Genomic DNA, 140,322 nt, shown 5'->3' on the forward strand with positions numbered 1-140,322 from the left:
GCCTTCCATGACCACGGAAGATGTGCGTGTGCAGACGGGGCCCACGGGCACGAGGCCTCCGCAGGCTCCCCTGTCTCTGAGCAGGAGGAGTGTATGTTGGACAGGATGGCGCCGACTTCCGCGAAAGGGTCCCCGTGTTCCCCAGAGCTCTAAAGGGCAAGGCGGCTGCCCTGACACTGGGCTGGAGGTGCCTGCCTCGTGGCACCCGGGAGTCTACCACTTTGTCCCAGATATCCCCCGCATCTACAGGACAAGGGGACTTCTGCGGGCCTCGAAGACCCTCGGACCAGCATCTTGCTGGTGCTCTGGCCCAGGCTGTTGCCGAGCTCGCCTGCTCGTGGGTACGTGAGCGCCCTTGAGCAAGGGCAGGAGACGCAGCCTGGCGCCTGAGTGCTTCCCTGTCAGCTCTGGGACATAACGGTCCCTAGATCCCCTCATCCTCCAATGGAGATGGGAATTTGTGGGGGCAGGCTAGGAGTCTCCACAAGGATAATCAACGTATGTGGCCTGTGACCCGTACAGAAACCCTTAGGTCGCGCATGCCGTACGAGGACACGGACAGCGTGTGGTGTGCAGATCGGTACTGGGTTTATTAAGACCCTCATGTGAGAGTCCGTGTGTGTAGGGAGACATGCAGAGGGATCCCGACAGGAAGAGATCAGCACACAAGGACCATGAATGCACTGAGAAGGAAACCCTCGTTGCGCAGACATTAAAGGTTGCAAAAGAATACACTTCTATCAGGTGAGGGGCTTCCTTTCTCCCAGGTCGTCAGGCAGGAGGACGATCTTGACCGTGGAGTCAAGGCAGAGATCTTGACTCCACGTCTGGATGCGTGACGCTGGCAGGGGACTCCCAAGACCTGAGGAAGAAGAGAATCAGGAGAAGTGGTCCACACTTCCTCAAGCCGATTCCCAAGGTTTTGAACAGGCAGATGAGTAGCCGAAAGGTTGGCGACTGCATGCTGGCTTTCAGCAACGTTTGGCAGTGTCCGTTTCCCCGCTGGCCAATCAGTGCTGTGTGCCGTTGTGGGTTCCTGGTGAGGCAGCTGTCATTGGGACGTGTGTCAGCAGCTGGACACGCAGCAAGGGTGGCCGCGGCCGCCGTGGGTATGTGGCGGTCCTCCAGCAGGCGTTATGGCAGCAGTGTGGGTGGCAAGCAGGCTAGCAGCAGCTGGATCCACAGCCCTGGGCGAGGCATCCGGGCAAGCAGCAACAGGTGGGGTGGTAGCAGGTCCTCCTGCAGTACACAGGGGTGCAGCAGGCTGGCTGACAGCAGCTGGAGCCACAGCAAGTTTGTCCACAGCCGCTGGACCCACAGCAGCTGGGCTGACAGCAGCTGGACACACAGCCGCTGGGCCGGCAGCAGGTGGTCCTGCAGTAGGTGGTCTGGCAGCAAGTTGGGCGGCAGCAGCAAGGCTGGCAGCAGCAGGACCCACAGCAGCTGGACCCGCAGCCGCCTTGTCCACAGCCGCAGCAGCTGGGCCGGCAGCAGGTGGTCCTGCAGCAGGTGGTCTGGCAGCAAGTTGGGCGGCAGCAGCAAGGCTGGCAGCAGCAGGACCCACAGCCGCTGGACCCGCAGCCGCCTTGTCCACAGCCGCCGCCGCCGCACCCGCAGCAGCTGGGCTGGCAGCAGGTGGTCCTGCAGCACGTGGTCCTGCAGCACGTAGGCTGGCAGCAAGGGGAGCAGCACGATTCGGTCATGGTGTCACACGTGGAGGGGCAGCTTCTGTTCAGAGGTGAGTTCCTCAGATTCTTTTGTCTCGTCCTCTTGTGGGGATTTTATGCACTGGGTCCCCACATTTGGACCAATGGGCATGACTTCCTTGCCGTTGTTGACGTCGCTTTCCTGGTGATGCGGGAACTGAAGAAGAGGAAGTTGTTTTCCCCCTCATGTTAGGAATCTTTAGCCAATAAGTGCTTAATGTGTTTCTTAATTGAGAATACCTCGTGGAAACATTTCAGATGAAAACACGGTGGTCCCATCAGCATCTGCATTCCTGCTCTATGAACTTCATCGTGTGCTCTAAGTCCCACTGGCCTGGGAAGAGGCTGGCGAGTCAGATTAGCGGTCCTTCCCCGGCGCTGGTCCCTGGGTTACATGTAGACTGGCAACATGCCTCGTGAGGGCCTGGCAGTATGCCCAGCGATGAACCGAAATCATGCCTGAGCCCAAGTCGGTTTCCCCACAAAGCCTGATTCCAGACTCCCACAGGCATCTGTCTCTTGGAGCCGCCCCCCCACCCCCGCCCCACCTGCACATCCCAGTTCGATCAAAGACTCTCGGCTGCAGGACATCCGAGTTCATCTCTTCCATCTGTGGAGGCAGAATCCAGCAGGGCGATAGAAAGAGCAGCAGTCCACCCAGACGAAGCAAGCAGCAGTCACCGAACTTCCTGAGAGACAGCAGTCCCGGGTCACGCAGAAACGAGGGCTTTTCCAGGATGTGGGACTTTCCGTGATATAAGTGGGGCAGTTCGGGGGATCGCGGGATGAGTTGGAGACTCTGGTCCTCACCTTGGGAACCAGCCAAGCAAGTGACTCCGTGTCACTGCGAATACAGTTCTCGTTTTCTCTTCCTCCCTCTTCCCTCCGTCCTCTCCGTCCTTCCCTACCTCGCTCTCTCCCACCCTCCCCCCGCTCCTCGTCTTTTCCTTCGTCTTCCTCCTGTGTCTTCCTCTTGTACAACTGGTGCCTGTCCACCATCGTGAAGAAGGAAATACTGGGTCTGAGTGCCGAAGACCGTAGACTGTGGATGGCGCCTTCAATATGCCAGCCGTGAATCTCGGATCTTCCTGTGTTCGGGACAACTTCTACCCAGCAGATCCGCATCTCCAGGCCTCTTGGCCGTTTCCGTGGCGCAGCAGAATGTCGCCGTGCCAGTGCATGCGACGCTGAGCGAAATGCTCAACCAGTGCTTCTGGAGAGTCGGTTGATAGAGATGCCAGCTCCCCTGTTGCTGAATTAGGGGAATCCCAATGAGTGTATTGCATCCTTTCTGATCTCGCTCTCGGCTATAAGCTTCCCGTGCAAGCTGGGACCCTGCACTCGCAGTGCATCTTCCCTGCGTGGCTTTCCCGCACTCCAGCCAGTGAGATCTGCCCTCTCCAAGGAAGCTCCGTGCCTGGTGGCTGTTCTTCAGTGTCGCTTCTGGGAGGTACCATCCTCTGACATGACTATGCCCATCTCAGTCTTGATTTCCTGATCCCTGCAGTGGGAACCTTGAGCCCTAAGTTGAAAATTACTTCAAGGAGTCAAGAAAATGTCCATGAAGCATTTGGCCGGTACGTAGCAAGTAGGGAGCAAGCCAGGTCCTGTCCGTTTCTCAGCACAGCTCACAAGCCCCCAACTCCTAAGCACCAGCAAGAGGCAAGTGTGGTGTTGGCAGTCTGTTCAGAGCCTCCTGGATAGCTGGTCTGCAGGGCTGGTGGGTGCCCCGGACAGAAGCCTTCCCAGGTCCTCAGAGGTCCCTCCACTGCTCCCGGGAAGTGACCCAGGGCCTTCATCTGCCCTTCCCGTCAGAGCCTGGAGCCAGCCTCACATCCCTGAGCGCCGAGGCAGCATCACGCATCAGTGTGGGACCAGAGGCGCCTGCCTTGGATGTGTCGGGACTCCGGTGAAGGCCCAGGCTCTTTTCTCTTTCTTCTTCCTCACATGGGTCTCACCACCACCCATCCCCAGAAGAGGCCCGTTGGCTTCCCTCCAGCGCTTCACAGTTCCTTCCCCAGATGCCGCGGTCGTTTGCTTCTCTTCCGCGCTTCCGAGGTCACGGATTACTCCACGTCAACACACACACCCAGCACAGGGGCTCTCGGTCCGTGACGTCACCCGTCCTTCCTTATCCCGACGCCATATGGCCTGCCAGTTGGGGAGCACGACGTGTTTGGCACAAAACTGCCTGAGACCGCCACACCCCCCCCCCCACCCCAAGAGGTCCTGAGACCAGGAGGCCCAACCAGAATGGGCCTTCCATGACCACGGAAGATGTGCGTGTGCAGACGGGGCCCACGGGCACGAGGCCTCCGCAGGCTCCCCTGTCTCTGAGCAGGAGGAGTGTATGTTGGACAGGATGGCGCCGACTTCCGCGAAAGGGTCCCCGTGTTCCCCAGAGCTCTAAAGGGCAAGGCGGCTGCCCTGACACTGGGCTGGAGGTGCCTGCCTCGTGGCACCCGGGAGTCTACCACTTTGTCCCAGATATCCCCCGCATCTACAGGACAAGGGGACTTCTGCGGGCCTCGAAGACCCTCGGACCAGCATCTTGCTGGTGCTCTGGCCCAGGCTGTTGCCGAGCTCGCCTGCTCGTGGGTACGTGAGCGCCCTTGAGCAAGGGCAGGAGACGCAGCCTGGCGCCTGAGTGCTTCCCTGTCAGCTCTGGGACATAACGGTCCCTAGATCCCCTCATCCTCCAATGGAGATGGGAATTTGTGGGGGCAGGCTAGGAGTCTCCACAAGGATAATCAACGTATGTGGCCTGTGACCCGTACAGAAACCCTTAGGTCGCGCATGCCGTACGAGGACACGGACAGCGTGTGGTGTGCAGATCGGTACTGGGTTTATTAAGACCCTCATGTGAGAGTCCGTGTGTGTAGGGAGACATGCAGAGGGATCGCGACAGGAAGAGATCAGCACACAAGGACCATGAATGCACTGAGAAGGAAACCCTCGTTGCGCAGACATTAAAGGTTGCAAAAGAATACACTTCTATCAGGTGAGGGGCTTCCTTTCTCCCAGGTCGTCAGGCAGGAGGACGATCTTGACCGTGGAGTCAAGGCAGAGATCTTGACTCCACGTCTGGATGCGTGACGCTGGCAGGGGACTCCCAAGACCTGAGGAAGAAGAGAATCAGGAGAAGTGGTCCACACTTCCTCAAGCCGATTCCCAAGGTTTTGAACAGGCAGATGAGTAGCCGAAAGGTTGGCGACTGCATGCTGGCTTTCAGCAACGTTTGGCAGTGTCCGTTTCCCCGCTGGCCAATCAGTGCTGTGTGCCGTTGTGGGTTCCTGGTGAGGCAGCTGTCATTGGGACGTGTGTCAGCAGCTGGACACGCAGCAAGAGTGGCCGCGGCCGCTGTGGGTATGTGGCGGTCCTCCAGCAGGCGTTATGGCAGCAGTGTGGGTGGCAAGCAGGCTAGCAGCAGCTGGATCCACAGCCCTGGGCGAGGCATCCGGGCAAGCAGCAACAGGTGGGGTGGTAGCAGGTCCTCATGCAGTACACAGGGGTGCAGCAGGCTGGCTGACAGCAGCTGGAGCCACAGCAAGTTTGTCACAGCCGCTGGACCCACAGCAGCTGGGCTGACAGCAGCTGGACACACAACAGCTGGGCCGGCAGCAGGTGGTCCTGCAGCAGGTGGTCTGGCAGCAAGTTGGGCGGCAGCAGCAAGACTGGCAGCAGCAGGACCCACAGCAGCTGGACCCGCAGCCGCCTTGTCCACAGCCGCAGCAGCTGGGCCGGCAGCAGGTGGTCCTGCAGCAGGTGGTCTGGCAGCAAGTTGGGCGGCAGCAGCAAGGCTGGCAGCAGCAGGACCCACAGCCGCTGGACCCGCAGCCGCCTTGTCCACAGCCGCCGCCGCCGCACCCGCAGCAGCTGGGCTGGCAGCAGGTGGTCCTGCAGCACGTGGTCCTGCAGCACGTAGGCTGGCAGCAAGGGGAGCAGCACGATTCGGTCATGGTGTCACACGTGGAGGGGCAGCTTCTGTTCAGAGGTGAGTTCCTCAGATTCTTTTGTCTCGTCCTCTTGTGGGGATTTTATGCACTGGGTCCCCACATTTGGACCAATGGGCATGACTTCCTTGCCGTTGTTGACGTCGTTTTCCTGGTGATGCGGGAACTGAAGAAGAGGAAGTTGTTTTCCCCCTCATGTTAGGAATCTTTAGCCAATAAGTGCTTAATGTGTTTCTTAATTGAGAATACCTCGTGGAAACATTTCAGATGAAAACACGGTGGTCCCATCAGCATCTGCATTCCTGCTCTATGAACTTCATCGTGTGTTCTAAGTCCCACTGGCCTGGGAAGAGGCTGGCGAGTCAGATTAGCGGTCCTTCCCCGGCGCTGGTCCCTGGGTTACATGTAGACTGGCAACATGCCTCGTGAGGGCCTGGCAGTATGCCCAGCGATGAACCGAAATCATGCCTGAGCCCAAGTCGGTTTCCCCACAAAGCCTGATTCCAGACTCCCACAGGCATCTGTCTCTTGGAGCCGCCCCCCCACCCCCGCCCCACCTGCACATCCCAGTTCGATCAAAGACTCTCGGCTGCAGGACATCCGAGTTCATCTCTTCCATCTGTGGAGGCAGAATCCAGCAGGGCGATAGAAAGAGCAGCAGTCCACCCAGACGAAGCAAGCAGCAGTCACCGAACTTCCTGAGAGACAGCAGTCCCGGGTCACGCAGAAACGAGGGCTTTTCCAGGATGTGGGACTTTCCGTGATATAAGTGGGGCAGTTCGGGGGATCGCGGGATGAGTTGGAGACTCTGGTCCTCACCTTGGGAACCAGCCAAGCAAGTGACTCCGTGTCACTGCGAATACAGTTCTCGTTTTCTCTTCCTCCCTCTTCCCTCCGTCCTCTCCGTCCTTCCCTACCTCGCTCTCTCCCACCCTCCCCCCGCTCCTCGTCTTTTCCTTCGTCTTCCTCCTGTGTCTTCCTCTTGTACAACTGGTGCCTGTCCACCATCGTGAAGAAGGAAATACTGGGTCTGAGTGCCGAAGACCGTAGACTGTGGATGGCGCCTTCAATATGCCAGCCGTGAATCTCGGATCTTCCTGTGTTCGGGACAACTTCTACCCAGCAGATCCGCATCTCCAGGCCTCTTGGCCGTTTCCGTGGCGCAGCAGAATGTCGCCGTGCCAGTGCATGCGACGCTGAGCGAAATGCTCAACCAGTGCTTCTGGAGAGTCGGTTGATAGAGATGCCAGCTCCCCTGTTGCTGAATTAGGGGAATCCCAATGAGTGTATTGCATCCTTTCCGATCTCGCTCTCGGCTATAAGCTTCCCGTGCAAGCTGGGACCCTGCACTCGCAGTGCATCTTCCCTGCGTGGCTTTGCCGCACTCCAGCCAGTGAGATCCGCCCTCCCCAAGGAAGCTCCGTGCCTGGTGGCTGTTCTTCAGTGTCGCTTCTGGGAGGTACCATCCTCTGACATGACTATGCCCATCTCAGTCTTGATTTCCTGATCCCTGCAGTGGGAACCTTGAGCCCTAAGTTGAAAATTACTTCAAGGAGTCAAGAAAATGTCCATGAAGCATTTGGCCGGTACGTAGCAAGTAGGGAGCAAGCCAGGTCCTGTCCGTTTCTCAGCACAGCTCACAAGCCCCCAACTCCTAAGCACCAGCAAGAGGCAAGTGTGGTGTTGGCAGTCTGTTCAGAGCCTCCTGGATAGCTGGTCTGCAGGGCTGGTGGGTGCCCCGGACAGAAGCCTTCCCAGGTCCTCAGAGGTCCCTCCACTGCTCCCGGGAAGTGACCCAGGGCCTTCATCTGCCCTTCCCGTCAGAGCCTGGAGCCAGCCTCACATCCCTGAGCGCCGAGGCAGCATCACGCATCAGTGTGGGACCAGAGGCGCCTGCCTTGGATGTGTCGGGACTCCGGTGAAGGCCCAGGCTCTTTTCTCTTTCTTCTTCCTCACATGGGTCTCACCACCACCCATCCCCAGAAGAGGCCCGTTGGCTTCCCTCCAGCGCTTCACAGTTCCTTCCCCAGATGCCGCGGTCGTTTGCTTCTCTTCCGCGCTTCCGAGGTCAGGGATTACTCCACGTCAACACACACGCCCAGCACAGGGGCTCTCGGTCCGTGACGTCACCCGTCCTTCCTTATCCCGACGCCATATGGCCTGCCAGTTGGGGAGCACGACGTGTTTGGCACAAAACTGCCTGAGACCGCCACACACCCCCCCCCCACCCCAAGAGGTCCTGAGACCAGGAGGCCCAACCAGAATGGGCCTTCCATGACCACGGAAGATGTGCGTGTGCAGACGGGGCCCACGGGCACGAGGCCTCCGCAGGCTCCCCTGTCTCTGAGCAGGAGGAGTGTATGTTGGACAGGATGGCGCCGACTTCCGCGAAAGGGTCCCCGTGTTCCCCAGAGCTCTAAAGGGCAAGGCGGCTGCCCTGACACTGGGCTGGAGGTGCCTGCCTCGTGGCACCCGGGAGTCTACCACTTTGTCCCAGATATCCCCCGCATCTACAGGACAAGGGGACTTCTGCGGGCCTCGAAGACCCTCGGACCAGCATCTTGCTGGTGCTCTGGCCCAGGCTGTTGCCGAGCTCGCCTGCTCGTGGGTACGTGAGCGCCCTTGAGCAAGGGCAGGAGACGCAGCCTGGCGCCTGAGTGCTTCCCTGTCAGCTCTGGGACATAACGGTCCCTAGATCCCCTCATCCTCCAATGGAGATGGGAATTTGTGGGGGCAGGCTAGGAGTCTCCACAAGGATAATCAACGTATGTGGCCTGTGACCCGTACAGAAACCGTTAGGTCGCGCATGCCGTACGAGGACACGGACAGCGTGTGGTGTGCAGATCGGTACTGGGTTTATTAAAACCCTCATGTGAGAGTCCGTGTGTGTAGGGAGACATGCAGAGGGATCCCGACAGGAAGAGATCAGCACACAAGGACCATGAATGCACTGAGAAGGAAACCCTCGTTGCGCAGACATTAAAGGTTGCAAAAGAATACACTTCTATCAGGTGAGGGGCTTCCTTTCTCCCAGGTCGTCAGGCAGGAGGACGATCTTGACCGTGGAGTCAAGGCAGAGATCTTGACTCCACGTCTGGATGCGTGACGCTGGCAGGGGACTCCCAAGACCTGAGGAAGAAGAGAATCAGGAGAAGTGGTCCACACTTCCTCAAGCCGATTCCCAAGGTTTTGAACAGGCAGATGAGTAGCCGAAAGGTTGGCGACTGCATGCTGGCTTTCAGCAACGTTTGGCAGTGTCCGTTTCCCCGCTGGCCAATCAGTGCTGTGTGCCGTTGTGGGTTCCTGGTGAGGCAGCTGTCATTGGGACGTGTGTCAGCAGCTGGACACGCAGCAAGGGTGGCCGCGGCCGCCGTGGGTATGTGGCGGTCCTCCAGCAGGCGTTATGGCAGCAGTGTGGGTGGCAAGCAGGCTAGCAGCAGCTGGATCCACAGCCCTGGGCGAGGCATCCGGGCAAGCAGCAACAGGTGGGGTGGTAGCAGGTCCTCCTGCAGTACACAGGGGTGCAGCAGGCTGGCTGACAGCAGCTGGAGCCACAGCAAGTTTGTCCACAGCCGCTGGACCCACAGCAGCTGGGCTGACAGCAGCTGGACACACAACAGCTGGGCCGGCAGCAGGTGGTCCTGCAGCAGGTGGTCTGGCAGCAAGTTGGGCGGCAGCAGCAAGGCTGGCAGCAGCAGGACCCACAGCAGCTGGACCCGCAGCCGCCTTGTCCACAGCCGCAGCAGCTGGGCCGGCAGCAGGTGGTCCTGCTGCACGTGGTCCTGCAGCACGTAGGCTGGCAGCAAGGGGAGCAGCACGATTCGGTCATGGTGTCACACGTGGAGGGGCAGCTTCTGTTCAGAGGTGAGTTCCTCAGATTCTTTTGTCTCGTCCTCTTGTGGGGATTTTATGCACTGGGTCCCCACATTTGGACCAATGGGCATGACTTCCTTGCCGTTGTTGACGTCGTTTTCCTGGTGATGCGGGAACTGAAGAAGAGGAAGTTGTTTTCCCCCTCATGTTAGGAATCTTTAGCCAATAAGTGCTTAATGTGTTTCTTAATTGAGAATACCTCGTGGAAACATTTCAGATGAAAACACGGTGGTCCCATCAGCATCTGCATTCCTGCTCTATGAACTTCATCGTGTGTTCTAAGTCCCACTGGCCTGGGAAGAGGCTGGCGAGTCAGATTAGCGGTCCTTCCCCGGCGCTGGTCCCTGGGTTACATGTAGACTGGCAACATGCCTCGTGAGGGCCTGGCAGTATGCCCAGCGATGAACCGAAATCATGCCTGAGCCCAAGTCGGTTTCCCCACAAAGCCTGATTCCAGACTCCCACAGGCATCTGTCTCTTGGAGCCGCCCCCCCACCCCCGCCCCACCTGCACATCCCAGTTCGATCAAAGACTCTCGGCTGCAGGACATCCGAGTTCATCTCTTCCATCTGTGGAGGCAGAATCCAGCAGGGCGATAGAAAGAGCAGCAGTCCACCCAGACGAAGCAAGCAGCAGTCACCGAACTTCCTGAGAGACAGCAGTCCCGGGTCACGCAGAAACGAGGGCTTTTCCAGGATGTGGGACTTTCCGTGATATAAGTGGGGCAGTTCGGGGGATCGCGGGATGAGTTGGAGACTCTGGTCCTCACCTTGGGAACCAGCCAAGCAAGTGACTCCGTGTCACTGCGAATACAGTTCTCGTTTTCTCTTCCTCCCTCTTCCCTCCGTCCTCTCCGTCCTTCCCTACCTCGCTCTCTCCCACCCTCCCCCCGCTCCTCGTCTTTTCCTTCGTCTTCCTCCTGTGTCTTCCTCTTGTACAACTGGTGCCTGTCCACCATCGTGAAGAAGGAAATACTGGGTCTGAGTGCCGAAGACCGTAGACTGTGGATGGCGCCTTCAATATGCCAGCCGTGAATCTCGGATCTTCCTGTGTTCGGGACAACTTCTACCCAGCAGATCCGCATCTCCAGGCCTCTTGGCCGTTTCCGTGGCGCAGCAGAATGTCGCCGTGCCAGTGCATGCGACGCTGAGCGAAATGCTCAACCAGTGCTTCTGGAGAGTCGGTTGATAGAGATGCCAGCTCCCCTGTTGCTGAATTAGGGGAATCCCAATGAGTGTATTGCATCCTTTCCGATCTCGCTCTCGGCTATAAGCTTCCCGTGCAAGCTGGGACCCTGCACTCGCAGTGCATCTTCCCTGCGTGGCTTTGCCGCACTCCAGCCAGTGAGATCCGCCCTCCCCAAGGAAGCTCCGTGCCTGGTGGCTGTTCTTCAGTGTCGCTTCTGGGAGGTACCATCCTCTGACATGACTATGCCCATCTCAGTCTTGATTTCCTGATCCCTGCAGTGGGAACCTTGAGCCCTAAGTTGAAAATTACTTCAAGGAGTCAAGAAAATGTCCATGAAGCATTTGGCCGGTACGTAGCAAGTAGGGAGCAAGCCAGGTCCTGTCCGTTTCTCAGCACAGCTCACAAGCCCCCAACTCCTAAGCACCAGCAAGAGGCAAGTGTGGTGTTGGCAGTCTGTTCAGAGCCTCCTGGATAGCTGGTCTGCAGGGCTGGTGGGTGCCCCGGACAGAAGCCTTCCCAGGTCCTCAGAGGTCCCTCCACTGCTCCCGGGAAGTGACCCAGGGCCTTCATCTGCCCTTCCCGTCAGAGCCTGGAGCCAGCCTCACATCCCTGAGCGCCGAGGCAGCATCACGCATCAGTGTGGGACCAGAGGCGCCTGCCTTGGATGTGTCGGGACTCCGGTGAAGGCCCAGGCTCTTTTCTCTTTCTTCTTCCTCACATGGGTCTCACCACCACCCATCCCCAGAAGAGGCCCGTTGGCTTCCCTCCAGCGCTTCACAGTTCCTTCCCCAGATGCCGCGGTCGTTTGCTTCTCTTCCGCGCTTCCGAGGTCAGGGATTACTCCACGTCAACACACACGCCCAGCACAGGGGCTCTCGGTCCGTGACGTCACCCGTCCTTCCTTATCCCGACCATATGGCCTGCCAGTTGGGGAGCACGACGTGTTTGGCACAAAACTGCCTGAGACCGCCACACCCCCCCCCCCACCCCAAGAGGTCCTGAGACCAGGAGGCCCAACCAGAATGGGCCTTCCATGACCACGGAAGATGTGCGTGTGCAGACGGGGCCCACGGGCACGAGGCCTCCGCAGGCTCCCCTGTCTCTGAGCAGGAGGAGTGTATGTTGGACTGGATGGCGCCGACTTCCGCGAAAGGGTCCCCGTGTTCCCCAGAGCTCTAAAGGGCAAGGCGGCTGCCCTGACACTGGGCTGGAGGTGCCTGCCTCGTGGCACCCGGGAGTCTACCACTTTGTCCCAGATATCCCCCGCATCTACAGGACAAGGGGACTTCTGCGGGCCTCGAAGACCCTCGGACCAGCATCTTGCTGGTGCTCTGGCCCAGGCTGTTGCCGAGCTCGCCTGCTCGTGGGTACGTGAGCGCCCTTGAGCAAGGGCAGGAGACGCAGCCTGGCGCCTGAGTGCTTCCCTGTCAGCTCTGGGACATAACGGTCCCTAGATCCCCTCATCCTCCAATGGAGATGGGAATTTGTGGGGGCAGGCTAGGAGTCTCCACAAGGATAATCAACGTATGTGGCCTGTGACCCGTACAGAAACCCTTAGGTCGCGCATGCCGTACGAGGACACGGACAGCGTGTGGTGTGCAGATCGGTACTGGGTTTATTAAGACCCTCATGTGAGAGTCCGTGTGTGTAGGGAGACATGCAGAGGGATCCCGACAGGAAGAGATCAGCACACAAGGACCATGAATGCACTGAGAAGGAAACCCTCGTTGCGCAGACATTAAAGGTTGCAAAAGAATACACTTCTATCAGGTGAGGGGCTTCCTTTCTCCCAGGTCGTCAGGCAGGAGGACGATCTTGACCGTGGAGTCAAGGCAGAGATCTTGACTCCACGTCTGGATGCGTGACGCTGGCAGGGGACTCCCAAGACCTGAGGAAGAAGAGAATCAGGAGAAGTGGTCCACACTTCCTCAAGCTGATTCCCAAGGTTTTGAACAGGCAGATGAGTAGCCGAAAGGTTGGCGACTGCATGCTGGCTTTCAGCAACGTTTGGCAGTGTCCGTTTCCCCGCTGGCCAATCAGTGCTGTGTGCCGTTGTGGGTTCCTGGTGAGGCAGCTGTCATTGGGACGTGTGTCAGCAGCTGGACACGCAGCAAGGGTGGCCGCGGCCGCCGTGGGTATGTGGCGGTCCTCCAGCAGGCGTTATGGCAGCAGTGTGGGTGGCAAGCAGGCTAGCAGCAGCTGGATCCACAGCCCTGGGCGAGGCATCCGGGCAAGCAGCAACAGGTGGGGTGGTAGCAGGTCCTCCTGCAGTACACAGGGGTGCAGCAGGCTGGCTGACAGCAGCTGGAGCCACAGCAAGTTTGTCCACAGCCGCTGGACCCACAGCAGCTGGGCTGACAGCAGCTGGACACACAGCAGCTGGGCGGGCAGCAGGTGGTCCTGCAGCAGGTGGTCTGGCAGCAAGTTGGGCGGCAGCAGCAAGGCTGGCAGCAGCAGGACCCACAGCAGCTGGACCCGCAGCCGCCTTGTCCACAGCCGCAGCAGCTGGGCCGGCAGCAGGTGGTCCTGCAGCAGGTGGTCTGGTAGCAAGTTGGGCGGCAGCAGCAAGGCTGGCAGCAGCAGGACCCACAGCCGCTGGACCCGCAGCCGCCTTGTCCACAGCCGCCGCCGCCGCACCCGCAGCAGCTGGGCTGGCAGCAGGTGGTCCTGCAGCACGTGGTCCTGCAGCACGTAGGCTGGCAGCAAGGGGAGCAGCACGATTCGGTCATGGTGTCACACGTGGAGGGGCAGCTTCTGTTCAGAGGTGAGTTCCTCAGATTCTTTTGTCTCGTCCTCTTGTGGGGATTTTATGCACTGGGTCCCCACATTTGGACCAATGGGCATGACTTCCTTGCCGTTGTTGACGTCGTTTTCCTGGTGATGCGGGAACTGAAGAAGAGGAAGTTGTTTTCCCCCTCATGTTAGGAATCTTTAGCCAATAAGTGCTTAATGTGTTTCTTAATTGAGAATACCTCGTGGAAACATTTCAGATGAAAACACGGTGGTCCCATCAGCATCTGCATTCCTGCTCTATGAACTTCATCGTGTGTTCTAAGTCCCACTGGCCTGGGAAGAGGCTGGCGAGTCAGATTAGCGGTCCTTCCCCGGCGCTGGTCCCTGGGTTACATGTAGACTGGCAACATGCCTCGTGAGGGCCTGGCAGTATGCCCAGCGATGAACCGAAATCATGCCTGAGCCCAAGTCGGTTTCCCCACAAAGCCTGATTCCAGACTCCCACAGGCATCTGTCTCTTGGAGCCGCCCCCCCACCCCCGCCCCACCTGCACATCCCAGTTCGATCAAAGACTCTCGGCTGCAGGACATCCGAGTTCATCTCTTCCATCTGTGGAGGCAGAATCCAGCAGGGCGATAGAAAGAGCAGCAGTCCACCCAGACGAAGCAAGCAGCAGTCACCGAACTTCCTGAGAGACAGCAGTCCCGGGTCACGCAGAAACGAGGGCTTTTCCAGGATGTGGGACTTTCCGTGATATAAGTGGGGCAGTTCGGGGGATCGCGGGATGAGTTGGAGACTCTGGTCCTCACCTTGGGAACCAGCCAAGCAAGTGACTCCGTGTCACTGCGAATACAGTTCTCGTTTTCTCTTCCTCCCTCTTCCCTCCGTCCTCTCCGTCCTTCCCTACCTCGCTCTCTCCCACCCTCCCCCCGCTCCTCGTCTTTTCCTTCGTCTTCCTCCTGTGTCTTCCTCTTGTACAACTGGTGCCTGTCCACCATCGTGAAGAAGGAAATACTGGGTCTGAGTGCCGAAGACCGTAGACTGTGGATGGCGCCTTCAATATGCCAGCCGTGAATCTCGGATCTTCCTGTGTTCGGGACAACTTCTACCCAGCAGATCCGCATCTCCAGGCCTCTTGGCCGTTTCCGTGGCGCAGCAGAATGTCGCCGTGCCAGTGCATGCGACGCTGAGCGAAATGCTCAACCAGTGCTTCTGGAGAGTCGGTTGATAGAGATGCCAGCTCCCCTGTTGCTGAATTAGGGGAATCCCAATGAGTGTATTGCATCCTTTCCGATCTCGCTCTCGGCTATAAGCTTCCCGTGCAAGCTGGGACCCTGCACTCGCAGTGCATCTTCCCTGCGTGGCTTTCCCGCACTCCAGCCAGTGAGATCCGACCTCCCCAAGGAAGCTCCGTGCCTGGTGGCTGTTCTTCAGTGTCGCTTCTGGGAGGTACCATCCTCTGACATGACTATGCCCATCTCAGTCTTGATTTCCTGATCCCTGCAGTGGGAACCTTGAGCCCTAAGTTGAAAATTACTTCAAGGAGTCAAGAAAATGTCCATGAAGCATTTGGCCGGTACGTAGCAAGTAGGGAGCAAGCCAGGTCCTGTCCGTTTCTCAGCACAGCTCACAAGCCCCCAACTCCTAAGCACCAGCAAGAGGCAAGTGTGGTGTTGGCAGTCTGTTCAGAGCCTCCTGGATAGCTGGTCTGCAGGGCTGGTGGGTGCCCCGGACAGAAGCCTTCCCAGGTCCTCAGAGGTCCCTCCACTGCTCCCGGGAAGTGACCCAGGGCCTTCATCTGCCCTTCCCGTCAGAGCCTGGAGCCAGCCTCACATCCCTGAGCGCCGAGGCAGCATCACGCATCAGTGTGGGACCAGAGGCGCCTGCCTTGGATGTGTCGGGACTCCGGTGAAGGCCCAGGCTCTTTTCTCTTTCTTCTTCCTCACATGGGTCTCACCACCACCCATCCCCAGAAGAGGCCCGTTGGCTTCCCTCCAGCGCTTCACAGTTCCTTCCCCAGATGCCGCGGTCGTTTGCTTCTCTTCCGCGCTTCCGAGGTCACGGATTACTCCACGTCAACACACACGCCCAGCACAGGGGCTCTCGGTCCGTGACGTCACCCGTCCTTCCTTATCCCGACGCCATATGGCCTGCCAGTTGGGGAGCACGACGTGTTTGGCACAAAACTGCCTGAGACCGCCACACACCCCCCCCCCACCCCAAGAGGTCCTGAGACCAGGAGGCCCAACCAGAATGGGCCTTCCATGACCACGGAAGATGTGCGTGTGCAGACGGGGCCCACGGGCACGAGGCCTCCGCAGGCTCCCCTGTCTCTGAGCAGGAGGAGTGTATGTTGGACAGGATGGCGCCGACTTCCGCGAAAGGGTCCCCGTGTTCCCCAGAGCTCTAAAGGGCAAGGCGGCTGCCCTGACACTGGGCTGGAGGTGCCTGCCTCGTGGCACCCGGGAGTCTACCACTTTGTCCCAGATATCCCCCGCATCTACAGGACAAGGGGACTTCTGCGGGCCTCGAAGACCCTCGGACCAGCATCTTGCTGGTGCTCTGGCCCAGGCTGTTGCCGAGCTCGCCTGCTCGTGGGTACGTGAGCGCCCTTGAGCAAGGGCAGGAGACGCAGCCTGGCGCCTGAGTGCTTCCCTGTCAGCTCTGGGACATAACGGTCCCTAGATCCCCTCATCCTCCAATGGAGATGGGAATTTGTGGGGGCAGGCTAGGAGTCTCCACAAGGATAATCAACGTATGTGGCCTGTGACCCGTACAGAAACCGTTAGGTCGCGCATGCCGTACGAGGACACGGACAGCGTGTGGTGTGCAGATCGGTACTGGGTTTATTAAAACCCTCATGTGAGAGTCCGTGTGTGTAGGGAGACATGCAGAGGGATCCCGACAGGAAGAGATCAGCACACAAGGACCATGAATGCACTGAGAAGGAAACCCTCGTTGCGCAGACATTAAAGGTTGCAAAAGAATACACTTCTATCAGGTGAGGGGCTTCCTTTCTCCCAGGTCGTCAGGCAGGAGGACGATCTTGACCGTGGAGTCAAGGCAGAGATCTTGACTCCACGTCTGGATGCGTGACGCTGGCAGGGGACTCCCAAGACCTGAGGAAGAAGAGAATCAGGAGAAGTGGTCCACACTTCCTCAAGCCGATTCCCAAGGTTTTGAACAGGCAGATGAGTAGCCGAAAGGTTGGCGACTGCATGCTGGCTTTCAGCAACGTTTGGCAGTGTCCGTTTCCCCGCTGGCCAATCAGTGCTGTGTGCCGTTGTGGGTTCCTGGTGAGGCAGCTGTCATTGGGACGTGTGTCAGCAGCTGGACACGCAGCAAGGGTGGCCGCGGCCGCCGTGGGTATGTGGCGGTCCTCCAGCAGGCGTTATGGCAGCAGTGTGGGTGGCAAGCAGGCTAGCAGCAGCTGGATCCACAGCCCTGGGCGAGGCATCCGGGCAAGCAGCAACAGGTGGGGTGGTAGCAGGTCCTCCTGCAGTACACAGGGGTGCAGCAGGCTGGCTGACAGCAGCTGGAGCCACAGCAAGTTTGTCCACAGCCGCTGGACCCACAGCAGCTGGGCTGACAGCAGCTGGACACACAACAGCTGGGCCGGCAGCAGGTGGTCCTGCAGCAGGTGGTCTGGCAGCAAGTTGGGCGGCAGCAGCAAGGCTGGCAGCAGCAGGACCCACAGCAGCTGGACCCGCAGCCGCCTTGTCCACAGCCGCAGCAGCTGGGCCGGCAGCAGGTGGTCCTGCTGCACGTGGTCCTGCAGCACGTAGGCTGGCAGCAAGGGGAGCAGCACGATTCGGTCATGGTGTCACACGTGGAGGGGCAGCTTCTGTTCAGAGGTGAGTTCCTCAGATTCTTTTGTCTCGTCCTCTTGTGGGGATTTTATGCACTGGGTCCCCACATTTGGACCAATGGGCATGACTTCCTTGCCGTTGTTGACGTCGTTTTCCTGGTGATGCGGGAACTGAAGAAGAGGAAGTTGTTTTCCCCCTCATGTTAGGAATCTTTAGCCAATAAGTGCTTAATGTGTTTCTTAATTGAGAATACCTCGTGGAAACATTTCAGATGAAAACACGGTGGTCCCATCAGCATCTGCATTCCTGCTCTATGAACTTCATCGTGTGTTCTAAGTCCCACTGGCCTGGGAAGAGGCTGGCGAGTCAGATTAGCGGTCCTTCCCCGGCGCTGGTCCCTGGGTTACATGTAGACTGGCAACATGCCTCGTGAGGGCCTGGCAGTATGCCCAGCGATGAACCGAAATCATGCCTGAGCCCAAGTCGGTTTCCCCACAAAGCCTGATTCCAGACTCCCACAGGCATCTGTCTCTTGGAGCCGCCCCCCCACCCCCGCCCCACCTGCACATCCCAGTTCGATCAAAGACTCTCGGCTGCAGGACATCCGAGTTCATCTCTTCCATCTGTGGAGGCAGAATCCAGCAGGGCGATAGAAAGAGCAGCAGTCCACCCAGACGAAGCAAGCAGCAGTCACCGAACTTCCTGAGAGACAGCAGTCCCGGGTCACGCAGAAACGAGGGCTTTTCCAGGATGTGGGACTTTCCGTGATATAAGTGGGGCAGTTCGGGGGATCGCGGGATGAGTTGGAGACTCTGGTCCTCACCTTGGGAACCAGCCAAGCAAGTGACTCCGTGTCACTGCGAATACAGTTCTCGTTTTCTCTTCCTCCCTCTTCCCTCCGTCCTCTCCGTCCTTCCCTACCTCGCTCTCTCCCACCCTCCCCCCGCTCCTCGTCTTTTCCTTCGTCTTCCTCCTGTGTCTTCCTCTTGTACAACTGGTGCCTGTCCACCATCGTGAAGAAGGAAATACTGGGTCTGAGTGCCGAAGACCGTAGACTGTGGATGGCGCCTTCAATATGCCAGCCGTGAATCTCGGATCTTCCTGTGTTCGGGACAACTTCTACCCAGCAGATCCGCATCTCCAGGCCTCTTGGCCGTTTCCGTGGCGCAGCAGAATGTCGCCGTGCCAGTGCATGCGACGCTGAGCGAAATGCTCAACCAGTGCTTCTGGAGAGTCGGTTGATAGAGATGCCAGCTCCCCTGTTGCTGAATTAGGGGAATCCCAATGAGTGTATTGCATCCTTTCCGATCTCGCTCTCGGCTATAAGCTTCCCGTGCAAGCTGGGACCCTGCACTCGCAGTGCATCTTCCCTGCGTGGCTTTCCCGCACTCCAGCCAGTGAGATCCGCCCTCCCCAAGGAAGCTCCGTGCCTGGTGGCTGTTCTTCAGTGTCGCTTCTGGGAGGTACCATCCTCTGACATGACTATGCCCATCTCAGTCTTGATTTCCTGATCCCTGCAGTGGGAACCTTGAGCCCTAAGTTGAAAATTACTTCAAGGAGTCAAGAAAATGTCCATGAAGCATTTGGCCGGTACGTAGCAAGTAGGGAGCAAGCCAGGTCCTGTCCGTTTCTCAGCACAGCTCACAAGCCCCCAACTCCTAAGCACCAGCAAGAGGCAAGTGTGGTGTTGGCAGTCTGTTCAGAGCCTCCTGGATAGCTGGTCTGCAGGGCTGGTGGGTGCCCCGGACAGAAGCCTTCCCAGGTCCTCAGAGGTCCCTCCACTGCTCCCGGGAAGTGACCCAGGGCCTTTATCTGCCCTTCCCGTCAGAGCCTGGAGCCAGCCTCACATCCCTGAGCGCCGAGGCAGCATCACGCATCAGTGTGGGACCAGAGGCGCCTGCCTTGGATGTGTCGGGACTCCGGTGAAGGCCCAGGCTCTTTTCTCTTTCTTCTTCCTCACATGGGTCTCACCACCACCCATCCCCAGAAGAGGCCCGTTGGCTTCCCTCCAGCGCTTCACAGTTCCTTCCCCAGATGCCGCGGTCGTTTGCTTCTCTTCCGCGCTTCCGAGGTCAGGGATTACTCCACGTCAACACACACGCCCAGCACAGGGGCTCTCGGTCCGTGACGTCACCCGTCCTTCCTTATCCCGACCATATGGCCTGCCAGTTGGGGAGCACGACGTGTTTGGCACAAAACTGCCTGAGACCGCCACACACCCCCCCCCCACCCCAAGAGGTCCTGAGACCAGGAGGCCCAACCAGAATGGGCCTTCCATGACCACGGAAGATGTGCGTGTGCAGACGGGGCCCACGGGCACGAGGCCTCCGCAGGCTCCCCTGTCTCTGAGCAGGAGGAGTGTATGTTGGACAGGATGGCGCCGACTTCCGCGAAAGGGTCCCCGTGTTCCCCAGAGCTCTAAAGGGCAAGGCGGCTGCCCTGACACTGGGCTGGAGGTGCCTGCCTCGTGGCACCCGGGAGTCTACCACTTTGTCCCAGATATCCCCCGCATCTACAGGACAAGGGGACTTCTGCGGGCCTCGAAGACCCTCGGACCAGCATCTTGCTGGTGCTCTGGCCCAGGCTGTTGCCGAGCTCGCCTGCTCGTGGGTACGTGAGCGCCCTTGAGCAAGGGCAGGAGACGCAGCCTGGCGCCTGAGTGCTTCCCTGTCAGCTCTGGGACATAACGGTCCCTAGATCCCCTCATCCTCCAATGGAGATGGGAATTTGTGGGGGCAGGCTAGGAGTCTCCACAAGGATAATCAACGTATGTGGCCTGTGACCCGTACAGAAACCCTTAGGTCGCGCATGCCGTACGAGGACACGGACAGCGTGTGGTGTGCAGATCGGTACTGGGTTTATTAAGACCCTCATGTGAGAGTCCGTGTGTGTAGGGAGACATGCAGAGGGATCCCGACAGGAAGAGATCAGCACACAAGGACCATGAATGCACTGAGAAGGAAACCCTCGTTGCGCAGACATTAAAGGTTGCAAAAGAATACACTTCTATCAGGTGAGGGGCTTCCTTTCTCCCAGGTCGTCAGGCAGGAGGACGATCTTGACCGTGGAGTCAAGGCAGAGATCTTGACTCCACGTCTGGATGCGTGACGCTGGCAGGGGACTCCCAAGACCTGAGGAAGAAGAGAATCAGGAGAAGTGGTCCACACTTCCTCAAGCTGATTCCCAAGGTTTTGAACAGGCAGATGAGTAGCCGAAAGGTTGGCGACTGCATGCTGGCTTTCAGCAACGTTTGGCAGTGTCCGTTTCCCCGCTGGCCAATCAGTGCTGTGTGCCGTTGTGGGTTCCTGGTGAGGCAGCTGTCATTGGGACGTGTGTCAGCAGCTGGACACGCAGCAAGGGTGGCCGCGGCCGCCGTGGGTATGTGGCGGTCCTCCAGCAGGCGTTATGGCAGCAGTGTGGGTGGCAAGCAGGCTAGCAGCAGCTGGATCCACAGCCCTGGGCGAGGCATCCGGGCAAGCAGCAACAGGTGGGGTGGTAGCAGGTCCTCCTGCAGTACACAGGGGTGCAGCAGGCTGGCTGACAGCAGCTGGAGCCACAGCAAGTTTGTCCACAGCCGCTGGACCCACAGCAGCTGGGCTGACAGCAGCTGGACACACAGCAGCTGGGCGGGCAGCAGGTGGTCCTGCAGCAGGTGGTCTGGCAGCAAGTTGGGCGGCAGCAGCAAGGCTGGCAGCAGCAGGACCCACAGCAGCTGGACCCGCAGCCGCCTTGTCCACAGCCGCAGCAGCTGGGCCGGCAGCAGGTGGTCCTGCAGCAGGTGGTCTGGTAGCAAGTTGGGCGGCAGCAGCAAGGCTGGCAGCAGCAGGACCCACAGCCGCTGGACCCGCAGCCGCCTTGTCCACAGCCGCCGCCGCCGCACCCGCAGCAGCTGGGCTGGCAGCAGGTGGTCCTGCAGCACGTGGTCCTGCAGCACGTAGGCTGGCAGCAAGGGGAGCAGCACGATTCGGTCATGGTGTCACACGTGGAGGGGCAGCTTCTGTTCAGAGGTGAGTTCCTCAGATTCTTTTGTCTCGTCCTCTTGTGGGGATTTTATGCACTGGGTCCCCACATTTGGACCAATGGGCATGACTTCCTTGCCGTTGTTGACGTCGTTTTCCTGGTGATGCGGGAACTGAAGAAGAGGAAGTTGTTTTCCCCCTCATGTTAGGAATCTTTAGCCAATAAGTGCTTAATGTGTTTCTTAATTGAGAATACCTCGTGGAAACATTTCAGATGAAAACACGGTGGTCCCATCAGCATCTGCATTCCTGCTCTATGAACTTCATCGTGTGTTCTAAGTCCCACTGGCCTGGGAAGAGGCTGGCGAGTCAGATTAGCGGTCCTTCCCCGGCGCTGGTCCCTGGGTTACATGTAGACTGGCAACATGCCTCGTGAGGGCCTGGCAGTATGCCCAGCGATGAACCGAAATCATGCCTGAGCCCAAGTCGGTTTCCCCACAAAGCCTGATTCCAGACTCCCACAGGCATCTGTCTCTTGGAGCCGCCCCCCCACCCCCGCCCCACCTGCACATCCCAGTTCGATCAAAGACTCTCGGCTGCAGGACATCCGAGTTCATCTCTTCCATCTGTGGAGGCAGAATCCAGCAGGGCGATAGAAAGAGCAGCAGTCCACCCAGACGAAGCAAGCAGCAGTCACCGAACTTCCTGAGAGACAGCAGTCCCGGGTCACGCAGAAACGAGGGCTTTTCCAGGATGTGGGACTTTCCGTGATATAAGTGGGGCAGTTCGGGGGATCGCGGGATGAGTTGGAGACTCTGGTCCTCACCTTGGGAACCAGCCAAGCAAGTGACTCCGTGTCACTGCGAATACAGTTCTCGTTTTCTCTTCCTCCCTCTTCCCTCCGTCCTCTCCGTCCTTCCCTACCTCGCTCTCTCCCACCCTCCCCCCGCTCCTCGTCTTTTCCTTCGTCTTCCTCCTGTGTCTTCCTCTTGTACAACTGGTGCCTGTCCACCATCGTGAAGAAGGAAATACTGGGTCTGAGTGCCGAAGACCGTAGACTGTGGATGGCGCCTTCAATATGCCAGCCGTGAATCTCGGATCTTCCTGTGTTCGGGACAACTTCTACCCAGCAGATCCGCATCTCCAGGCCTCTTGGCCGTTTCCGTGGCGCAGCAGAATGTCGCCGTGCCAGTGCATGCGACGCTGAGCGAAATGCTCAACCAGTGCTTCTGGAGAGTCGGTTGATAGAGATGCCAGCTCCCCTGTTGCTGAATTAGGGGAATCCCAATGAGTGTATTGCATCCTTTCCGATCTCGCTCTCGGCTATAAGCTTCCCGTGCAAGCTGGGACCCTGCACTCGCAGTGCATCTTCCCTGCGTGGCTTTCCCGCACTCCAGCCAGTGAGATCCGACCTCCCCAAGGAAGCTCCGTGCCTGGTGGCTGTTCTTCAGTGTCGCTTCTGGGAGGTACCATCCTCTGACATGACTATGCCCATCTCAGTCTTGATTTCCTGATCCCTGCAGTGGGAACCTTGAGCCCTAAGTTGAAAATTACTTCAAGGAGTCAAGAAAATGTCCATGAAGCATTTGGCCGGTACGTAGCAAGTAGGGAGCAAGCCAGGTCCTGTCCGTTTCTCAGCACAGCTCACAAGCCCCCAACTCCTAAGCACCAGCAAGAGGCAAGTGTGGTGTTGGCAGTCTGTTCAGAGCCTCCTGGATAGCTGGTCTGCAGGGCTGGTGGGTGCCCCGGACAGAAGCCTTCCCAGGTCCTCAGAGGTCCCTCCACTGCTCCCGGGAAGTGACCCAGGGCCTTCATCTGCCCTTCCCGTCAGAGCCTGGAGCCAGCCTCACATCCCTGAGCGCCGAGGCAGCATCACGCATCAGTGTGGGACCAGAGGCGCCTGCCTTGGATGTGTCGGGACTCCGGTGAAGGCCCAGGCTCTTTTCTCTTTCTTCTTCCTCACATGGGTCTCACCACCACCCATCCCCAGAAGAGGCCCGTTGGCTTCCCTCCAGCGCTTCACAGTTCCTTCCCCAGATGCCGCGGTCGTTTGCTTCTCTTCCGCGCTTCCGAGGTCACGGATTACTCCACGTCAACACACACGCCCAGCACAGGGGCTCTCGGTCCGTGACGTCACCCGTCCTTCCTTATCCCGACGCCATATGGCCTGCCAGTTGGGGAGCACGACGTGTTTGGCACAAAACTGCCTGAGACCGCCACACACCCCCCCCCCACCCCAAGAGGTCCTGAGACCAGGAGGCCCAACCAGAATGGGCCTTCCATGACCACGGAAGATGTGCGTGTGCAGACGGGGCCCACGGGCACGAGGCCTCCGCAGGCTCCCCTGTCTCTGAGCAGGAGGAGTGTATGTTGGACAGGATGGCGCCGACTTCCGCGAAAGGGTCCCCGTGTTCCCCAGAGCTCTAAAGGGCAAGGCGGCTGCCCTGACACTGGGCTGGAGGTGCCTGCCTCGTGGCACCCGGGAGTCTACCACTTTGTCCCAGATATCCCCCGCATCTACAGGACAAGGGGACTTCTGCGGGCCTCGAAGACCCTCGGACCAGCATCTTGCTGGTGCTCTGGCCCAGGCTGTTGCCGAGCTCGCCTGCTCGTGGGTACGTGAGCGCCCTTGAGCAAGGGCAGGAGACGCAGCCTGGCGCCTGAGTGCTTCCCTGTCAGCTCTGGGACATAACGGTCCCTAGATCCCCTCATCCTCCAATGGAGATGGGAATTTGTGGGGGCAGGCTAGGAGTCTCCACAAGGATAATCAACGTATGTGGCCTGTGACCCGTACAGAAACCCTTAGGTCGCGCATGCCGTACGAGGACACGGACAGCGTGTGGTGTGCAGATCGGTACTGGGTTTATTAAGACCCTCATGTGAGAGTCCGTGTGTGTAGGGAGACATGCAGAGGGATCCCGACAGGAAGAGATCAGCACACAAGGACCATGAATGCACTGAGAAGGAAACCCTCGTTGCGCAGACATTAAAGGTTGCAAAAGAATACACTTCTATCAGGTGAGGGGCTTCCTTTCTCCCAGGTCGTCAGGCAGGAGGACGATCTTGACCGTGGAGTCAAGGCAGAGATCTTGACTCCACGTCTGGATGCGTGACGCTGGCAGGGGACTCCCAAGACCTGAGGAAGAAGAGAATCAGGAGAAGTGGTCCACACTTCCTCAAGCCGATTCCCAAGGTTTTGAACAGGCAGATGAGTAGCCGAAAGGTTGGCGACTGCATGCTGGCTTTCAGCAACGTTTGGCAGTGTCCGTTTCCCCGCTGGCCAATCAGTGCTGTGTGCCGTTGTGGGTTCCTGGTGAGGCAGCTGTCATTGGGACGTGTGTCAGCAGCTGGACACGCAGCAAGGGTGGCCGCGGCCGCCGTGGGTATGTGGCGGTCCTCCAGCAGGCGTTATGGCAGCAGTGTGGGTGGCAAGCAGGCTAGCAGCAGCTGGATCCACAGCCCTGGGCGAGGCATCCGGGCAAGCAGCAACAGGTGGGGTGGTAGCAGGTCCTCCTGCAGTACACAGGGGTGCAGCAGGCTGGCTGACAGCAGCTGGAGCCACAGCAAGTTTGTCCACAGCCGCTGGACCCACAGCAGCTGGGCTGACAGCAGCTGGACACACAACAGCTGGGCCGGCAGCAGGTGGTCCTGCAGCAGGTGGTCTGGCAGCAAGTTGGGCGGCAGCAGCAAGGCTGGCAGCAGCAGGACCCACAGCCGCTGGACCCGCAGCTGCCTTGTCCACAGCCGCCGCCGCCACACCCGCAGCAGCTGGGCTGGCAGCAGGTGGTCCTGCAGCACGTGGTCCTGCAGCACGTAGGCTGGCAGCAAGGGGAGCAGCACGATTCAGTCATGGTGTCACACGTGGAGGGGCAGCTTCTGTTCAGAGGTGAGTTCCTCAGATTCTTTTGTCTCGTCCTCTTGTGGGGATTTTATGCACTGGGTCCCCACATTTGGACCAATGGGCATGACTTCCTTGCCGTTGTTGACGTCGTTTTCCTGGTGATGCGGGAACTGAAGAAGAGGAAGTTGTTTTCCCCCTCATGTTAGGAATCTTTAGCCAATAAGTGCTTAATGTGTTTCTTAATTGAGAATACCTCGTGGAAACATTTCAGATGAAAACACGGTGGTCCCATCAGCATCTGCATTCCTGCTCTATGAACTTCATCGTGTGTTCTAAGTCCCACTGGCCTGGGAAGAGGCTGGCGAGTCAGATTAGCGGTCCTTCCCCGGCGCTGGTCCCTGGGTTACATGTAGACTGGCAACATGCCTCGTGAGGGCCTGGCAGTATGCCCAGCGATGAACCGAAATCATGCCTGAGCCCAAGTCGGTTTCCCCACAAAGCCTGATTCCAGACTCCCACAGGCATCTGTCTCTTGGAGCCGCCCCCCCACCCCCGCCCCACCTGCACATCCCAGTTCGATCAAAGACTCTCGGCTGCAGGACATCCGAGTTCATCTCTTCCATCTGTGGAGGCAGAATCCAGCAGGGCGATAGAAAGAGCAGCAGTCCACCCAGACGAAGCAAGCAGCAGTCACCGAACTTCCTGAGAGACAGCAGTCCCGGGTCACGCAGAAACGAGGGCTTTTCCAGGATGTGGGACTTTCCGTGATATAAGTGGGGCAGTTCGGGGGATCGCGGGATGAGTTGGAGACTCTGGTCCTCACCTTGGGAACCAGCCAAGCAAGTGACTCCGTGTCACTGCGAATACAGTTCTCGTTTTCTCTTCCTCCCTCTTCCCTCCGTCCTCTCCGTCCTTCCCTACCTCGCTCTCTCCCACCCTCCCCCCGCTCCTCGTCTTTTCCTTCGTCTTCCTCCTGTGTCTTCCTCTTGTACAACTGGTGCCTGTCCACCATCGTGAAGAAGGAAATACTGGGTCTGAGTGCCGAAGACCGTAGACTGTGGATGGCGCCTTCAATATGCCAGCCGTGAATCTCGGATCTTCCTGTGTTCGGGACAACTTCTACCCAGCAGATCCGCATCTCCAGGCCTCTTGGCCGTTTCCGTGGCGCAGCAGAATGTCGCCGTGCCAGTGCATGCGACGCTGAGCGAAATGCTCAACCAGTGCTTCTGGAGAGTCGGTTGATAGAGATGCCAGCTCCCCTGTTGCTGAATTAGGGGAATCCCAATGAGTGTATTGCATCCTTTCCGATCTCGCTCTCGGCTATAAGCTTCCCGTGCAAGCTGGGACCCTGCACTCGCAGTGCGTTTTCCCTGCGTGGCTTTCCCGCACTCCAGCCAGTGAGATCCGCCCTCCCCAAGGAAGCTCCGTGCCTGGTGGCTGTTCTTCAGTGTCGCTTCTGGGAGGTACCATCCTCTGACATGACTATGCCCATCTCAGTCTTGATTTCCTGATCCCTGCAGTGGGAACCTTGAGCCCTAAGTTGAAAATTACTTCAAGGAGTCAAGAAAATGTCCATGAAGCATTTGGCCGGTACGTAGCAAGTAGGGAGCAAGCCAGGTCCTGTCCGTTTCTCAGCACAGCTCACAAGCCCCCAACTCCTAAGCACCAGCAAGAGGCAAGTGTGGTGTTGGCAGTCTGTTCAGAGCCTCCTGGATAGCTGGTCTGCAGGGCTGGTGGGTGCCCCGGACAGAAGCCTTCCCAGGTCCTCAGAGGTCCCTCCACTGGTCCCGGGAAGTGACCCAGGGCCTTCATCTGCCCTTCCCGTCAGAGCCTGGAGCCAGCCTCACATCCCTGAGCGCCGAGGCAGCATCACGCATCAGTGTGGGACCAGAGGCGCCTGCCTTGGATGTGTCGGGACTCCGGTGAAGGCCCAGGCTCTTTTCTCTTTCTTCTTCCTCACATGGGTCTCACCACCACCCATCCCCAGAAGAGGCCCGTTGGCTTCCCTCCAGCGCTTCACAGTTCCTTCCCCAGATGCCGCGGTCGTTTGCTTCTCTTCCGCGCTTCCGAGGTCACGATTACTCCACGTCAACACACACGCCCAGCACAGGGGCTCTCGGTCCGTGACGTCACCCGTCCTTCCTTATCCCGACGCCATATGGCCTGCCAGTTGGGGAGCACGACGTGTTTGGCACAAAACTGCCTGAGACCGCCACACACCCCCCCCACCCCAAGAGGTCCTGAGACCAGGAGGCCCAACCAGAATGGGCCTTCCATGACCACGGAAGATGTGCGTGTGCAGACGGGGCCCACGGGCACGAGGCCTCCGCAGGCTCCCCTGTCTCTGAGCAGGAGGAGTGTATGTTGGACTGGATGGCGCCGACTTCCGCGAAAGGGTCCCCGTGTTCCCCAGAGCTCTAAAGGGCAAGGCGGCTGCCCTGACACTGGGCTGGAGGTGCCTGCCTCGTGGCACCCGGGAGTCTACCACTTTGTCCCAGATATCCCCCGCATCTACAGGACAAGGGGACTTCTGCGGGCCTCGAAGACCCTCGGACCAGCATCTTGCTGGTGCTCTGGCCCAGGCTGTTGCCGAGCTCGCCTGCTCGTGGGTACGTGAGCGCCCTTGAGCAAGGGCAGGAGACGCAGCCTGGCGCCTGAGTGCTTCCCTGTCAGCTCTGGGACATAACGGTCCCTAGATCCCCTCATCCTCCAATGGAGATGGGAATTTGTGGGGGCAGGCTAGGAGTCTCCACAAGGATAATCAACGTATGTGGCCTGTGACCCGTGCAGAAACCCTTAGGTCGCGCATGCCGTACGAGGACACGGACAGCGTGTGGTGTGCAGATCGGTACTGGGTTTATTAAGACCCTCTTGTGAGAGTCCGTGTGTGTAGGGAGACATGCAGAGGGATCCCGACAGGAAGAGATCAGCACACAAGGACCATGAATGCACTGAGAAGGAAACCCTCGTTGCGCAGACATTAAAGGTTGCAAAAGAATACACTTCTTTATAGATCCTGGATATCAACCTTTTATCTGTACTGTCATTTGCAAATATCTTCTCCCATTCCGTGGGTTGCCTCTTTGTTTTGATGACTGTTTCTTTTGCTGTGCAGAAGCTTTTTATCTTGATGAAGTCCCAGAAGTTCATCTTTGCCTTTATTTCCTTCGCCTTTGGAGACATATCTTGAAAGAAGTTGCTATGGCTGATATCAAAGAGGTTACTCCCTATGTTCTCCTCGAGGATTCTGATGGATTCCTGTCTCACGTTGAGGTCTTTTATCCATTTCGAGTTTATCTTTGTGTACGGTGTAAGAGAATGGTCAAGTTTCATTCTTCTACATATAGCTGTCCAGTTTTCCCAGCACCATTTATTGAAGAGACTGTCTTTTTTCCACTGGATATTTTTTCCTGTTTTGTCAAAGATTATTTGACCATAGAGTTGAGGGTCCATATCTGGGCTCTCTACTCTGTTCCACTGGTCCATGTGTCTGTTTTTATGCCAGTACCATGCTGTCTTGGTGATCACAGCTTTGTAGTAAAGCTTGAAATCAGGTAACGTGATGCCACCAGTTTTATTTTTGTTTTTCAACATTTCCTTAGCAATTCGGGGTCTCTTCTGATTCCATACAAATTTTAGTATTATTTGCTCCAGCTCTTTGAAAAATACACAAAACAGATAATCATATTAAAAAATGGGCAGAAGATATGAACAGACACTTCTCCAATGAAGACATACAAATGGCTACCAGACACATGAAAAAATGTTCATCATCACTAGCCATCAGGGAGATTCAAATCAAAACCACATTGAGATACCACCTTACACCAGTTAGAATGGCCAAAATTAGCAAGACAGGAAACAACGTGTGTTGGAGAGGATGTGGAGAAAGGGGAACCCTCTTACACTGTTGGTGGGAATGCAAACTGGTGCAGCCACTTTGGAGAACAGTGTGGAGATTCCTCAGGAAATTAAAAATAGAGCTTCCCTATGACCCTGCAATTGCACTGCTGGGTATTTACCCCAAAGATACAGATGTAGTGAAAAGAAGGGCCATCTGTACCCCAATGTTTATAGCAGCAATGGCCACGGTCGCCAAACTGTGGAAAGAACCAAGATGCCCTTCAACGGATGAATGGATAAGGAAGATGTGGTCCATATACACTATGGAGTATTATGCCTCCATCAGAAAGGACGAATACCCAACTTTTGTAGCAACATGGACAGGACTGGAAGAGATTATGCTGAGTGAAATAAGTCAAACAGAGAAAGTCAAGTATCATATGGTTTCACTTATTGGTGGAGCATAACAAATAATATAGAGGACAAGGGTAGATGGAGAGGAGAAGGGAGTTGAGGGAAATTGGAAGGGGAGGTGAACCATGAGAGACTATGGACTCTGAAAAACAACCTGAGGGTTTTGAAGGGGCGGGGTGGGAGGGTGGGGGAACCAGGTGGTGGGTATTAGGGAGGGCACAGATTGCATGGAGCACTGGGTGTGATGAAAAAACAATGAATACTGTTACGCTGAAAATAAATAAAAAATTAAAAAAAAAAAAAAAAAAAAAAAAGAATACACTTCTATCAGGTGAGGGGCTTCCTTTCTCCCAGGTCGTCAGGCAGGAGGACGATCTTGACCGTGGAGTCAAGGCAGAGATCTTGACTCCACGTCTGGATGCGTGACGCTGGCAGGGGACTCCCAAGACCTGAGGAAGAAGAGAATCAGGAGAAGTGGTCCACACTTCCTCAAGCTGATTCCCAAGGTTTTGAACAGGCAGATGAGTAGCCGAAAGGTTGGCGACTGCATGCTGGCTTTCAGCAACGTTTGGCAGTGTCCGTTTCCCCGCTGGCCAATCAGTGCTGTGTGCCGTTGTGGGTTCCTGGTGAGGCAGCTGTCATTGGGACGTGTGTCAGCAGCTGGACACGCAGCAAGGGTGGCCGCGGCCGCCGTGGGTATGTGGCGGTCCTCCAGCAGGCGTTATGGCAGCAGTGTGGGTGGCAAGCAGGCTAGCAGCAGCTGGATCCACAGCCCTGGGCGAGGCATCCGGGCAAGCAGCAACAGGTGGGGTGGTAGCAGGTCCTCCTGCAGTACACAGGGGTGCAGCAGGCTGGCTGACAGCAGCTGGAGCCACAGCAAGTTTGTCCACAGCCGCTGGACCCACAGCAGCTGGGCTGACAGCAGCTGGACACACAGCAGCTGGGCGGGCAGCAGGTGGTCCTGCAGCAGGTGGTCTGGCAGCAAGTTGGGCGGCAGCAGCAAGGCTGGCAGCAGCAGGACCCACAGCAGCTGGACCCGCAGCCGCCTTGTCCACAGCCGCAGCAGCTGGGCCGGCAGCAGGTGGTCCTGCAGCAGGTGGTCTGGTAGCAAGTTGGGCGGCAGCAGCAAGGCTGGCAGCAGCAGGACCCACAGCCGCTGGACCCGCAGCCGCCTTGTCCACAGCCGCCGCCGCCGCACCCGCAGCAGCTGGGCTGGCAGCAGGTGGTCCTGCAGCACGTGGTCCTGCAGCACGTAGGCTGGCAGCAAGGGGAGCAGCACGATTCGGTCATGGTGTCACACGTGGAGGGGCAGCTTCTGTTCAGAGGTGAGTTCCTCAGATTCTTTTGTCTCGTCCTCTTGTGGGGATTTTATGCACTGGGTCCCCACATTTGGACCAATGGGCATGACTTCCTTGCCGTTGTTGACGTCGTTTTCCTGGTGATGCGGGAACTGAAGAAGAGGAAGTTGTTTTCCCCCTCATGTTAGGAATCTTTAGCCAATAAGTGCTTAATGTGTTTCTTAATTGAGAATACCTCGTGGAAACATTTCAGATGAAAACACGGTGGTCCCATCAGCATCTGCATTCCTGCTCTATGAACTTCATCGTGTGTTCTAAGTCCCACTGGCCTGGGAAGAGGCTGGCGAGTCAGATTAGCGGTCCTTCCCCGGCGCTGGTCCCTGGGTTACATGTAGACTGGCAACATGCCTCGTGAGGGCCTGGCAGTATGCCCAGCGATGAACCGAAATCATGCCTGAGCCCAAGTCGGTTTCCCCACAAAGCCTGATTCCAGACTCCCACAGGCATCTGTCTCTTGGAGCCGCCCCCCCACCCCCGCCCCACCTGCACATCCCAGTTCGATCAAAGACTCTCGGCTGCAGGACATCCGAGTTCATCTCTTCCATCTGTGGAGGCAGAATCCAGCAGGGCGATAGAAAGAGCAGCAGTCCACCCAGACGAAGCAAGCAGCAGTCACCGAACTTCCTGAGAGACAGCAGTCCCGGGTCACGCAGAAACGAGGGCTTTTCCAGGATGTGGGACTTTCCGTGATATAAGTGGGGCAGTTCGGGGGATCGCGGGATGAGTTGGAGACTCTGGTCCTCACCTTGGGAACCAGCCAAGCAAGTGACTCCGTGTCACTGCGAATACAGTTCTCGTTTTCTCTTCCTCCCTCTTCCCTCCGTCCTCTCCGTCCTTCCCTACCTCGCTCTCTCCCACCCTCCCCCCGCTCCTCGTCTTTTCCTTCGTCTTCCTCCTGTGTCTTCCTCTTGTACAACTGGTGCCTGTCCACCATCGTGAAGAAGGAAATACTGGGTCTGAGTGCCGAAGACCGTAGACTGTGGATGGCGCCTTCAATATGCCAGCCGTGAATCTCGGATCTTCCTGTGTTCGGGACAACTTCTACCCAGCAGATCCGCATCTCCAGGCCTCTTGGCCGTTTCCGTGGCGCAGCAGAATGTCGCCGTGCCAGTGCATGCGACGCTGAGCGAAATGCTCAACCAGTGCTTCTGGAGAGTCGGTTGATAGAGATGCCAGCTCCCCTGTTGCTGAATTAGGGGAATCCCAATGAGTGTATTGCATCCTTTCCGATCTCGCTCTCGGCTATAAGCTTCCCGTGCAAGCTGGGACCCTGCACTCGCAGTGCATCTTCCCTGCGTGGCTTTCCCGCACTCCAGCCAGTGAGATCCGACCTCCCCAAGGAAGCTCCGTGCCTGGTGGCTGTTCTTCAGTGTCGCTTCTGGGAGGTACCATCCTCTGACATGACTATGCCCATCTCAGTCTTGATTTCCTGATCCCTGCAGTGGGAACCTTGAGCCCTAAGTTGAAAATTACTTCAAGGAGTCAAGAAAATGTCCATGAAGCATTTGGCCGGTACGTAGCAAGTAGGGAGCAAGCCAGGTCCTGTCCGTTTCTCAGCACAGCTCACAAGCCCCCAACTCCTAAGCACCAGCAAGAGGCAAGTGTGGTGTTGGCAGTCTGTTCAGAGCCTCCTGGATAGCTGGTCTGCAGGGCTGGTGGGTGCCCCGGACAGAAGCCTTCCCAGGTCCTCAGAGGTCCCTCCACTGCTCCCGGGAAGTGACCCAGGGCCTTCATCTGCCCTTCCCGTCAGAGCCTGGAGCCAGCCTCACATCCCTGAGCGCCGAGGCAGCATCACGCATCAGTGTGGGACCAGAGGCGCCTGCCTTGGATGTGTCGGGACTCCGGTGAAGGCCCAGGCTCTTTTCTCTTTCTTCTTCCTCACATGGGTCTCACCACCACCCATCCCCAGAAGAGGCCCGTTGGCTTCCCTCCAGCGCTTCACAGTTCCTTCCCCAGATGCCGCGGTCGTTTGCTTCTCTTCCGCGCTTCCGAGGTCACGGATTACTCCACGTCAACACACACGCCCAGCACAGGGGCTCTCGGTCCGTGACGTCACCCGTCCTTCCTTATCCCGACGCCATATGGCCTGCCAGTTGGGGAGCACGACGTGTTTGGCACAAAACTGCCTGAGACCGCCACACACCCCCCCCCCACCCCAAGAGGTCCTGAGACCAGGAGGCCCAACCAGAATGGGCCTTCCATGACCACGGAAGATGTGCGTGTGCAGACGGGGCCCACGGGCACGAGGCCTCCGCAGGCTCCCCTGTCTCTGAGCAGGAGGAGTGTATGTTGGACAGGATGGCGCCGACTTCCGCGAAAGGGTCCCCGTGTTCCCCAGAGCTCTAAAGGGCAAGGCGGCTGCCCTGACACTGGGCTGGAGGTGCCTGCCTCGTGGCACCCGGGAGTCTACCACTTTGTCCCAGATATCCCCCGCATCTACAGGACAAGGGGACTTCTGCGGGCCTCGAAGACCCTCGGACCAGCATCTTGCTGGTGCTCTGGCCCAGGCTGTTGCCGAGCTCGCCTGCTCGTGGGTACGTGAGCGCCCTTGAGCAAGGGCAGGAGACGCAGCCTGGCGCCTGAGTGCTTCCCTGTCAGCTCTGGGACATAACGGTCCCTAGATCCCCTCATCCTCCAATGGAGATGGGAATTTGTGGGGGCAGGCTAGGAGTCTCCACAAGGATAATCAACGTATGTGGCCTGTGACCCGTACAGAAACCGTTAGGTCGCGCATGCCGTACGAGGACACGGACAGCGTGTGGTGTGCAGATCGGTACTGGGTTTATTAAAACCCTCATGTGAGAGTCCGTGTGTGTAGGGAGACATGCAGAGGGATCCCGACAGGAAGAGATCAGCACACAAGGACCATGAATGCACTGAGAAGGAAACCCTCGTTGCGCAGACATTAAAGGTTGCAAAAGAATACACTTCTATCAGGTGAGGGGCTTCCTTTCTCCCAGGTCGTCAGGCAGGAGGACGATCTTGACCGTGGAGTCAAGGCAGAGATCTTGACTCCACGTCTGGATGCGTGACGCTGGCAGGGGACTCCCAAGACCTGAGGAAGAAGAGAATCAGGAGAAGTGGTCCACACTTCCTCAAGCCGATTCCCAAGGTTTTGAACAGGCAGATGAGTAGCCGAAAGGTTGGCGACTGCATGCTGGCTTTCAGCAACGTTTGGCAGTGTCCGTTTCCCCGCTGGCCAATCAGTGCTGTGTGCCGTTGTGGGTTCCTGGTGAGGCAGCTGTCATTGGGACGTGTGTCAGCAGCTGGACACGCAGCAAGGGTGGCCGCGGCCGCCGTGGGTATGTGGCGGTCCTCCAGCAGGCGTTATGGCAGCAGTGTGGGTGGCAAGCAGGCTAGCAGCAGCTGGATCCACAGCCCTGGGCGAGGCATCCGGGCAAGCAGCAACAGGTGGGGTGGTAGCAGGTCCTCCTGCAGTACACAGGGGTGCAGCAGGCTGGCTGACAGCAGCTGGAGCCACAGCAAGTTTGTCCACAGCCGCTGGACCCACAGCAGCTGGGCTGACAGCAGCTGGACACACAACAGCTGGGCCGGCAGCAGGTGGTCCTGCAGCAGGTGGTCTGGCAGCAAGTTGGGCGGCAGCAGCAAGGCTGGCAGCAGCAGGACCCACAGCAGCTGGACCCGCAGCCGCCTTGTCCACAGCCGCAGCAGCTGGGCCGGCAGCAGGTGGTCCTGCTGCACGTGGTCCTGCAGCACGTAGGCTGGCAGCAAGGGGAGCAGCACGATTCGGTCATGGTGTCACACGTGGAGGGGCAGCTTCTGTTCAGAGGTGAGTTCCTCAGATTCTTTTGTCTCGTCCTCTTGTGGGGATTTTATGCACTGGGTCCCCACATTTGGACCAATGGGCATGACTTCCTTGCCGTTGTTGACGTCGTTTTCCTGGTGATGCGGGAACTGAAGAAGAGGAAGTTGTTTTCCCCCTCATGTTAGGAATCTTTAGCCAATAAGTGCTTAATGTGTTTCTTAATTGAGAATACCTCGTGGAAACATTTCAGATGAAAACACGGTGGTCCCATCAGCATCTGCATTCCTGCTCTATGAACTTCATCGTGTGTTCTAAGTCCCACTGGCCTGGGAAGAGGCTGGCGAGTCAGATTAGCGGTCCTTCCCCGGCGCTGGTCCCTGGGTTACATGTAGACTGGCAACATGCCTCGTGAGGGCCTGGCAGTATGCCCAGCGATGAACCGAAATCATGCCTGAGCCCAAGTCGGTTTCCCCACAAAGCCTGATTCCAGACTCCCACAGGCATCTGTCTCTTGGAGCCGCCCCCCCACCCCCGCCCCACCTGCACATCCCAGTTCGATCAAAGACTCTCGGCTGCAGGACATCCGAGTTCATCTCTTCCATCTGTGGAGGCAGAATCCAGCAGGGCGATAGAAAGAGCAGCAGTCCACCCAGACGAAGCAAGCAGCAGTCACCGAACTTCCTGAGAGACAGCAGTCCCGGGTCACGCAGAAACGAGGGCTTTTCCAGGATGTGGGACTTTCCGTGATATAAGTGGGGCAGTTCGGGGGATCGCGGGATGAGTTGGAGACTCTGGTCCTCACCTTGGGAACCAGCCAAGCAAGTGACTCCGTGTCACTGCGAATACAGTTCTCGTTTTCTCTTCCTCCCTCTTCCCTCCGTCCTCTCCGTCCTTCCCTACCTCGCTCTCTCCCACCCTCCCCCCGCTCCTCGTCTTTTCCTTCGTCTTCCTCCTGTGTCTTCCTCTTGTACAACTGGTGCCTGTCCACCATCGTGAAGAAGGAAATACTGGGTCTGAGTGCCGAAGACCGTAGACTGTGGATGGCGCCTTCAATATGCCAGCCGTGAATCTCGGATCTTCCTGTGTTCGGGACAACTTCTACCCAGCAGATCCGCATCTCCAGGCCTCTTGGCCGTTTCCGTGGCGCAGCAGAATGTCGCCGTGCCAGTGCATGCGACGCTGAGCGAAATGCTCAACCAGTGCTTCTGGAGAGTCGGTTGATAGAGATGCCAGCTCCCCTGTTGCTGAATTAGGGGAATCCCAATGAGTGTATTGCATCCTTTCCGATCTCGCTCTCGGCTATAAGCTTCCCGTGCAAGCTGGGACCCTGCACTCGCAGTGCATCTTCCCTGCGTGGCTTTCCCGCACTCCAGCCAGTGAGATCCGCCCTCCCCAAGGAAGCTCCGTGCCTGGTGGCTGTTCTTCAGTGTCGCTTCTGGGAGGTACCATCCTCTGACATGACTATGCCCATCTCAGTCTTGATTTCCTGATCCCTGCAGTGGGAACCTTGAGCCCTAAGTTGAAAATTACTTCAAGGAGTCAAGAAAATGTCCATGAAGCATTTGGCCGGTACGTAGCAAGTAGGGAGCAAGCCAGGTCCTGTCCGTTTCTCAGCACAGCTCACAAGCCCCCAACTCCTAAGCACCAGCAAGAGGCAAGTGTGGTGTTGGCAGTCTGTTCAGAGCCTCCTGGATAGCTGGTCTGCAGGGCTGGTGGGTGCCCCGGACAGAAGCCTTCCCAGGTCCTCAGAGGTCCCTCCACTGCTCCCGGGAAGTGACCCAGGGCCTTTATCTGCCCTTCCCGTCAGAGCCTGGAGCCAGCCTCACATCCCTGAGCGCCGAGGCAGCATCACGCATCAGTGTGGGACCAGAGGCGCCTGCCTTGGATGTGTCGGGACTCCGGTGAAGGCCCAGGCTCTTTTCTCTTTCTTCTTCCTCACATGGGTCTCACCACCACCCATCCCCAGAAGAGGCCCGTTGGCTTCCCTCCAGCGCTTCACAGTTCCTTCCCCAGATGCCGCGGTCGTTTGCTTCTCTTCCGCGCTTCCGAGGTCAGGGATTACTCCACGTCAACACACACGCCCAGCACAGGGGCTCTCGGTCCGTGACGTCACCCGTCCTTCCTTATCCCGACCATATGGCCTGCCAGTTGGGGAGCACGACGTGTTTGGCACAAAACTGCCTGAGACCGCCACACACCCCCCCCCCCACCCCAAGAGGTCCTGAGACCAGGAGGCCCAACCAGAATGGGCCTTCCATGACCACGGAAGATGTGCGTGTGCAGACGGGGCCCACGGGCACGAGGCCTCCGCAGGCTCCCCTGTCTCTGAGCAGGAGGAGTGTATGTTGGACAGGATGGCGCCGACTTCCGCGAAAGGGTCCCCGTGTTCCCCAGAGCTCTAAAGGGCAAGGCGGCTGCCCTGACACTGGGCTGGAGGTGCCTGCCTCGTGGCACCCGGGAGTCTACCACTTTGTCCCAGATATCCCCCGCATCTACAGGACAAGGGGACTTCTGCGGGCCTCGAAGACCCTCGGACCAGCATCTTGCTGGTGCTCTGGCCCAGGCTGTTGCCGAGCTCGCCTGCTCGTGGGTACGTGAGCGCCCTTGAGCAAGGGCAGGAGACGCAGCCTGGCGCCTGAGTGCTTCCCTGTCAGCTCTGGGACATAACGGTCCCTAGATCCCCTCATCCTCCAATGGAGATGGGAATTTGTGGGGGCAGGCTAGGAGTCTCCACAAGGATAATCAACGTATGTGGCCTGTGACCCGTACAGAAACCCTTAGGTCGCGCATGCCGTACGAGGACACGGACAGCGTGTGGTGTGCAGATCGGTACTGGGTTTATTAAGACCCTCATGTGAGAGTCCGTGTGTGTAGGGAGACATGCAGAGGGATCCCGACAGGAAGAGATCAGCACACAAGGACCATGAATGCACTGAGAAGGAAACCCTCGTTGCGCAGACATTAAAGGTTGCAAAAGAATACACTTCTATCAGGTGAGGGGCTTCCTTTCTCCCAGGTCGTCAGGCAGGAGGACGATCTTGACCGTGGAGTCAAGGCAGAGATCTTGACTCCACGTCTGGATGCGTGACGCTGGCAGGGGACTCCCAAGACCTGAGGAAGAAGAGAATCAGGAGAAGTGGTCCACACTTCCTCAAGCCGATTCCCAAGGTTTTGAACAGGCAGATGAGTAGCCGAAAGGTTGGCGACTGCATGCTGGCTTTCAGCAACGTTTGGCAGTGTCCGTTTCCCCGCTGGCCAATCAGTGCTGTGTGCCGTTGTGGGTTCCTGGTGAGGCAGCTGTCATTGGGACGTGTGTCAGCAGCTGGACACGCAGCAAGGGTGGCCGCGGCCGCCGTGGGTATGTGGCGGTCCTCCAGCAGGCGTTATGGCAGCAGTGTGGGTGGCAAGCAGGCTAGCAGCAGCTGGATCCACAGCCCTGGGCGAGGCATCCGGGCAAGCAGCAACAGGTGGGGTGGTAGCAGGTCCTCCTGCAGTACACAGGGGTGCAGCAGGCTGGCTGACAGCAGCTGGAGCCACAGCAAGTTTGTCCACAGCCGCTGGACCCACAGCAGCTGGGCTGACAGCAGCTGGACACACAGCAGCTGGGCGGGCAGCAGGTGGTCCTGCAGCAGGTGGTCTGGCAGCAAGTTGGGCGGCAGCAGCAAGGCTGGCAGCAGCAGGACCCACAGCAGCTGGACCCGCAGCCGCCTTGTCCACAGCCGCAGCAGCTGGGCCGGCAGCAGGTGGTCCTGCAGCAGGTGGTCTGGTAGCAAGTTGGGCGGCAGCAGCAAGGCTGGCAGCAGCAGGACCCACAGCCGCTGGACCCGCAGCCGCCTTGTCCACAGCCGCCGCCGCCGCACCCGCAGCAGCTGGGCTGGCAGCAGGTGGTCCTGCAGCACGTGGTCCTGCAGCACGTAGGCTGGCAGCAAGGGGAGCAGCACGATTCGGTCATGGTGTCACACGTGGAGGGGCAGCTTCTGTTCAGAGGTGAGTTCCTCAGATTCTTTTGTCTCGTCCTCTTGTGGGGATTTTATGCACTGGGTCCCCACATTTGGACCAATGGGCATGACTTCCTTGCCGTTGTTGACGTCGTTTTCCTGGTGATGCGGGAACTGAAGAAGAGGAAGTTGTTTTCCCCCTCATGTTAGGAATCTTTAGCCAATAAGTGCTTAATGTGTTTCTTAATTGAGAATACCTCGTGGAAACATTTCAGATGAAAACACGGTGGTCCCATCAGCATCTGCATTCCTGCTCTATGAACTTCATCGTGTGTTCTAAGTCCCACTGGCCTGGGAAGAGGCTGGCGAGTCAGATTAGCGGTCCTTCCCCGGCGCTGGTCCCTGGGTTACATGTAGACTGGCAACATGCCTCGTGAGGGCCTGGCAGTATGCCCAGCGATGAACCGAAATCATGCCTGAGCCCAAGTCGGTTTCCCCACAAAGCCTGATTCCAGACTCCCACAGGCATCTGTCTCTTGGAGCCGCCCCCCCACCCCCGCCCCACCTGCACATCCCAGTTCGATCAAAGACTCTCGGCTGCAGGACATCCGAGTTCATCTCTTCCATCTGTGGAGGCAGAATCCAGCAGGGCGATAGAAAGAGCAGCAGTCCACCCAGACGAAGCAAGCAGCAGTCACCGAACTTCCTGAGAGACAGCAGTCCCGGGTCACGCAGAAACGAGGGCTTTTCCAGGATGTGGGACTTTCCGTGATATAAGTGGGGCAGTTCGGGGGATCGCGGGATGAGTTGGAGACTCTGGTCCTCACCTTGGGAACCAGCCAAGCAAGTGACTCCGTGTCACTGCGAATACAGTTCTCGTTTTCTCTTCCTCCCTCTTCCCTCCGTCCTCTCCGTCCTTCCCTACCTCGCTCTCTCCCACCCTCCCCCCGCTCCTCGTCTTTTCCTTCGTCTTCCTCCTGTGTCTTCCTCTTGTACAACTGGTGCCTGTCCACCATCGTGAAGAAGGAAATACTGGGTCTGAGTGCCGAAGACCGTAGACTGTGGATGGCGCCTTCAATATGCCAGCCGTGAATCTCGGATCTTCCTGTGTTCGGGACAACTTCTACCCAGCAGATCCGCATCTCCAGGCCTCTTGGCCGTTTCCGTGGCGCAGCAGAATGTCGCCGTGCCAGTGCATGCGACGCTGAGCGAAATGCTCAACCAGTGCTTCTGGAGAGTCGGTTGATAGAGATGCCAGCTCCCCTGTTGCTGAATTAGGGGAATCCCAATGAGTGTATTGCATCCTTTCCGATCTCGCTCTCGGCTATAAGCTTCCCGTGCAAGCTGGGACCCTGCACTCGCAGTGCATCTTCCCTGCGTGGCTTTGCCGCACTCCAGCCAGTGAGATCCGCCCTCCCCAAGGAAGCTCCGTGCCTGGTGGCTGTTCTTCAGTGTCGCTTCTGGGAGGTACCATCCTCTGACATGACTATGCCCATCTCAGTCTTGATTTCCTGATCCCTGCAGTGGGAACCTTGAGCCCTAAGTTGAAAATTACTTCAAGGAGTCAAGAAAATGTCCATGAAGCATTTGGCCGGTACGTAGCAAGTAGGGAGCAAGCCAGGTCCTGTCCGTTTCTCAGCACAGCTCACAAGCCCCCAACTCCTAAGCACCAGCAAGAGGCAAGTGTGGTGTTGGCAGTCTGTTCAGAGCCTCCTGGATAGCTGGTCTGCAGGGCTGGTGGGTGCCCCGGACAGAAGCCTTCCCAGGTCCTCAGAGGTCCCTCCACTGCTCCCGGGAAGTGACCCAGGGCCTTCATCTGCCCTTCCCGTCAGAGCCTGGAGCCAGCCTCACATCCCTGAGCGCCGAGGCAGCATCACGCATCAGTGTGGGACCAGAGGCGCCTGCCTTGGATGTGTCGGGACTCCGGTGAAGGCCCAGGCTCTTTTCTCTTTCTTCTTCCTCACATGGGTCTCACCACCACCCATCCCCAGAAGAGGCCCGTTGGCTTCCCTCCAGCGCTTCACAGTTCCTTCCCCAGATGCCGCGGTCGTTTGCTTCTCTTCCGCGCTTCCGAGGTCAGGGATTACTCCACGTCAACACACACGCCCAGCACAGGGGCTCTCGGTCCGTGACGTCACCCGTCCTTCCTTATCCCGACGCCATATGGCCTGCCAGTTGGGGAGCACGACGTGTTTGGCACAAAACTGCCTGAGACCGCCACACACCCCCCCCCCACCCCAAGAGGTCCTGAGACCAGGAGGCCCAACCAGAATGGGCCTTCCATGACCACGGAAGATGTGCGTGTGCAGACGGGGCCCACGGGCACGAGGCCTCCGCAGGCTCCCCTGTCTCTGAGCAGGAGGAGTGTATGTTGGACAGGATGGCGCCGACTTCCGCGAAAGGGTCCCCGTGTTCCCCAGAGCTCTAAAGGGCAAGGCGGCTGCCCTGACACTGGGCTGGAGGTGCCTGCCTCGTGGCACCCGGGAGTCTACCACTTTGTCCCAGATATCCCCCGCATCTACAGGACAAGGGGACTTCTGCGGGCCTCGAAGACCCTCGGACCAGCATCTTGCTGGTGCTCTGGCCCAGGCTGTTGCCGAGCTCGCCTGCTCGTGGGTACGTGAGCGCCCTTGAGCAAGGGCAGGAGACGCAGCCTGGCGCCTGAGTGCTTCCCTGTCAGCTCTGGGACATAACGGTCCCTAGATCCCCTCATCCTCCAATGGAGATGGGAATTTGTGGGGGCAGGCTAGGAGTCTCCACAAGGATAATCAACGTATGTGGCCTGTGACCCGTACAGAAACCGTTAGGTCGCGCATGCCGTACGAGGACACGGACAGCGTGTGGTGTGCAGATCGGTACTGGGTTTATTAAGACCCTCATGTGAGAGTCCGTGTGTGTAGGGAGACATGCAGAGGGATCCCGACAGGAAGAGATCAGCACACAAGGACCATGAATGCACTGAGAAGGAAACCCTCGTTGCGCAGACATTAAAGGTTGCAAAAGAATACACTTCTATCAGGTGAGGGGCTTCCTTTCTCCCAGGTCGTCAGGCAGGAGGACGATCTTGACCGTGGAGTCAAGGCAGAGATCTTGACTCCACGTCTGGATGCGTGACGCTGGCAGGGGACTCCCAAGACCTGAGGAAGAAGAGAATCAGGAGAAGTGGTCCACACTTCCTCAAGCCGATTCCCAAGGTTTTGAACAGGCAGATGAGTAGCCGAAAGGTTGGCGACTGCATGCTGGCTTTCAGCAACGTTTGGCAGTGTCCGTTTCCCCGCTGGCCAATCAGTGCTGTGTGCCGTTGTGGGATCCTGGTGAGGCAGCTGTCATTGGGACGTGTGTCAGCAGCTGGACACGCAGCAAGGGTGGCCGCGGCCGCCGTGGGTATGTGGCGGTCCTCCAGCAGGCGTTATGGCAGCAGTGTGGGTGGCAAGCAGGCTAGCAGCAGCTGGATCCACAGCCCTGGGCGAGGCATCCGGGCAAGCAGCAACAGGTGGGGTGGTAGCAGGTCCTCCTGCAGTACACAGGGGTGCAGCAGGCTGGCTGACAGCAGCTGGAGCCACAGCAAGTTTGTCCACAGCCGCTGGACCCACAGCAGCTGGGCTGACAGCAGCTGGACACACAACAGCTGGGCCGGCAGCAGGTGGTCCTGCAGCAGGTGGTCTGGCAGCAAGTTGGGCGGCAGCAGCAAGGCTGGCAGCAGCAGGACCCACAGCCGCTGGACCCGCAGCCGCCTTGTCCACAGCCGCCGCCGCCACACCCGCAGCAGCTGGGCTGGCAGCAGGTGGTCCTGCAGCACGTGGTCCTGCAGCACGTAGGCTGGCAGCAAGGGGAGCAGCACGATTCGGTCATGGTGTCACACGTGGAGGGGCAGCTTCTGTTCAGAGGTGAGTTCCTCAGATTCTTTTGTCTCGTCCTCTTGTGGGGATTTTATGCACTGGGTCCCCACATTTGGACCAATGGGCATGACTTCCTTGCCGTTGTTGACGTCGTTTTCCTGGTGATGCGGGAACTGAAGAAGAGGAAGTTGTTTTCCCCCTCATGTTAGGAATCTTTAGCCAATAAGTGCTTAATGTGTTTCTTAATTGAGAATACCTCGTGGAAACATTTCAGATGAAAACACGGTGGTCCCATCAGCATCTGCATTCCTGCTCTATGAACTTCATCGTGTGTTCTAAGTCCCACTGGCCTGGGAAGAGGCTGGCGAGTCAGATTAGCGGTCCTTCCCCGGCGCTGGTCCCTGGGTTACATGTAGACTGGCAACATGCCTCGTGAGGGCCTGGCAGTATGCCCAGCGATGAACCGAAATCATGCCTGAGCCCAAGTCGGTTTCCCCACAAAGCCTGATTCCAGACTCCCACAGGCATCTGTCTCTTGGAGCCGCCCCCCCACCCCCGCCCCACCTGCACATCCCAGTTCGATCAAAGACTCTCGGCTGCAGGACATCCGAGTTCATCTCTTCCATCTGTGGAGGCAGAATCCAGCAGGGCGATAGAAAGAGCAGCAGTCCACCCAGACGAAGCAAGCAGCAGTCACCGAACTTCCTGAGAGACAGCAGTCCCGGGTCACGCAGAAACGAGGGCTTTTCCAGGATGTGGGACTTTCCGTGATATAAGTGGGGCAGTTCGGGGGATCGCGGGATGAGTTGGAGACTCTGGTCCTCACCTTGGGAACCAGCCAAGCAAGTGACTCCGTGTCACTGCGAATACAGTTCTCGTTTTCTCTTCCTCCCTCTTCCCTCCGTCCTCTCCGTCCTTCCCTACCTCGCTCTCTCCCACCCTCCCCCCGCTCCTCGTCTTTTCCTTCGTCTTCCTCCTGTGTCTTCCTCTTGTACAACTGGTGCCTGTCCACCATCGTGAAGAAGGAAATACTGGGTCTGAGTGCCGAAGACCGTAGACTGTGGATGGCGCCTTCAATATGCCAGCCGTGAATCTCGGATCTTCCTGTGTTCGGGACAACTTCTACCCAGCAGATCCGCATCTCCAGGCCTCTTGGCCGTTTCCGTGGCGCAGCAGAATGTCGCCGTGCCAGTGCATGCGACGCTGAGCGAAATGCTCAACCAGTGCTTCTGGAGAGTCGGTTGATAGAGATGCCAGCTCCCCTGTTGCTGAATTAGGGGAATCCCAATGAGTGTATTGCATCCTTTCCGATCTCGCTCTCGGCTATAAGCTTCCCGTGCAAGCTGGGACCCTGCACTCGCAGTGCGTTTTCCCTGCGTGGCTTTCCCGCACTCCAGCCAGTGAGATCCGCCCTCCCCAAGGAAGCTCCGTGCCTGGTGGCTGTTCTTCAGTGTCGCTTCTGGGAGGTACCATCCTCTGACATGACTATGCCCATCTCAGTCTTGATTTCCTGATCCCTGCAGTGGGAACCTTGAGCCCTAAGTTGAAAATTACTTCAAGGAGTCAAGAAAATGTCCATGAAGCATTTGGCCGGTACGTAGCAAGTAGGGAGCAAGCCAGGTCCTGTCCGTTTCTCAGCACAGCTCACAAGCCCCCAACTCCTAAGCACCAGCAAGAGGCAAGTGTGGTGTTGGCAGTCTGTTCAGAGCCTCCTGGATAGCTGGTCTGCAGGGCTGGTGGGTGCCCCGGACAGAAGCCTTCCCAGGTCCTCAGAGGTCCCTCCACTGGTCCCGGGAAGTGACCCAGGGCCTTCATCTGCCCTTCCCGTCAGAGCCTGGAGCCAGCCTCACATCCCTGAGCGCCGAGGCAGCATCACGCATCAGTGTGGGACCAGAGGCGCCTGCCTTGGATGTGTCGGGACTCCGGTGAAGGCCCAGGCTCTTTTCTCTTTCTTCTTCCTCACATGGGTCTCACCACCACCCATCCCCAGAAGAGGCCCGTTGGCTTCCCTCCAGCGCTTCACAGTTCCTTCCCCAGATGCCGCGGTCGTTTGCTTCTCTTCCGCGCTTCCGAGGTCACGATTACTCCACGTCAACACACACGCCCAGCACAGGGGCTCTCGGTCCGTGACGTCACCCGTCCTTCCTTATCCCGACGCCATATGGCCTGCCAGTTGGGGAGCACGACGTGTTTGGCACAAAACTGCCTGAGACCGCCACACACCCCCCCCACCCCAAGAGGTCCTGAGACCAGGAGGCCCAACCAGAATGGGCCTTCCATGACCACGGAAGATGTGCGTGTGCAGACGGGGCCCACGGGCACGAGGCCTCCGCAGGCTCCCCTGTCTCTGAGCAGGAGGAGTGTATGTTGGACTGGATGGCGCCGACTTCCGCGAAAGGGTCCCCGTGTTCCCCAGAGCTCTAAAGGGCAAGGCGGCTGCCCTGACACTGGGCTGGAGGTGCCTGCCTCGTGGCACCCGGGAGTCTACCACTTTGTCCCAGATATCCCCCGCATCTACAGGACAAGGGGACTTCTGCGGGCCTCGAAGACCCTCGGACCAGCATCTTGCTGGTGCTCTGGCCCAGGCTGTTGCCGAGCTCGCCTGCTCGTGGGTACGTGAGCGCCCTTGAGCAAGGGCAGGAGACGCAGCCTGGCGCCTGAGTGCTTCCCTGTCAGCTCTGGGACATAACGGTCCCTAGATCCCCTCATCCTCCAATGGAGATGGGAATTTGTGGGGGCAGGCTAGGAGTCTCCACAAGGATAATCAACGTATGTGGCCTGTGACCCGTGCAGAAACCCTTAGGTCGCGCATGCCGTACGAGGACACGGACAGCGTGTGGTGTGCAGATCGGTACTGGGTTTATTAAGACCCTCTTGTGAGAGTCCGTGTGTGTAGGGAGACATGCAGAGGGATCCCGACAGGAAGAGATCAGCACACAAGGACCATGAATGCACTGAGAAGGAAACCCTCGTTGCGCAGACATTAAAGGTTGCAAAAGAATACACTTCTTTATAGATCCTGGATATCAACCTTTTATCTGTACTGTCATTTGCAAATATCTTCTCCCATTCCGTGGGTTGCCTCTTTGTTTTGATGACTGTTTCTTTTGCTGTGCAGAAGCTTTTTATCTTGATGAAGTCCCAGAAGTTCATCTTTGCCTTTATTTCCTTCGCCTTTGGAGACATATCTTGAAAGAAGTTGCTATGGCTGATATCAAAGAGGTTACTCCCTATGTTCTCCTCGAGGATTCTGATGGATTCCTGTCTCACGTTGAGGTCTTTTATCCATTTCGAGTTTATCTTTGTGTACGGTGTAAGAGAATGGTCAAGTTTCATTCTTCTACATATAGCTGTCCAGTTTTCCCAGCACCATTTATTGAAGAGACTGTCTTTTTTCCACTGGATATTTTTTCCTGTTTTGTCAAAGATTATTTGACCATAGAGTTGAGGGTCCATATCTGGGCTCTCTACTCTGTTCCACTGGTCCATGTGTCTGTTTTTATGCCAGTACCATGCTGTCTTGGTGATCACAGCTTTGTAGTAAAGCTTGAAATCAGGTAACGTGATGCCACCAGTTTTATTTTTGTTTTTCAACATTTCCTTAGCAATTCGGGGTCTCTTCTGATTCCATACAAATTTTAGTATTATTTGCTCCAGCTCTTTGAAAAATACACAAAACAGATAATCATATTAAAAAATGGGCAGAAGATATGAACAGACACTTCTCCAATGAAGACATACAAATGGCTACCAGACACATGAAAAAATGTTCATCATCACTAGCCATCAGGGAGATTCAAATCAAAACCACATTGAGATACCACCTTACACCAGTTAGAATGGCCAAAATTAGCAAGACAGGAAACAACGTGTGTTGGAGAGGATGTGGAGAAAGGGGAACCCTCTTACACTGTTGGTGGGAATGCAAACTGGTGCAGCCACTTTGGAGAACAGTGTGGAGATTCCTCAGGAAATTAAAAATAGAGCTTCCCTATGACCCTGCAATTGCACTGCTGGGTATTTACCCCAAAGATACAGATGTAGTGAAAAGAAGGGCCATCTGTACCCCAATGTTTATAGCAGCAATGGCCACGGTCGCCAAACTGTGGAAAGAACCAAGATGCCCTTCAACGGATGAATGGATAAGGAAGATGTGGTCCATATACACTATGGAGTATTATGCCTCCATCAGAAAGGACGAATACCCAACTTTTGTAGCAACATGGACAGGACTGGAAGAGATTATGCTGAGTGAAATAAGTCAAACAGAGAAAGTCAAGTATCATATGGTTTCACTTATTGGTGGAGCATAACAAATAATATAGAGGACAAGGGTAGATGGAGAGGAGAAGGGAGTTGAGGGAAATTGGAAGGGGAGGTGAACCATGAGAGACTATGGACTCTGAAAAACAACCTGAGGGTTTTGAAGGGGCGGGGTGGGAGGGTGGGGGAACCAGGTGGTGGGTATTAGGGAGGGCACAGATTGCATGGAGCACTGGGTGTGATGAAAAAACAATGAATACTGTTACGCTGAAAATAAATAAAAAATTAAAAAAAAAAAAAAAAAAAAAAGAATACACTTCTATCAGGTGAGGGGCTTCCTTTCTCCCAGGTCGTCAGGCAGGAGGACGATCTTGACCGTGGAGTCAAGGCAGAGATCTTGACTCCACGTCTGGATGCGTGACGCTGGCAGGGGACTCCCAAGACCTGAGGAAGAAGAGAATCAGGAGAAGTGGTCCACACTTCCTCAAGCCGATTCCCAAGGTTTTGAACAGGCAGATGAGTAGCCGAAAGGTTGGCGACTGCATGCTGGCTTTCAGCAACGTTTGGCAGTGTCCGTTTCCCCGCTGGCCAATCAGTGCTGTGTGCCGTTGTGGGTTCCTGGTGAGGCAGCTGTCATTGGGACGTGTGTCAGCAGCTGGACACGCAGCAAGGGTGGCCGCGGCCGCCGTGGGTATGTGGCGGTCCTCCAGCAGGCGTTATGGCAGCAGTGTGGGTGGCAAGCAGGCTAGCAGCAGCTGGATCCACAGCCCTGGGCGAGGCATCCGGGCAAGCAGCAACAGGTGGGGTGGTAGCAGGTCCTCCTGCAGTACACAGGGGTGCAGCAGGCTGGCTGACAGCAGCTGGAGCCACAGCAAGTTTGTCCACAGCCGCTGGACCCACAGCAGCTGGGCTGACAGCAGCTGGACACACAACAGCTGGGCCGGCAGCAGGTGGTCCTGCAGCAGGTGGTCTGGCAGCAAGTTGGGCGGCAGCAGCAAGGCTGGCAGCAGCAGGACCCACAGCCGCTGGACCCGCAGCCGCCTTGTCCACAGCCGCCGCCGCCGCACCCGCAGCAGCTGGGCTGGCAGCAGGTGGTCCTGCAGCACGTGGTCCTGCAGCACGTAGGCTGGCAGCAAGGGGAGCAGCACGATTCGGTCATGGTGTCACACGTGGAGGGGCAGCTTCTGTTCAGAGGTGAGTTCCTCAGATTCTTTTGTCTCGTCCTCTTGTGGGGATTTTATGCACTGGGTCCCCACATTTGGACCAATGGGCATGACTTCCTTGCCGTTGTTGACGTCGTTTTCCTGGTGATGCGGGAACTGAAGAAGAGGAAGTTGTTTTCCCCCTCATGTTAGGAATCTTTAGCCAATAAGTGCTTAATGTGTTTCTTAATTGAGAATACCTCGTGGAAACATTTCAGATGAAAACACGGTGGTCCCATCAGCATCTGCATTCCTGCTCTATGAACTTCATCGTGTGTTCTAAGTCCCACTGGCCTGGGAAGAGGCTGGCGAGTCAGATTAGCGGTCCTTCCCCGGCGCTGGTCCCTGGGTTACATGTAGACTGGCAACATGCCTCGTGAGGGCCTGGCAGTATGCCCAGCGATGAACCGAAATCATGCCTGAGCCCAAGTCGGTTTCCCCACAAAGCCTGATTCCAGACTCCCACAGGCATCTGTCTCTTGGAGCCGCCCCCCCACCCCCGCCCCACCTGCACATCCCAGTTCGATCAAAGACTCTCGGCTGCAGGACATCCGAGTTCATCTCTTCCATCTGTGGAGGCAGAATCCAGCAGGGCGATAGAAAGAGCAGCAGTCCACCCAGACGAAGCAAGCAGCAGTCACCGAACTTCCTGAGAGACAGCAGTCCCGGGTCACGCAGAAACGAGGGCTTTTCCAGGATGTGGGACTTTCCGTGATATAAGTGGGGCAGTTCGGGGGATCGCGGGATGAGTTGGAGACTCTGGTCCTCACCTTGGGAACCAGCCAAGCAAGTGACTCCGTGTCACTGCGAATACAGTTCTCGTTTTCTCTTCCTCCCTCTTCCCTCCGTCCTCTCCGTCCTTCCCTACCTCGCTCTCTCCCACCCTCCCCCCGCTCCTCGTCTTTTCCTTCGTCTTCCTCCTGTGTCTTCCTCTTGTACAACTGGTGCCTGTCCACCATCGTGAAGAAGGAAATACTGGGTCTGAGTGCCGAAGACCGTAGACTGTGGATGGCGCCTTCAATATGCCAGCCGTGAATCTCGGATCTTCCTGTGTTCGGGACAACTTCTACCCAGCAGATCCGCATCTCCAGGCCTCTTGGCCGTTTCCGTGGCGCAGCAGAATGTCGCCGTGCCAGTGCATGCGACGCTGAGCGAAATGCTCAACCAGTGCTTCTGGAGAGTCGGTTGATAGAGATGCCAGCTCCCCTGTTGCTGAATTAGGGGAATCCCAATGAGTGTATTGCATCCTTTCCGATCTCGCTCTCGGCTATAAGCTTCCCGTGCAAGCTGGGACCCTGCACTCGCAGTGCGTTTTCCCTGCGTGGCTTTGCCGCACTCCAGCCAGTGAGATCCGCCCTCCCCAAGGAAGCTCCGTGCCTGGTGGCTGTTCTTCAGTGTCGCTTCTGGGAGGTACCATCCTCTGACATGACTATGCCCATCTCAGTCTTGATTTCCTGATCCCTGCAGTGGGAACCTTGAGCCCTAAGTTGAAAATTACTTCAAGGAGTCAAGAAAATGTCCATGAAGCATTTGGCCGGTACGTAGCAAGTAGGGAGCAAGCCAGGTCCTGTCCGTTTCTCAGCACAGCTCACAAGCCCCCAACTCCTAAGCACCAGCAAGAGGCAAGTGTGGTGTTGGCAGTCTGTTCAGAGCCTCCTGGATAGCTGGTCTGCAGGGCTGGTGGGTGCCCCGGACAGAAGCCTTCCCAGGTCCTCAGAGGTCCCTCCACTGCTCCCGGGAAGTGACCCAGGGCCTTCATCTGCCCTTCCCGTCAGAGCCTGGAGCCAGCCTCACATCCCTGAGCGCCGAGGCAGCATCACGCATCAGTGTGGGACCAGAGGCGCCTGCCTTGGATGTGTCGGGACTCCGGTGAAGGCCCAGGCTCTTTTCTCTTTCTTCTTCCTCACATGGGTCTCACCACCACCCATCCCCAGAAGAGGCCCGTTGGCTTCCCTCCAGCGCTTCACAGTTCCTTCCCCAGATGCCGCGGTCGTTTGCTTCTCTTCCGCGCTTCCGAGGTCACGGATTACTCCACGTCAACACACACGCCCAGCACAGGGGCTCTCGGTCCGTGACGTCACCCGTCCTTCCTTATCCCGACGCCATATGGCCTGCCAGTTGGGGAGCACGACGTGTTTGGCACAAAACTGCCTGAGACCGCCACACCCCCCCCCCACCCCAAGAGGTCCTGAGACCAGGAGGCCCAACCAGAATGGGCCTTCCATGACCACGGAAGATGTGCGTGTGCAGACGGGGCCCATGGGCACGAGGCCTCCGCAGGCTCCCCTGTCTCTGAGCAGGAGGAGTGTATGTTGGACAGGATGGCGCCGACTTCCGCGAAAGGGTCCCCGTGTTCCCCAGAGCTCTAAAGGGCAAGGCGGCTGCCCTGACACTGGGCTGGAGGTGCCTGCCTCGTGGCACCCGGGAGTCTACCACTTTGTCCCAGATATCCCCCGCATCTACAGGACAAGGGGACTTCTGCGGGCCTCGAAGACCCTCGGACCAGCATCTTGCTGGTGCTCTGGCCCAGGCTGTTGCCGAGCTCGCCTGCTCGTGGGTACGTGAGCGCCCTTGAGCAAGGGCAGGAGACGCAGCCTGGCGCCTGAGTGCTTCCCTGTCAGCTCTGGGACATAACGGTCCCTAGATCCCCTCATCCTCCAATGGAGATGGGAATTTGTGGGGGCAGGCTAGGAGTCTCCACAAGGATAATCAACGTATGTGGCCTGTGACCCGTACAGAAACCCTTAGGTCGCGCATGCCGTACGAGGACACGGACAGCGTGTGGTGTGCAGATCGGTACTGGGTTTATTAAGACCCTCATGTGAGAGTCCGTGTGTGTAGGGAGACATGCAGAGGGATCCCGACAGGAAGAGATCAGCACACAAGGACCATGAATGCACTGAGAAGGAAACCCTCGTTGCGCAGACATTAAAGGTTGCAAAAGAATACACTTCTATCAGGTGAGGGGCTTCCTTTCTCCCAGGTCGTCAGGCAGGAGGACGATCTTGACCGTGGAGTCAAGGCAGAGATCTTGACTCCACGTCTGGATGCGTGACGCTGGCAGGGGACTCCCAAGACCTGAGGAAGAAGAGAATCAGGAGAAGTGGTCCACACTTCCTCAAGCCGATTCCCAAGGTTTTGAACAGGCAGATGAGTAGCCGAAAGGTTGGCGACTGCATGCTGGCTTTCAGCAACGTTTGGCAGTGTCCGTTTCCCCGCTGGCCAATCAGTGCTGTGTGCCGTTGTGGGTTCCTGGTGAGGCAGCTGTCATTGGGACGTGTGTCAGCAGCTGGACACGCAGCAAGGGTGGCCGCGGCCGCCGTGGGTATGTGGCGGTCCTCCAGCAGGCGTTATGGCAGCAGTGTGGGTGGCAAGCAGGCTAGCAGCAGCTGGATCCACAGCCCTGGGCGAGGCATCCGGGCAAGCAGCAACAGGTGGGGTGGTAGCAGGTCCTCCTGCAGTACACAGGGGTGCAGCAGGCTGGCTGACAGCAGCTGGAGCCACAGCAAGTTTGTCCACAGCCGCTGGACCCACAGCAGCTGGGCTGACAGCAGCTGGACACACAACAGCTGGGCCGGCAGCAGGTGGTCCTGCAGCAGGTGGTCTGGCAGCAAGTTGGGCGGCAGCAGCAAGGCTGGCAGCAGCAGGACCCACAGCAGCTGGACCCGCAGCCGCCTTGTCCACAGCCGCAGCAGCTGGGCCGGCAGCAGGTGGTCCTGCAGCAGGTGGTCTGGCAGCAAGTTGGGCGGCAGCAGCAAGGCTGGCAGCAGCAGGACCCACAGCCGCTGGACCCGCAGCCGCCTTGTCCACAGCCGCCGCCGCCGCACCCGCAGCAGCTGGGCTGGCAGCAGGTGGTCCTGCAGCACGTGGTCCTGCAGCACGTAGGCTGGCAGCAAGGGGAGCAGCACGATTCGGTCATGGTGTCACACGTGGAGGGGCAGCTTCTGTTCAGAGGTGAGTTCCTCAGATTCTTTTGTCTCGTCCTCTTGTGGGGATTTTATGCACTGGGTCCCCACATTTGGACCAATGGGCATGACTTCCTTGCCGTTGTTGACGTCGTTTTCCTGGTGATGCGGGAACTGAAGAAGAGGAAGTTGTTTTCCCCCTCATGTTAGGAATCTTTAGCCAATAAGTGCTTAATGTGTTTCTTAATTGAGAATACCTCGTGGAAACATTTCAGATGAAAACACGGTGGTCCCATCAGCATCTGCATTCCTGCTCTATGAACTTCATCGTGTGTTCTAAGTCCCACTGGCCTGGGAAGAGGCTGGCGAGTCAGATTAGCGGTCCTTCCCCGGCGCTGGTCCCTGGGTTACATGTAGACTGGCAACATGCCTCGTGAGGGCCTGGCAGTATGCCCAGCGATGAACCGAAATCATGCCTGAGCCCAAGTCGGTTTCCCCACAAAGCCTGATTCCAGACTCCCACAGGCATCTGTCTCTTGGAGCCGCCCCCCCACCCCCGCCCCACCTGCACATCCCAGTTCGATCAAAGACTCTCGGCTGCAGTACATCCGAGTTCATCTCTTCCATCTGTGGAGGCAGAATCCAGCAGGGCGATAGAAAGAGCAGCAGTCCACCCAGACGAAGCAAGCAGCAGTCACCGAACTTCCTGAGAGACAGCAGTCCCGGGTCACGCAGAAACGAGGGCTTTTCCAGGATGTGGGACTTTCCGTGATATAAGTGGGGCAGTTCGGGGGATCGCGGGATGAGTTGGAGACTCTGGTCCTCACCTTGGGAACCAGCCAAGCAAGTGACTCCGTGTCACTGCGAATACAGTTCTCGTTTTCTCTTCCTCCCTCTTCCCTCCGTCCTCTCCGTCCTTCCCTACCTCGCTCTCTCCCACCCTCCCCCCGCTCCTCGTCTTTTCCTTCGTCTTCCTCCTTTGTCTTCCTCTTGTACAACTGGTGCCTGTCCACCATCGTGAAGAAGGAAATACTGGGTCTGAGTGCCGAAGACCGTAGACTGTGGATGGCGCCTTCAATATGCCAGCCGTGAATCTCGGATCTTCCTGTGTTCGGGACAACTTCTACCCAGCAGATCCGCATCTCCAGGCCTCTTGGCCGTTTCCGTGGCGCAGCAGAATGTCGCCGTGCCAGTGCATGCGACGCTGAGCGAAATGCTCAACCAGTGCTTCTGGAGAGTCGGTTGATAGAGATGCCAGCTCCCCTGTTGCTGAATTAGGGGAATCCCAATGAGTGTATTGCATCCTTTCCGATCTCGCTCTCGGCTATAAGCTTCCCGTGCAAGCTGGGACCCTGCACTCGCAGTGCATCTTCCCTGCGTGGCTTTGCCGCACTCCAGCCAGTGAGATCCGCCCTCCCCAAGGAAGCTCCGTGCCTGGTGGCTGTTCTTCAGTGTCGCTTCTGGGAGGTACCATCCTCTGACATGACTATGCCCATCTCAGTCTTGATTTCCTGATCCCTGCAGTGGGAACCTTGAGCCCTAAGTTGAAAATTACTTCAAGGAGTCAAGAAAATGTCCATGAAGCATTTGGCCGGTACGTAGCAAGTAGGGAGCAAGCCAGGTCCTGTCCGTTTCTCAGCACAGCTCACAAGCCCCCAACTCCTAAGCACCAGCAAGAGGCAAGTGTGGTGTTGGCAGTCTGTTCAGAGCCTCCTGGATAGCTGGTCTGCAGGGCTGGTGGGTGCCCCGGACAGAAGCCTTCCCAGGTCCTCAGAGGTCCCTCCACTGCTCCCGGGAAGTGACCCAGGGCCTTCATCTGCCCTTCCCGTCAGAGCCTGGAGCCAGCCTCACATCCCTGAGCGCCGAGGCAGCATCACGCATCAGTGTGGGACCAGAGGCGCCTGCCTTGGATGTGTCGGGACTCCGGTGAAGGCCCAGGCTCTTTTCTCTTTCTTCTTCCTCACATGGGTCTCACCACCACCCATCCCCAGAAGAGGCCCGTTGGCTTCCCTCCAGCGCTTCACAGTTCCTTCCCCAGATGCCGCGGTCGTTTGCTTCTCTTCCGCGCTTCCGAGGTCAGGGATTACTCCACGTCAACACACACGCCCAGCACAGGGGCTCTCGGTCCGTGACGTCACCCGTCCTTCCTTATCCCGACGCCATATGGCCTGCCAGTTGGGGAGCACGACGTGTTTGGCACAAAACTGCCTGAGACCGCCACACACCCCCCCCCCCACCCCAAGAGGTCCTGAGACCAGGAGGCCCAACCAGAATGGGCCTTCCATGACCACGGAAGATGTGCGTGTGCAGACGGGGCCCACGGGCACGAGGCCTCCGCAGGCTCCCCTGTCTCTGAGCAGGAGGAGTGTATGTTGGACAGGATGGCGCCGACTTCCGCGAAAGGGTCCCCGTGTTCCCCAGAGCTCTAAAGGGCAAGGCGGCTGCCCTGACACTGGGCTGGAGGTGCCTGCCTCGTGGCACCCGGGAGTCTACCACTTTGTCCCAGATATCCCCCGCATCTACAGGACAAGGGGACTTCTGCGGGCCTCGAAGACCCTCGGACCAGCATCTTGCTGGTGCTCTGGCCCAGGCTGTTGCCGAGCTCGCCTGCTCGTGGGTACGTGAGCGCCCTTGAGCAAGGGCAGGAGACGCAGCCTGGCGCCTGAGTGCTTCCCTGTCAGCTCTGGGACATAACGGTCCCTAGATCCCCTCATCCTCCAATGGAGATGGGAATTTGTGGGGGCAGGCTAGGAGTCTCCACAAGGATAATCAACGTATGTGGCCTGTGACCCGTACAGAAACCCTTAGGTCGCGCATGCCGTACGAGGACACGGACAGCGTGTGGTGTGCAGATCGGTACTGGGTTTATTAAGACCCTCATGTGAGAGTCCGTGTGTGTAGGGAGACATGCAGAGGGATCCCGACAGGAAGAGATCAGCACACAAGGACCATGAATGCACTGAGAAGGAAACCCTCGTTGCGCAGACATTAAAGGTTGCAAAAGAATACACTTCTATCAGGTGAGGGGCTTCCTTTCTCCCAGGTCGTCAGGCAGGAGGACGATCTTGACCGTGGAGTCAAGGCAGAGATCTTGACTCCACGTCTGGATGCGTGACGCTGGCAGGGGACTCCCAAGACCTGAGGAAGAAGAGAATCAGGAGAAGTGGTCCACACTTCCTCAAGCCGATTCCCAAGGTTTTGAACAGGCAGATGAGTAGCCGAAAGGTTGGCGACTGCATGCTGGCTTTCAGCAACGTTTGGCAGTGTCCGTTTCCCCGCTGGCCAATCAGTGCTGTGTGCCGTTGTGGGTTCCTGGTGAGGCAGCTGTCATTGGGACGTGTGTCAGCAGCTGGACACGCAGCAAGGGTGGCCGCGGCCGCCGTGGGTATGTGGCGGTCCTCCAGCAGGCGTTATGGCAGCAGTGTGGGTGGCAAGCAGGCTAGCAGCAGCTGGATCCACAGCCCTGGGCGAGGCATCCGGGCAAGCAGCAACAGGTGGGGTGGTAGCAGGTCCTCCTGCAGTACACAGGGGTGCAGCAGGCTGGCTGACAGCAGCTGGAGCCACAGCAAGTTTGTCCACAGCCGCTGGACCCACAGCAGCTGGGCTGACAGCAGCTGGACACACAACAGCTGGGCCGGCAGCAGGTGGTCCTGCAGCAGGTGGTCTGGCAGCAAGTTGGGCGGCAGCAGCAAGGCTGGCAGCAGCAGGACCCACAGCCGCTGGACCCGCAGCCGCCTTGTCCACAGCCGCCGCCGCCGCACCCGCAGCAGCTGGGCTGGCAGCAGGTGGTCCTGCAGCACGTGGTCCTGCAGCACGTAGGCTGGCAGCAAGGGGAGCAGCACGATTCGGTCATGGTGTCACACGTGGAGGGGCAGCTTCTGTTCAGAGGTGAGTTCCTCAGATTCTTTTGTCTCGTCCTCTTGTGGGGATTTTATGCACTGGGTCCCCACATTTGGACCAATGGGCATGACTTCCTTGCCGTTGTTGACGTCGTTTTCCTGGTGATGCGGGAACTGAAGAAGAGGAAGTTGTTTTCCCCCTCATGTTAGGAATCTTTAGCCAATAAGTGCTTAATGTGTTTCTTAATTGAGAATACCTCGTGGAAACATTTCAGATGAAAACACGGTGGTCCCATCAGCATCTGCATTCCTGCTCTATGAACTTCATCGTGTGTTCTAAGTCCCACTGGCCTGGGAAGAGGCTGGCGAGTCAGATTAGCGGTCCTTCCCCGGCGCTGGTCCCTGGGTTACATGTAGACTGGCAACATGCCTCGTGAGGGCCTGGCAGTATGCCCAGCGATGAACCGAAATCATGCCTGAGCCCAAGTCGGTTTCCCCACAAAGCCTGATTCCAGACTCCCACAGGCATCTGTCTCTTGGAGCCGCCCCCCCACCCCCGCCCCACCTGCACATCCCAGTTCGATCAAAGACTCTCGGCTGCAGGACATCCGAGTTCATCTCTTCCATCTGTGGAGGCAGAATCCAGCAGGGCGATAGAAAGAGCAGCAGTCCACCCAGACGAAGCAAGCAGCAGTCACCGAACTTCCTGAGAGACAGCAGTCCCGGGTCACGCAGAAACGAGGGCTTTTCCAGGATGTGGGACTTTCCGTGATATAAGTGGGGCAGTTCGGGGGATCGCGGGATGAGTTGGAGACTCTGGTCCTCACCTTGGGAACCAGCCAAGCAAGTGACTCCGTGTCACTGTGAATACAGTTCTCGTTTTCTCTTCCTCCCTCTTCCCTCCGTCCTCTCCGTCCTTCCCTACCTCGCTCTCTCCCACCCTCCCCCCGCTCCTCGTCTTTTCCTTCGTCTTCCTCCTGTGTCTTCCTCTTGTACAACTGGTGCCTGTCCACCATCGTGAAGAAGGAAATACTGGGTCTGAGTGCCGAAGACCGTAGACTGTGGATGGCGCCTTCAATATGCCAGCCGTGAATCTCGGATCTTCCTGTGTTCGGGACAACTTCTACCCAGCAGATCCGCATCTCCAGGCCTCTTGGCCGTTTCCGTGGCGCAGCAGAATGTCGCCGTGCCAGTGCATGCGACGCTGAGCGAAATGCTCAACCAGTGCTTCTGGAGAGTCGGTTGATAGAGATGCCAGCTCCCCTGTTGCTGAATTAGGGGAATCCCAATGAGTGTATTGCATCCTTTCCGATCTCGCTCTCGGCTATAAGCTTCCCGTGCAAGCTGGGACCCTGCACTCGCAGTGCATCTTCCCTGCGTGGCTTTGCCGCACTCCAGCCAGTGAGATCCGCCCTCCCCAAGGAAGCTCCGTGCCTGGTGGCTGTTCTTCAGTGTCGCTTCTGGGAGGTACCATCCTCTGACATGACTATGCCCATCTCAGTCTTGATTTCCTGATCCCTGCAGTGGGAACCTTGAGCCCTAAGTTGAAAATTACTTCAAGGAGTCAAGAAAATGTCCATGAAGCATTTGGCCGGTACGTAGCAAGTAGGGAGCAAGCCAGGTCCTGTCCGTTTCTCAGCACAGCTCACAAGCCCCCAACTCCTAAGCACCAGCAAGAGGCAAGTGTGGTGTTGGCAGTCTGTTCAGAGCCTCCTGGATAGCTGGTCTGCAGGGCTGGTGGGTGCCCCGGACAGAAGCCTTCCCAGGTCCTCAGAGGTCCCTCCACTGCTCCCGGGAAGTGACCCAGGGCCTTCATCTGCCCTTCCCGTCAGAGCCTGGAGCCAGCCTCACATCCCTGAGCGCCGAGGCAGCATCACGCATCAGTGTGGGACCAGAGGCGCCTGCCTTGGATGTGTCGGGACTCCGGTGAAGGCCCAGGCTCTTTTCTCTTTCTTCTTCCTCACATGGGTCTCACCACCACCCATCCCCAGAAGAGGCCCGTTGGCTTCCCTCCAGCGCTTCACAGTTCCTTCCCCAGATGCCGCGGTCGTTTGCTTCTCTTCCGCGCTTCCGAGGTCACGGATTACTCCACGTCAACACACACGCCCAGCACAGGGGCTCTCGGTCCGTGACGTCACCCGTCCTTCCTTATCCCGACGCCATATGGCCTGCCAGTTGGGGAGCACGACGTGTTTGGCACAAAACTGCCTGAGACCGCCACACCCCCCCCCCCACCCCAAAAGGTCCTGAGACCAGGAGGCCCAACCAGAATGGGCCTTCCATGACCACGGAAGATGTGCGTGTGCAGACGGGGCCCACGGGCACGAGGCCTCCGCAGGCTCCCCTGTCTCTGAGCAGGAGGAGTGTATGTTGGACAGGATGGCGCCGACTTCCGCGAAAGGGTCCCCGTGTTCCCCAGAGCTCTAAAGGGCAAGGCGGCTGCCCTGACACTGGGCTGGAGGTGCCTGCCTCGTGGCACCCGGGAGTCTACCACTTTGTCCCAGATATCCCCCGCATCTACAGGACAAGGGGACTTCTGCGGGCCTCGAAGACCCTCGGACCAGCATCTTGCTGGTGCTCTGGCCCAGGCTGTTGCCGAGCTCGCCTGCTCGTGGGTACGTGAGCGCCCTTGAGCAAGGGCAGGAGACGCAGCCTGGCGCCTGAGTGCTTCCCTGTCAGCTCTGGGACATAACGGTCCCTAGATCCCCTCATCCTCCAATGGAGATGGGAATTTGTGGGGGCAGGCTAGGAGTCTCCACAAGGATAATCAACGTATGTGGCCTGTGACCCGTACAGAAACCCTTAGGTCGCGCATGCCGTACGAGGACACGGACAGCGTGTGGTGTGCAGATCGGTACTGGGTTTATTAAGACCCTCATGTGAGAGTCCGTGTGTGTAGGGAGACATGCAGAGGGATCCCGACAGGAAGAGATCAGCACACAAGGACCATGAATGCACTGAGAAGGAAACCCTCGTTGCGCAGACATTAAAGGTTGCAAAAGAATACACTTCTATCAGGTGAGGGGCTTCCTTTCTCCCAGGTCGTCAGGCAGGAGGACGATCTTGACCGTGGAGTCAAGGCAGAGATCTTGACTCCACGTCTGGATGCGTGACGCTGGCAGGGGACTCCCAAGACCTGAGGAAGAAGAGAATCAGGAGAAGTGGTCCACACTTCCTCAAGCCGATTCCCAAGGTTTTGAACAGGCAGATGAGTAGCCGAAAGGTTGGCGACTGCATGCTGGCTTTCAGCAACGTTTGGCAGTGTCCGTTTCCCCGCTGGCCAATCAGTGCTGTGTGCCGTTGTGGGTTCCTGGTGAGGCAGCTGTCATTGGGACGTGTGTCAGCAGCTGGACACGCAGCAAGGGTGGCCGCGGCCGCCGTGGGTATGTGGCGGTCCTCCAGCAGGCGTTATGGCAGCAGTGTGGGTGGCAAGCAGGCTAGCAGCAGCTGGATCCACAGCCCTGGGCGAGGCATCCGGGCAAGCAGCAACAGGTGGGGTGGTAGCAGGTCCTCCTGCAGTACACAGGGGTGCAGCAGGCTGGCTGACAGCAGCTGGAGCCACAGCAAGTTTGTCCACAGCCGCTGGACCCACAGCAGCTGGGCTGACAGCAGCTGGACACACAGCAGCTGGGCGGGCAGCAGGTGGTCCTGCAGCAGGTGGTCTGGCAGCAAGTTGGGCGGCAGCAGCAAGGCTGGCAGCAGCAGGACCCACAGCAGCTGGACCCGCAGCCGCCTTGTCCACAGCCGCAGCAGCTGGGCCGGCAGCAGGTGGTCCTGCAGCAGGTGGTCTGGCAGCAAGTTGGGCGGCAGCAGCAAGGCTGGCAGCAGCAGGACCCACAGCCGCTGGACCCGCAGCCGCCTTGTCCACAGCCGCCGCCGCCACACCCGCAGCAGCTGGGCTGGCAGCAGGTGGTCCTGCAGCACGTGGTCCTGCAGCACGTAGGCTGGCAGCAAGGGGAGCAGCACGATTCGGTCATGGTGTCACACGTGGAGGGGCAGCTTCCGTTCAGAGGTGAGTTCCTCAGATTCTTTTGTCTCGTCCTCTTGTGGGGATTTTATGCACTGGGTCCCCACATTTGGACCAATGGGCATGACTTCCTTGCCGTTGTTGACGTCGTTTTCCTGGTGATGCGGGAACTGAAGAAGAGGAAGTTGTTTTCCCCCTCATGTTAGGAATCTTTAGCCAATAAGTGCTTAATGTGTTTCTTAATTGAGAATACCTCGTGGAAACATTTCAGATGAAAACACGGTGGTCCCATCAGCATCTGCATTCCTGCTCTATGAACTTCATCGTGTGTTCTAAGTCCCACTGGCCTGGGAAGAGGCTGGCGAGTCAGATTAGCGGTCCTTCCCCGGCGCTGGTCCCTGGGTTACATGTAGACTGGCAACATGCCTCGTGAGGGCCTGGCAGTATGCCCAGCGATGAACCGAAATCATGCCTGAGCCCAAGTCGGTTTCCCCACAAAGCCTGATTCCAGACTCCCACAGGCATCTGTCTCTTGGAGCCGCCCCCCCACCCCCGCCCCACCTGCACATCCCAGTTCAATCAAAGACTCTCGGCTGCAGGACATCCGAGTTCATCTCTTCCATCTGTGGAGGCAGAATCCAGCAGGGCGATAGAAAGAGCAGCAGTCCACCCAGACGAAGCAAGCAGCAGTCACCGAACTTCCTGAGAGACAGCAGTCCCGGGTCACGCAGAAACGAGGGCTTTTCCAGGATGTGGGACTTTCCGTGATATAAGTGGGGCAGTTCGGGGGATCGCGGGATGAGTTGGAGACTCTGGTCCTCACCTTGGGAACCAGCCAAGCAAGTGACTCCGTGTCACTGCGAATACAGTTCTCGTTTTCTCTTCCTCCCTCTTCCCTCCGTCCTCTCCGTCCTTCCCTACCTCGCTCTCTCCCACCCTCCCCCCGCTCCTCGTCTTTTCCTTCGTCTTCCTCCTGTGTCTTCCTCTTGTACAACTGGTGCCTGTCCACCATCGTGAAGAAGGAAATACTGGGTCTGAGTGCCGAAGACCGTAGACTGTGGATGGCGCCTTCAATATGCCAGCCGTGAATCTCGGATCTTCCTGTGTTCGGGACAACTTCTACCCAGCAGATCCGCATCTCCAGGCCTCTTGGCCGTTTCCGTGGCGCAGCAGAATGTCGCCGTGCCAGTGCATGCGACGCTGAGCGAAATGCTCAACCAGTGCTTCTGGAGAGTCGGTTGATAGAGATGCCAGCTCCCCTGTTGCTGAATTAGGGGAATCCCAATGAGTGTATTGCATCCTTTCCGATCTCGCTCTCGGCTATAAGCTTCCCGTGCAAGCTGGGACCCTGCACTCGCAGTGCATCTTCCCTGCGTGGCTTTCCCGCACTCCAGCCAGTGAGATCCGCCCTCCCCAAGGAAGCTCCGTGCCTGGTGGCTGTTCTTCAGTGTCGCTTCTGGGAGGTACCATCCTCTGACATGACTATGCCCATCTCAGTCTTGATTTCCTGATCCCTGCAGTGGGAACCTTGAGCCCTAAGTTGAAAATTACTTCAAGGAGTCAAGAAAATGTCCATGAAGCATTTGGCCGGTACGTAGCAAGTAGGGAGCAAGCCAGGTCCTGTCCGTTTCTCAGCACAGCTCACAAGCCCCCAACTCCTAAGCACCAGCAAGAGGCAAGTGTGGTGTTGGCAGTCTGTTCAGAGCCTCCTGGATAGCTGGTCTGCAGGGCTGGTGGGTGCCCCGGACAGAAGCCTTCCCAGGTCCTCAGAGGTCCCTCCACTGCTCCCGGGAAGTGACCCAGGGCCTTCATCTGCCCTTCCCGTCAGAGCCTGGAGCCAGCCTCACATCCCTGAGCGCCGAGGCAGCATCACGCATCAGTGTGGGACCAGAGGCGCCTGCCTTGGATGTGTCGGGACTCCGGTGAAGGCCCAGGCTCTTTTCTCTTTCTTCTTCCTCACATGGGTCTCACCACCAGCCATCCCCAGAAGAGGCCCGTTGGCTTCCCTCCAGCGCTTCACAGTTCCTTCCCCAGATGCCGCGGTCGTTTGCTTCTCTTCCGCGCTTCCGAGGTCACGGATTACTCCACGTCAACACACACGCCCAGCACAGGGGCTCTCGGTCCGTGACGTCACCCGTCCTTCCTTATCCCGACGCCATATGGCCTGCCAGTTGGGGAGCACGACGTGTTTGGCACAAAACTGCCTGAGACCGCCACACCCCCCCCCCCCACCCCAAGAGGTCCTGAGACCAGGAGGCCCAACCAGAATGGGCCTTCCATGACCACGGAAGATGTGCGTGTGCAGACGGGGCCCACGGGCACGAGGCCTCCGCAGGCTCCCCTGTCTCTGAGCAGGAGGAGTGTATGTTGGACAGGATGGCGCCGACTTCCGCGAAAGGGTCCCCGTGTTCCCCAGAGCTCTAAAGGGCAAGGCGGCTGCCCTGACACTGGGCTGGAGGTGCCTGCCTCGTGGCACCCGGGAGTCTACCACTTTGTCCCAGATATCCCCCGCATCTACAGGACAAGGGGACTTCTGCGGGCCTCGAAGACCCTCGGACCAGCATCTTGCTGGTGCTCTGGCCCAGGCTGTTGCCGAGCTCGCCTGCTCGTGGGTACGTGAGCGCCCTTGAGCAAGGGCAGGAGACGCAGCCTGGCGCCTGAGTGCTTCCCTGTCAGCTCTGGGACATAACGGTCCCTAGATCCCCTCATCCTCCAATGGAGATGGGAATTTGTGGGGGCAGGCTAGGAGTCTCCACAAGGATAATCAACGTATGTGGCCTGTGACCCGTACAGAAACCCTTAGGTCGCGCATGCCGTACGAGGACACGGACAGCGTGTGGTGTGCAGATCGGTACTGGGTTTATTAAGACCCTCATGTGAGAGTCCGTGTGTGTAGGGAGACATGCAGAGGGATCCCGACAGGAAGAGATCAGCACACAAGGACCATGAATGCACTGAGAAGGAAACCCTCGTTGCGCAGACATTAAAGGTTGCAAAAGAATACACTTCTATCAGGTGAGGGGCTTCCTTTCTCCCAGGTCGTCAGGCAGGAGGACGATCTTGACCGTGGAGTCAAGGCAGAGATCTTGACTCCACGTCTGGATGCGTGACGCTGGCAGGGGACTCCCAAGACCTGAGGAAGAAGAGAATCAGGAGAAGTGGTCCACACTTCCTCAAGCCGATTCCCAAGGTTTTGAACAGGCAGATGAGTAGCCGAAAGGTTGGCGACTGCATGCTGGCTTTCAGCAACGTTTGGCAGTGTCCGTTTCCCCGCTGGCCAATCAGTGCTGTGTGCCGTTGTGGGTTCCTGGTGAGGCAGCTGTCATTGGGACGTGTGTCAGCAGCTGGACACGCAGCAAGGGTGGCCGCGGCCGCCGTGGGTATGTGGCGGTCCTCCAGCAGGCGTTATGGCAGCAGTGTGGGTGGCAAGCAGGCTAGCAGCAGCTGGATCCACAGCCCTGGGCGAGGCATCCGGGCAAGCAGCAACAGGTGGGGTGGTAGCAGGTCCTCCTGCAGTACACAGGGGTGCAGCAGGCTGGCTGACAGCAGCTGGAGCCACAGCAAGTTTGTCCACAGCCGCTGGACCCACAGCAGCTGGGCTGACAGCAGCTGGACACACAGCAGCTGGGCGGGCAGCAGGTGGTCCTGCAGCAGGTGGTCTGGCAGCAAGTTGGGCGGCAGCAGCAAGGCTGGCAGCAGCAGGACCCACAGCAGCTGGACCCGCAGCCGCCTTGTCCACAGCCGCAGCAGCTGGGCCGGCAGCAGGTGGTCCTGCAGCAGGTGGTCTGGCAGCAAGTTGGGCGGCAGCAGCAAGGCTGGCAGCAGCAGGACCCAGAGCCGCTGGACCCGCAGCCGCCTTGTCCACAGCCGCCGCCGCCACACCCGCAGCAGCTGGGCTGGCAGCAGGTGGTCCTGCAGCACGTGGTCCTGCAGCACGTAGGCTGGCAGCAAGGGGAGCAGCACGATTCGGTCATGGTGTCACACGTGGAGGGGCAGCTTCCGTTCAGAGGTGAGTTCCTCAGATTCTTTTGTCTCGTCCTCTTGTGGGGATTTTATGCACTGGGTCCCCACATTTGGACCAATGGGCATGACTTCCTTGCCGTTGTTGACGTCGTTTTCCTGGTGATGCGGGAACTGAAGAAGAGGAAGTTGTTTTCCCCCTCATGTTAGGAATCTTTAGCCAATAAGTGCTTAATGTGTTTCTTAATTGAGAATACCTCGTGGAAACATTTCAGATGAAAACACGGTGGTCCCATCAGCATCTGCATTCCTGCTCTATGAACTTCATCGTGTGTTCTAAGTCCCACTGGCCTGGGAAGAGGCTGGCGAGTCAGATTAGCGGTCCTTCCCCGGCGCTGGTCCCTGGGTTACATGTAGACTGGCAACATGCCTCGTGAGGGCCTGGCAGTATGCCCAGCGATGAACCGAAATCATGCCTGAGCCCAAGTCGGTTTCCCCACAAAGCCTGATTCCAGACTCCCACAGGCATCTGTCTCTTGGAGCCGCCCCCCCACCCCCGCCCCACCTGCACATCCCAGTTCGATCAAAGACTCTCGGCTGCAGGACATCCGAGTTCATCTCTTCCATCTGTGGAGGCAGAATCCAGCAGGGCGATAGAAAGAGCAGCAGTCCACCCAGACGAAGCAAGCAGCAGTCACCGAACTTCCTGAGAGACAGCAGTCCCGGGTCACGCAGAAACGAGGGCTTTTCCAGGATGTGGGACTTTCCGTGATATAAGTGGGGCAGTTCGGGGGATCGCGGGATGAGTTGGAGACTCTGGTCCTCACCTTGGGAACCAGCCAAGCAAGTGACTCCGTGTCACTGCGAATACAGTTCTCGTTTTCTCTTCCTCCCTCTTCCCTCCGTCCTCTCCGTCCTTCCCTACCTCGCTCTCTCCCACCCTCCCCCCGCTCCTCGTCTTTTCCTTCGTCTTCCTCCTGTGTCTTCCTCTTGTACAACTGGTGCCTGTCCACCATCGTGAAGAAGGAAATACTGGGTCTGAGTGCCGAAGACCGTAGACTGTGGATGGCGCCTTCAATATGCCAGCCGTGAATCTCGGATCTTCCTGTGTTCGGGACAACTTCTACCCAGCAGATCCGCATCTCCAGGCCTCTTGGCTGTTTCCGTGGCGCAGCAGAATGTCGCCGTGCCAGTGCATGCGACGCTGAGCGAAATGCTCAACCAGTGCTTCTGGAGAGTCGGTTGATAGAGATGCCAGCTCCCCTGTTGCTGAATTAGGGGAATCCCAATGAGTGTATTGCATCCTTTCCGATCTCGCTCTCGGCTATAAGCTTCCCGTGCAAGCTGGGACCCTGCACTCGCAGTGCGTTTTCCCTGCGTGGCTTTCCCGCACTCCAGCCAGTGAGATCCGCCCTCCCCAAGGAAGCTCCGTGCCTGGTGGCTGTTCTTCAGTGTCGCTTCTGGGAGGTACCATCCTCTGACATGACTATGCCCATCTCAGTCTTGATTTCCTGATCCCTGCAGTGGGAACCTTGAGCCCTAAGTTGAAAATTACTTCAAGGAGTCAAGAAAATGTCCATGAAGCATTTGGCCGGTACGTAGCAAGTAGGGAGCAAGCCAGGTCCTGTCCGTTTCTCAGCACAGCTCACAAGCCCCCAACTCCTAAGCACCAGCAAGAGGCAAGTGTGGTGTTGGCAGTCTGTTCAGAGCCTCCTGGATAGCTGGTCTGCAGGGCTGGTGGGTGCCCCGGACAGAAGCCTTCCCAGGTCCTCAGAGGTCCCTCCACTGGTCCCGGGAAGTGACCCAGGGCCTTCATCTGCCCTTCCCGTCAGAGCCTGGAGCCAGCCTCACATCCCTGAGCGCCGAGGCAGCATCACGCATCAGTGTGGGACCAGAGGCGCCTGCCTTGGATGTGTCGGGACTCCGGTGAAGGCCCAGGCTCTTTTCTCTTTCTTCTTCCTCACATGGGTCTCACCACCAGCCATCCCCAGAAGAGGCCCGTTGGCTTCCCTCCAGCGCTTCACAGTTCCTTCCCCAGATGCCGCGGCCGTTTGCTTCTCTTCCGCGCTTCCGAGGTCACGGATTACTCCACGTCAACACACACGCCCAGCACAGGGGCTCTCGGTCCGTGACGTCACCCGTCCTTCCTTATCCCGACGCCATATGGCCTGCCAGTTGGGGAGCACGACGTGTTTGGCACAAAACTGCCTGAGACCGCCACACACCCCCCCCCACCCCAAGAGGTCCTGAGACCAGGAGGCCCAACCAGAATGGGCCTTCCATGACCACGGAAGATGTGCGTGTGCAGACGGGGCCCACGGGCACGAGGCCTCCGCAGGCTCCCCTGTCTCTGAGCAGGAGGAGTGTATGTTGGACAGGATGGCGCCGACTTCCGCGAAAGGGTCCCCGTGTTCCCCAGAGCTCTAAAGGGCAAGGCGGCTGCCCTGACACTGGGCTGGAGGTGCCTGCCTCGTGGCACCCGGGAGTCTACCACTTTGTCCCAGATATCCCCCGCATCTACAGGACAAGGGGACTTCTGCGGGCCTCGAAGACCCTCGGACCAGCATCTTGCTGGTGCTCTGGCCCAGGCTGTTGCCGAGCTCGCCTGCTCGTGGGTACGTGAGCGCCCTTGAGCAAGGGCAGGAGACGCAGCCTGGCGCCTGAGTGCTTCCCTGTCAGCTCTGGGACATAACGGTCCCTAGATCCCCTCATCCTCCAATGGAGATGGGAATTTGTGGGGGCAGGCTAGGAGTCTCCACAAGGATAATCAACGTATGTGGCCTGTGACCTGTACAGAAACCGTTAGGTCGCGCATGCCGTACGAGGACACGGACAGCGTGTGGTGTGCAGATCGGTACTGGGTTTATTAAGACCCTCATGTGAGAGTCCGTGTGTGTAGGGAGACATGCAGAGGGATCCCGACAGGAAGAGATCAGCACACAAGGACCATGAATGCACTGAGAAGGAAACCCTCGTTGCGCAGACATTAAAGGTTGCAAAAGAATACACTTCTATCAGGTGAGGGGCTTCCTTTCTCCCAGGTCGTCAGGCAGGAGGACGATCTTGACCGTGGAGTCAAGGCAGAGATCTTGACTCCACGTCTGGATGCGTGACGCTGGCAGGGGACTCCCAAGACCTGAGGAAGAAGAGAATCAGGAGAAGTGGTCCACACTTCCTCAAGCCGATTCCCAAGGTTTTGAACAGGCAGATGAGTAGCCGAAAGGTTGGCGACTGCATGCTGGCTTTCAGCAACGTTTGGCAGTGTCCGTTTCCCCGCTGGCCAATCAGTGCTGTGTGCCGTTGTGGGTTCCTGGTGAGGCAGCTGTCATTGGGACGTGTGTCAGCAGCTGGACACGCAGCAAGGGTGGCCGCGGCCGCCGTGGGTATGTGGCGGTCCTCCAGCAGGCGTTATGGCAGCAGTGTGGGTGGCAAGCAGGCTAGCAGCAGCTGGATCCACAGCCCTGGGCGAGGCATCCGGGCAAGCAGCAACAGGTGGGGTGGTAGCAGGTCCTCCTGCAGTACACAGGGGTGCAGCAGGCTGGCTGACAGCAGCTGGAGCCACAGCAAGTTTGTCCACAGCCGCTGGACCCACAGCAGCTGGGCTGACAGCAGCTGGACACACAGCAGCTGGGCGGGCAGCAGGTGGTCCTGCAGCAGGTGGTCTGGCAGCAAGTTGGGCGGCAGCAGCAAGGCTGGCAGCAGCAGGACCCACAGCAGCTGGACCCGCAGCCGCCTTGTCCACAGCCGCAGCAGCTGGGCCGGCAGCAGGTGGTCCTGCAGCAGGTGGTCTGGCAGCAAGTTGGGCGGCAGCAGCAAGGCTGGCAGCAGCAGGACCCACAGCCGCTGGACCCGCAGCCGCCTTGTCCACAGCCGCCGCCGCCGCACCCGCAGCAGCTGGGCTGGCAGCAGGTGGTCCTGCAGCACGTGGTCCTGCAGCACGTAGGCTGGCAGCAAGGGGAGCAGCACGATTCGGTCATGGTGTCACACGTGGAGGGGCAGCTTCTGTTCAGAGGTGAGTTCCTCAGATTCTTTTGTCTCGTCCTCTTGTGGGGATTTTATGCACTGGGTCCCCACATTTGGACCAATGGGCATGACTTCCTTGCCGTTGTTGACGTCGTTTTCCTGGTGATGCGGGAACTGAAGAAGAGGAAGTTGTTTTCCCCCTCATGTTAGGAATCTTTAGCCAATAAGTGCTTAATGTGTTTCTTAATTGAGAATACCTCGTGGAAACATTTCAGATGAAAACACGGTGGTCCCATCAGCATCTGCATTCCTGCTCTATGAACTTCATCGTGTGTTCTAAGTCCCACTGGCCTGGGAAGAGGCTGGCGAGTCAGATTAGCGGTCCTTCCCCGGCGCTGGTCCCTGGGTTACATGTAGACTGGCAACATGCCTCGTGAGGGCCTGGCAGTATGCCCAGCGATGAACCGAAATCATGCCTGAGCCCAAGTCGGTTTCCCCACAAAGCCTGATTCCAGACTCCCACAGGCATCTGTCTCTTGGAGCCGCCCCCCCACCCCCGCCCCACCTGCACATCCCAGTTCGATCAAAGACTCTCGGCTGCAGGACATCCGAGTTCATCTCTTCCATCTGTGGAGGCAGAATCCAGCAGGGCGATAGAAAGAGCAGCAGTCCACCCAGACGAAGCAAGCAGCAGTCACCGAACTTCCTGAGAGACAGCAGTCCCGGGTCACGCAGAAACGAGGGCTTTTCCAGGATGTGGGACTTTCCGTGATATAAGTGGGGCAGTTCGGGGGATCGCGGGATGAGTTGGAGACTCTGGTCCTCACCTTGGGAACCAGCCAAGCAAGTGACTCCGTGTCACTGCGAATACAGTTCTCGTTTTCTCTTCCTCCCTCTTCCCTCCGTCCTCTCCGTCCTTCCCTACCTCGCTCTCTCCCACCCTCCCCCCGCTCCTCGTCTTTTCCTTCGTCTTCCTCCTGTGTCTTCCTCTTGTACAACTGGTGCCTGTCCACCATCGTGAAGAAGGAAATACTGGGTCTGAGTGCCGAAGACCGTAGACTGTGGATGGCGCCTTCAATATGCCAGCCGTGAATCTCGGATCTTCCTGTGTTCGGGACAACTTCTACCCAGCAGATCCGCATCTCCAGGCCTCTTGGCCGTTTCCGTGGCGCAGCAGAATGTCGCCGTGCCAGTGCATGCGACGCTGAGCGAAATGCTCAACCAGTGCTTCTGGAGAGTCGGTTGATAGAGATGCCAGCTCCCCTGTTGCTGAATTAGGGGAATCCCAATGAGTGTATTGCATCCTTTCCGATCTCGCTCTCGGCTATAAGCTTCCCGTGCAAGCTGGGACCCTGCACTCGCAGTGCATCTTCCCTGCGTGGCTTTCCCGCACTCCAGCCAGTGAGATCCGACCTCCCCAAGGAAGCTCCGTGCCTGGTGGCTGTTCTTCAGTGTCGCTTCTGGGAGGTACCATCCTCTGACATGACTATGCCCATCTCAGTCTTGATTTCCTGATCCCTGCAGTGGGAACCTTGAGCCCTAAGTTGAAAATTACTTCAAGGAGTCAAGAAAATGTCCATGAAGCATTTGGCCGGTACGTAGCAAGTAGGGAGCAAGCCAGGTCCTGTCCGTTTCTCAGCACAGCTCACAAGCCCCCAACTCCTAAGCACCAGCAAGAGGCAAGTGTGGTGTTGGCAGTCTGTTCAGAGCCTCCTGGATAGCTGGTCTGCAGGGCTGGTGGGTGCCCCGGACAGAAGCCTTCCCAGGTCCTCAGAGGTCCCTCCACTGCTCCCGGGAAGTGACCCAGGGCCTTCATCTGCCCTTCCCGTCAGAGCCTGGAGCCAGCCTCACATCCCTGAGCGCCGAGGCAGCATCACGCATCAGTGTGGGACCAGAGGCGCCTGCCTTGGATGTGTCGGGACTCCGGTGAAGGCCCAGGCTCTTTTCTCTTTCTTCTTCCTCACATGGGTCTCACCACCACCCATCCCCAGAAGAGGCCCGTTGGCTTCCCTCCAGCGCTTCACAGTTCCTTCCCCAGATGCCGCGGTCGTTTGCTTCTCTTCCGCGCTTCCGAGGTCACGGATTACTCCACGTCAACACACACGCCCAGCACAGGGGCTCTCGGTCCGTGACGTCACCCGTCCTTCCTTATCCCGACGCCATATGGCCTGCCAGTTGGGGAGCACGACGTGTTTGGCACAAAACTGCCTGAGACCGCCACACACCCCCCCCCCACCCCAAGAGGTCCTGAGACCAGGAGGCCCAACCAGAATGGGCCTTCCATGACCACGGAAGATGTGCGTGTGCAGACGGGGCCCACGGGCACGAGGCCTCCGCAGGCTCCCCTGTCTCTGAGCAGGAGGAGTGTATGTTGGACAGGATGGCGCCGACTTCCGCGAAAGGGTCCCCGTGTTCCCCAGAGCTCTAAAGGGCAAGGCGGCTGCCCTGACACTGGGCTGGAGGTGCCTGCCTCGTGGCACCCGGGAGTCTACCACTTTGTCCCAGATATCCCCCGCATCTACAGGACAAGGGGACTTCTGCGGGCCTCGAAGACCCTCGGACCAGCATCTTGCTGGTGCTCTGGCCCAGGCTGTTGCCGAGCTCGCCTGCTCGTGGGTACGTGAGCGCCCTTGAGCAAGGGCAGGAGACGCAGCCTGGCGCCTGAGTGCTTCCCTGTCAGCTCTGGGACATAACGGTCCCTAGATTCCCTCATCCTCCAATGGAGATGGGAATTTGTGGGGGCAGGCTAGGAGTCTCCACAAGGATGATCAACGTATGTGGCCTGTGACCCGTACAGAAACCCTTAGGTCGCGCATGCCGTACGAGGACACGGACAGCGTGTGGTGTGCAGATCGGTACTGGGTTTATTAAGACCCTCATGTGAGAGTCCGTGTGTGTAGGGAGACATGCAGAGGGATCCCGACAGGAAGAGATCAGCACACAAGGACCATGAATGCACTGAGAAGGAAACCCTCGTTGCGCAGACATTAAAGGTTGCAAAAGAATACACTTCTATCAGGTGAGGGGCTTCCTTTCTCCCAGGTCGTCAGGCAGGAGGACGATCTTGACCGTGGAGTCAAGGCAGAGATCTTGACTCCACGTCTGGATGCGTGACGCTGGCAGGGGACTCCCAAGACCTGAGGAAGAAGAGAATCAGGAGAAGTGGTCCACACTTCCTCAAGCCGATTCCCAAGGTTTTGAACAGGCAGATGAGTAGCCGAAAGGTTGGCGACTGCATGCTGGCTTTCAGCAACGTTTGGCAGTGTCCGTTTCCCCGCTGGCCAATCAGTGCTGTGTGCCGTTGTGGGTTCCTGGTGAGGCAGCTGTCATTGGGACGTGTGTCAGCAGCTGGACACGCAGCAAGGGTGGCCGCGGCCGCCGTGGGTATGTGGCGGTCCTCCAGCAGGCGTTATGGCAGCAGTGTGGGTGGCAAGCAGGCTAGCAGCAGCTGGATCCACAGCCCTGGGCGAGGCATCCGGGCAAGCAGCAACAGGTGGGGTGGTAGCAGGTCCTCCTGCAGTACACAGGGGTGCAGCAGGCTGGCTGACAGCAGCTGGAGCCACAGCAAGTTTGTCCACAGCCGCTGGACCCACAGCAGCTGGGCTGACAGCAGCTGGACACACAGCAGCTGGGCCGGCAGCAGGTGGTCCTGCAGCAGGTGGTCTGGCAGCAAGTTGGGCGGCAGCAGCAAGGCTGGCAGCAGCAGGACCCACAGCCGCTGGACCCGCAGCCGCCTTGTCCACAGCCGCAGCAGCTGGGCCGGCAGCAGGTGGTCCTGCAGCAGGTGGTCTGGCAGCAAGTTGGGCGGCAGCAGCAAGGCTGGCAGCAGCAGGACCCACAGCCGCTGGACCCGCAGCCGCCTTGTCCACAGCCGCCGCCGCCGCACCCGCAGCAGCTGGGCTGGCAGCAGGTGGTCCTGCAGCACGTGGTCCTGCAGCACGTAGGCTGGCAGCAAGGGGAGCAGCACGATTCGGTCATGGTGTCACACGTGGAGGGGCAGCTTCTGTTCAGAGGTGAGTTCCTCAGATTCTTTTGTCTCGTCCTCTTGTGGGGATTTTATGCACCGGGTCCCCACATTTGGACCAATGGGCATGACTTCCTTGCCGTTGTTGACGTCGTTTTCCTGGTGATGCGGGAACTGAAGAAGAGGAAGTTGTTTTCCCCCTCATGTTAGGAATCTTTAGCCAATAAGTGCTTAATGTGTTTCTTAATTGAGAATACCTCGTGGAAACATTTCAGATGAAAACACGGTGGTCCCATCAGCATCTGCATTCCTGCTCTATGAACTTCATCGTGTGTTCTAAGTCCCACTGGCCTGGGAAGAGGCTGGCGAGTCAGATTAGCGGTCCTTCCCCGGCGCTGGTCCCTGGGTTACATGTAGACTGGCAACATGCCTCGTGAGGGACTGGCAATATGCCTAGCGATGAACCGAAATCATGCCTGAGCCCAAGTCGGTTTCCCCACAAAGCCTGATTCCAGACTCCCACAGGCATCTGTCTCTTGGTGCCGCCCCCCCCACCCCCGCCCCACCTGCACATCCCAGTTCGATCAAAGACTCTCGGCTGCAGGACATCCGAGTTCATCTCTTCCATCTGTGGAGGCAGAATCCAGCAGGGCGATAGAAAGAGCGGCAGTACACCCAGACGAAGCAAGCAGCAGTCACCGAACTTCCTGAGAGACAGCAGTCCCGGGTCACGCAGAAACGAGGGCTTTTCCAGGATGTGGGACTTTCCGTGATATAAGTGGGGCAGTTCGGGGGATCACGGGATGAGTTGGAGACTCTGGTCCTCACCTTGTGAACCAGCCAAGCAAGTGACTCCGTGTCACTGCGAATACAGTTCTCGTTTTCTCTTCCTCCCTCTTCCCTCCGTCCTCTCCGTCCTTCCCTACCTCGCTCTCTCCCACCCTCCCCCCGCTCCTCGTCTTTTCCTTCGTCTTCCTCCTGTGTCTTCCTCTTGTACAACTGGTGCCTGTCCACCATCGTGAAGAAGGAAATACTGGGTCTGAGTGCCGAAGACCGTAGACTGTGGATGGCGCCTTCAACATGCCAGCCGTGAATCTCGGATCTTCCTGTGTTCGGGACAACTTCTACCCAGCAGATCCGCATCTCCAGGCCTCTTGGCCGTTTCCGTGGCGCAGCAGAATGTCGCTGTGCCAGTGCATGCGACGCTGAGCGAAATGCTCAACCAGTGCTTCTGGAGAGTGGGTTGATAGAGATGCCAGCTCCCTTGTTGCTGAATTAGGGGAATCCCAATGAGTGTATTGCATCCTTTCCGATCTGGCTCTCGGCTATAAGCTTCCCGTGCAAGCTGGGACCCTGGACTCGCAGTGCGTCTTCCCTGCGTGGATTTCCCGCACTCCAGCCAGTGAGATCCGCCCTCCCCAAGGAAGCTCCGTGCCTGGTGGCTGTTCTTCAGTGTCGCTTCTGGGAGGTACCATCCTCTGACATGACTATGCCCATCTCAGTCTTGATTTCCTGATCCCTGCAGTGGGAACCTTGAGCCCTAAGTTGAAAATTACTTCAAGGAGTCAAGAAAATCTCCATGAAGCATTTGGCCGGTGCGTAGCAAGTAGGGAGCAAGCCAGGTCCTGTCCGTTTCTCAGCACAGCTCACAAGCCCCCAACTCCTAAGCACCAGCAAGAGGCAAGTGTGGTGTTTGCAGTCTGTTCAGAGCCTCCTGGATAGCTGGTCTGCAGGGCTGGTGGGTGCCCCGGACAGAAGCCTTCCCAGGTCCTCAGAGGTCCCTCCACTGGTCCCAGGAAGTGACCCAGGGCCTTCATCTGCCCTTCCCGTCAGAGCCTGGAGCCAGCCTCACATCCCTGAGCGCCGAGGCAGCATCACGCATCAGTGTGGGACCAGAGGCGCCTGCCTTGGATGTGTCGGGACTCCGGTGAAGGCCCAGGCTCTTTTCTCTTTCTTCTTCCTCACATGGGTCTCACCACCACCCATCCCCAGAAGAGGCCCGTTGGCTTCCCTCCAGCGCTTCACAGTTCCTTCCCCAGATGCCGCGGCCGTTTGCTTCTCTTCCGCGCTTCCGAGGTCACGGATTACTCCACGTCAACACACACGCCCAGCACAGGGGCTCTCGGTCCGTGACGTCACCCGTCCTTCCTTATCCCGACGCCATATGGCCTGCCAGTTGGGGAGCACGACGTGTTTGGCACAAAACTGCCTGAGACCGCCACACCCCCCCCCACCCCAAGAGGTCCTGAGACCCAACCAGAGGCCCAACCAGAATGGGCCTTCCATGACCACGGAAGATGTGCGTGTGCAGACAGGGCCCACGGGCACGAGGCCTCCGCAGGCTCCCCTGTCTCTGAGCAGGAGGAGTGTATGTTGGACAGGATGGCGCCGACTTCCGCGAAAGGGTCCCCGTGTTCCCCAGAGCTCTAAAGGGCCAGGCGGCTGCCCTGACACTGGGCTGGAGGTGCCTGCCTCGTGGCACCCGGGAGTCTACCACTTTGTCCCAGATATCCCCCGCATCTACAGGACAAGGGGACTTCTGCGGGCCTCGAAGACCCTCGGACCAGCATCTTGCTGGTGCTCTGGCCCAGGCTGTTGCCGAGCTCGCCTGCTCGTGGGTACGTGAGCGCCCTTGAGCAAGGGCAGGAGACGCAGCCTGGCGCCTGAGTGCTTCCCTGTCAGCTCTGGGACATAACGGTCCCTAGATTCCCTCATCCTCCAATGGAGATGGGAATTTGTGGGGGCAGGCTAGGAGTCTCCACAAGGATGATCAACGTATGTGGCCTGTGACCCGTACAGAAACCGTTAGGTCGCGCATGCCGTACGAGGACACGGACAGCGTGTGGTGTGCAGATCGGTACTGGGTTTATTAAGACCCTCATGTGAGAGTCCGTGTGTGTAGGGAGACATGCAGAGGGATCCCGACAGGGAGAAATCAGCACACAAGGACCATGAATGCACTGAGAAGGAAACCCTCGTTGCGCAGACATTAAAGGTTGCAAAAGAATACACTTCTATCAGGTGAGGGGCTTCCTTTCTCCCAGGTCGTCAGGCAGGAGGACGATCTTGACCGTGGAGTCAAGGCAGAGATCTTGACTCCACGTCTGGATGCGTGACGCTGGCAGGGGACTCCCAAGACCTGAGGAAGAAGAGAATCAGGAGAAGTGGTCCACACTTCCTCAAGCCGATTCCCAAGGTTTTGAACAGGCAGATGAGTAGCCGAAAGGTTGGCGACTGCATGCTGGCTTTCAGCAACGTTTGGCAGTGTCCGTTTCTCCGCTGGCCAATCAGTGCTGTGTGCCGTTGTGGGTTCCTGGTGAGGCAGCTGTCATTGGGACGTGTGTCAGCAGCTGGACACGCAGCAAGGGTGGCCGCGGCCGCCGTGGGTATGTGGCGGTCCTCCAGCAGGCGTTATGGCAGCAGTGTGGGTGGCAAGCAGGCTAGCAGCAGCTGGATCCACAGCCCTGGGCGAGGCATCCGGGCAAGCAGCAACAGGTGGGGTGGTAGCAGGTCCTCCTGCAGTACACAGGGGTGCAGCAGGCTGGCTGACAGCAGCTGGAGCCACAGCAAGTTTGTCCACAGCCGCTGGACCCACAGCAGCTGGGCTGACAGCAGCTGGACACACAGCAGCTGGGCCGGCAGCAGGTGGTCCTGCAGCAGGTGGTCTGGCAGCAAGTTGGGCGGCAGCAGCAAGGCTGGCAGCAGCAGGACCCACAGCAGCTGGACCCGCAGCCGCCTTGTCCACAGCCGCAGCAGCTGGGCCGGCAGCAGGTGGTCCTGCAGCAGGTGGTCTGGCAGCAAGTTGGGCGGCAGCAGCAAGGCTGGCAGCAGCAGGACCCACAGCCGCTGGACCCGCAGCCGCCTTGTCCACAGCCGCCGCCGCCGCACCCGCAGCAGCTGGGCTGGCAGCAGGTGGTCCTGCAGCACGTGGTCCTGCAGCACGTAGGCTGGCAGCAAGGGGAGCAGCACGATTCGGTCATGGTGTCACACGTGGAGGGGCAGCTTCTGTTCAGAGGTGAGTTCCTCAGATTCTTTTGTCTCGTCCTCTTGTGGGGATTTTATGCACTGGGTCCCCACATTTGGACCAATGGGCATGACTTCCTTGCCGTTGTTGACGTCGTTTTCCTGGTGATGCGGGAACTGAAGAAGAGGAAGTTGTTTTCCCCCTCATGTTAGGAATCTTTAGCCAATAAGTGCTTAATGTGTTTCTTAATTGAGAATACCTCGTGGAAACATTTCAGATGAAAACACGGTGGTCCCATCAGCATCTGCATTCCTGCTCTATGAACTTCATCGTGTGTTATATGTCCCACTGGCCTTGGAAGAGGTTGGCGAGTCAGATTATCAGTCCTTCTATCTCACATTCAGGTCAACCCTTGGAATATTCTGGAAATTTTTCTTATTTCCCTCAGATAATGGATGGGACAAGTTGATTACAGGTACTTTTTTTTGAGACCACAGTTGTCATATTTTCTCCTTTTACCACAAAACACATTGAATCCGTTATACTTATTTCCTTTTTTAAAAATGATTTTACTTATTTATTTGATAGACAGAGACCAGAAGCAGGCATAGAGGGAGACAGAGAGGGCAAGGGGAGCAGCCTCCCTGCTGAGCATGAGCCCAATGTGGGGCTCTATCCCAGGACCCTGGGTTCATGGCCTGAGCTGAAGGCAGAGGCTTCGACCCACTGAGCCACCCAGGCGCCCCTATACTTATTTTCAATAGAGATTAGTTTCTTCTCCCTTTCTTCTTCTTGTGATGATGTGGTATTTTGTGTGTTTCGTTTAATTCCGTGTCCCGGGCTCAACATATACCTTATTTCAAATTTAGAAATTGTAAGCCTACGTTTTTTATTTTTGTTTTAAATTTTATTTCAATTAGCCAAGATATAGTACGCCATTAGTATTTTCTTGTTTTGTTTTGTTTTGATTTTTTTATTTTAAAATTTTTTATTTCTTTTCAGCATAACAGTATTCATTGTGTATACCATTAGTTTTTGATACAATGTTCAATGATTCATTAATTGAGATATCACCCAGTGCTCATCATATCACGTGCCCTCTTTAATGCTCATCACCTAGTTCCCCCATCCCCCATCCACCTCCCTTTCCACATCCCTCAGTTTGTTTTCCATATTCAAAAGAGTCTCATATGGTTAATCTCCCTTTCTGATTTCTTCCCATTCAGTTTTATGCTAAGTGAAATAAGCCTACAAGTTTTCATTCTTCCTCCCAAAGTTGAGAAAGAATAACAATATGTGAACACAATAGCTATCCATACGTGGTTGACTTTAAAATTCCCGGCCTCTCCCCCACCCTGTAGTCTTTTTGGTCCCATTACCGGTAAGCAAGTACTGAGGTTTACCTCACTAGATAAGCAGTATTCTAGCAATGTAATGTTTTGCAGTGGCCTACAAAACATGAACTTAAGGTTCTAGAACTGTCCTGGTAGACTACTGAGAATGGAGTCAGAAGGTTCAGAGAAATGTACATGGTAGAATGAATTTATTTCTTGTCAGAGAGTCTGCAAACTGATCATATTCCCTGGGAGGTCCCAAAGGACATTACTCACAAAAGCAGTAAAGCATGTACATCATTAAAAAGGACAGTGGTGGTAGTCTTCTGTGGCCAGGGTTGATGGTAAAATATGATGATAGAGAACTGGGAAATGGGGGATGGTAGGAAAACAGAGTCAAAGTAGATATATTTACCAAAATAGGAAGAAATGTCAACCAGTGGGCCTTCACTCACAAGATCTGACGAATAGACTATAGCTTCCTTAAGGCTGAGGTAATTGTGCACCCAACACATTTATTACTGTGGCACTGCCATAAACATTGGAAAAGATTCAAGAACAGTGATTCAGAGGCTGATGTCAGCCACTTAAATAGAAAGTTATAACCTCCCATTCAGTTTCCTGACCTGAGTAAGTTCTCAAACCTTGAACCCTTCAAATAAGGGATAGGTATAGTCTGCTTGAGAAATATTCTTCAACAATGAAGTGTGTGTGTGTGTGTGTGTGTAGCTTATTTTCCACAGAGGATTTTCAATCATATGCCAGAGTAACTGTACACTAGGGAAAGGTGAAAACCCAGGTATTTCTAAAGGTGTTGGATGTAGAGGTTGTGCTGACAGATACCAGGAGTCCTTCTGTTAGAGTGTATGCGTATAGAGGCCAAGTAATAAATGGAGTCCTGGTTCATGTCCCTCTCATGTGGGTCTAATTGGCATTAAGGTCTACTTTATACTCATTTCTGGCTACTTATATAAGTAGTGAGTGGTAGAGTCCTTCCATTGTGTGTCAGTTGGGTCCTCTGGGAATCAGACACTGAAACAGTATTAAGAATGTAAGATGTTTACTGTGAAGTAAGGCCAATGAAAGGTTTAAAAAGGGGGAAAAGGAAAGGGGTATTTGGCAGCAAAAACCTACAGATTGTGATGTAGGTGTGGCATCCCCCCCCCCAAAAAAGAAGTTTGAAATAAGCAGCATTAGGCAAGGAGGATATAAGCCTGCCATGCAGGTCTGACAAAACATTGGTCAACCCAATGGAGATATTCAGAGCAAAGATAGGCATTAATAATTTCCCATGTTGGGATGAAAATGCTAGGTGCTAGTACATTCATGGTGTGCAATTATGAGCCTGAGGTTTACGTGAAGAACATGACCTTAGCTCTAAAGCTGATGCAGATCCTAAAGTTGCTAACAGTTGACACACTTTGCAGTGGAAGTGCATCTCCAGACATGTGAGGTGAGAGCCATAATAGAAACAAAGGTCAAATAAGAGCCCCTAAAAATTCCTCTCCTCCTGACCAATATATTAACCAGAAGCAATAGCCATCCGTGGAGAACAGCAGAGTTTAGTGCTCCTTCAAAGACTGAAAGAATCCAGAGATGGTGGTTTCCAGCACAACTCTATTTGATTGCCAGGCTGGACTCTGCAAAAACCTAGTGGATCATGATATATAATTATGAAATATCTTAAGCTTAAATCAATTGATAAACTTATTAGCAGGTGTTTTTGGTACATTTTTATACCTTCTGAGTTTAAAGTCTGTGGAAATAAGCAGTACCCCCAATGAGCATAACCATGAGGCATTTTGTAGAAAAAGTGGCCTATTCTGTCCTAAAGCAACAGACTATACATTCTTTTTAAGTACACATGCAAAATTCTCCAAAATAGATCACATACTGGGTCACAAGTCAAGTCTCAACCAATACCAAAAGATTGGGTTTATTCCCTGCATATTTTCAGACTACAATGTTTTGAAACTTGAACTCAATGACAGGAGGAAATTTGGAAGGAACTCAAATAATTGGAGGTTAAAGAGCATCCTACTAAGAAATGAATGGGTCAACCAGGAAATTAAAGAAGAACTTAGAAATTAATGGAAGCAAATGAAAATGAATACACAATAGTTCTGAACCTTTGGGATGCACCAAAGATAGTCCTAAGAGGGAAGTATATAGCAATACAGGCCTTTCTCAAGAAATAAGACAAGTCTCAAATATACAAGATAACCTTACACCTAAAGAATCTGGGAAAAGAACAGAAAAAAAAAGCCTAAACCTGGCATAAGAAGATAAGTAAATAAGACTAGACAAGAAATGAATGAAATGGAAAATAAAAGAACAGTAGAACAGATCAACAAAAGTAGGAGCTGATTCTTTGAAAGAATTAATAAGATTGATAAACTCCTAGCCAGACTTATCAAAAAGAAAAGACCAAATTAATAAAATCACGAATGAAAGAGAAAGATCACAACCAACACCCAAGAAATGCAATTATAAGAACATATTCTGAGCAACTATATGCCAACAAATTAGACAATCTGGAAGAAATGGATGCATTCCTAGAGACATGTAAACGACCAAAAGTGAAACAGGAAGAAATAGAAAACTTGACCAGACCCATAACCAGCAAGAAAATTGAAGCAGTAATCAAAATTCCCAACAGACAAGAGTCTAGAACCAGATGGCCTCCAAGGCTAGTTCTACCAAATACTTAAAGAATTAATACCTATTCTTCTGAAGCTGTTTCAAAAAAATAGAAATGGAAGGAAAACTTCCAAACTCATTGTATGAGGCGAGCATTAACTTGAACCCAACCAAACAATTATAGACCAATATCCCTGATGAACATGGATGCCAAAACTCTCACCACGATACTAGCTAATAGCATCCAACAGTACATTAAAAGAATTATTCACCACAACCAAGTGGGATTTATTCCTGGGCTACAAGAGTGGTTCAACATATGCAAATCAATCAATATGATACACCACAATAATAAAAGAAAGGATAAGAATCATATGATCCGGGACGCCTGGGTGGCTCAGTTGGTTAAGCGGCTGCCTTCGGCTCAGGTCATGATCCCAGGGTCCTGGGATCGAGTCCCACATCGGGCTCCTTGCTCGGCAGGGAGCCTGCTTCTCCCTCTGCCTCTGCCTGCCTCTCTCTCTGCCTGTGCTCACTCTCTCTGACAAATTAAAAAAAAAAAAAAAAAAAAAAAAAAAAAAAAAGAATCATATGATCCTCTCAATTGAATCAGAAGAACCATTTGACAAAACACAGCACTCTTTCTTGGTTAAAACTCTCCATAGGGTAGGGATGGAGGGAACATATGTCAATATCATAAAAGTCATATACAAAAAGCCCACAGTGAATATCATTCTCAATGGGTAAAAACAGAGCTTTTTCCCTAAGGTCAGGAAGACAGCAGGGATGTTCACTCTCACCACTGCTCTTTAACATAGTACTAGAAGTCCTTCCCTTGGCAATCAGACAACAAAAAGAAGTAAAAGGTATTCCAATTGGCAAAGAAATGGTCAAACACTCACTCTTCCCAGATGACATAATACTTTATGTGGAAAACCCAAAGACTCCTCCCCAAAATTGTTAGAACTCATACAGGAATTCAACAACATGGCAGGATATAAAATCAATGCACAGAAATCAGTTGCATTTCTATACACAAACAACGAGGCAGAAAAAAAGAGAAATTAAAGAATAAATTCCATTTACAATTGCACCAAAAAACATGATACCTAGGAATAAACCTAACCAGAGAGGTAAAGGATCTATACTCTGAAAACTGTAGAACACTTATGAAAGAAATTGAGGAAGACACAAATAAATGGGGAAAATATTCTGTGCTCATAGACTGGGGAACAAATATAGTTAAAATGTTCATGATACCCGGAGCAATCTACACATTCATTGTAGTCCGTGTCAAAATACCATCAACATTTTCACAGGGATAGAAAAAGTAATCCTAAAATTTGTACAGAACCAGAAAAGACCCAAATAGCCAAGGAATGTTGAAATAGAAAACCAAAGTTGGTGGGGTCACAATTATAGACTTCAAGCTCTATCACAAAGCTGTAATCATCAAGATCTAATCATCATGATATAATGTAATCGTCATGATCTAATGTTAAAACTGTCACCTGGTCATTTTGGATTTCTCATGTCAGTAGATCAACAGATAGAGAAAAGTGTCACTGTTTGGTGATGGATAATTATCATGGAGAGGTAGAGTGCAGAGAAAGGTATCTGGAACTCAGGAGATTTTACTGAAATATCTATATGGTTCCTTTTATCTCTGTATCAGTAATCAGACATCTAGACCCATTAGGCAGGATTATCTGGGTTACTCCATTGGGATATTCTCCAAAATAATAAAAGCATTGGCTAAGGTAAACCAAATATAGGACTGGTAGAATAAGATGGAGAATATGACTACTAGTTGCACACTAGTACAGTGGCAGTAGCTGCAGCTTGTTCAATTAAACTTCCTGTTATACATCCCCTTATTTTCCTCCTTCCCTTTCTCCCTCTCTTATTTCCTTCCTTCCATCCATCCATCCATCCATCCATCTGTCAATCCATCCATCCTATGATTTCTTCTTCTTCTTCTTCTTCTCTGTAGTTCTCTTCTTTCTCTCCTTCCTCTTCCTTCTTTTCCTTATTTATCTTTTTCTAGAAATTGTGGATTTTCCACCACCTTGAATAAACAGAGATTGGTCTGAGAGGAACAAAGGGTAGATTATAGATGATGTATTCAATACCTCACTTCTATGGACTGAATATTTGTGTCCTTTCAGATTCATGTGATGAAGACTTAATCCCCAATCAGGTGGCATTTAGAGGTGAGATCTTTGAGAAATATTTATATTTGGATGAGGGTATGAGGATGATGCCCCTGTAATAGGATTGCTACTCTTGTAATAAGAGACAGAGACCAAAGCTCTCTCACTCTCTGCTATTTGAAGATACAGCCATAAAGCTGACATCAGCAAACCGGAAGAAGGTCCAAGGAGACATTTAATCTGCCAATCACCTTAATCTTTGACTTTCCAGCTTCCAGAACTGTGACAAAATTTTGTTTTGTGAGCCACCAAGTCTATGGAAGTACATTATAGCACCCCAAACTGACTGACACAACCATTCACATATCTTTGATCTCAGTGTGCTCAGGCCAACTTCCATGCCACATGTACATCTCTGTGTCCAAGTGTTCTCTTTATGCAACAGCAGAAAGTCATTTAGTCTGTGCATGCCATGCTGAGAAAAACACACAACCAATGATTCTGGAGAGTTTTCTATAAAGATTCCAGTTTTATTTCGTCAAGTAGGATAATTCTAAAGTGTATATTTTACACCATTTCTCATCATTTTCTTTGAAGTTTAAGCTTCACTTGCAGACAGTAATACTAGATTCATATACACCCTTACCTGTCCCATTTCTTCAATTTTCTGCCTGTGTGCTATGCACATCCTAAACAATGTCCACTTGGTTCTTTTTCTCAGGATATTTTCTCTTAGGAAACAAACTGACTTTAATTTCCTCTTTTGGCCTTAATTTCTTCTTTTCTAAAATAGAAATTTTATACTTCCTTGAAAATTTCTTCAGAATTAAAGTTTATGTAATGAAGCATTTGGTAAATACCTAGCAAGTGGGAAGCAACCCAGGCCATGACCGTTCATCATCTTGGCATGCAAACACCCAGCTCTTAAGGACCAGCAGGAGGCATGTTTGGTCTTGGTAGCCTGTCCAGAGCCTCCCAAATAGTTCATCTTCCATGTTGGCATGTACCCCAGATAGGAGCCTTCCTAGCTCCTCAGAGGTCCCTCCACTGCTCCTGGGAGATGACTCAGGGCCTAAGTGTGCTTTTCCTCTCAGAGCCTGAATCCAGCCTCACATTCCTGAGTGACAAGGCAGCATCATTAACTAGTTTGGGACCAGACGCACCATCTTATCTATCATGACTCCTATGAATACCCATGTCCTTTTCTTTCTTCTTCCTCACATTCTTCTCACTCCCCTGGAACATGCTCTTGATTTATCTCAAATCCTTTATAATTTCCTCAGAAAATACAGGAGGTTGTTTAGTTTCTTGAGTGGTTCATAGGCCATGTGTTACCCAAAGTCGTACATGCCCATTGCACAGTCTCTGAGTCTTCAACTTTGTTTGAACTTACATTTCTTAGTATTATTTTGGTCAGGATGACAAATTTCCATAACTTTAAGGGAATACAATATATAGTCCAGTTTTTATTGCAGGTAACTATTTATTTTCTTACTATGTTGAGATATATTTAATAGATGGAGGCATTTCAGAATTGGATTTGCACAATACAGAGATAGTTTAATGAGAGTCTGTTTTGTGAAGACAAAGTGGATGCTAACAGTATTTCATGGGGATGAATTTCATGTGTGGCTGAGCAAGTGGAAACAGGAAAGGGTACCTGCTTTCTTGAGAGATCCAAAATGCAGTCCCACCTGCCCTCACATGTATCTGATCTGCTGCTTGCTGAGTTCTAAGAAACTGATTTTTGAATGGATGTTATCTGCATATATGAGGGATTATTTCTTCCATTTGTAAAGGATAAATACATTTGCACACCTTACTAGTGCTCAGTACTAAATATTGTTACGTTATTGACATGTAAATGTAGTTGCTTTGAGCAAGAAGGAATTATCCAGTCCTAGATCCGAGTCTTCCATTATTAGCTACATGAAATTACACAGTGAAATATTCTCACATGAAAATGTGGAATATAATTCATGACAGGCTGTTGTGTACCTCACGTTGGATGATGCGTATGGTACCCAATATGTATATAAGTTCCTATATCAGGAATATCATACAATAAAAGACAATATGAGGTGAATTATGATAACAGATTTTACTCGGGAGACAACTCAAATGATCATAAAAAGATGAAGGCAGGAGAAAGAGCCATAAGCATATTAAAAAACAAAATATGATTATAAAATATTAATCAGTTGCAGGAACCCTTGAAAAAGTTTTAAAGACTTGTTTTCCTAAGTTACTTAGAGGGAGCAGATGATCCTGATTTCAGAAGCCAAGACCATAACTTGGTATCAAGAATTTATGAAACTGGCAGGAGGGCACAATTGTAATGAGCACTGGGTGTTATACGCAAATAACGAATCATGGAACACTACATTAAAAACACTACATTAAAAAAATGTACTATATGGTGACTAGCATAATATAATAAAAAAAGAAAGAAAATACCAGAGTAAAAAAGAAAAAAAAGAATTTATGAAACTGGCACATGATCCACATACATAGGAGGAAGAGAATTGGAGGAAGTCCTCTGCACAGCATCAAGCTGATTCACAAGCTTATAAAAAGATATATGAGAAAAGTTTTGATCTTTGCATGCTGACTTTCAGCAAAATCAAGCAAGGAAATTTGTCCTCCAAATGGCAAGTCGGTTAGCAGGAAGGTGTTTTGTGCAGATGGTGTTTCTTTGGTGAGGGGATGAATAGCAGGAAGGCGAGCAGCAGCTGGATCCACAGCCCTTGGCTAGGCACCCAGGCAGGCAGCAACAGGTGGGGTGGCAGCAGGTCCTCCTGCAATACACAGGGGTACAGCAAACTGGCAGCGGGGTGTGCAGCAACAACTGGGGCAGCAGCAAGGCTAGCAGCAATTGGACCCACAGCACGTTTATCCAAAGCCACTGGACCCACAGCAGCTGGGCTGGCAGCAGCTGGACACACAGTATGTGGGCTAGTAAAAAGTGATCCTATAGCAGGTGGTTTGATAGTAAGTTGGGTGGCAGCAAGGCTGGCAGCAGCTGGACCCACAATAGCTGGACCCATTGCAGATCTGCCCACAGCTGCTAGACCCATAGCACCTGGACTGGCTGCAGCTGGACCCACATCAGCTGGACTGGCAGCGGGTGGCCCTGCAGTAGTTAGTCTGGCAGCAAGGGGAGCAGTACAAGTTGGTGATGGTGTCAGGTGTCTAGGGTGGGCCCCTGTTCAGAGGTAAGTTTCTCAGATTCTGATGTGTCTTTCTGTTCTGGATCTTTTATGCACTAAACTCCCCAAAGTTTGGACTAATGGGCAGGACCTTCTTGGTTTTGTTTATGCATTTTTTGTTTTTATTTTTTTGTAGGAACTAGAGAATCGTCAATGAGGAAGTTGTTCCCTTAGTATTTTGAGTCTTCTTTAATGTACTGTTTGATCATTTTTAAAATTGAGAATACTAGTTAAGAACTTTTTCCAGAAATGGGAAAGTCAGGAATCATCACCAGCTACGTTTCTGGTTATTTGACATCATCTAATCCTGTGGTGTTTTCTGCTGGCTTGGCAAAGGTCAGAACAATTGTCCCTGGTCTGCTATTACTTTGAGCATAATTAGTTAGGGAAGTGCCTTTATTTCTCTTCTGATCTTTGTTATTTACTTCCTTATTGTAACTTTGGGCTTTTCTTGTTCATTTTTCAAGTTCCTTGAGGTGAAAAATTAGCTGTTTATTTGAGATTTTTCTTGTTTCCTAAGGTAGACATTTATCACTATTAAGTTCCCTCTAACAGTGCTTTTTCTGTATCATATAACTTTTTTGGTATGTTCTATTTCCATTTCAATTTGTCTCAATGTATTTTTTCCCCTTTGGAATCCTTCTTTGGTTGTTCATTACCTGTTGTTTAATTTCCACATATTTGTGAATTTTTGCAATTTTTTTCCTAATTGATTTATAGTTTCATACTATTATGGTCACAAAAGATGCTCGATATGACTTTAAACTTATGAATTTATTGAGACTTGTTTTGTGGCCTAACCTATGATCTATCCTGGAAAGTGTAACATGTGCCTAGGAGAAGAATGTGTATGCTATTGTTTTTGAATGGAATGTTTGGTGTATGTCTCTATTGTAACATATTGTTTAAAGCTCATATTTCTATACTGATTTTCTCTCTGGATGATTTATCCATTGGTGACAGTAGAGTATTGAAGATCCCTACTATTATTTTATTGATATATATTGCTCCCTTTAGGTATTTATTTATTTTTTTTAAAGATTTTATTTATTTATTTGACAGACAGAGAGCACAAGCAGGCAGAGAGGCAGGCAGAGAGAGAGGAGGAAGCAGGCTTCCCGCTGAGCAGAGAGCCCGATATGGGGCTCGATCCCAGGACCCTGGGATCATGACCTGAGCCGAAGACAGAGGCTTTAACCCACTGAGCCACCCAAGCGCCCCTCCCTTTAGGTATTTATTAATCACGTTATATATTTACGTGCTCCTATAACACATTCTCACAGAGAAATAACATGAACAGTCTACCTTATGGTGTTTCCTAAATAAATAAATAAATAATATTAATCAAAAGTCTTACACGAGAAGGGGAAAAAATAGAGAAGTAGGGGACCCTATTTCAACCAGTCCCCTGAGTTGAGCTGGATACCTATCAGACCACTCTGAAAAACCACGGAATCAGTCTGAAATGTAAGAAGACGTATTCGGATCTCTACAAACAGAATATCTCTGGCCATTGGTTTTGAAGTATGATGTGGGAAGCTGTGAATCTGTGGGCAGATATTGGACGATAAATGGAAGGGGAAGGGATCCTCTGGGATCCTGAGCTGACAGAGTGCAAAGCCTCCTGCACTGGGGACCCAGCTCAGACTTGCAGACTGGTAGCAGTGGGGAAAGGACTTGAGGGCAGCCCACTGGATTGAAACCTGGAGCTGCGGGGCCACATGTGCGAACTGGGGGCAGTTGATTGTTTTATTTTATTTTTTTTTACCTTTTTAAAAGATTTTATGTATTTATTTGAGAGAGCAAGTAAGAGAGAGCTTGAGAGGGTAGAAGGTCAGAGGAAGAAGCAGACTCCCTGTGGACCTGGGAACCCGATGCTGGACTTGATCCTGGGACTCCAGGATCATGACCTGATCTGAAGGCAGTTGCTTAACAGATTGAGCCACCTAGGCACCTTTTTTTTTAAACAGATTTGTGGGTGACAGTTTTAGAAGCACAAAGTTCAGAAACATGCCCGGACCTGGAAGTGAGGGCTGGGAGTGCCATTGTGGGTTGCACAACCCAGGATGCTGCAGTTATTAGCAGCACAGTCAAAAACAGAGACAGTGTGGCCTGGAAAGCTCATTGAAGAACAGACTGCTATCTCCGTATTCTGAGACAGAGATTGGATATGATCACTTCTCTCTCAGAAGTGACATGGAAAGCTGCCAGGGAAAGCCACCAGAGAACACCCCCCACACACACACACCAAAAAAAAAAAAAAAACCAACAACAACAACCTTTTTCACTGAGCCAGTCCCCACCCCCCCAACAGGGAGTAGGGCAACTCTGCCCAAACGAGGTTGCCTGAATAACAGTGCAGCAGGCTCCTCCCCCAGAAGACAGGCTGGAAGAACATGAGGCTGACAACCCTAAGGTCCCTATAAAACTGGTGCATCCTGCTTCAGTTGTGGTCAATAATTTGGACTCTGTACATTCTGTCAACCAACCCTCAACAGAACGACTCAGAGGAGGAACCCTTAAAATAGGAAAGATTCAGAGACTATGACCTATGCCACAGAGCTAAAGAATATGGATATAAATAAGATGGCATAAATAGGCATCACGGTAACAGTAATGAAGACAATAGCTAGGATGGAGAAAACCATTAATTGCAACATAGATTCTCTAAGGGCATAAATCAAAACTGATCTGGCAGAACTTAAAAATGCTATCAGTGAGATCCAATCTAATCTAGATATTCTAACAGCTAGGTTAAATGGGGCAGAGGAACAAATTAGTGATCTAGAGGACAAACTGATAGAAAAGAAGGAACAGAAGGAGGCCTGTAAGAAACAGCTTAAAATCCATGAAAACAGAATTGGAGAAATAAATGATGCCATGAAACACTCCAATGTCAAAATGATTGGGATCCCTGAGGGGTTGGGGGGAGAATAGAAGATATGTTTGATCAAATCATAGCTGAGAACTTCCCTAATCTGGAGAATGAAATGAGCATTCGTGTCCTAAAAGGAGCGAGAACCCCTCCCGAGATCTAAGAGAACAGACCAATGCCCAGGCCATGTAACAAAACTCACAAATCTTAGAACCAAAGAAACTATCTTAAGGTCAGTTGGGGCAAGAGATTCCTTACATATAGATGGAAGAACATCAGAATAAAGTCACCGCTCTCCACAGAGACCTGGAAAGACAGAAAGGGCTGGCAAGACATATTCAGGGTACTAAATGAGAAGAACATGCAGCCAAGAATACTTTATCTGGCAAGGCTGTCATTTAGAATGGATGGAGAAATAAAGCACTTCCAAGACCAGCAAAAACTGAAAGAATATGTGACCACTAAGCTGGCCCTGCAAGAAATATTAAAGGGGGGGGAGGTTCTATAAAAGGAGAAAGACCTCAGGAGTGATACAGAACAGAAATTTACAGACACAATCTATAGAAACAAGCACTTCAAAGGCAACATGATGACAATAAAATCATACCTTTCAATAATGAGTCTCAATGTGATTGGCCTAAATGCTTCAATGAAATGGCACAGGGTTGCAGATTGCATAAAAAGACAGGATCCATCCATATGCTGTCTATAAGAGATTCATTTTGAACCTAAAGATACATCCAGACTGAAAGTTAAGGGATGTAGAACAATCTTTCATGCCAATGGACCTCAAAAGAAAGCTGGGGTAGCAATTTTCATACCAGACATACTAGATTTTAAGCTAAAGACTGTAGTTAGAGATACAGATGGACACTATGTCATTCTTAACAAGAAGACCTAACAATTGTAAATATCGATGCTCCCAATATGGGAGCAGCCAACTACATAACCCAACTGTTAACCAAAATAAAGAAATATATTGCTAATAATATGTTAATAGTAGGAGACCTCAACACTCCACACTCAGCAATAGACAGCTCATCTAAGCAGAAAATCAATAAAGAAATAAGAGCTTTGAATAACACACTGGACCACATGAACTTCATATACAGAACATTCCACCCTAAAAGAATACTATTCTTGAGTACACATGGGACTTTCTCCAGAATAAACCACATACTGGGTCACAAATCAGGTCTCAACCAATACCAAAAGATTGAGATTATTCCCTGTATATTCTGAGACCACAGTGCTTTGAAACTGGAACTCAATCACAAGAAAAAGTTTGGAAGAAATTCAAACACTTGGAAGGTAAAGACCATCCTCTCAAGTATGTTTGCATTTACCAGAAAGTCAAAGAAATTAACCAATTCTTGGAAACCAATGAAAACGAAAACACATCAGTCCAAAACCTATGGGATACAACGATGGCGGTCCTGAGGGGGAAATACATAGCCATCCAAGCCTTACTCAAAAAAATTGAAAAATCCTGAATACTCTAGCTCTTTTTACACCTTAAAGAACTGGAAAATCAACAACAAATTAAGCCTAATCCATGCACAAGAAGGGAAATAATTATGATTAGACACAGATCAATGATTTAGAAACCAGAAATACAGTAGATCAATAGAAGTAGATCAATAAAAGTAGAAGCTATTTCTTTGAAGGAATTGATAAGCTTGATAAACCACTGGCCAGACTTATCCAAAAGAAAAGAGAAAGGACCGAAATTAATAAAATTATGAATGAAAGGGGAAATATTTTGACTAACACCAAGGAAATAGAAACCATCACCAGAAATTATTATCAACAGCTATTTACAAATAAATTAAACAACCTAGAAGAAATAGATGCATTTCGGGAAACTTATAAACTACCAAGACTGAGACAGGAAGAAATTGACAACCTGAATAGACCAATAACCAGTAATGAGATTGAGGCAGTGATCAAAAACTTCCCAAAAAATGAGTCCAGGACCTGATGGATTCCCCTGGGGGAATTCTACCAAACATTCAAAGAAGAAATAATACATATTCTCCTCAAGCTGCTTCAAGAAATAGAGACAGAAGGAAAACTTTCAGACTGTTTTATGAGGCAAGCATGACCTTGATCCCAAAGCGAGGCAAAGACCCCTTTAAAAACAAGAATTTCAGACCTGTATCTCTGAAGAATATGGGTGCCAAAATTCTCAACAAGATCATAGATAATAGGATCCAACAGTACATTAAAAGGATTATTCACCACGACAAGGTAGAATTTATCACTGGGATGCCAGGATGGTTCAACATTCACAAATCAAACAGAACACATTAATAAGAAGACAGAGTAGAACTATGTGGTCCTCTCAATTGATGCAGAAAAAGCATTTCACAAAATATAGCATCCTTTCCGAAATAAAACTCTTCAGAGTATATGGATAGAGGGAGCATTAATCAATTTCATAAAATCAATCTATGAAAAACCCACAGTGAATATCATTCTCAATGTAGAAATGCAGAGAGCCTTTACCTTAAAATCAGGAAAATGACAAGGAAGACCACCATTTTTTTAAAATTTAATTTTTTCAATGTTCCAAGATTCATTGTTTATGCACCACACCCAGTGCTCCATGCAAATGTGCCTTCCTTAATAACCACCACCTTCTCACCCATCCCTCCACCACTCCCCACTCCAAAATCCTGAGTTCTCAAAGTCCATAGTCTTACGGTTCATCTCACCCTCTGATTTCCTCCAATTCACTTTTCCCTTCCTTCTCCTAATGTCCTCCATGTTATTCCTTATGCTCCATAAGTAACTGAAACCATATGACAATTGACTTTCTCTGCTTGAGTTATTTCACTTAACATAATCTCCCCCAGTCCCATCCATGTTGATACAAAAGTTGGGTATTCATTCTTTCTGACGGTAATATAATATTCCATTGCACATATGGACCATATCTTCCTTATCCATTCATCTCTTGAAGGGAAGGATACCCACTCTTGCCACTACCATACAACATAGTATTAGAAAACCCAGCAACAGCAATCAGAAAACAAAAAGAAATAAAAGGTATTTAAATTGGAAAAGAAGATTTAAAATTCTCTCTATTCACAGGTGCATGATACTTCATATGGAAAACCAAAAACACCCTCCCAAATTAATAGAAATCATAATGCAATTCAGTAATGTGAAAAGATAAAAAAATCAATGCACAGAAATGGGTCTAGGTTCATTCTGCTGTCTATAGGGGTGAAGAGCTCACAACAGCATTTGTGGAACGGGCTCTGACTTCAGGCCACTGCGTATTCTGGCCTCACTGGTCGACGGCTGACTGAAAGCACGCAACTGTCGGGTTATTCCTGGGTGTTGGGTTCTGCGCGGCAGATCCAGGGGTCTTGTTTGGTGCACGTCCCATCCCGTTTCGAGGACGACAGCGACTTGGGGATTTGGGACACCCGCGGCTCTGGGGGCGAAGGGGCGTGCGGGGGGTGGAGATGGGAAGGGAGGGAAGGCAGAAGGAAGGAAACCAAAGAAGCAAGCATTCCAGAGGATCCCGCGCGGTAAAGGTGGAGACAGCGGCACCGTCACGGACTAGGCTAGTTCACAAGGTGAGGACTCGAGCCACCAAGTCATCCTGCTGTGCCCATCGCTGGCCCACGTCTGTCACGGAACGTCCCAGATGCTGGGCAAGGGCTGAAGCCTAGATGAGTCGGGAGTGCTGGTCAACCAGGACGCACCTGGACTGAGGCTTGCCTTGTCCCAGTTTGTCCCAGTGCACTGGTGCCGCCTCTGCCCACCTGCCCTTTGGTTCTGCCTTGCCCTTTGGCAGACAGGAGGCGACGCGGCCTCTACCCAAGGTCCTTGGTGGAACTGGGATCCACAGGTGGGCTAGGGTGCTCGGAGAGGCAGATGGCTGTGGGGGTCTGGAAACAGGCTTGGTGGCGAAGCCGACTGGGGCTTAGGCATGGATTCTGGCGGTGCCTGGGAACCTACGGACGTCCTTCTCCGCCCCCGTCCCACCCGGGCCCCACCCCCACCCCCACCCCCACCGCCCGCCGCCCGCCCCAGGAATCCTCGCGATCTACATACAAGCTAGGCGGCCAGGCTGGGGAAGGAACGCTGCTCGGACGCGCGCCCCTCAGGCCAGCGGGCAGTCTATCCCGCGATCCGACGATCAGTGAAGCCAGTCGGACGCTGCCGATGGGACCACCTTGCTCTCGTGTGCAAACGTCTCCATGAGTGATTCTCCATTAGGAAACACATTAAGCGCTCATTCTCTACGGATTGCTAACATGGAGGGAGCTTCCTCCTCCCCCAGCCCCCAGAGACTCTGGGAAACGATGTCAACAACAACAAGGAAAGTCTTGCCCATTGGTCCCAAGGTCGGGGGTGGGGGGCTCCAGTGTATAAAAGCCCCAGAAGAGAAGTGAGCCGCAGTCAGAATCTGAGACACTCCCCTCTGAACAGAAGCCCCCGCTCCATCCGTGACACCATGTCCGGCTCGTGCTGCTCCCCTTGCTGCCAGCCTACGTGCTGCAGGACCATCTGCTGCAGGACCACCTGCTGCCGGCCCAGCTGCTGCGGGTGCGGCGGCGGCTGTGGACAAGGCGGCTGCGGGTCCAGCTGCTGCGGGTCCTGCTGCTGCCAGCCTTGCTGCTGCTGCCGCCCAACGTGCTGTCAGACCACCTGCTGCAGGACCACCTGCTGCCGGCCCGGCTGCTGTGGGTGCGGCTGCGGGTGCGGCGGCGGCTGTGGACAAGGCGGCTGCGGGTCCGGCGGCTGCGGGGCCTGCTGCTGCCGCCCCACTTGCTGTCAGACCACCTGCTGTAGGACCACCTGCTGCCGGCCCAGCTGCTGCGGGTGCGGGTGCGGGTGCGGGTGCGGCGGCGGCTGTGGACAAGGCGGCTGCGGGTCCGGCGGCTGCGGCTCCTGCTGCTGCCGCCCCACTTGCTGTCAGACCACCTGCTGCAGGACCACCTGCTGCCGGCCCAGCTGCTGCGCGTGCGGCGGCGGCTGTGGGCAAGGCGGCTGCGGGTCCGGCGGCTGCGGCTCCTGCTGCTGCCAGCCTTGCTGCTGCTGCTGCTGCCGCCCCACTTGCTGTCACACCACCTGCTGTAGGACCACCTGCTGCCGGCCCAGCTGCTGCGGGTGCGGCGGCGGCTGTGGGCAAGGCGGCTGCGGGTCCGGCGGCTGCGCGTCCAGCTGCTGACAGCCTTGCTGCTGCCGCGGCTACGGCTGCTGCCCAACTGGCTGCCGCACCACCCGCTCTAGGACCGCCTCCTGCCGCCCTTGCTGCGTGTCCCGCTGCTTGCCAGCCTTCCCGCTGCTGACTGCCTCACCCAGAACCACCACGTGCGCACGGCACTGATTCGCCACTTGGGAAACCAAGTCACTGCCAAACGTCGCTGAAAGCCGGCACGCCACCGCCAACTGCCTCCTTTCCAGGCTTGGGCACCGGCCCAATGGAGCCTGGACCACTTCTCCCCGAGCCTCTGCTTCCTCCGTCTCATGCGTCCCGTGCCCGCGTCACGCATCCTGACGTGGACTCCTCATCTCTGCCTTGACTCCTCCACCGTCCACATCTTCATCCTCTCCCTATCAGTAACTTAGAGAAACCAACGCTCAGGCCTGGGGCACGGGTGCCTGCCACGACCCAAAGTCCGGGCATGCTGGGTTTTCTTTGGTCCGTGTCCTCACGGTCCTTGCATCCTGCTTTCTCCCTTGCACGATCCCGTCGAAGGCTTCCCTGAGGGCGGGGGGTGGGGGGCGAGGGGCGGTCGCCTCACCTCTCTTTCCTAATAAACCCTGTACCGTTCTGCATCCCATATGGTGTCCTTGTCCTTGTGCGGCATTCGCGACGACACGACGTAGATACACAGCTCGCATACCACACGCCTTGTCCCTCTGGAGCCTCCTACCCTCCCCCACAAATTCCCGTCTCCACTTGCAGATGAGGAAATCGTGGGACGTCATGTCATAGAGCTGACAGGGACGCACTCGGACGCCAGGCTGCGTGTCCTGTCCTTGCTGAAGGGCACTCCCATTCCCATCTGCGGGCGAGTTAGGCAAGACGCTGGGCCTGAGCCCCGGCGAGATGTTGGTTTGAGTGTCCTCGTGGACCGCGGAAGGCCTCTTCTCCTGTCCATGTGCGTGGTATCTGGGACATGGTGGTGGACAGCCGAGTCCCAGCACTCAGTGGCCTGCAGGCCTGTGTGAGGGCAGCCGGCCTTGCCCTTTAGAGCTCTTGGGAACACGGGGACCCTTTGGTGGCCGAGGCCGCCATCCGCCCATCGTGCACTCCTCCTCCTCCGAGACAGGCTAGCCTGCGGTGGCCTCACGCCCGAGGGCCGCCTCTGCCCACGCACATCTTCTGGGGACGTGCGAGTCCCCTTCTGGTTGGGCCTCCTGGTCCTCAGGGCCTCTCGGCAGAGAACGGAGGTCTCGGGCAGTTTTGTGCCGGTCACGTCCTGCTGCCCAACGGCCAGGCGAGACGGCGTCGGCATCCACAGGGCACCAAGGAAAGCAAGGACGGGCGACGTCACGGACCGAGAGCCCGTGCGGTGGGCGGGTAGGATGACTTTGCCGTCATCCGTGACCTCTGGACCATCGAAGGGAACCAAACGACCTCCTGGGCTTTTGGGGGAGGAAGTGTGAAGCGTTGGGGGGAAAATCGACGGGCCTCTCTGGGAGCGGGCTGTAGGCGTGGGTGGGGTGGAGGGCCGGGGGCGGGGGGGACGTCGTCAGGAAGAAGAAAGAGAAGAGAGCACGGGCATTCCCAGGAGTCCCGAGAGCCACACGGCTGGCGCTTCTGGTCCCCAACGGGTGCATGCCGCGGCCTTGGCCCTCGGGGACGTGAGGCTGCATTCAGGCTCCGAGGGGGAGAGCACGCTGAGGCCCCGAGTCCCCTCCTGGGAGCAGTGGAGGGCCCTCTGAGGAGCTAGGATGGCTCCCGCCCAGGGCGCACGCCGACACAGAAGACGAGCGATCCGGGAGGCTCTGGACACACTGCCGAGACCAAGCCCGCCTCCTCTTGGTCCTTGGGAGCTTGGGGGGTTGCGTGACGAGGGGAAGAACAGACACGACCTGGGTTGCCAGCTAGGGACCCAGTGCTTCGTGTCTGCTGTCCTTCATTCTTTTCTTGCAGGAAGATTTTCTTGGAATGCCAGCAGAGTTCATCGATGGGGTCACCCTCCTCTCAGGGCTGCCATGGAGCGACTCAGCAGTTCCATAGGTCCCGCAGTGCTCATCACGGCAAGTGCCCTCCTTAACCCCCATCCCCGGTTGGCACCCATCCCCCCACCCCCATCCACTCTGGGAACCATCGGTTTCTGTTCTGTAGTTCAAGAATCTGCTGCTTGGGAGCACCCCTTCTTTGTCTCTCTGTCTCTCTCCCGCTCCCTCCCTCTCTCCCCAACACCCCCCTCTCTCTCTCTGCCACTCTCCGTCCTTGCCCGCCCAGCTGCGTCTTTTTCCCTTTGTTCTCTGGTGGAGCTTCTCCAGTGGCACCTGGGAGTGCACTCACAAGGTTGGATTGGTCTCTCTCTGACTGACTTCCCTTCCTCCGATGGATCGTCTCCGGCTCCATCCACGTCACGGCCAACGGCAAGATGTCTTTCTCTGGCGTGGCTGCATCCTTTTCTGTCCCAGATCGAGACCCCATCTTCTTTATGCATTCGTCTGTCGCTCGCCGCTCGGGCTGCTTCCGTCCGTGGGCTAGGGTCAGCCACGCTGCTGTTAGCAAAGGGGTGCGTGTGTCCCTTCGGATTTGTGTTGTGGAATTGGGGGACGGTGGGGAAGGCCAAGCAGTGCCATCACCCGATCGTAGCTTAGTTCTACCTCTGCCTCGTTTGTGAGGAAACGCCGTATCCTTTTCGGCAGGGGAGGCGGCCCCCAATGGTTGCCTTCCCACGCACAGCATGGGAGGCTTCCCCTTTCTCCACCGCCTCACCAACACCTCTTGCTTCTTCTCTGGTGGATGGGAGCCACGCTGACGGGTGTGAGGTCCTAGCTCCTTAGAAGCCAGAATGGCACTTCGCTGACGATGAGTGATGTGGAGCATGGGTGCGCGCATCCGTTGGCCATCTGTCGGTCTTCTCGGGACAATTGTCTGTTCCTGTCTTCTGCCCATTCTGGCTTGGGGTTCTGGGTTCTGGGGGTGTTGAGTTTGTTGTGGGAGTGTATGTTCTCGACCGGATTGGGGATCCTAACCCGTGGCGCCTATGCCGCTGGCACATAGCATCTGCCTTGCCGTCGGTGGCCCTTGAGCCTCGTTCCTTGTTTCCTTGGCTGTGCTGACGCCTTTGCTTGGGACGGCGTCCCGGTAGGTGAAGCTGGCTCTTTCCCTTGCTTCAGGAGACCTATCTGGAGAGGGCTTCGCTCGGGCCGGCGTCAGGGACACGACTGCCTGCGCCGTCCCCTAGGACCCTTGTGGATTCGGGTGTCACCTCGCGGCCTTGGACACACCTGGCATGTTTGGGGCGTGCCTACGGCAGAAGGAACGGGTCTGGGTTCCTCGTGCTGTCTGTCGCTGTCCGGGTCTCCCAACGGCATTTGCGGAACAGGCTCTGTCTTTTGGCCACTGCGTTTTCTGGTCCCCGTGGTGGACGACTGACTGACGAGCACGCAACTGTCGGGTTATTCCTGGGTGTTGGGTTCTGCGCGGCAGATCCAGGGGTCTAGTTTGGCGCGCGTCCCATCCCGTTTCGGGGACGACAGCGTCTTGGGGATTTGGGACACCCGCGGCTCTGCTTTGCCCCTTCCAGAGAACCCTGTGTCTTCGGGATCTTTTGTGGCCCCGTCCCCATGGGAGGACGCGTCACTCTCGTTCCGTACGAGAAGAAGAAACCTGCCCTTGGTGTTCCGTGACGGATGGCATCACATCGGTAGTCTCCGGATGTCTTGAAGCAATTTTCAACGTAGGGATTGAGGTTCCCATCGTAGGGATGAGGAACTCGAGACGGGGACGGGGTCAAGTCACGTGGGAGTGTGGGTTCTCCCGGAAGCTACCGTGAGGAAGGGCGTCCAGGCACGTCGTTTCTTTGGGGAGGGCAGATCCCACCGGTCGGAGTGTGGGGACGTGACGCAGGGAAGAGGCACTCGGAGGCCCGTGCGCCAGCTTGCGAGGGAAGCTTAAGCCTGAGGAAGGGATCAGCAGTGACGGGACACACGTGTCGGGATGCCCTGAAATCGGCAACGCGGTTTCTGGACTCCTGACATACACCAGCTCTCTAGGAGCACTGGTTGAGCGTTTCGTTTCGGTCAGTGTGGCAGGCACAGGCGGCGGGACGTTCTGCTGTGGCCTGAAAACAGCCCTCAGGCCTAGAGAGGCAGATCTGCTGCGCAGCCACCGCCCCCTCCCAGCTACGATCCGAGACGTGGCGCTGACGTATTCGAGACCTCATGGCCAGTGTCTGGTTTCCCCCGGCCCTTCCCCTACTGGGTTCAGCAGATGGGGCGACGGACACACTAGCAGGTCGGAAGCTCAGACGGAGGAGAAAGGAGATGACGAGGAGCAAGAGGAGCTGCCCGGGCGAGAAGGAAGGAGGAAGGATGGAAGGGAGGAAGCAAAGAAGGAAGGCGGGAGGCAGGAAGGCACCAAGGCAGGAAGGAGGAGGCAAGAATCCAGAGGGACGGAAAGCACAAGAGACCAAGAGACAGAGAGACAGACATGGAGCCCAGCAGGAAAGGCAACAAGAAGGAAGGAAGGAAGGAAGGAAGGAAGGAAGGAAGGAAGGAAGGAAGGACGGAAGGGACAGGAAAAGGGAGGGAGGCAGGGAAGGGGGGCGGGCGTGAGCTGGGGGCGAAGGGGCGTGCGGGGGGTGGAGATGGGAAGGGAGGGAAGGCAGAAGGAAGGAAACCAAAGAAGCAAGCATTCCAGAGGATCCCGTGCGGTAAAGGTGGAGGCAGCGGCACCGTCACGGACTAGGCTAGTTCACAAGGTGAGGACTCGAGCCACCAAGTCATCCTGCTGTGCCCATCGCTGGCCCACGTCTGTCACGGAACGTCCCAGATGCTGGGCAAGGGCTGAAGCCTAGATGAGTCGGGAGTGCTGGTCAACCAGGACGCACCTGGACTGAGGCTTGCCTTGTCCCAGTTTGTCCCAGTGCACTGGTGCCGCCTCTGCCCACCTGCCCTTTGGTTCTGCCTTGCCCTTTGGCAGACAGGAGGCGATGCGGCCTCTACCCAAGGTCCTTGGTGGAACTGGGATCCACAGGTGGGCTAGGGTGCTCGGAGAGGCAGATGGCTGTGGGGGTCTGGAAACAGGCTTGGTGGCGAAGCCGACTGGGGCTTAGGCATGGATTCTGGCGGTGCCTGGGAACCTACGGACGTCCTTCTCCGCCCCCGTCCCACCCGGGCCCCACCCCCACCCCCACCCCCACCGCCCGCCGCCCGCCCCAGGAATCCTCGCGATCTACATACAAGCTAGGCGGCCAGGCTGGGGAAGGAACGCTGCTCGGACGCGCGCCCCTCAGGCCAGCGGGCAGTCTATCCCGCGATCCGACGATCAGTGAAGCCAGTCGGACGCTGCCGATGGGACCACCTTGCTCTCATGTGCAAACGTCTCCATGAGTGATTCTCCATTAGGAAACACATTAAGCGCTCATTCTCTACGGATTGCTAACATGGAGGGAGCTTCCTCCTCCCCCAGCCCCCAGAGACTCTGGGAAACGATGTCAACAACAACAAGGAAAGTCTTGCCCATTGGTCCCAAGGTCGGGGGTGGGGGGCTCCAGTGTATAAAAGCCCCAGAAGAGAAGTGAGCCGCAGTCAGAATCTGAGACACTCCCCTCTGAACAGAAGCCCCCGCTCCATCCGTGACACCATGTCCGGCTCGTGCTGCTCCCCTTGCTGCCAGCCTACGTGCTGCAGGACCATCTGCTGCAGGACCACCTGCTGCCGGCCCAGCTGCTGCGGGTGCGGCGGCGGCTGTGGACAAGGCGGCTGCGGGTCCAGCTGCTGCGGGTCCTGCTGCTGCCAGCCTTGCTGCTGCTGCCGCCCAACGTGCTGTCAGACCACCTGCTGCAGGACCACCTGCTGCCGGCCCGGCTGCTGTGGGTGCGGCTGCGGGTGCGGCGGCGGCTGTGGACAAGGCGGCTGCGGGTCCGGCGGCTGCGGGGCCTGCTGCTGCCGCCCCACTTGCTGTCAGACCACCTGCTGTAGGACCACCTGCTGCCGGCCCAGCTGCTGCGGGTGCGGGTGCGGGTGCGGGTGCGGCGGCGGCTGTGGACAAGGCGGCTGCGGGTCCGGCGGCTGCGGCTCCTGCTGCTGCCGCCCCACTTGCTGTCAGACCACCTGCTGCAGGACCACCTGCTGCCGGCCCAGCTGCTGCGCGTGCGGCGGCGGCTGTGGGCAAGGCGGCTGCGGGTCCGGCAGCTGCGGCTCCTGCTGCTGCCAGCCTTGCTGCTGCTGCTGCTGCCGCCCCACTTGCTGTCACACCACCTGCTGTAGGACCACCTGCTGCCGGCCCAGCTGCTGCGGGTGCGGCGGCGGCTGTGGGCAAGGCGGCTGCGGGTCCGGCGGCTGCGCGTCCAGCTGCTGACAGCCTTGCTGCTGCCGCGGCTACGGCTGCTGCCCAACTGGCTGCCGCACCACCCGCTCTAGGACCGCCTCCTGCCGCCCTTGCTGCGTGTCCCGCTGCTTGCCAGCCTTCCCGCTGCTGACTGCCTCACCCAGAACCACCACGTGCGCACGGCACTGATTCGCCACTTGGGAAACCAAGTCACTGCCAAACGTCGCTGAAAGCCGGCACGCCACCGCCAACTGCCTCCTTTCCAGGCTTGGGCACCGGCCCAATGGAGCCTGGACCACTTCTCCCCGAGCCTCTGCTTCCTCCGTCTCATGCGTCCCGTGCCCGCGTCACGCATCCTGACGTGGACTCCTCATCTCTGCCTTGACTCCTCCACCGTCCACATCTTCATCCTCTCCCTATCAGTAACTTAGAGAAACCAACGCTCAGGCCTGGGGCACGGGTGCCTGCCACGACCCAAAGTCCGGGCATGCTGGGTTTTCTTTGGTCCGTGTCCTCACGGTCCTTGCATCCTGCTTTCTCCCTTGCACGATCCCGTCGAAGGCTTCCCTGAGGGCGGGGGGTGGGGGGCGAGGGGCGGTCGCCTCACCTCTCTTTCCTAATAAACCCTGTACCGTTCTGCATCCCATATGGTGTCCTTGTCCTTGTGCGGCATTCGCGACGACACGACGTAGATACACAGCTCGCATACCACACGCCTTGTCCCTCTGGAGCCTCCTACCCTCCCCCACAAATTCCCGTCTCCACTTGCAGATGAGGAAATCGTGGGACGTCATGTCATAGAGCTGACAGGGACGCACTCGGACGCCAGGCTGCGTGTCCTGTCCTTGCTGAAGGGCACTCCCATTCCCATCTGCGGGCGAGTTAGGCAAGACGCTGGGCCTGAGCCCCGGCGAGATGTTGGTTTGAGTGTCCTCGTGGACCGCGGAAGGCCTCTTCTCCTGTCCATGTGCGTGGTATCTGGGACATGGTGGTGGACAGCCGAGTCCCAGCACTCAGTGGCCTGCAGGCCTGTGTGAGGGCAGCCGGCCTTGCCCTTTAGAGCTCTTGGGAACACGGGGACCCTTTGGTGGCCGAGGCCGCCATCCGCCCATCGTGCACTCCTCCTCCTCCGAGACAGGCTAGCCTGCGGTGGCCTCACGCCCAAGGGCCACCTCTGCCCACGCACATCTTCTGGGGACGTGCGAGTCCCCTTCTGGTTGGGCCTCCTGGTCCTCAGGGCCTCTCGGCAGAGAACGGAGGTCTCGGGCAGTTTTGTGCCGGTCACGTCCTGCTGCCCAACGGCCAGGCGAGACGGCGTCGGCATCCACAGGGCACCAAGGAAAGCAAGGACGGGCGACGTCACGGACCGAGAGCCCGTGCGGTGGGCGGGTAGGATGACTTTGCCGTCATCCGTGACCTCTGGACCATCGAAGGGAACCAAACGACCTCCTGGGCTTTTGGGGGAGGAAGTGTGAAGCGTTGGGGGGAAAATCGACGGGCCTCTCTGGGAGCGGGCTGTAGGCGTGGGTGGGGTGGAGGGCCGGGGGCGGGGGGGACGTCGTCAGGAAGAAGAAAGAGAAGAGAGCACGGGCATTCCCAGGAGTCCCGAGAGCCACACGGCTGGCGCTTCTGGTCCCCAACGGGTGCATGCCGCGGCCTTGGCCCTCGGGGACGTGAGGCTGCATTCAGGCTCCGAGGGGGAGAGCACGCTGAGGCCCCGAGTCCCCTCCTGGGAGCAGTGGAGGGCCCTCTGAGGAGCTAGGATGGCTCCCGCCCAGGGCGCACGCCGACACAGAAGACGAGCGATCCGGGAGGCTCTGGACACACTGCCGAGACCAAGCCCGCCTCCTCTTGGTCCTTGGGAGCTTGGGGGGTTGCGTGACGAGGGGAAGAACAGACACGACCTGGGTTGCCAGCTAGGGACCCAGTGCTTCGTGTCTGCTGTCCTTCATTCTTTTCTTGCAGGAAGATTTTCTTGGAATGCCAGCAGAGTTCATCGATGGGGTCACCCTCCTCTCAGGGCTGCCATGGAGCGACTCAGCAGTTCCATAGGTCCCGCAGTGCTCATCACGGCAAGTGCCCTCCTTAACCCCCATCCCCGGTTGGCACCCATCCCCCCACCCCCATCCACTCTGGGAACCATCGGTTTCTGTTCTGTAGTTCAAGAATCTGCTGCTTGGGAGCACCCCTTCTTTGTCTCTCTGTCTCTCTCCCGCTCCCTCCCTCTCTCCCCAACACCCCCCTCTCTCTCTCTGCCACTCTCCGTCCTTGCCCGCCCAGCTGCGTCTTTTTCCCTTTGTTCTCTGGTGGAGCTTCTCCAGTGGCACCTGGGAGTGCACTCACAAGGTTGGATTGGTCTCTCTCTGACTGACTTCCCTTCCTCCGATGGATCGTCTCCGGCTCCATCCACGTCACGGCCAACGGCAAGATGTCTTTCTCTGGCGTGGCTGCATCCTTTTCTGTCCCAGATCGAGACCCCATCTTCTTTATGCATTCGTCTGTCGCTCGCCGCTCGGGCTGCTTCCGTCCGTGGGCTAGGGTCAGCCACGCTGCTGTTAGCAAAGGGGTGCGTGTGTCCCTTCGGATTTGTGTTGTGGAATTGGGGGACGGTGGGGAAGGCCAAGCAGTGCCATCACCCGATCGTAGCTTAGTTCTACCTCTGCCTCGTTTGTGAGGAAACGCCGTATCCTTTTCGGCAGGGGAGGCGGCCCCCAATGGTTGCCTTCCCACGCACAGCATGGGAGGCTTCCCCTTTCTCCACCGCCTCACCAACACCTCTTGCTTCTTCTCTGGTGGATGGGAGCCACGCTGACGGGTGTGAGGTCCTAGCTCCTTAGAAGCCAGAATGGCACTTCGCTGACGATGAGTGATGTGGAGCATGGGTGCGCGCATCCGTTGGCCATCTGTCGGTCTTCTCGGGACAATTGTCTGTTCCTGTCTTCTGCCCATTCTGGCTTGGGGTTCTGGGTTCTGGGGGTGTTGAGTTTGTTGTGGGAGTGTATGTTCTCGACCGGATTGGGGATCCTAACCCGTGGCGCCTATGCCGCTGGCACATAGCATCTGCCTTGCCGTCGGTGGCCCTTGAGCCTCGTTCCTTGTTTCCTTGGCTGTGCTGACGCCTTTGCTTGGGACGGCGTCCCGGTAGGTGAAGCTGGCTCTTTCCCTTGCTTCAGGAGACCTATCTGGAGAGGGCTTCGCTCGGGCCGGCGTCAGGGACACGACTGCCTGCGCCGTCCCCTAGGACCCTTGTGGATTCGGGTGTCACCTCGCGGCCTTGGACACACCTGGCATGTTTGGGGCGTGCCTACGGCAGAAGGAACGGGTCTGGGTTCCTCGTGCTGTCTGTCGCTGTCCGGGTCTCCCAACGGCATTTGCGGAACAGGCTCTGTCTTTTGGCCACTGCGTTTTCTGGTCCCCGTGGTGGACGACTGACTGACGAGCACGCAACTGTCGGGTTATTCCTGGGTGTTGGGTTCTGCGCGGCAGATCCAGGGGTCTAGTTTGGCGCGCGTCCCATCCCGTTTCGGGGACGACAGCGTCTTGGGGATTTGGGACACCCGCGGCTCTGCTTTGCCCCTTCCAGAGAACCCTGTGTCTTCGGGATCTTTTGTGGCCCCGTCCCCATGGGAGGACGCGTCACTCTCGTTCCGTACGAGAAGAAGAAACCTGCCCTTGGTGTTCCGTGACGGATGGCATCACATCGGTAGTCTCCGGATGTCTTGAAGCAATTTTCAACGTAGGGATTGAGGTTCCCATCGTAGGGATGAGGAACTCGAGACGGGGACGGGGTCAAGTCACGTGGGAGTGTGGGTTCTCCCGGAAGCTACCGTGAGGAAGGGCGTCCAGGCACGTCGTTTCTTTGGGGAGGGCAGATCCCACCGGTCGGAGTGTGGGGACGTGACGCAGGGAAGAGGCACTCGGAGGCCCGTGCGCCAGCTTGCGAGGGAAGCTTAAGCCTGAGGAAGGGATCAGCAGTGACGGGACACACGTGTCGGGATGCCCTGAAATCGGCAACGCGGTTTCTGGACTCCTGACATACACCAGCTCTCTAGGAGCACTGGTTGAGCGTTTCGTTTCGGTCAGTGTGGCAGGCACAGGCGGCGGGACGTTCTGCTGTGGCCTGAAAACAGCCCTCAGGCCTAGAGAGGCAGATCTGCTGCGCAGCCACCGCCCCCTCCCAGCTACGATCCGAGACGTGGCGCTGACGTATTCGAGACCTCATGGCCAGTGTCTGGTTTCCCCCGGCCCTTCCCCTACTGGGTTCAGCAGATGGGGCGACGGACACACTAGCAGGTCGGAAGCTCAGACGGAGGAGAAAGGAGATGACGAGGAGCAAGAGGAGCTGCCCGGGCGAGAAGGAAGGAGGAAGGATGGAAGGGAGGAAGCAAAGAAGGAAGGCGGGAGGCAGGAAGGCACCAAGGCAGGAAGGAGGAGGCAAGAATCCAGAGGGACGGAAAGCACAAGAGACCAAGAGACAGAGAGACAGACATGGAGCCCAGCAGGAAAGGCAACAAGAAGGAAGGAAGGAAGGAAGGAAGGAAGGAAGGAAGGAAGGAAGGAAGGACGGAAGGGACAGGAAAAGGGAGGGAGGCAGGGAAGGGGGGCGGGCGTGAGCTGGGGGCGAAGGGGCGTGCGGGGGGTGGAGATGGGAAGGGAGGGAAGGCAGAAGGAAGGAAACCAAAGAAGCAAGCATTCCAGAGGATCCCGTGCGGTAAAGGTGGAGGCAGCGGCACCGTCACGGACTAGGCTAGTTCACAAGGTGAGGACTCGAGCCACCAAGTCATCCTGCTGTGCCCATCGCTGGCCCACGTCTGTCACGGAACGTCCCAGATGCTGGGCAAGGGCTGAAGCCTAGATGAGTCGGGAGTGCTGGTCAACCAGGACGCACCTGGACTGAGGCTTGCCTTGTCCCAGTTTGTCCCAGTGCACTGGTGCCGCCTCTGCCCACCTGCCCTTTGGTTCTGCCTTGCCCTTTGGCAGACAGGAGGCGATGCGGCCTCTACCCAAGGTCCTTGGTGGAACTGGGATCCACAGGTGGGCTAGGGTGCTCGGAGAGGCAGATGGCTGTGGGGGTCTGGAAACAGGCTTGGTGGCGAAGCCGACTGGGGCTTAGGCATGGATTCTGGCGGTGCCTGGGAACCTACGGACGTCCTTCTCCGCCCCCGTCCCACCCGGGCCCCACCCCCACCCCCACCCCCACCGCCCGCCGCCCGCCCCAGGAATCCTCGCGATCTACATACAAGCTAGGCGGCCAGGCTGGGGAAGGAACGCTGCTCGGACGCGCGCCCCTCAGGCCAGCGGGCAGTCTATCCCGCGATCCGACGATCAGTGAAGCCAGTCGGACGCTGCCGATGGGACCACCTTGCTCTCATGTGCAAACGTCTCCATGAGTGATTCTCCATTAGGAAACACATTAAGCGCTCATTCTCTACGGATTGCTAACATGGAGGGAGCTTCCTCCTCCCCCAGCCCCCAGAGACTCTGGGAAACGATGTCAACAACAACAAGGAAAGTCTTGCCCATTGGTCCCAAGGTCGGGGGTGGGGGGCTCCAGTGTATAAAAGCCCCAGAAGAGAAGTGAGCCGCAGTCAGAATCTGAGACACTCCCCTCTGAACAGAAGCCCCCGCTCCATCCGTGACACCATGTCCGGCTCGTGCTGCTCCCCTTGCTGCCAGCCTACGTGCTGCAGGACCATCTGCTGCAGGACCACCTGCTGCCGGCCCAGCTGCTGCGGGTGCGGCGGCGGCTGTGGACAAGGCGGCTGCGGGTCCAGCTGCTGCGGGTCCTGCTGCTGCCAGCCTTGCTGCTGCTGCCGCCCAACGTGCTGTCAGACCACCTGCTGCAGGACCACCTGCTGCCGGCCCGGCTGCTGTGGGTGCGGCTGCGGGTGCGGCGGCGGCTGTGGACAAGGCGGCTGCGGGTCCGGCGGCTGCGGGGCCTGCTGCTGCCGCCCCACTTGCTGTCAGACCACCTGCTGTAGGACCACCTGCTGCCGGCCCAGCTGCTGCGGGTGCGGGTGCGGGTGCGGGTGCGGCGGCGGCTGTGGACAAGGCGGCTGCGGGTCCGGCGGCTGCGGCTCCTGCTGCTGCCGCCCCACTTGCTGTCAGACCACCTGCTGCAGGACCACCTGCTGCCGGCCCAGCTGCTGCGCGTGCGGCGGCGGCTGTGGGCAAGGCGGCTGCGGGTCCGGCGGCTGCGGCTCCTGCTGCTGCCAGCCTTGCTGCTGCTGCTGCTGCCGCCCCACTTGCTGTCACACCACCTGCTGTAGGACCACCTGCTGCCGGCCCAGCTGCTGCGGGTGCGGCGGCGGCTGTGGGCAAGGCGGCTGCGGGTCCGGCGGCTGCGCGTCCAGCTGCTGACAGCCTTGCTGCTGCCGCGGCTACGGCTGCTGCCCAACTGGCTGCCGCACCACCCGCTCTAGGACCGCCTCCTGCCGCCCTTGCTGCGTGTCCCGCTGCTTGCCAGCCTTCCCGCTGCTGACTGCCTCACCCAGAACCACCACGTGCGCACGGCACTGATTCGCCACTTGGGAAACCAAGTCACTGCCAAACGTCGCTGAAAGCCGGCACGCCACCGCCAACTGCCTCCTTTCCAGGCTTGGGCACCGGCCCAATGGAGCCTGGACCACTTCTCCCCGAGCCTCTGCTTCCTCCGTCTCATGCGTCCCGTGCCCGCGTCACGCATCCTGACGTGGACTCCTCATCTCTGCCTTGACTCCTCCACCGTCCACATCTTCATCCTCTCCCTATCAGTAACTTAGAGAAACCAACGCTCAGGCCTGGGGCACGGGTGCCTGCCACGACCCAAAGTCCGGGCATGCTGGGTTTTCTTTGGTCCGTGTCCTCACGGTCCTTGCATCCTGCTTTCTCCCTTGCACGATCCCGTCGAAGGCTTCCCTGAGGGCGGGGGGTGGGGGGCGAGGGGCGGTCGCCTCACCTCTCTTTCCTAATAAACCCTGTACCGTTCTGCATCCCATATGGTGTCCTTGTCCTTGTGCGGCATTCGCGACGACACGACGTAGATACACAGCTCGCATACCACACGCCTTGTCCCTCTGGAGCCTCCTACCCTCCCCCACAAATTCCCGTCTCCACTTGCAGATGAGGAAATCGTGGGACGTCATGTCATAGAGCTGACAGGGACGCACTCGGACGCCAGGCTGCGTGTCCTGTCCTTGCTGAAGGGCACTCCCATTCCCATCTGCGGGCGAGTTAGGCAAGACGCTGGGCCTGAGCCCCGGCGAGATGTTGGTTTGAGTGTCCTCGTGGACCGCGGAAGGCCTCTTCTCCTGTCCATGTGCGTGGTATCTGGGACATGGTGGTGGACAGCCGAGTCCCAGCACTCAGTGGCCTGCAGGCCTGTGTGAGGGCAGCCGGCCTTGCCCTTTAGAGCTCTTGGGAACACGGGGACCCTTTGGTGGCCGAGGCCGCCATCCGCCCATCGTGCACTCCTCCTCCTCCGAGACAGGCTAGCCTGCGGTGGCCTCACGCCCGAGGGCCACCTCTGCCCACGCACATCTTCTGGGGACGTGCGAGTCCCCTTCTGGTTGGGCCTCCTGGTCCTCAGGGCCTCTCGGCAGAGAACGGAGGTCTCGGGCAGTTTTGTGCCGGTCACGTCCTGCTGCCCAACGGCCAGGCGAGACGGCGTCGGCATCCACAGGGCACCAAGGAAAGCAAGGACGGGCGACGTCACGGACCGAGAGCCCGTGCGGTGGGCGGGTAGGATGACTTTGCCGTCATCCGTGACCTCTGGACCATCGAAGGGAACCAAACGACCTCCTGGGCTTTTGGGGGAGGAAGTGTGAAGCGTTGGGGGGAAAATCGACGGGCCTCTCTGGGAGCGGGCTGTAGGCGTGGGTGGGGTGGAGGGCCGGGGGCGGGGGGGACGTCGTCAGGAAGAAGAAAGAGAAGAGAGCACGGGCATTCCCAGGAGTCCCGAGAGCCACACGGCTGGCGCTTCTGGTCCCCAACGGGTGCATGCCGCGGCCTTGGCCCTCGGGGACGTGAGGCTGCATTCAGGCTCCGAGGGGGAGAGCACGCTGAGGCCCCGAGTCCCCTCCTGGGAGCAGTGGAGGGCCCTCTGAGGAGCTAGGATGGCTCCCGCCCAGGGCGCACGCCGACACAGAAGACGAGCGATCCGGGAGGCTCTGGACACACTGCCGAGACCAAGCCCGCCTCCTCTTGGTCCTTGGGAGCTTGGGGGGTTGCGTGACGAGGGGAAGAACAGACACGACCTGGGTTGCCAGCTAGGGACCCAGTGCTTCGTGTCTGCTGTCCTTCATTCTTTTCTTGCAGGAAGATTTTCTTGGAATGCCAGCAGAGTTCATCGATGGGGTCACCCTCCTCTCAGGGCTGCCATGGAGCGACTCAGCAGTTCCATAGGTCCCGCAGTGCTCATCACGGCAAGTGCCCTCCTTAACCCCCATCCCCGGTTGGCACCCATCCCCCCACCCCCATCCACTCTGGGAACCATCGGTTTCTGTTCTGTAGTTCAAGAATCTGCTGCTTGGGAGCACCCCTTCTTTGTCTCTCTGTCTCTCTCCCGCTCCCTCCCTCTCTCCCCAACACCCCCCTCTCTCTCTCTGCCACTCTCCGTCCTTGCCCGCCCAGCTGCGTCTTTTTCCCTTTGTTCTCTGGTGGAGCTTCTCCAGTGGCACCTGGGAGTGCACTCACAAGGTTGGATTGGTCTCTCTCTGACTGACTTCCCTTCCTCCGATGGATCGTCTCCGGCTCCATCCACGTCACGGCCAACGGCAAGATGTCTTTCTCTGGCGTGGCTGCATCCTTTTCTGTCCCAGATCGAGACCCCATCTTCTTTATGCATTCGTCTGTCGCTCGCCGCTCGGGCTGCTTCCGTCCGTGGGCTAGGGTCAGCCACGCTGCTGTTAGCAAAGGGGTGCGTGTGTCCCTTCGGATTTGTGTTGTGGAATTGGGGGACGGTGGGGAAGGCCAAGCAGTGCCATCACCCGATCGTAGCTTAGTTCTACCTCTGCCTCGTTTGTGAGGAAACGCCGTATCCTTTTCGGCAGGGGAGGCGGCCCCCAATGGTTGCCTTCCCACGCACAGCATGGGAGGCTTCCCCTTTCTCCACCGCCTCACCAACACCTCTTGCTTCTTCTCTGGTGGATGGGAGCCACGCTGACGGGTGTGAGGTCCTAGCTCCTTAGAAGCCAGAATGGCACTTCGCTGACGATGAGTGATGTGGAGCATGGGTGCGCGCATCCGTTGGCCATCTGTCGGTCTTCTCGGGACAATTGTCTGTTCCTGTCTTCTGCCCATTCTGGCTTGGGGTTCTGGGTTCTGGGGGTGTTGAGTTTGTTGTGGGAGTGTATGTTCTCGACCGGATTGGGGATCCTAACCCGTGGCGCCTATGCCGCTGGCACATAGCATCTGCCTTGCCGTCGGTGGCCCTTGAGCCTCGTTCCTTGTTTCCTTGGCTGTGCTGACGCCTTTGCTTGGGACGGCGTCCCGGTAGGTGAAGCTGGCTCTTTCCCTTGCTTCAGGAGACCTATCTGGAGAGGGCTTCGCTCGGGCCGGCGTCAGGGACACGACTGCCTGCGCCGTCCCCTAGGACCCTTGTGGATTCGGGTGTCACCTCGCGGCCTTGGACACACCTGGCATGTTTGGGGCGTGCCTACGGCAGAAGGAACGGGTCTGGGTTCCTCGTGCTGTCTGTCGCTGTCCGGGTCTCCCAACGGCATTTGCGGAACAGGCTCTGTCTTTTGGCCACTGCGTTTTCTGGTCCCCGTGGTGGACGACTGACTGACGAGCACGCAACTGTCGGGTTATTCCTGGGTGTTGGGTTCTGCGCGGCAGATCCAGGGGTCTAGTTTGGCGCGCGTCCCATCCCGTTTCGGGGACGACAGCGTCTTGGGGATTTGGGACACCCGCGGCTCTGCTTTGCCCCTTCCAGAGAACCCTGTGTCTTCGGGATCTTTTGTGGCCCCGTCCCCATGGGAGGACGCGTCACTCTCGTTCCGTACGAGAAGAAGAAACCTGCCCTTGGTGTTCCGTGACGGATGGCATCACATCGGTAGTCTCCGGATGTCTTGAAGCAATTTTCAACGTAGGGATTGAGGTTCCCATCGTAGGGATGAGGAACTCGAGACGGGGACGGGGTCAAGTCACGTGGGAGTGTGGGTTCTCCCGGAAGCTACCGTGAGGAAGGGCGTCCAGGCACGTCGTTTCTTTGGGGAGGGCAGATCCCACCGGTCGGAGTGTGGGGACGTGACGCAGGGAAGAGGCACTCGGAGGCCCGTGCGCCAGCTTGCGAGGGAAGCTTAAGCCTGAGGAAGGGATCAGCAGTGACGGGACACACGTGTCGGGATGCCCTGAAATCGGCAACGCGGTTTCTGGACTCCTGACATACACCAGCTCTCTAGGAGCACTGGTTGAGCGTTTCGTTTCGGTCAGTGTGGCAGGCACAGGCGGCGGGACGTTCTGCTGTGGCCTGAAAACAGCCCTCAGGCCTAGAGAGGCAGATCTGCTGCGCAGCCACCGCCCCCTCCCAGCTACGATCCGAGACGTGGCGCTGACGTATTCGAGACCTCATGGCCAGTGTCTGGTTTCCCCCGGCCCTTCCCCTACTGGGTTCAGCAGATGGGGCGACGGACACACTAGCAGGTCGGAAGCTCAGACGGAGGAGAAAGGAGATGACGAGGAGCAAGAGGAGCTGCCCGGGCGAGAAGGAAGGAGGAAGGATGGAAGGGAGGAAGCAAAGAAGGAAGGCGGGAGGCAGGAAGGCACCAAGGCAGGAAGGAGGAGGCAAGAATCCAGAGGGACGGAAAGCACAAGAGACCAAGAGACAGAGAGACAGACATGGAGCCCAGCAGGAAAGGCAACAAGAAGGAAGGAAGGAAGGAAGGAAGGAAGGAAGGAAGGAAGGAAGGAAGGAAGGACGGAAGGGACAGGAAAAGGGAGGGAGGCAGGGAAGGGGGGCGGGCGTGAGCTGGGGGCGAAGGGGCGTGCGGGGGGTGGAGATGGGAAGGGAGGGAAGGCAGAAGGAAGGAAACCAAAGAAGCAAGCATTCCAGAGGATCCCGCGCGGTAAAGGTGGAGGCAGCGGCACCGTCACGGACTAGGCTAGTTCACAAGGTGAGGACTCGAGCCACCAAGTCATCCTGCTGTGCCCATCGCTGGCCCACGTCTGTCACGGAACGTCCCAGATGCTGGGCAAGGGCTGAAGCCTAGATGAGTCGGGAGTGCTGGTCAACCAGGACGCACCTGGACTGAGGCTTGCCTTGTCCCAGTTTGTCCCAGTGCACTGGTGCCGCCTCTGCCCACCTGCCCTTTGGTTCTGCCTTGCCCTTTGGCAGACAGGAGGTGACGCGGCCTCTACCCAAGGTCCTTGGTGGAACTGGGATCCACAGGTGGGCTAGGGTGCTCGGAGAGGCAGATGGCTGTGGGGGTCTGGAAACAGGCTTGGTGGCGAAGCCGACTGGGGCTTAGGCATGGATTCTGGCGGTGCCTGGGAACCTACGGACGTCCTTCTCCGCCCCCGTCCCACCCGGGCCCCACCCCCACCCCCACCCCCACCGCCCGCCGCCCGCCCCAGGAATCCTCGCGATCTACATACAAGCTAGGCGGCCAGGCTGGGGAAGGAACGCTGCTCGGACGCGCGCCCCTCAGGCCAGCGGGCAGTCTATCCCGCGATCCGACGATCAGTGAAGCCAGTCGGACGCTGCCGATGGGACCACCTTGCTCTCGTGTGCAAACGTCTCCATGAGTGATTCTCCATTAGGAAACACATTAAGCGCTCATTCTCTACGGATTGCTAACATGGAGGGAGCTTCCTCCTCCCCCAGCCCCCAGAGACTCTGGGAAACGATGTCAACAACAACAAGGAAAGTCTTGCCCATTGGTCCCAAGGTCGGGGGTGGGGGGCTCCAGTGTATAAAAGCCCCAGAAGAGAAGTGAGCCGCAGTCAGAATCTGAGACACTCCCCTCTGAACAGAAGCCCCCGCTCCATCCGTGACACCATGTCCGGCTCGTGCTGCTCCCCTTGCTGCCAGCCTACGTGCTGCAGGACCATCTGCTGCAGGACCACCTGCTGCCGGCCCGGCTGCTGCGGGTGCGGCGGCGGCTGTGGACAAGGCGGCTGTGGACAAGGCGGCTGCGGGTCCGGCGGCTGCGGGGCCTGCTGCTGCCGCCCCACTTGCTGTCAGACCACCTGCTGCAGGACCACCTGCTGCCGGCCCAGCTGCTGCGGGTGCGGGTGCGGGTGCGGGTGCGGCGGCGGCTGTGGGCAAGGCGGCTGCGGGTCCGGCGGCTGCGGCTCCTGCTGCTGCCAGCCTTGCTGCTGCTGCCGCCCAACGTGCTGTCAGACCACCTGCTGCAGGACCACCTGCTGCGGGTGCGGGTGCGGGTGCGGGTGCGGCGGCGGCTGTGGACAAGGCGGCTGCGGGTCCGGCGGCTGCGGCTCCTGCTGCTGCCGCCCCACTTGCTGTCAGACCACCTGCTGCAGGACCACCTGCTGCCGGCCCAGCTGCTGCGCGTGCGGCGGCGGCTGTGGGCAAGGCGGCTGCGGGTCCGGCGGCTGCGGCTCCTGCTGCTGCCAGCCTTGCTGCTGCTGCTGCTGCCGCCCCACTTGCTGTCACACCACCTGCTGTAGGACCACCTGCTGCCGGCCCAGCTGCTGCGGGTGCGGCGGCGGCTGTGGGCAAGGCGGCTGCGGGTCCGGCGGCTGCGCGTCCAGCTGCTGACAGCCTTGCTGCTGCCGCGGCTACGGCTGCTGCCCAACTGGCTGCCGCACCACCCGCTCTAGGACCGCCTCCTGCCGCCCTTGCTGCGTGTCCCGCTGCTTGCCAGCCTTCCCGCTGCTGACTGCCTCACCCAGAACCACCACGTGCGCACGGCACTGATTCGCCACTTGGGAAACCAAGTCACTGCCAAACGTCGCTGAAAGCCGGCACGCCACCGCCAACTGCCTCCTTTCCAGGCTTGGGCACCGGCCCAATGGAGCCTGGACCACTTCTCCCCGAGCCTCTGCTTCCTCCGTCTCATGCGTCCCGTGCCCGCGTCACGCATCCTGACGTGGACTCCTCATCTCTGCCTTGACTCCTCCACCGTCCACATCTTCATCCTCTCCCTATCAGTAACTTAGAGAAACCAACGCTCAGGCCTGGGGCACGGGTGCCTGCCACGACCCAAAGTCCGGGCATGCTGGGTTTTCTTTGGTCCGTGTCCTCACGGTCCTTGCATCCTGCTTTCTCCCTTGCACGATCCCGTCGAAGGCTTCCCTGAGGGCGGGGGGTGGGGGGCGAGGGGCGGTCGCCTCACCTCTCTTTCCTAATAAACCCTGTACCGTTCTGCATCCCATATGGTGTCCTTGTCCTTGTGCGGCATTCGCGACGACACGACGTAGATACACAGCTCGCATACCACACGCCTTGTCCCTCTGGAGCCTCCTACCCTCCCCCACAAATTCCCGTCTCCACTTGCAGATGAGGAAATCGTGGGACGTCATGTCATAGAGCTGACAGGGACGCACTCGGACGCCAGGCTGCGTGTCCTGTCCTTGCTGAAGGGCACTCCCATTCCCATCTGCGGGCGAGTTAGGCAAGACGCTGGGCCTGAGCCCCGGCGAGATGTTGGTTTGAGTGTCCTCGTGGACCGCGGAAGGCCTCTTCTCCTGTCCATGTGCGTGGTATCTGGGACATGGTGGTGGACAGCCGAGTCCCAGCACTCAGTGGCCTGCAGGCCTGTGTGAGGGCAGCCGGCCTTGCCCTTTAGAGCTCTTGGGAACACGGGGACCCTTTGGTGGCCGAGGCCGCCATCCGCCCATCGTGCACTCCTCCTCCTCCGAGACAGGCTAGCCTGCGGTGGCCTCACGCCCGAGGGCCGCCTCTGCCCACGCACATCTTCTGGGGACGTGCGAGTCCCCTTCTGGTTGGGCCTCCTGGTCCTCAGGGCCTCTCGGCAGAGAACGGAGGTCTCGGGCAGTTTTGTGCCGGTCACGTCCTGCTGCCCAATGGCCAGGCGAGACGGCATCGGCATCCACAGGGCACCAAGGAAAGCAAGGACGGGCGACGTCACGGACCGAGAGCCCGTGCGGTGGGCGGGTAGGATGACTTTGCCGTCATCCGTGACCTCTGGACCATCGAAGGGAACCAAACGACCTCCTGGGCTTTTGGGGGAGGAAGTGTGAAGCGTTGGGGGGAAAATCGACGGGCCTCTCTGGGAGCGGGCTGTAGGCGTGGGTGGGGTGGAGGGCCGGGGGCGGGGGGGACGTCGTCAGGAAGAAGAAAGAGAAGAGAGCACGGGCATTCCCAGGAGTCCCGAGAGCCACACGGCTGGCGCTTCTGGTCCCCAACGGGTGCATGCCGCGGCCTTGGCCCTCGGGGACGTGAGGCTGCATTCAGGCTCCGAGGGGGAGAGCACGCTGAGGCCCCGAGTCCCCTCCTGGGAGCAGTGGAGGGCCCTCTGAGGAGCTAGGATGGCTCCCGCCCAGGGCGCACGCCGACACAGAAGACGAGCGATCCGGGAGGCTCTGGACACACTGCCGAGACCAAGCCCGCCTCCTCTTGGTCCTTGGGAGCTTGGGGGGTTGCGTGACGAGGGGAAGAACAGACACGACCTGGGTTGCCAGCTAGGGACCCAGTGCTTCGTGTCTGCTGTCCTTCATTCTTTTCTTGCAGGAAGATTTTCTTGGAATGCCAGCAGAGTTCATCGATGGGGTCACCCTCCTCTCAGGGCTGCCATGGAGCGACTCAGCAGTTCCATAGGTCCCGCAGTGCTCATCACGGCAAGTGCCCTCCTTAACCCCCATCCCCGGTTGGCACCCATCCCCCCACCCCCATCCACTCTGGGAACCATCGGTTTCTGTTCTGTAGTTCAAGAATCTGCTGCTTGGGAGCACCCCTTCTTTGTCTCTCTGTCTCTCTCCCGCTCCCTCCCTCTCTCCCCAACACCCCCCTCTCTCTCTCTGCCACTCTCCGTCCTTGCCCGCCCAGCTGCGTCTTTTTCCCTTTGTTCTCTGGTGGAGCTTCTCCAGTGGCACCTGGGAGTGCACTCACAAGGTTGGATTGGTCTCTCTCTGACTGACTTCCCTTCCTCCGATGGATCGTCTCCGGCTCCATCCACGTCACGGCCAACGGCAAGATGTCTTTCTCTGGCGTGGCTGCATCCTTTTCTGTCCCAGATCGAGACCCCATCTTCTTTATGCATTCGTCTGTCGCTCGCCGCTCGGGCTGCTTCCGTCCGTGGGCTAGGGTCAGCCACGCTGCTGTTAGCAAAGGGGTGCGTGTGTCCCTTCGGATTTGTGTTGTGGAATTGGGGGACGGTGGGGAAGGCCAAGCAGTGCCATCACCCGATCGTAGCTTAGTTCTACCTCTGCCTCGTTTGTGAGGAAACGCCGTATCCTTTTCGGCAGGGGAGGCGGCCCCCAATGGTTGCCTTCCCACGCACAGCATGGGAGGCTTCCCCTTTCTCCACCGCCTCACCAACACCTCTTGCTTCTTCTCTGGTGGATGGGAGCCACGCTGACGGGTGTGAGGTCCTAGCTCCTTAGAAGCCAGAATGGCACTTCGCTGACGATGAGTGATGTGGAGCATGGGTGCGCGCATCCGTTGGCCATCTGTCGGTCTTCTCGGGACAATTGTCTGTTCCTGTCTTCTGCCCATTCTGGCTTGGGGTTCTGGGTTCTGGGGGTGTTGAGTTTGTTGTGGGAGTGTATGTTCTCGACCGGATTGGGGATCCTAACCCGTGGCGCCTATGCCGCTGGCACATAGCATCTGCCTTGCCGTCGGTGGCCCTTGAGCCTCGTTCCTTGTTTCCTTGGCTGTGCTGACGCCTTTGCTTGGGACGGCGTCCCGGTAGGTGAAGCTGGCTCTTTCCCTTGCTTCAGGAGACCTATCTGGAGAGGGCTTCGCTCGGGCCGGCGTCAGGGACACGACTGCCTGCGCCGTCCCCTAGGACCCTTGTGGATTCGGGTGTCACCTCGCGGCCTTGGACACACCTGGCATGTTTGGGGCGTGCCTACGGCAGAAGGAACGGGTCTGGGTTCCTCGTGCTGTCTGTCGCTGTCCGGGTCTCCCAACGGCATTTGCGGAACAGGCTCTGTCTTTTGGCCACTGCGTTTTCTGGTCCCCGTGGTGGACGACTGACTGACGAGCACGCAACTGTCGGGTTATTCCTGGGTGTTGGGTTCTGCGCGGCAGATCCAGGGGTCTAGTTTGGCGCGCGTCCCATCCCGTTTCGGGGACGACAGCGTCTTGGGGATTTGGGACACCCGCGGCTCTGCTTTGCCCCTTCCAGAGAACCCTGTGTCTTCGGGATCTTTTGTGGCCCCGTCCCCATGGGAGGACGCGTCACTCTCGTTCCGTACGAGAAGAAGAAACCTGCCCTTGGTGTTCCGTGACGGATGGCATCACATCGGTAGTCTCCGGATGTCTTGAAGCAATTTTCAACGTAGGGATTGAGGTTCCCATCGTAGGGATGAGGAACTCGAGACGGGGACGGGGTCAAGTCACGTGGGAGTGTGGGTTCTCCCGGAAGCTACCGTGAGGAAGGGCGTCCAGGCACGTCGTTTCTTTGGGGAGGGCAGATCCCACCGGTCGGAGTGTGGGGACGTGACGCAGGGAAGAGGCACTCGGAGGCCCGTGCGCCAGCTTGCGAGGGAAGCTTAAGCCTGAGGAAGGGATCAGCAGTGACGGGACACACGTGTCGGGATGCCCTGAAATCGGCAACGCGGTTTCTGGACTCCTGACATACACCAGCTCTCTAGGAGCACTGGTTGAGCGTTTCGTTTCGGTCAGTGTGGCAGGCACAGGCGGCGGGACGTTCTGCTGTGGCCTGAAAACAGCCCTCAGGCCTAGAGAGGCAGATCTGCTGCGCAGCCACCGCCCCCTCCCAGCTACGATCCGAGACGTGGCGCTGACGTATTCGAGACCTCATGGCCAGTGTCTGGTTTCCCCCGGCCCTTCCCCTACTGGGTTCAGCAGATGGGGCGACGGACACACTAGCAGGTCGGAAGCTCAGACGGAGGAGAAAGGAGATGACGAGGAGCAAGAGGAGCTGCCCGGGCGAGAAGGAAGGAGGAAGGATGGAAGGGAGGAAGCAAAGAAGGAAGGCGGGAGGCAGGAAGGCACCAAGGCAGGAAGGAGGAGGCAAGAATCCAGAGGGACGGAAAGCACAAGAGACCAAGAGACAGAGAGACAGACATGGAGCCCAGCAGGAAAGGCAACAAGAAGGAAGGAAGGAAGGAAGGAAGGAAGGAAGGAAGGAAGGAAGGAAGGACGGAAGGGACAGGAAAAGGGAGGGAGGCAGGGAAGGGGGGCGGGCGTGAGCTGGGGGCGAAGGGGCGTGCGGGGGGTGGAGATGGGAAGGGAGGGAAGGCAGAAGGAAGGAAACCAAAGAAGCAAGCATTCCAGAGGATCCCGCGCGGTAAAGGTGGAGGCAGCGGCACCGTCACGGACTAGGCTAGTTCACAAGGTGAGGACTCGAGCCACCAAGTCATCCTGCTGTGCCCATCGCTGGCCCACGTCTGTCACGGAACGTCCCAGATGCTGGGCAAGGGCTGAAGCCTAGATGAGTCGGGAGTGCTGGTCAACCAGGACGCACCTGGACTGAGGCTTGCCTTGTCCCAGTTTGTCCCAGTGCACTGGTGCCGCCTCTGCCCACCTGCCCTTTGGTTCTGCCTTGCCCTTTGGCAGACAGGAGGCGACGCGGCCTCTACCCAAGGTCCTTGGTGGAACTGGGATCCACAGGTGGGCTAGGGTGCTCGGAGAGGCAGATGGCTGTGGGGGTCTGGAAACAGGCTTGGTGGCGAAGCCGACTGGGGCTTAGGCATGGATTCTGGCGGTGCCTGGGAACCTACGGACGTCCTTCTCCGCCCCCGTCCCACCCGGGCCCCACCCCCACCCCCACCCCCACCGCCCGCCGCCCGCCCCAGGAATCCTCGCGATCTACATACAAGCTAGGCGGCCAGGCTGGGGAAGGAACGCTGCTCGGACGCGCGCCCCTCAGGCCAGCGGGCAGTCTATCCCGCGATCCGACGATCAGTGAAGCCAGTCGGACGCTGCCGATGGGACCACCTTGCTCTCGTGTGCAAACGTCTCCATGAGTGATTCTCCATTAGGAAACACATTAAGCGCTCATTCTCTACGGATTGCTAACATGGAGGGAGCTTCCTCCTCCCCCAGCCCCCAGAGACTCTGGGAAACGATGTCAACAACAACAAGGAAAGTCTTGCCCATTGGTCCCAAGGTCGGGGGTGGGGGGCTCCAGTGTATAAAAGCCCCAGAAGAGAAGTGAGCCGCAGTCAGAATCTGAGACACTCCCCTCTGAACAGAAGCCCCCGCTCCATCCGTGACACCATGTCCGGCTCGTGCTGCTCCCCTTGCTGCCAGCCTACGTGCTGCAGGACCATCTGCTGCAGGACCACCTGCTGCCGGCCCAGCTGCCGCGGGTGCGGCGGCGGCTGTGGACAAGGCGGCTGCGGGTCCAGCTGCTGCGGGTCCTGCTGCTGCCAGCCTTGCTGCTGCTGCCGCCCAACGTGCTGTCAGACCACCTGCTGCAGGACCACCTGCTGCCGGCCCGGCTGCTGTGGGTGCGGCTGCGGGTGCGGCGGCGGCTGTGGACAAGGCGGCTGCGGGTCCGGCGGCTGCGGGGCCTGCTGCTGCCGCCCCACTTGCTGTCAGACCACCTGCTGTAGGACCACCTGCTGCCGGCCCAGCTGCTGCGGGTGCGGGTGCGGGTGCGGGTGCGGCGGCGGCTGTGGACAAGGCGGCTGCGGGTCCGGCGGCTGCGGCTCCTGCTGCTGCCGCCCCACTTGCTGTCAGACCACCTGCTGCAGGACCACCTGCTGCCGGCCCAGCTGCTGCGCGTGCGGCGGCGGCTGTGGGCAAGGCGGCTGCGGGTCCGGCGGCTGCGGCTCCTGCTGCTGCCAGCCTTGCTGCTGCTGCTGCTGCCGCCCCACTTGCTGTCACACCACCTGCTGTAGGACCACCTGCTGCCGGCCCAGCTGCTGCGGGTGCGGCGGCGGCTGTGGGCAAGGCGGCTGCGGGTCCGGCGGCTGCGCGTCCAGCTGCTGACAGCCTTGCTGCTGCCGCGGCTACGGCTGCTGCCCAACTGGCTGCCGCACCACCCGCTCTAGGACCGCCTCCTGCCGCCCTTGCTGCGTGTCCCGCTGCTTGCCAGCCTTCCCGCTGCTGACTGCCTCACCCAGAACCACCACGTGCGCACGGCACTGATTCGCCACTTGGGAAACCAAGTCACTGCCAAACGTCGCTGAAAGCCGGCACGCCACCGCCAACTGCCTCCTTTCCAGGCTTGGGCACCGGCCCAATGGAGCCTGGACCACTTCTCCCCGAGCCTCTGCTTCCTCCGTCTCATGCGTCCCGTGCCCGCGTCACGCATCCTGACGTGGACTCCTCATCTCTGCCTTGACTCCTCCACCGTCCACATCTTCATCCTCTCCCTATCAGTAACTTAGAGAAACCAACGCTCAGGCCTGGGGCACGGGTGCCTGCCACGACCCAAAGTCCGGGCATGCTGGGTTTTCTTTGGTCCGTGTCCTCACGGTCCTTGCATCCTGCTTTCTCCCTTGCACGATCCCGTCGAAGGCTTCCCTGAGGGCGGGGGGTGGGGGGCGAGGGGCGGTCGCCTCACCTCTCTTTCCTAATAAACCCTGTACCGTTCTGCATCCCATATGGTGTCCTTGTCCTTGTGCGGCATTCGCGACGACACGACGTAGATACACAGCTCGCATACCACACGCCTTGTCCCTCTGGAGCCTCCTACCCTCCCCCACAAATTCCCGTCTCCACTTGCAGATGAGGAAATCGTGGGACGTCATGTCATAGAGCTGACAGGGACGCACTCGGACGCCAGGCTGCGTGTCCTGTCCTTGCTGAAGGGCACTCCCATTCCCATCTGCGGGCGAGTTAGGCAAGACGCTGGGCCTGAGCCCCGGCGAGATGTTGGTTTGAGTGTCCTCGTGGACCGCGGAAGGCCTCTTCTCCTGTCCATGTGCGTGGTATCTGGGACATGGTGGTGGACAGCCGAGTCCCAGCACTCAGTGGCCTGCAGGCCTGTGTGAGGGCAGCCGGCCTTGCCCTTTAGAGCTCTTGGGAACACGGGGACCCTTTGGTGGCCGAGGCCGCCATCCGCCCATCGTGCACTCCTCCTCCTCCGAGACAGGCTAGCCTGCGGTGGCCTCACGCCCGAGGGCCGCCTCTGCCCACGCACATCTTCTGGGGACGTGCGAGTCCCCTTCTGGTTGGGCCTCCTGGTCCTCAGGGCCTCTCGGCAGAGAACGGAGGTCTCGGGCAGTTTTGTGCCGGTCACGTCCTGCTGCCCAACGGCCAGGCGAGACGGCGTCGGCATCCACAGGGCACCAAGGAAAGCAAGGACGGGCGACGTCACGGACCGAGAGCCCGTGCGGTGGGCGGGTAGGATGACTTTGCCGTCATCCGTGACCTCTGGACCATCGAAGGGAACCAAACGACCTCCTGGGCTTTTGGGGGAGGAAGTGTGAAGCGTTGGGGGGAAAATCGACGGGCCTCTCTGGGAGCGGGCTGTAGGCGTGGGTGGGGTGGAGGGCCGGGGGCGGGGGGGACGTCGTCAGGAAGAAGAAAGAGAAGAGAGCACGGGCATTCCCAGGAGTCCCGAGAGCCACACGGCTGGCGCTTCTGGTCCCCAACGGGTGCATGCCGCGGCCTTGGCCCTCGGGGACGTGAGGCTGCATTCAGGCTCCGAGGGGGAGAGCACGCTGAGGCCCCGAGTCCCCTCCTGGGAGCAGTGGAGGGCCCTCTGAGGAGCTAGGATGGCTCCCGCCCAGGGCGCACGCCGACACAGAAGACGAGCGATCCGGGAGGCTCTGGACACACTGCCGAGACCAAGCCCGCCTCCTCTTGGTCCTTGGGAGCTTGGGGGGTTGCGTGACGAGGGGAAGAACAGACACGACCTGGGTTGCCAGCTAGGGACCCAGTGCTTCGTGTCTGCTGTCCTTCATTCTTTTCTTGCAGGAAGATTTTCTTGGAATGCCAGCAGAGTTCATCGATGGGGTCACCCTCCTCTCAGGGCTGCCATGGAGCGACTCAGCAGTTCCATAGGTCCCGCAGTGCTCATCACGGCAAGTGCCCTCCTTAACCCCCATCCCCGGTTGGCACCCATCCCCCCACCCCCATCCACTCTGGGAACCATCGGTTTCTGTTCTGTAGTTCAAGAATCTGCTGCTTGGGAGCACCCCTTCTTTGTCTCTCTGTCTCTCTCCCGCTCCCTCCCTCTCTCCCCAACACCCCCCTCTCTCTCTCTGCCACTCTCCGTCCTTGCCCGCCCAGCTGCGTCTTTTTCCCTTTGTTCTCTGGTGGAGCTTCTCCAGTGGCACCTGGGAGTGCACTCACAAGGTTGGATTGGTCTCTCTCTGACTGACTTCCCTTCCTCCGATGGATCGTCTCCGGCTCCATCCACGTCACGGCCAACGGCAAGATGTCTTTCTCTGGCGTGGCTGCATCCTTTTCTGTCCCAGATCGAGACCCCATCTTCTTTATGCATTCGTCTGTCGCTCGCCGCTCGGGCTGCTTCCGTCCGTGGGCTAGGGTCAGCCACACTGCTGTTAGCAAAGGGGTGCGTGTGTCCCTTCGGATTTGTGTTGTGGAATTGGGGGACGGTGGGGAAGGCCAAGCAGTGCCATCACCCGATCGTAGCTTAGTTCTACCTCTGCCTCGTTTGTGAGGAAACGCCGTATCCTTTTCGGCAGGGGAGGCGGCCCCCAATGGTTGCCTTCCCACGCACAGCATGGGAGGCTTCCCCTTTCTCCACCGCCTCACCAACACCTCTTGCTTCTTCTCTGGTGGATGGGAGCCACGCTGACGGGTGTGAGGTCCTAGCTCCTTAGAAGCCAGAATGGCACTTCGCTGACGATGAGTGATGTGGAGCATGGGTGCGCGCATCCGTTGGCCATCTGTCGGTCTTCTCGGGACAATTGTCTGTTCCTGTCTTCTGCCCATTCTGGCTTGGGGTTCTGGGTTCTGGGGGTGTTGAGTTTGTTGTGGGAGTGTATGTTCTCGACCGGATTGGGGATCCTAACCCGTGGCGCCTATGCCGCTGGCACATAGCATCTGCCTTGCCGTCGGTGGCCCTTGAGCCTCGTTCCTTGTTTCCTTGGCTGTGCTGACGCCTTTGCTTGGGACGGCGTCCCGGTAGGTGAAGCTGGCTCTTTCCCTTGCTTCAGGAGACCTATCTGGAGAGGGCTTCGCTCGGGCCGGCGTCAGGGACACGACTGCCTGCGCCGTCCCCTAGGACCCTTGTGGATTCGGGTGTCACCTCGCGGCCTTGGACACACCTGGCATGTTTGGGGCGTGCCTACGGCAGAAGGAACGGGTCTGGGTTCCTCGTGCTGTCTGTCGCTGTCCGGGTCTCCCAACGGCATTTGCGGAACAGGCTCTGTCTTTTGGCCACTGCGTTTTCTGGTCCCCGTGGTGGACGACTGACTGACGAGCACGCAACTGTCGGGTTATTCCTGGGTGTTGGGTTCTGCGCGGCAGATCCAGGGGTCTAGTTTGGCGCGCGTCCCATCCCGTTTCGGGGACGACAGCGTCTTGGGGATTTGGGACACCCGCGGCTCTGCTTTGCCCCTTCCAGAGAACCCTGTGTCTTCGGGATCTTTTGTGGCCCCGTCCCCATGGGAGGACGCGTCACTCTCGTTCCGTACGAGAAGAAGAAACCTGCCCTTGGTGTTCCGTGACGGATGGCATCACATCGGTAGTCTCCGGATGTCTTGAAGCAATTTTCAACGTAGGGATTGAGGTTCCCATCGTAGGGATGAGGAACTCGAGACGGGGACGGGGTCAAGTCACGTGGGAGTGTGGGTTCTCCCGGAAGCTACCGTGAGGAAGGGCGTCCAGGCACGTCGTTTCTTTGGGGAGGGCAGATCCCACCGGTCGGAGTGTGGGGACGTGACACAGGGAAGAGGCACTCGGAGGCCCGTGCGCCAGCTTGCGAGGGAAGCTTAAGCCTGAGGAAGGGATCAGCAGTGACGGGACACACGTGTCGGGATGCCCTGAAATCGGCAACGCGGTTTCTGGACTCCTGACATACACCAGCTCTCTAGGAGCACTGGTTGAGCGTTTCGTTTCGGTCAGTGTGGCAGGCACAGGCGGCGGGACGTTCTGCTGTGGCCTGAAAACAGCCCTCAGGCCTAGAGAGGCAGATCTGCTGCGCAGCCACCGCCCCCTCCCAGCTACGATCCGAGACGTGGCGCTGACGTATTCGAGACCTCATGGCCAGTGTCTGGTTTCCCCCGGCCCTTCCCCTACTGGGTTCAGCAGATGGGGCGACGGACACACTAGCAGGTCGGAAGCTCAGACGGAGGAGAAAGGAGATGACGAGGAGCAAGAGGAGCTGCCCGGGCGAGAAGGAAGGAGGAAGGATGGAAGGGAGGAAGCAAAGAAGGAAGGCGGGAGGCAGGAAGGCACCAAGGCAGGAAGGAGGAGGCAAGAATCCAGAGGGACGGAAAGCACAAGAGACCAAGAGACAGAGAGACAGACATGGAGCCCAGCAGGAAAGGCAACAAGAAGGAAGGAAGGAAGGAAGGAAGGAAGGAAGGAAGGACGGACGGAAGGGACAGGAAAAGGGAGGGAGGCAGGGAAGGGGGGCGGGCGTGAGCTGGGGGCGAAGGGGCGTGCGGGGGGTGGAGATGGGAAGGGAGGGAAGGCAGAAGGAAGGAAACCAAAGAAGCAAGCATTCCAGAGGATCCCGTGCGGTAAAGGTGGAGGCAGCGGCACCGTCACGGACTAGGCTAGTTCACAAGGTGAGGACTCGAGCCACCAAGTCATCCTGCTGTGCCCATCGCTGGCCCACGTCTGTCACGGAACGTCCCAGATGCTGGGCAAGGGCTGAAGCCTAGATGAGTCGGGAGTGCTGGTCAACCAGGACGCACCTGGACTGAGGCTTGCCTTGTCCCAGTTTGTCCCAGTGCACTGGTGCCGCCTCTGCCCACCTGCCCTTTGGTTCTGCCTTGCCCTTTGGCAGACAGGAGGCGACGCGGCCTCTACCCAAGGTCCTTGGTGGAACTGGGATCCACAGGTGGGCTAGGGTGCTCGGAGAGGCAGATGGCTGTGGGGGTCTGGAAACAGGCTTGGTGGCGAAGCCGACTGGGGCTTAGGCATGGATTCTGGCGGTGCCTGGGAACCTACGGACGTCCTTCTCCGCCCCCGTCCCACCCGGGCCCCACCCCCACCCCCACCCCCACCGCCCGCCGCCCGCCCCAGGAATCCTCGCGATCTACATACAAGCTAGGCGGCCAGGCTGGGGAAGGAACGCTGCTCGGACGCGCGCCCCTCAGGCCAGCGGGCAGTCTATCCCGCGATCCGACGATCAGTGAAGCCAGTCGGACACTGCCGATGGGACCACCTTGCTCTCGTGTGCAAACGTCTCCATGAGTGATTCTCCATTAGGAAACACATTAAGCGCTCATTCTCTACGGATTGCTAACATGGAGGGAGCTTCCTCCTCCCCCAGCCCCCAGAGACTCTGGGAAACGATGTCAACAACAACAAGGAAAGTCTTGCCCATTGGTCCCAAGGTCGGGGGTGGGGGGCTCCAGTGTATAAAAGCCCCAGAAGAGAAGTGAGCCGCAGTCAGAATCTGAGACACTCCCCTCTGAACAGAAGCCCCCGCTCCATCCGTGACACCATGTCCGGCTCGTGCTGCTCCCCTTGCTGCCAGCCTACGTGCTGCAGGACCATCTGCTGCAGGACCACCTGCTGCCGGCCCAGCTGCTGCGGGTGCGGCGGCGGCTGTGGACAAGGCGGCTGCGGGTCCAGCTGCTGCGGGTCCTGCTGCTGCCAGCCTTGCTGCTGCTGCCGCCCAACGTGCTGTCAGACCACCTGCTGCAGGACCACCTGCTGCCGGCCCGGCTGCTGTGGGTGCGGCTGTGGGTGCGGCGGCGGCTGTGGACAAGGCGGCTGCGGGTCCGGCGGCTGCGGGGCCTGCTGCTGCCGCCCCACTTGCTGTCAGACCACCTGCTGTAGGACCACCTGCTGCCGGCCCAGCTGCTGCGGGTGCGGGTGCGGGTGCGGGTGCGGCGGCGGCTGTGGACAAGGCGGCTGCGGGTCCGGCGGCTGCGGCTCCTGCTGCTGCCGCCCCACTTGCTGTCAGACCACCTGCTGCAGGACCACCTGCTGCCGGCCCAGCTGCTGCGCGTGCGGCGGCGGCTGTGGGCAAGGCGGCTGCGGGTCCGGCGGCTGCGGCTCCTGCTGCTGCCAGCCTTGCTGCTGCTGCTGCTGCCGCCCCACTTGCTGTCACACCACCTGCTGTAGGACCACCTGCTGCCGGCCCAGCTGCTGCGGGTGCGGCGGCGGCTGTGGGCAAGGCGGCTGCGGGTCCGGCGGCTGCGCGTCCAGCTGCTGACAGCCTTGCTGCTGCCGCGGCTACGGCTGCTGCCCAACTGGCTGCCGCACCACCCGCTCTAGGACCGCCTCCTGCCGCCCTTGCTGCGTGTCCCGCTGCTTGCCAGCCTTCCCGCTGCTGACTGCCTCACCCAGAACCACCACGTGCGCACGGCACTGATTCGCCACTTGGGAAACCAAGTCACTGCCAAACGTCGCTGAAAGCCGGCACGCCACCGCCAACTGCCTCCTTTCCAGGCTTGGGCACCGGCCCAATGGAGCCTGGACCACTTCTCCCCGAGCCTCTGCTTCCTCCGTCTCATGCGTCCCGTGCCCGCGTCACGCATCCTGACGTGGACTCCTCATCTCTGCCTTGACTCCTCCACCGTCCACATCTTCATCCTCTCCCTATCAGTAACTTAGAGAAACCAACGCTCAGGCCTGGGGCACGGGTGCCTGCCACGACCCAAAGTCCGGGCATGCTGGGTTTTCTTTGGTCCGTGTCCTCACGGTCCTTGCATCCTGCTTTCTCCCTTGCACGATCCCGTCGAAGGCTTCCCTGAGGGCGGGGGGTGGGGGGCGAGGGGCGGTCGCCTCACCTCTCTTTCCTAATAAACCCTGTACCGTTCTGCATCCCATATGGTGTCCTTGTCCTTGTGCGGCATTCGCGACGACACGACGTAGATACACAGCTCGCATACCACACGCCTTGTCCCTCTGGAGCCTCCTACCCTCCCCCACAAATTCCCGTCTCCACTTGCAGATGAGGAAATCGTGGGACGTCATGTCATAGAGCTGACAGGGACGCACTCGGACGCCAGGCTGCGTGTCCTGTCCTTGCTGAAGGGCACTCCCATTCCCATCTGCGGGCGAGTTAGGCAAGACGCTGGGCCTGAGCCCCGGCGAGATGTTGGTTTGAGTGTCCTCGTGGACCGCGGAAGGCCTCTTCTCCTGTCCATGTGCGTGGTATCTGGGACATGGTGGTGGACAGCCGAGTCCCAGCACTCAGTGGCCTGCAGGCCTGTGTGAGGGCAGCCGGCCTTGCCCTTTAGAGCTCTTGGGAACACGGGGACCCTTTGGTGGCCGAGGCCGCCATCCGCCCATCGTGCACTCCTCCTCCTCCGAGACAGGCTAGCCTGCGGTGGCCTCACGCCCGAGGGCCGCCTCTGCCCACGCACATCTTCTGGGGACGTGCGAGTCCCCTTCTGGTTGGGCCTCCTGGTCCTCAGGGCCTCTCGGCAGAGAACGGAGGTCTCGGGCAGTTTTGTGCCGGTCACGTCCTGCTGCCCAACGGCCAGGCGAGACGGCGTCGGCATCCACAGGGCACCAAGGAAAGCAAGGACGGGCGACGTCACGGACCGAGAGCCCGTGCGGTGGGCGGGTAGGATGACTTTGCCGTCATCCGTGACCTCTGGACCATCGAAGGGAACCAAACGACCTCCTGGGCTTTTGGGGGAGGAAGTGTGAAGCGTTGGGGGGAAAATCGACGGGCCTCTCTGGGAGCGGGCTGTAGGCGTGGGTGGGGTGGAGGGCCGGGGGCGGGGGGGACGTCGTCAGGAAGAAGAAAGAGAAGAGAGCACGGGCATTCCCAGGAGTCCCGAGAGCCACACGGCTGGCGCTTCTGGTCCCCAACGGGTGCATGCCGCGGCCTTGGCCCTCGGGGACGTGAGGCTGCATTCAGGCTCCGAGGGGGAGAGCACGCTGAGGCCCCGAGTCCCCTCCTGGGAGCAGTGGAGGGCCCTCTGAGGAGCTAGGATGGCTCCCGCCCAGGGCGCACGCCGACACAGAAGACGAGCGATCCGGGAGGCTCTGGACACACTGCCGAGACCAAGCCCGCCTCCTCTTGGTCCTTGGGAGCTTGGGGGGTTGCGTGACGAGGGGAAGAACAGACACGACCTGGGTTGCCAGCTAGGGACCCAGTGCTTCGTGTCTGCTGTCCTTCATTCTTTTCTTGCAGGAAGATTTTCTTGGAATGCCAGCAGAGTTCATCGATGGGGTCACCCTCCTCTCAGGGCTGCCATGGAGCGACTCAGCAGTTCCATAGGTCCCGCAGTGCTCATCACGGCAAGTGCCCTCCTTAACCCCCATCCCCGGTTGGCACCCATCCCCCCACCCCCATCCACTCTGGGAACCATCGGTTTCTGTTCTGTAGTTCAAGAATCTGCTGCTTGGGAGCACCCCTTCTTTGTCTCTCTGTCTCTCTCCCGCTCCCTCCCTCTCTCCCCAACACCCCCCTCTCTCTCTCTGCCACTCTCCGTCCTTGCCCGCCCAGCTGCGTCTTTTTCCCTTTGTTCTCTGGTGGAGCTTCTCCAGTGGCACCTGGGAGTGCACTCACAAGGTTGGATTGGTCTCTCTCTGACTGACTTCCCTTCCTCCGATGGATCGTCTCCGGCTCCATCCACGTCACGGCCAACGGCAAGATGTCTTTCTCTGGCGTGGCTGCATCCTTTTCTGTCCCAGATCGAGACCCCATCTTCTTTATGCATTCGTCTGTCGCTCGCCGCTCGGGCTGCTTCCGTCCGTGGGCTAGGGTCAGCCACGCTGCTGTTAGCAAAGGGGTGCGTGTGTCCCTTCGGATTTGTGTTGTGGAATTGGGGGACGGTGGGGAAGGCCAAGCAGTGCCATCACCCGATCGTAGCTTAGTTCTACCTCTGCCTCGTTTGTGAGGAAACGCCGTATCCTTTTCGGCAGGGGAGGCGGCCCCCAATGGTTGCCTTCCCACGCACAGCATGGGAGGCTTCCCCTTTCTCCACCGCCTCACCAACACCTCTTGCTTCTTCTCTGGTGGATGGGAGCCACGCTGACGGGTGTGAGGTCCTAGCTCCTTAGAAGCCAGAATGGCACTTCGCTGACGATGAGTGATGTGGAGCATGGGTGCGCGCATCCGTTGGCCATCTGTCGGTCTTCTCGGGACAATTGTCTGTTCCTGTCTTCTGCCCATTCTGGCTTGGGGTTCTGGGTTCTGGGGGTGTTGAGTTTGTTGTGGGAGTGTATGTTCTCGACCGGATTGGGGATCCTAACCCGTGGCGCCTATGCCGCTGGCACATAGCATCTGCCTTGCCGTCGGTGGCCCTTGAGCCTCGTTCCTTGTTTCCTTGGCTGTGCTGACGCCTTTGCTTGGGACGGCGTCCCGGTAGGTGAAGCTGGCTCTTTCCCTTGCTTCAGGAGACCTATCTGGAGAGGGCTTCGCTCGGGCCGGCGTCAGGGACACGACTGCCTGCGCCGTCCCCTAGGACCCTTGTGGATTCGGGTGTCACCTCGCGGCCTTGGACACACCTGGCATGTTTGGGGCGTGCCTACGGCAGAAGGAACGGGTCTGGGTTCCTCGTGCTGTCTGTCGCTGTCCGGGTCTCCCAACGGCATTTGCGGAACAGGCTCTGTCTTTTGGCCACTGCGTTTTCTGGTCCCCGTGGTGGACGACTGACTGACGAGCACGCAACTGTCGGGTTATTCCTGGGTGTTGGGTTCTGCGCGGCAGATCCAGGGGTCTAGTTTGGCGCGCGTCCCATCCCGTTTCGGGGACGACAGCGTCTTGGGGATTTGGGACACCCGCGGCTCTGCTTTGCCCCTTCCAGAGAACCCTGTGTCTTCGGGATCTTTTGTGGCCCCGTCCCCATGGGAGGACGCGTCACTCTCGTTCCGTACGAGAAGAAGAAACCTGCCCTTGGTGTTCCGTGACGGATGGCATCACATCGGTAGTCTCCGGATGTCTTGAAGCAATTTTCAACGTAGGGATTGAGGTTCCCATCGTAGGGATGAGGAACTCGAGACGGGGACGGGGTCAAGTCACGTGGGAGTGTGGGTTCTCCCGGAAGCTACCGTGAGGAAGGGCGTCCAGGCACGTCGTTTCTTTGGGGAGGGCAGATCCCACCGGTCGGAGTGTGGGGACGTGACGCAGGGAAGAGGCACTCGGAGGCCCGTGCGCCAGCTTGCGAGGGAAGCTTAAGCCTGAGGAAGGGATCAGCAGTGACGGGACACACGTGTCGGGATGCCCTGAAATCGGCAACGCGGTTTCTGGACTCCTGACATACACCAGCTCTCTAGGAGCACTGGTTGAGCGTTTCGTTTCGGTCAGTGTGGCAGGCACAGGCGGCGGGACGTTCTGCTGTGGCCTGAAAACAGCCCTCAGGCCTAGAGAGGCAGATCTGCTGCGCAGCCACCGCCCCCTCCCAGCTACGATCCGAGACGTGGCGCTGACGTATTCGAGACCTCATGGCCAGTGTCTGGTTTCCCCCGGCCCTTCCCCTACTGGGTTCAGCAGATGGGGCGACGGACACACTAGCAGGTCGGAAGCTCAGACGGAGGAGAAAGGAGATGACGAGGAGCAAGAGGAGCTGCCCGGGCGAGAAGGAAGGAGGAAGGATGGAAGGGAGGAAGCAAAGAAGGAAGGCGGGAGGCAGGAAGGCACCAAGGCAGGAAGGAGGAGGCAAGAATCCAGAGGGACGGAAAGCACAAGAGACCAAGAGACAGAGAGACAGACATGGAGCCCAGCAGGAAAGGCAACAAGAAGGAAGGAAGGAAGGAAGGAAGGAAGGAAGGAAGGAAGGAAGGACGGAAGGGACAGGAAAAGGGAGGGAGGCAGGGAAGGGGGGCGGGCGTGAGCTGGGGGCGAAGGGGCGTGCGGGGGGTGGAGATGGGAAGGGAGGGAAGGCAGAAGGAAGGAAACCAAAGAAGCAAGCATTCCAGAGGATCCCGTGCGGTAAAGGTGGAGGCAGCGGCACCGTCACGGACTAGGCTAGTTCACAAGGTGAGGACTCGAGCCACCAAGTCATCCTGCTGTGCCCATCGCTGGCCCACGTCTGTCACGGAACGTCCCAGATGCTGGGCAAGGGCTGAAGCCTAGATGAGTCGGGAGTGCTGGTCAACCAGGACGCACCTGGACTGAGGCTTGCCTTGTCCCAGTTTGTCCCAGTGCACTGGTGCCGCCTCTGCCCACCTGCCCTTTGGTTCTGCCTTGCCCTTTGGCAGACAGGAGGCGATGCGGCCTCTACCCAAGGTCCTTGGTGGAACTGGGATCCACAGGTGGGCTAGGGTGCTCGGAGAGGCAGATGGCTGTGGGGGTCTGGAAACAGGCTTGGTGGCGAAGCCGACTGGGGCTTAGGCATGGATTCTGGCGGTGCCTGGGAACCTACGGACGTCCTTCTCCGCCCCCGTCCCACCCGGGCCCCACCCCCACCCCCACCCCCACCGCCCGCCGCCCGCCCCAGGAATCCTCGCGATCTACATACAAGCTAGGCGGCCAGGCTGGGGAAGGAACGCTGCTCGGACGCGCGCCCCTCAGGCCAGCGGGCAGTCTATCCCGCGATCCGACGATCAGTGAAGCCAGTCGGACGCTGCCGATGGGACCACCTTGCTCTCGTGTGCAAACGTCTCCATGAGTGATTCTCCATTAGGAAACACATTAAGCGCTCATTCTCTACGGATTGCTAACATGGAGGGAGCTTCCTCCTCCCCCAGCCCCCAGAGACTCTGGGAAACGATGTCAACAACAACAAGGAAAGTCTTGCCCATTGGTCCCAAGGTCGGGGGTGGGGGGCTCCAGTGTATAAAAGCCCCAGAAGAGAAGTGAGCCGCAGTCAGAATCTGAGACACTCCCCTCTGAACAGAAGCCCCCGCTCCATCCGTGACACCATGTCCGGCTCGTGCTGCTCCCCTTGCTGCCAGCCTACGTGCTGCAGGACCATCTGCTGCAGGACCACCTGCTGCCGGCCCAGCTGCTGCGGGTGCGGCGGCGGCTGTGGACAAGGCGGCTGCGGGTCCAGCTGCTGCGGGTCCTGCTGCTGCCAGCCTTGCTGCTGCTGCCGCCCAACGTGCTGTCAGACCACCTGCTGCAGGACCACCTGCTGCCGGCCCGGCTGCTGTGGGTGCGGCTGCGGGTGCGGCGGCGGCTGTGGACAAGGCAGCTGCGGGTCCGGCGGCTGCGGCTCCTGCTGCTGCCAGCCTTGCTGCTGCTGCTGCTGCCGCCCCACTTGCTGTCACACCACCTGCTGTAGGACCACCTGCTGCCGGCCCAGCTGCTGCGGGTGCGGCGGCGGCTGTGGGCAAGGCGGCTGCGGGTCCGGCGGCTGCGCGTCCAGCTGCTGACAGCCTTGCTGCTGCCGCGGCTACGGCTGCTGCCCAACTGGCTGCCGCACCACCCGCTCTAGGACCGCCTCCTGCCGCCCTTGCTGCGTGTCCCGCTGCTTGCCAGCCTTCCCGCTGCTGACTGCCTCACCCAGAACCACCACGTGCGCACGGCACTGATTCGCCACTTGGGAAACCAAGTCACTGCCAAACGTCGCTGAAAGCCGGCACGCCACCGCCAACTGCCTCCTTTCCAGGCTTGGGCACCGGCCCAATGGAGCCTGGACCACTTCTCCCCGAGCCTCTGCTTCCTCCGTCTCATGCGTCCCGTGCCCGCGTCACGCATCCTGACGTGGACTCCTCATCTCTGCCTTGACTCCTCCACCGTCCACATCTTCATCCTCTCCCTATCAGTAACTTAGAGAAACCAACGCTCAGGCCTGGGGCACGGGTGCCTGCCACGACCCAAAGTCCGGGCATGCTGGGTTTTCTTTGGTCCGTGTCCTCACGGTCCTTGCATCCTGCTTTCTCCCTTGCACGATCCCGTCGAAGGCTTCCCTGAGGGCGGGGGGTGGGGGGCGAGGGGCGGTCGCCTCACCTCTCTTTCCTAATAAACCCTGTACCGTTCTGCATCCCATATGGTGTCCTTGTCCTTGTGCGGCATTCGCGACGACACGACGTAGATACACAGCTCGCATACCACACGCCTTGTCCCTCTGGAGCCTCCTACCCTCCCCCACAAATTCCCGTCTCCACTTGCAGATGAGGAAATCGTGGGACGTCATGTCATAGAGCTGACAGGGACGCACTCGGACGCCAGGCTGCGTGTCCTGTCCTTGCTGAAGGGCACTCCCATTCCCATCTGCGGGCGAGTTAGGCAAGACGCTGGGCCTGAGCCCCGGCGAGATGTTGGTTTGAGTGTCCTCGTGGACCGCGGAAGGCCTCTTCTCCTGTCCATGTGCGTGGTATCTGGGACATGGTGGTGGACAGCCGAGTCCCAGCACTCAGTGGCCTGCAGGCCTGTGTGAGGGCAGCCGGCCTTGCCCTTTAGAGCTCTTGGGAACACGGGGACCCTTTGGTGGCCGAGGCCGCCATCCGCCCATCGTGCACTCCTCCTCCTCCGAGACAGGCTAGCCTGCGGTGGCCTCACGCCCGAGGGCCGCCTCTGCCCACGCACATCTTCTGGGGACGTGCGAGTCCCCTTCTGGTTGGGCCTCCTGGTCCTCAGGGCCTCTCGGCAGAGAACGGAGGTCTCGGGCAGTTTTGTGCCGGTCACGTCCTGCTGCCCAACGGCCAGGCGAGACGGCGTCGGCATCCACAGGGCACCAAGGAAAGCAAGGACGGGCGACGTCACGGACCGAGAGCCCGTGCGGTGGGCGGGTAGGATGACTTTGCCGTCATCCGTGACCTCTGGACCATCGAAGGGAACCAAACGACCTCCTGGGCTTTTGGGGGAGGAAGTGTGAAGCGTTGGGGGGAAAATCGACGGGCCTCTCTGGGAGCGGGCTGTAGGCGTGGGTGGGGTGGAGGGCCGGGGGCGGGGGGGACGTCGTCAGGAAGAAGAAAGAGAAGAGAGCACGGGCATTCCCAGGAGTCCCGAGAGCCACACGGCTGGCGCTTCTGGTCCCCAACGGGTGCATGCCGCGGCCTTGGCCCTCGGGGACGTGAGGCTGCATTCAGGCTCCGAGGGGGAGAGCACGCTGAGGCCCCGAGTCCCCTCCTGGGAGCAGTGGAGGGCCCTCTGAGGAGCTAGGATGGCTCCCGCCCAGGGCGCACGCCGACACAGAAGACGAGCGATCCGGGAGGCTCTGGACACACTGCCGAGACCAAGCCCGCCTCCTCTTGGTCCTTGGGAGCTTGGGGGGTTGCGTGACGAGGGGAAGAACAGACACGACCTGGGTTGCCAGCTAGGGACCCAGTGCTTCGTGTCTGCTGTCCTTCATTCTTTTCTTGCAGGAAGATTTTCTTGGAATGCCAGCAGAGTTCATCGATGGGGTCACCCTCCTCTCAGGGCTGCCATGGAGCGACTCAGCAGTTCCATAGGTCCCGCAGTGCTCATCACGGCAAGTGCCCTCCTTAACCCCCATCCCCGGTTGGCACCCATCCCCCCACCCCCATCCACTCTGGGAACCATCGGTTTCTGTTCTGTAGTTCAAGAATCTGCTGCTTGGGAGCACCCCTTCTTTGTCTCTCTGTCTCTCTCCCGCTCCCTCCCTCTCTCCCCAACACCCCCCTCTCTCTCTCTGCCACTCTCCGTCCTTGCCCGCCCAGCTGCGTCTTTTTCCCTTTGTTCTCTGGTGGAGCTTCTCCAGTGGCACCTGGGAGTGCACTCACAAGGTTGGATTGGTCTCTCTCTGACTGACTTCCCTTCCTCCGATGGATCGTCTCCGGCTCCATCCACGTCACGGCCAACGGCAAGATGTCTTTCTCTGGCGTGGCTGCATCCTTTTCTGTCCCAGATCGAGACCCCATCTTCTTTATGCATTCGTCTGTCGCTCGCCGCTCGGGCTGCTTCCGTCCGTGGGCTAGGGTCAGCCACGCTGCTGTTAGCAAAGGGGTGCGTGTGTCCCTTCGGATTTGTGTTGTGGAATTGGGGGACGGTGGGGAAGGCCAAGCAGTGCCATCACCCGATCGTAGCTTAGTTCTACCTCTGCCTCGTTTGTGAGGAAACGCCGTATCCTTTTCGGCAGGGGAGGCGGCCCCCAATGGTTGCCTTCCCACGCACAGCATGGGAGGCTTCCCCTTTCTCCACCGCCTCACCAACACCTCTTGCTTCTTCTCTGGTGGATGGGAGCCACGCTGACGGGTGTGAGGTCCTAGCTCCTTAGAAGCCAGAATGGCACTTCGCTGACGATGAGTGATGTGGAGCATGGGTGCGCGCATCCGTTGGCCATCTGTCGGTCTTCTCGGGACAATTGTCTGTTCCTGTCTTCTGCCCATTCTGGCTTGGGGTTCTGGGTTCTGGGGGTGTTGAGTTTGTTGTGGGAGTGTATGTTCTCGACCGGATTGGGGATCCTAACCCGTGGCGCCTATGCCGCTGGCACATAGCATCTGCCTTGCCGTCGGTGGCCCTTGAGCCTCGTTCCTTGTTTCCTTGGCTGTGCTGACGCCTTTGCTTGGGACGGCGTCCCGGTAGGTGAAGCTGGCTCTTTCCCTTGCTTCAGGAGACCTATCTGGAGAGGGCTTCGCTCGGGCCGGCGTCAGGGACACGACTGCCTGCGCCGTCCCCTAGGACCCTTGTGGATTCGGGTGTCACCTCGCGGCCTTGGACACACCTGGCATGTTTGGGGCGTGCCTACGGCAGAAGGAACGGGTCTGGGTTCCTCGTGCTGTCTGTCGCTGTCCGGGTCTCCCAACGGCATTTGCGGAACAGGCTCTGTCTTTTGGCCACTGCGTTTTCTGGTCCCCGTGGTGGACGACTGACTGACGAGCACGCAACTGTCGGGTTATTCCTGGGTGTTGGGTTCTGCGCGGCAGATCCAGGGGTCTAGTTTGGCGCGCGTCCCATCCCGTTTCGGGGACGACAGCGTCTTGGGGATTTGGGACACCCGCGGCTCTGCTTTGCCCCTTCCAGAGAACCCTGTGTCTTCGGGATCTTTTGTGGCCCCGTCCCCATGGGAGGACGCGTCACTCTCGTTCCGTACGAGAAGAAGAAACCTGCCCTTGGTGTTCCGTGACGGATGGCATCACATCGGTAGTCTCCGGATGTCTTGAAGCAATTTTCAACGTAGGGATTGAGGTTCCCATCGTAGGGATGAGGAACTCGAGACGGGGACGGGGTCAAGTCACGTGGGAGTGTGGGTTCTCCCGGAAGCTACCGTGAGGAAGGGCGTCCAGGCACGTCGTTTCTTTGGGGAGGGCAGATCCCACCGGTCGGAGTGTGGGGACGTGACGCAGGGAAGAGGCACTCGGAGGCCCGTGCGCCAGCTTGCGAGGGAAGCTTAAGCCTGAGGAAGGGATCAGCAGTGACGGGACACACGTGTCGGGATGCCCTGAAATCGGCAACGCGGTTTCTGGACTCCTGACATACACCAGCTCTCTAGGAGCACTGGTTGAGCGTTTCGTTTCGGTCAGTGTGGCAGGCACAGGCGGCGGGACGTTCTGCTGTGGCCTGAAAACAGCCCTCAGGCCTAGAGAGGCAGATCTGCTGCGCAGCCACCGCCCCCTCCCAGCTACGATCCGAGACGTGGCGCTGACGTATTCGAGACCTCATGGCCAGTGTCTGGTTTCCCCCGGCCCTTCCCCTACTGGGTTCAGCAGATGGGGCGACGGACACACTAGCAGGTCGGAAGCTCAGACGGAGGAGAAAGGAGATGACGAGGAGCAAGAGGAGCTGCCCGGGCGAGAAGGAAGGAGGAAGGATGGAAGGGAGGAAGCAAAGAAGGAAGGCGGGAGGCAGGAAGGCACCAAGGCAGGAAGGAGGAGGCAAGAATCCAGAGGGACGGAAAGCACAAGAGACCAAGAGACAGAGAGACAGACATGGAGCCCAGCAGGAAAGGCAACAAGAAGGAAGGAAGGAAGGAAGGAAGGAAGGAAGGAAGGAAGGAAGGACGGAAGGGACAGGAAAAGGGAGGGAGGCAGGGAAGGGGGGCGGGCGTGAGCTGGGGGCGAAGGGGCGTGCGGGGGGTGGAGATGGGAAGGGAGGGAAGGCAGAAGGAAGGAAACCAAAGAAGCAAGCATTCCAGAGGATCCCGTGCGGTAAAGGTGGAGGCAGCGGCACCGTCACGGACTAGGCTAGTTCACAAGGTGAGGACTCGAGCCACCAAGTCATCCTGCTGTGCCCATCGCTGGCCCACGTCTGTCACGGAACGTCCCAGATGCTGGGCAAGGGCTGAAGCCTAGATGAGTCGGGAGTGCTGGTCAACCAGGACGCACCTGGACTGAGGCTTGCCTTGTCCCAGTTTGTCCCAGTGCACTGGTGCCGCCTCTGCCCACCTGCCCTTTGGTTCTGCCTTGCCCTTTGGCAGACAGGAGGCGATGCGGCCTCTACCCAAGGTCCTTGGTGGAACTGGGATCCACAGGTGGGCTAGGGTGCTCGGAGAGGCAGATGGCTGTGGGGGTCTGGAAACAGGCTTGGTGGCGAAGCCGACTGGGGCTTAGGCATGGATTCTGGCGGTGCCTGGGAACCTACGGACGTCCTTCTCCGCCCCCGTCCCACCCGGGCCCCACCCCCACCCCCACCCCCACCGCCCGCCGCCCGCCCCAGGAATCCTCGCGATCTACATACAAGCTAGGCGGCCAGGCTGGGGAAGGAACGCTGCTCGGACGCGCGCCCCTCAGGCCAGCGGGCAGTCTATCCCGCGATCCGACGATCAGTGAAGCCAGTCGGACGCTGCCGATGGGACCACCTTGCTCTCGTGTGCAAACGTCTCCATGAGTGATTCTCCATTAGGAAACACATTAAGCGCTCATTCTCTACGGATTGCTAACATGGAGGGAGCTTCCTCCTCCCCCAGCCCCCAGAGACTCTGGGAAACGATGTCAACAACAACAAGGAAAGTCTTGCCCATTGGTCCCAAGGTCGGGGGTGGGGGGCTCCAGTGTATAAAAGCCCCAGAAGAGAAGTGAGCCGCAGTCAGAATCTGAGACACTCCCCTCTGAACAGAAGCCCCCGCTCCATCCGTGACACCATGTCCGGCTCGTGCTGCTCCCCTTGCTGCCAGCCTACGTGCTGCAGGACCATCTGCTGCAGGACCACCTGCTGCCGGCCCAGCTGCTGCGGGTGCGGCGGCGGCTGTGGACAAGGCGGCTGCGGGTCCAGCTGCTGCGGGTCCTGCTGCTGCCAGCCTTGCTGCTGCTGCCGCCCAACGTGCTGTCAGACCACCTGCTGCAGGACCACCTGCTGCCGGCCCGGCTGCTGTGGGTGCGGCTGCGGGTGCGGCGGCGGCTGTGGACAAGGCAGCTGCGGGTCCGGCGGCTGCGGCTCCTGCTGCTGCCAGCCTTGCTGCTGCTGCTGCTGCCGCCCCACTTGCTGTCACACCACCTGCTGTAGGACCACCTGCTGCCGGCCCAGCTGCTGCGGGTGCGGCGGCGGCTGTGGGCAAGGCGGCTGCGGGTCCGGCGGCTGCGCGTCCAGCTGCTGACAGCCTTGCTGCTGCCGCGGCTACGGCTGCTGCCCAACTGGCTGCCGCACCACCCGCTCTAGGACCGCCTCCTGCCGCCCTTGCTGCGTGTCCCGCTGCTTGCCAGCCTTCCCGCTGCTGACTGCCTCACCCAGAACCACCACGTGCGCACGGCACTGATTCGCCACTTGGGAAACCAAGTCACTGCCAAACGTCGCTGAAAGCCGGCACGCCACCGCCAACTGCCTCCTTTCCAGGCTTGGGCACCGGCCCAATGGAGCCTGGACCACTTCTCCCCGAGCCTCTGCTTCCTCCGTCTCATGCGTCCCGTGCCCGCGTCACGCATCCTGACGTGGACTCCTCATCTCTGCCTTGACTCCTCCACCGTCCACATCTTCATCCTCTCCCTATCAGTAACTTAGAGAAACCAACGCTCAGGCCTGGGGCACGGGTGCCTGCCACGACCCAAAGTCCGGGCATGCTGGGTTTTCTTTGGTCCGTGTCCTCACGGTCCTTGCATCCTGCTTTCTCCCTTGCACGATCCCGTCGAAGGCTTCCCTGAGGGCGGGGGGTGGGGGGCGAGGGGCGGTCGCCTCACCTCTCTTTCCTAATAAACCCTGTACCGTTCTGCATCCCATATGGTGTCCTTGTCCTTGTGCGGCATTCGCGACGACACGACGTAGATACACAGCTCGCATACCACACGCCTTGTCCCTCTGGAGCCTCCTACCCTCCCCCACAAATTCCCGTCTCCACTTGCAGATGAGGAAATCGTGGGACGTCATGTCATAGAGCTGACAGGGACGCACTCGGACGCCAGGCTGCGTGTCCTGTCCTTGCTGAAGGGCACTCCCATTCCCATCTGCGGGCGAGTTAGGCAAGACGCTGGGCCTGAGCCCCGGCGAGATGTTGGTTTGAGTGTCCTCGTGGACCGCGGAAGGCCTCTTCTCCTGTCCATGTGCGTGGTATCTGGGACATGGTGGTGGACAGCCGAGTCCCAGCACTCAGTGGCCTGCAGGCCTGTGTGAGGGCAGCCGGCCTTGCCCTTTAGAGCTCTTGGGAACACGGGGACCCTTTGGTGGCCGAGGCCGCCATCCGCCCATCGTGCACTCCTCCTCCTCCGAGACAGGCTAGCCTGCGGTGGCCTCACGCCCGAGGGCCGCCTCTGCCCACGCACATCTTCTGGGGACGTGCGAGTCCCCTTCTGGTTGGGCCTCCTGGTCCTCAGGGCCTCTCGGCAGAGAACGGAGGTCTCGGGCAGTTTTGTGCCGGTCACGTCCTGCTGCCCAACGGCCAGGCGAGACGGCGTCGGCATCCACAGGGCACCAAGGAAAGCAAGGACGGGCGACGTCACGGACCGAGAGCCCGTGCGGTGGGCGGGTAGGATGACTTTGCCGTCATCCGTGACCTCTGGACCATCGAAGGGAACCAAACGACCTCCTGGGCTTTTGGGGGAGGAAGTGTGAAGCGTTGGGGGGAAAATCGACGGGCCTCTCTGGGAGCGGGCTGTAGGCGTGGGTGGGGTGGAGGGCCGGGGGCGGGGGGGACGTCGTCAGGAAGAAGAAAGAGAAGAGAGCACGGGCATTCCCAGGAGTCCCGAGAGCCACACGGCTGGCGCTTCTGGTCCCCAACGGGTGCATGCCGCGGCCTTGGCCCTCGGGGACGTGAGGCTGCATTCAGGCTCCGAGGGGGAGAGCACGCTGAGGCCCCGAGTCCCCTCCTGGGAGCAGTGGAGGGCCCTCTGAGGAGCTAGGATGGCTCCCGCCCAGGGCGCACGCCGACACAGAAGACGAGCGATCCGGGAGGCTCTGGACACACTGCCGAGACCAAGCCCGCCTCCTCTTGGTCCTTGGGAGCTTGGGGGGTTGCGTGACGAGGGGAAGAACAGACACGACCTGGGTTGCCAGCTAGGGACCCAGTGCTTCGTGTCTGCTGTCCTTCATTCTTTTCTTGCAGGAAGATTTTCTTGGAATGCCAGCAGAGTTCATCGATGGGGTCACCCTCCTCTCAGGGCTGCCATGGAGCGACTCAGCAGTTCCATAGGTCCCGCAGTGCTCATCACGGCAAGTGCCCTCCTTAACCCCCATCCCCGGTTGGCACCCATCCCCCCACCCCCATCCACTCTGGGAACCATCGGTTTCTGTTCTGTAGTTCAAGAATCTGCTGCTTGGGAGCACCCCTTCTTTGTCTCTCTGTCTCTCTCCCGCTCCCTCCCTCTCTCCCCAACACCCCCCTCTCTCTCTCTGCCACTCTCCGTCCTTGCCCGCCCAGCTGCGTCTTTTTCCCTTTGTTCTCTGGTGGAGCTTCTCCAGTGGCACCTGGGAGTGCACTCACAAGGTTGGATTGGTCTCTCTCTGACTGACTTCCCTTCCTCCGATGGATCGTCTCCGGCTCCATCCACGTCACGGCCAACGGCAAGATGTCTTTCTCTGGCGTGGCTGCATCCTTTTCTGTCCCAGATCGAGACCCCATCTTCTTTATGCATTCGTCTGTCGCTCGCCGCTCGGGCTGCTTCCGTCCGTGGGCTAGGGTCAGCCACGCTGCTGTTAGCAAAGGGGTGCGTGTGTCCCTTCGGATTTGTGTTGTGGAATTGGGGGACGGTGGGGAAGGCCAAGCAGTGCCATCACCCGATCGTAGCTTAGTTCTACCTCTGCCTCGTTTGTGAGGAAACGCCGTATCCTTTTCGGCAGGGGAGGCGGCCCCCAATGGTTGCCTTCCCACGCACAGCATGGGAGGCTTCCCCTTTCTCCACCGCCTCACCAACACCTCTTGCTTCTTCTCTGGTGGATGGGAGCCACGCTGACGGGTGTGAGGTCCTAGCTCCTTAGAAGCCAGAATGGCACTTCGCTGACGATGAGTGATGTGGAGCATGGGTGCGCGCATCCGTTGGCCATCTGTCGGTCTTCTCGGGACAATTGTCTGTTCCTGTCTTCTGCCCATTCTGGCTTGGGGTTCTGGGTTCTGGGGGTGTTGAGTTTGTTGTGGGAGTGTATGTTCTCGACCGGATTGGGGATCCTAACCCGTGGCGCCTATGCCGCTGGCACATAGCATCTGCCTTGCCGTCGGTGGCCCTTGAGCCTCGTTCCTTGTTTCCTTGGCTGTGCTGACGCCTTTGCTTGGGACGGCGTCCCGGTAGGTGAAGCTGGCTCTTTCCCTTGCTTCAGGAGACCTATCTGGAGAGGGCTTCGCTCGGGCCGGCGTCAGGGACACGACTGCCTGCGCCGTCCCCTAGGACCCTTGTGGATTCGGGTGTCACCTCGCGGCCTTGGACACACCTGGCATGTTTGGGGCGTGCCTACGGCAGAAGGAACGGGTCTGGGTTCCTCGTGCTGTCTGTCGCTGTCCGGGTCTCCCAACGGCATTTGCGGAACAGGCTCTGTCTTTTGGCCACTGCGTTTTCTGGTCCCCGTGGTGGACGACTGACTGACGAGCACGCAACTGTCGGGTTATTCCTGGGTGTTGGGTTCTGCGCGGCAGATCCAGGGGTCTAGTTTGGCGCGCGTCCCATCCCGTTTCGGGGACGACAGCGTCTTGGGGATTTGGGACACCCGCGGCTCTGCTTTGCCCCTTCCAGAGAACCCTGTGTCTTCGGGATCTTTTGTGGCCCCGTCCCCATGGGAGGACGCGTCACTCTCGTTCCGTACGAGAAGAAGAAACCTGCCCTTGGTGTTCCGTGACGGATGGCATCACATCGGTAGTCTCCGGATGTCTTGAAGCAATTTTCAACGTAGGGATTGAGGTTCCCATCGTAGGGATGAGGAACTCGAGACGGGGACGGGGTCAAGTCACGTGGGAGTGTGGGTTCTCCCGGAAGCTACCGTGAGGAAGGGCGTCCAGGCACGTCGTTTCTTTGGGGAGGGCAGATCCCACCGGTCGGAGTGTGGGGACGTGACGCAGGGAAGAGGCACTCGGAGGCCC

At 57.7% G+C, this 140,322-nt stretch overlaps 3 protein-coding genes across 3 annotated transcripts; 2 read left to right on the forward strand and 1 right to left on the reverse strand.

The window, feature by feature from the left end:
• Window positions 1-1,134: 1,134 nt before the first annotated feature.
• On the reverse strand, window positions 1,135-71,297 carry LOC308357180 (uncharacterized protein; the record flags this gene model as incomplete). Its single annotated transcript, XM_080826649.1, is given in 20 exon segments — window positions 1,135-1,328; window positions 1,439-1,544; window positions 5,217-5,252; window positions 5,255-5,462; window positions 9,175-9,344; window positions 13,000-13,164; window positions 16,964-17,239; window positions 20,785-21,031; window positions 24,744-24,913; window positions 30,160-30,324; window positions 34,124-34,399; window positions 37,946-38,192; window positions 41,905-42,074; window positions 47,319-47,483; window positions 51,155-51,401; window positions 55,115-55,284; window positions 58,957-59,121; window positions 62,921-63,085; window positions 66,884-67,300; window positions 70,845-71,297. Coding segments are annotated over 20 exon segments (4,212 nt in total).
• A 20,635-nt stretch (window positions 71,298-91,932) lies between these two features.
• LOC308357181 (uncharacterized protein) lies at window positions 91,933-92,649 on the forward strand (the record flags this gene model as incomplete). The annotated part of the gene is made up of 2 exons (XM_080826650.1): window positions 91,933-92,161; window positions 92,516-92,649. 2 exons carry the CDS (start codon window positions 91,933-91,935, stop codon window positions 92,647-92,649), a joined length of 363 nt encoding a protein of 120 aa, XP_080682776.1.
• An 11,943-nt stretch (window positions 92,650-104,592) lies between these two features.
• On the forward strand, window positions 104,593-105,309 carry LOC308357182 (uncharacterized protein; the record flags this gene model as incomplete). Its single annotated transcript, XM_080826651.1, has 1 exon — window positions 104,593-105,309. The coding sequence occupies one exon, from the start codon at window positions 104,593-104,595 to the stop codon at window positions 105,307-105,309; it is 717 nt and encodes a 238-aa protein (XP_080682777.1).
• Window positions 105,310-140,322: the final 35,013 nt, after the last annotated feature.

Source organism: Martes martes (assembly GCF_963455335.1).
Source record: "Martes martes genome assembly, chromosome: 16".
NCBI classification, from domain to species: Eukaryota; Metazoa; Chordata; class Mammalia; order Carnivora; family Mustelidae; genus Martes; species Martes martes.